A 144179-nucleotide genomic window follows, 5' to 3' on the forward strand; every position below is an offset into this window, starting at 1 on the left:
GCTTAATAAATTCATTCTACGCTGATTTTTTGGAGAGCATGAACACTTTCCACGCTCGGTTTAACTAGACACGGCTAACAGACAGTATGCAAAGTATGCACACTAGAAGTGTTTACACACCTCATACACTCTTAAAAAAAGCTTGAAAAGGTTCTCTGATACCATAGAAGTACCCTTGGTTCCATAAAGGACCCTTTAAGCTGGCTGTCATTGAACCAAACTTAGACCCCAATGAACTTGGAAGCTATAGACCGATTTCAAATCTCCCGTACTTGTCTAAAATACTAAAAAAAGTAGTGTCCACTCAGTTGTGCTCTTTCCAACAAAATAATGACATGCACAAAAATTTTCAGTCTGGCTTTAGACCGCATCACAGCACTGAAACTGCGCGTAAAAATTACAAACGATCTGCTTATAGCATTTGATAAAGGCAACATCTCACTCCTAGTCATGCTTGATCTTATGCGGTGTTCGATACTGTAGACCATAACATACTTTTAGATCGTTTACACCATTATACCGGTATTCAGGGACAGGCACTGCAATGGGTCAGATCTTACTTAACAGACAGATATCAATATGTCAATTTAAATGGGGAATCGTCAAATGAACGCAAGTAAAGTATGGATTACCTCAGGGATCGGTTTTAGGACCCTTGCTTTTCTCCATATACATGCTGCCCCTCAGCAACATTATTAGAAAACATGGAATTGACTTCCACTGTTATGCAGATGATACTCAGCTATATATCTCATCAAGACCAGATGATTTTTTCCAGATTTTCAAATTGGCAGAATGCATCGAAGATATAAAACATTGGATAGTCAGTTCCTTCTTTTATATTCTAATAAAACAGAAATATTACTTATCAAACCAAAAACACGTAAACAGAATATCTCGGATAACATATCCTGCCAATCGAGGTAACTCTGTGACTCCAAGAAATACAGTTAAAGATCTAGGCGTTCTATTAAACAGCAACCTGTCATTTGGAAATCACATCTGAAATGTCACAAAAACAGCCTTCTTCCACCTTAGAAATGTTGCTGACGCAGAGAAGCTTATTCACACATTTGTGACCTTAAGACTTGACTATTGTATTGCTCTACTTAGTGGCTGTCCTGTATCATCAATAAACAAACTACAGTTAGTTCAGAATGCAGCTGCCAGAGTTCTTACTAGGTCAAGAAAATACGATCACATAACCCCAATGTTACCATCCCTTCACTGTTACCCATTAGGTATCGTATTGATTTTGAAGCTCTTTTAATTACTTACAAAGCCCCTAGCTACATAACAGAGCTAGAATAAATAAATCCACCAAAGGGCTTAAACTTTCTAATACATATATTATATACATATATATAGCCTTCCCGATACTATTCCAGGGTCAGACACACTCTCCAAATTTAAATCTAGATTAAAGACACATCTTTTCGGCCAAGCTTTCACTTAATGCATATACTATATAAACCACCGGGAGACTGCGTTTATAAGATATTATTTACTGGCTTGATCTTGCTTGTTCTATAAACACCATGCACTGCGCAGCGTTTGACCTTTTTTGTGTTTTTCTGATTTTCTTATTTTCTCCGGTAAAGCTGCTTTGGAACAATGCACATTTTGAAAAGCGCTATATAAATCAAATTTTATTGAATTGTCATTTTTTATTTCACTGTGACTCTAAACAGCAGGTGTGCAGGTGATCTTCTGTGGATTTCTGGACTTCACACATCTGTCTGACACTCTCAGCATCAGTGAAATGTGTTGGGTTGATACACTAATGCAATGACTTTACACACATTTAAAACTATCCAAACACTGTTTTTAGGGCTGGTGTGTTGTTCCAAACGTGGCCACACACACACATACACTTTTATATTTCTGAACATCTGCACATCTGCTGGTAAAAGGAAGAAAACAGGAATGCAAATCACAGACGAACATCTGCTGACCACAGGCCAAAGCCCAACCCAAGAAGAATAAATAGTGTTGGCCGTAATCATCCGCAGATATTGATTTTAGATGGATATCGAACAGACGCAGCTGCGTCGGGCGGAGAGAGAGACCACATACAACGGCCTCGCTTTCATGTCTTATGGATTTGAGCACTAAACGTTCGCGAATTGACAAACAAAACAGAGAGATCTGTGGGAAATGTTTCGTAAAACAACAGGTCCAGATGTTGGACTCTGAGTCGTGGTAGTTAAACACCACAACGACTGAAAAAAGAATTCAAGGTTCCACAATTTTCCTGTCAACAGATGTGTGCGCTCTCTCTCTCTCTCTCTGGTCTCAACGTTTCTCTTGTCCTGAAAGTAAATTTAGTCGAACCGAACCCCCTCCCAGCGCTGTTATTAATCGGCCGCAGCTGTGAGTCGCATGTTTGAAAACACGTTCTGTCACCAGGCCTGCGCAAAAATAAATGGATAATTTGGGGCAATTGTCACTGAGTGTTAAACAGACACGGAGTGTTTTCAAAACTTTCACCGCAATCATATTTCTTCACCTGGTACGACTTAAGCTCTCATTTGAAAAACTCGCATGATCTTACACGTAGAGAGAAAGAAAACAAAGCATTTAAACGCAGTGTCTGATGAACAGAAAACCTCACAGGTTTATACACGCTAAAATCGCCAGTGTTAAAAAATGACAAATTAACACTCACAGTGTATATTGTATATAATCCACACTCACCAGTTTTAAAAAATATACAATTATTATATAAACACTGTGCGAGTTAAAGCGTGTACAAAATTTTTATTCTGTCATCATTTAGTCCACCTCCTGTGGTTGAACATCTATATGTGAGTCTTTCTTCAGTGGAACACAAAAGGAGATATTTTGAGAAATGTCTCAATGGTTTTGTCTTCAAACAATGGAACTCAATGTGGTTCTTTTCAACTTTCTTAAGTTTTCCGCAGAAGAAATAAAGTCAATATATGATGAAAGAAATGTCTTTTTTGGGCATGAGCTATCCCTCTAAAGGCCGTGTTTGGAAACAGATTTAGACGTGAGAAGACCCCCCAAACCCATGAAATCTGTGATATATACATGCCCTGTTTTTCTTTCCCTCCCGCTTGTTTCTTCTGTCAGATGTTCTGACATTCGTGTGGATGTGTGAGTTGTTTAAGTGTTAGTTTGAGATCAGCACATGACTACTGTGGGGAAGTATGATGGAGTAATGACTTACACATTGATCTGGTTTTCCAGGTCATTAGTTTCTGTGGCACAGGAAGGAACTGCCGAGTTGTGTTTGCTGTATCGCCCGGGCCCGATCTTTTAATTCGCTTGATTTTCCATCAACAGTTGGCCAGTAAAAGTCTTCATCAGATGCGTTTGCTGAACCCTAATGAGGGTGTAACTCAACGCCGGGTGGGTTCCTTCTGTGTTTAATGCGTATTTGGGTAGTCCCACGTTGTAGCATTCATTTGGAAGGCATTAATCGCATCCTGCAAAGATGTTTTGGGGAGAAAAAGCTGTTTGTACTGATTTGAAACAGTTGTGTTTTTGTGCCATGATTTGTTTGTTTGTTTTTTACATTGGAACTCAATGATAGGACGGACACCTCTCAGTGATGACGAAGCTAAATGTTGCCCTCTACTGGATGCAGAGTTATCGTAGTTTTGATTTTAGTTTTATTCATATTTTAAATCAGCTTTTATTTTTAGATTTTTGTGTTAATTTTAGTTTTGGCAATTTTGGTATATGATTTTGTCATTTTATAATTTATTGATTTAATTTTAATGTCGCTATATAAGATTAATTCATTTTTATTTTAGTTTTTGTTTATTATTATAATTTTACTGCTTTAAATTTACTTCAGTTTTTTCTTTTGTGAAATCAATCCCAAGTGCTTAGTGTTCAAGTAAGTATTTATTCAGCATTTTATTGAAGTATTTATTTAGTATCTGGCCTACATCCTAGTGAGTTAGGAAGGAATCTACAGACCAGAATATCACAGAGATCTGAAAAATATCCAGAATTAGGCGTGTAGACTTCAAAAGAAATCCCACACACTCCAACAATGAAAACAAGTGCAAGATAACAAAATCAACTTGACTCTAAATGAATGAAAATTAGCAAAAGTTTCAACACGTGACACATTTCTCAGTGTCTGATTGTCCTGCACATGTTGGTCTCAGTGTGTGGGATTTCTTTTCTATTCACCCTATCAATGCCTTAGATAGCACTCGGAAGAATCTGCTGGCAAACCTTCCTACTTTCATTTTCACATCCATTGAAACGCAGCACAGAGAGAAGAAGTATAAATTGTCTGGTACCGTCCTCAGAGAGTTGATTTGGCTTTTGTCCAGCCGAAAGATTCGCTGTCTAGACACACAGGTGCAGAATCTGTCTGGATGTTCCTGCGTTCAGGGATCTTCAGTCGGGATGACCGCAGTGAGACACACCCTGTCCCAAATTGACTTCCCCCGACAGCCTTCAGTGTGGAAACCAGAGAAACTCAAGTCATAGATGCTGGGATGAAGCCAGAGGCCATATTTCAGAAACACACAAAACACGCTTGCCAGATCACAACTCAATAGGTCACACATGTCACCCCACATCAGCAAAAATTCCTGTAAAAAACGGATAAAGTACTAACAGAAGATGACCAGTACACCTTCTTTATTTTATGGACATTTCTGTTAATGCTAAAATGCAATTTAATGAAGTGCAAAATGTAAAAACAGGTAAAAGAACTAAAAATGAATAGGTAAAATTCCTTCACATTAAAACAGTATATTATGCCCTATTTTAAAGATTTTATTTAGAGTGTGTAGTACACTATTTACTGTACTTTGTTAATGTTCACCACAGTACTCTGTAGTATTGCCTATATATAGTGAACTGTAGTAAGTATAGTAGACTTTAATATTTACTATGGTAAGGTTCAAAAACACTATTGAAGCTTTTCTCTCTACTATACTAAACGGTATAGTGTACCGCAGTACTTCATGACTCGATGCATTGTAAGTTATAGGCAGTAATTAGTTACTGTAATTTAGTTACTTTTCTCTTCAAATGTAAAGTGAGGGATTACTCTTATATTTATGTAATTTAATAACAGTTACTGACGTTATTAAACTAAATGCTGTGTAATGTATACAATAGTGGAATTGAATTAAAATTCAAAGTGTAACTTTAAAAACCTTCTCACATTTGTAATACTTAAGTCAGTTAATAATAATAATTTATGCAGTTTTATATAATATATTTGAATGAATTAAAAGTAATTTCCTGTGTATTCTTGAATCACTGAACTGATCAAGGTTGATGTAAGATATAGAAAGTAATTAGTAATAAGTCGTTAAATACTTTCTGGAGAGAGTCATTTGTACGGTAATCTAATAACATTATTGAATATGTAACTAGTAATAACTTTTTCAGAGTAGCTAGCCCAACACTGGTTGTAGGATACAGTATCTGTACTTTGGCTGTGTCATCTGGCATTCTGCAGAAATACTCTTCTTGAGTATCTGAGGTCAGATCTCTCTTTGCTTTAGTTTGCATGGTTTGTGTGTTTGAACAAGTGCCTTCCTCTGGTCAGACAAAAGTGCCTTGTTAAGCAAAACCTCGCATAACTTTTATGGGCGATGTGGTCTTGATGCTATTTACAAACTCTCAAACAAATTGCAATAACATCTGTGTGACTGTTTTAAAAATGATATTCAGTGCAGCTCTGCAAGATCTCAACCTTCTCTCTCGGCTCACATCTGATCACTTCAAATACGAGACACATGATAAATATCTTTCACATTACACAGTGTTCTTGACTTACACTGACACTAATTTCCGTGTATTATTAGTTAATGCAGAGTACACTTCAAAGTGAACTTTCATAAACTAACAAATGTGCTAACTATTGCAAACTATCACACCTATCTGTATAAAGTTTACTCGTAGTAAAGCATCAGTACAAATGAAAAACAAGTACTGTTCTTAAAGTTTACTGTTCCCCTAAGAAAGGGCCTGTTTGCCCCAATGCAATGGCATTGACTGATTTGCGTGTTCATCGTGGAATTATCTGCATGTTAAGTTAAGTTTTCAAACACTCGTGAACTGTTGGTTTGGTTTGATTCCAGCAGAAGTTCACTTTCCCGGCCAAACCAATTGCACAAAGTAGGAAGGTGCTAATGAACTGCAATCTGACAAAGTTTGTTTTCCTGCGGCCACTCAATGTGTATAGTGGCCTCATTCAGGTCCAATGGTTCAGCTGTGGAAAGAGCAAGTAAAAAAATCCCATGCCTTGTGTGTGACCTTTGTGAACCTCTCACAGACCCAGGGGTGGACTGGCCATCGTTCTGGATGTTTTCCTGGTGCCGCTATCGTTTGGGGCCGGAACGGACACTTTGGCCGATCAGACGGACATATTGAAAATGCGAAGGACATGCATTTAAAGCACACCGTTCTTAAAGTCTCAACACTTTTTTTAAATGTAAAAGGGGGCCAGGTAAAGGTGATTGGCGGGCTGCATTTGGCCCGCGGGCCGCCAGTTGACTAGCCCTGCCCTACTCCCTTCGAAGGGTAAAGCTCTTGATGTTTAAACTTTAGAGGGAACTACGCAATTGCGTCTTTGTCCATTTAAAAATCACCTAGCAAACGAAGCAATAAAACAAACACATTTTCTCTTTATTTAGAGTGACGTTTGTATGTCGCCTTCCAGAAGGGCCCTTCATAGGGCGATGTATCCCATTTGGAACGCAACGAAAGACGCTAAGACAAATTCATCAAATTAGATGGGACATAAAATGATCGACGGGTGAAACACGACAGCTGGAAACATGTCACAAACACTGAGGGAAAAGTCACAGAACTGAATTGGATTACCGAACACGACATGCTTCTAATAAACAGGAAGAATCACCGCCGTCTTCCTCTGTCGGTCTGTGCAAACTAGAAACTGTGAAAACAGTTACATTTTCACATGCATTTATTCACACTTATGCATGAATTACGGAGTCTAAGAAGGTCAGGTCATCGCTGGGTTTATTTGAGTAACACGGTTCAAGTATTTGCAGACATGCAGCAGTTTCTTTCAGATCTTTGAAATGAGCGCAGATCTCCTCACAAGAGATCCATCGACTTCATTCAATGAACGACACCCTGACATGAAGAGAAAACAGATTACTACTGTATTAAATATCTCACCCAAAATTGTTCTAACTGTAAATTATGATTTGATTAAGGAAAAATGCTGAAGGTTTACCTGTGAGGGCCAGCGCTCGGTGAAGTTCTTCTCTCAGTAACTCAAGCACATTACTGACACCTTTATCAGCCTGAAGACATGAGGAAGACATCACTCATTCTGTATTTGTAGTAATGTATAACAACAGCAAAGCGTTGAAAACATTGCATTAACACGACTGGAGAATTGTGAACCAAAGCAACTAAATTGTTCTAGTTTCTTTTAGACATACTTAGATTTTTGCACAATATTTTATCTACAAGGATCTTAGCGTGAGCTTCTTACGAATAAAATGTTTTTTATTGCTTAAAATCATGCAAAGTGTTTGAGTCCATTGAGTGAATCCATGTTTTCTGTGTCTCACCTCACAGGCCAGCGCCCACAGGATGGGTCGCCCTACAAACACAGCTTTGGCCCCCAGCGCCAGAGCTTTCAGCACGTCTGTACCCGTACGCACGCCTCCGTCCAGAAAGACCTCCACCTTCCCCTCCACGGCCTCCACGATCTCAGGCAAGACTTCAATCTACACACACATAGGTTTTGGAAAAAAATATATAATTTTTTTTTAGTATACATTGAAATCTCGACTTTTGTTTGTGGAGTTTCGTGTACATCACGTAAAAAGTGAGTCTTGGTTTTTTGAAAGACGAGAAACACCATCTTTGTGTCTTTACCGCTGATTTATAATAGAGAACTGCATTGTGCATGATGTCATAATATTGATGCCATTTTGCTATTCTTACATGCATCATATTTCAATGAGAAAACACCATCACTGTGCTCAGGGGCGGACTGGGAGTAAAAAGTGGCCCTGGACTTTTTCGGCAGGAGCGGCCAACAAAACCCAGCGTGTAACACAACATAACACAACAACGCACTGATACACAAACCATTCAATAGCACTTCAATTCATGAATAAAACTTTCATGCCTCCTTGCAAAGTCAATAAAACATTAAACCGTTAGGCCTGTACAGTCTTAGGAACAAATAGAAATCTAAATGACATAAAAGCCTGCCTAAACATAGGGTCATGTATTTAACCTGACCATGACATGGTGTGACCAGACTTTGCTAACAAATATTGTTTAAATCACCTATAAAGTCCAAAATCAACATTATACATCTCTTAAAAAGTTAGCGTTTAGGATTTATAAATCAAAAGAGAAAACATTGACTCTTAATAAGTAAGTAGCTTACTTAAAAGCTTAATAAAAAAACTTAATACGTTTTAAATACAAATTTGACCAAAAAATGAAAAGTCATTTTGTTACCTGTGATGATAGTTCCACAGTCTATTGAATTCTTCCAGGCTAATAAGATGAACCACATACACACAGTCATATCTTATGGCTCATATGCTATAATCGTATCTGTTTCTTTCAGTGTGTTTTCAGACATGTCAACTGGAACACACGTCTTAGATTATTAGATTTAAAAAAATCCAAGTTTTTAACAGCAAAACTCACAAAAGGGAATCGTTTTCACCTCTAAATCATACCATTTAACATTTTTATTGTAAAACCGTTGGCTTTGTTATGTTTACCTTCCTAGATCTCACTAACCGCTCATCATTAAAACTGAATCACCAAGCTGCAGTTTGCTGATGTTAAGCGCCTGCCTACCAACAGTAAATTCTGCCTCCTTCAATTTGATTGGCTGAAAGGTCAGTCTGTATTCTACTCGGTCTCTGTAATTTGATTGGCAAGAATTCCAAATTCTGTTTATTTGATTTGGTTGATCATTTGACATTGATGAGCGCTTGTTACTGCTGCTGCGTTTAACCTCTGGGACTCAGAAATCACAACAGCTATTAAAAAAAGTGAGCGAATGTTTATTTTTATTATTTCTTCATATTTTCTTTATATATTTATTTATAAAACTCCTATGCGCTGTCGGCCTGGAAAAACAATTGATTTTTTACTCTGACCGGGCCACATTTTTAAAAAAAATCCCATCTATGACTGTGCTGAAATCTAAATACCTGATGTTTTTAGGAGAAGGTTTTGGCTTCTGGTGACTTGAATTTCTGCTGTTTAGTGTTCTATGTGCACTCCAGTTAGTTAGAGATCAGTGGCCCGTTGCAGAAAGGAGGTTTAGTGAAAATTCGGAGTATATTAACCCTGAAATGATGGAAACTCTGGGTTCATACTCAGAGTCAGTAACCATGGTGACTTACTCCGTGAAACTAACCTGGTCAGTAGCAAGTTTTCTTTGATAAACCCAAAGTTTCATTCCATCTCCTCCCCCTTTTAAAGTGCAAGTAGTGTACATCATTCATTCAAGAATAACAAAATGAATAAATATAGACATAAATTCAGAAATTAAGTGATAAAGGTAATAAACAATTAATTTAGACGTTTAGCCAATCCTCGCTCGAACCGAGAGTCTGACACCCTGACAAGTGTCCTATACACCATGACATCTCACACTCATCCCTATAGGCCTGAGAACATGATCATGTTTTATTGTTTCTGTTTTATTTCTGTAAGTAAGCTGCTCTGAAACCAAAAACTCACATCTCTCTGTAAATGAACTCGGAGTTCACATTTGAACTGGGTGTTGGTTGAACCTCCTTATTGAAACGGGCCCCAGTTGGGTTTACTCAGAAGCATTTTCACACCACATCAGATGTTCAGTTTGGACCACTAAAGCTGTAGTTTTCACCAAAAGCCAAAACCTTTGTTCATTCTCCACGTGGGTAAACCAGCAGCTGTATTTCAAAGTGTCAGAAATCAAGTTTCAAGAGAGCAGAAAATATATTAAAAAGAAGATTTCTTCAGGAATACTTACAGTGGCTGGAACTCCATCCAGTTGTCTTGCTCCGTGGTTTGACACAAGTATTCCATCCACACCATATTTCACAGCTTCTCTGGCATCTTCAGCTGGAGAAACGTTCACCACAAGAACACCGTGACATTCAGAGGCGTTTCGCATATTCTCACTCAATAGTCCATTTGAGATGTGATTTAAAGCCACTGATGCACAAAATAAAACTTTGAGGAAACATGTCGAGCTCGGGCATAAATGTGGTCGGTATGTTCAAGTTGCTTTTATTTAAAGAATCAGTCATTTCTATAGAGATGGAGAGAGTTTAAAGATAAAAGCTTATCTCAGGACACCATAAGAACAGCGATGTTTCTCGACATTTCTAAGATTAACCTCACTCTTTCCTCCCGAGAGATAAATGACACTTTATCTTTCAGTTATCACCTCCCTGTTGACAGATGCTCTGGATTTACGCTTTGTTTTCATTACATTATGCAAATGTGTCGTTCTGTATCAGGAGAAACATTCCTGGATAGACGTGAACACCAGAGAGAAGTTTAAGGGGGTATACATCATTCATATGTTGATACTGTTTTTTGCATGTTTATTTTTGTTTCGTTTTTAGCAATTTTATAACTTATTTTATAGTGCTTTATAAAGTTTTAATTATATATATATGTATATATGTATATATTTATATTATATATTATTTTAAATATATTTGTATTTTTACAGTGCTTTAAGTTTTATTTGTATATTATTTTAAATATATTTGTATTATTACAATGCTTTATTTAGATTGATATTTTATACTATATATTATTTTAAATAAATTTTAATTTTTATAGTGCCTTATTAAGTTTTATTTTATATATATATATATATATATATATATATATTTATATTATATATTATTTTAAATATATATTTTATAGTGCCTTATTAAGTTTTATATATATATATATATATATATATATATTTTATGTTATTTTAAATATATTTATATATTTTTAGTGCTTTATTAAGTTTTATTTTAAATATATATATATATATATATATATATATATATATACATATATATTACATTTTATTGTAAATAATTTTATTTTTATATATATATATATATATTATTATATTTATTTGATGTTTTAGTTTTAATTAGTTTTTCATTTATCGTCAGTTAATAGTTGTAGTGCCTTAATTTATACATATTTAAAAAAAACATATATTTTAATTTAATTAGGGTTTTCAGATAATATTTAGGTCTATATTTTAAATGGTTTCTATTAATAGGAATATTTAACAGTTTTAGTTTAGGTCAACTATAATAACCCTGCGCACAGCATTTTTGGTTGCATTTTTTGAAAGACATCCGTTTTTTAAAACATACCCAAATTATAGTCCGATGCAACATTCCATGGAATAAGAATTTGTTATAGATTATTACACATGAGATTATGATGCTGTTTTGGTCATCATTAACAGGTGCGGCAGTCACAGTCTCGTCCAATCACAAAACACTAACAGATCTCTCACCTCTCAAAATCCCTTTGAGCACCACGGGCAGAGAGGTGATGGACTTGAGCCAAGCGATGTCATCCCATTTCACTGTGGGATCTATAGACTGAGCCACGTAGACCGCCAGGCCGCTGTCCTTCCCGTAACCCTCTTTTGAGGAGAACGCTAAATCCGGCGAGTCGAAGTTGGCCAATCTGGGAAAAAAGAAAGTGCAAAATGGAATTAGTCCTGTGAGTGTTGTTTTTGGTCAGTGTATGAAAGCTAAACCGGGGTTTAATCCAAACACCACAGGTCAATCTCAATGGCACCTTGTTGCCGCCGGTGGGCTTTGATTTGTGAAGCCGAGCTGAAGGTCTTCAGGAGGGTTGACGTGAAGTTCACCTCGCGTGAAAAAACACTTTTTTAGGTTTCTGATTGGCCTAATTCACCTGGTGGGACGCGGAGCAGGAAGACTTGACTTTCATGAAGGGATTTAATAGTTGTGACGCTGTTGGCGTATCTACTGAAGTGCTGATAGCTGAATGATTCCTCACATTAAACGAGTAACGTTGAGTGAAGTTAATCCACACCAGCTGTGTGAGCTACTGTACACATTACACAACGTTTACATTAATAGAGTTTAACTTTCAACAAACGATTTAAAAATCTCTCTGTGAATAGAGGTAAATCAAATAAAAATAGTTGTTGGTTTTATCACTCCACCTATCTTGATTGTTTTAATAAAAAATATTGTTTATAATGTTAGTATTGTAGATGGGATATATTCCCATATTCTGAAGAAATGTAAGCGGTTCATAGACAATCAACAATACCTCTGAATCTTTGCTATGGCATTACTATGCAGTTGTGGTTTGCTGTGGTTGCTGAGGTGTTCTGGCTGATGGAAGGTCATTATCAGGTGGTTGCTATGCAGTTGCTATATAGCTTTGAGTGATTTCTATTGTGTCACTGTGTGGTTGCTAAGGTGTTCTGGGGATGGTAGGCAATGTTAGGTGGTTGCTATGCAGTTGTGGTTGGCTGTTAATGCGGTTGCTAAGGTGTTCTGGCTGATGGTAGTGCATTGTCAGGTGGTTGCTATGGAGTTGCTTTATTGCGTTGCGTGGTTTCTATTGTGTCGCTATGTGGTTGCTAAGGTGCCCTAGGTATGTATGCAATGGTAGATGGAATTGCTAGGTTTTCTGAAATGTTATCAAATGAGAAAGAAATCAAGATGCTGCAGATGAAGTATAACAATCAGACCTGTCTGTTTATATTCTAGAATCTACTCTGTGCTCATGAGCACACACACACACACACACACACACACACTAAAGTGTGCTCTTGTGTTCCTCTTTCAGCATTTACCTCAAATGAGAGGGCAGCTTAAATCGGTTGCGCACGTCATCCCGTCTCCTGCCAAGATAAGGTGTGTCCACAGTGACAAAGATACCCTTATACCCGGCGTCTTCAGCCCTCCTGACCAGAGACTGAGTCAGCGTTCGGTCTTTATAAATGTACAGCTGCATCCAGCGCACGCCTCCGGGTGCCGCCTCTGCCACTTCCTCTATGGTGGAGGTGGACCACGAGCTCAACATCATCCCCGTGTCACACGACACACAGCCTACACACACACACACACACAGACACACACAGACGGACACACGTCAGGACAACTGACTGAAGAGGGCTGTGGTGTTAGTGGTCTATGAGCCGTCACCAGTGAGGGTTAATATATAAAGTCAAAATCTTTCCTCTGGTGCATTCTCATCATGCATGAACACAAACCCTCTTCTTCTGTGGCTGCTTGTGGTTGTCTGTCAGGTCACCACCGAACAAACACTGTATTGCTTTATTTGAAGCTTTATTCAAAAAATTGTGATATCGAAATTTTGTGAAAGCAAACAAAAATTTCAACTGAATTAAAGAGCAAACCCCTCGACTGCAAACAGTGAATTTCTAACTCAGTCTTGTGTCTTGTTTTCTAATACAAAAAGTCTCAAATAAAGAGCCACAGTATGATATTAAAGGGACAGTTCACTCAAAAGAAAAGATTCGGTCATGATTAACTCACCTTCAAGTTGTTTCAAATCTGTAAAAATTTGATAATTGATGAACACAGAGAAAGATTTTTGAAAGAATGCTTGTTAACAAACAGTTCCTGGACCCTATTGACTCCCATAATAGTAAACATTGATTTATGGATTTCTTTGTGCTGTTGCACACAAAATAAGAAATTTTGAAGAATGTAGGACAGTAAACAGTTCTGGGGCACTTTTGACAACCAATATATATTTACTACTATGGGAGTCAATGGGGTCCAGGAACTGTTTGGTTATGTGCATTCTTTCAAATATCTTTCTATGTGTTCATCAGAACAAAGACATTTATACACAATTGGAACAACTGGAAGGTGAGTAAATGATGACAGAACTTTTATTTTCGGCTGAACTGTTCCTATAAGTTTTGTTTTGTGAAGAAAATGATGAAAAGCAAGAGAGTTAATGCTTAAAACAAGACGAAATATCTACCAGTGAGGTAAGACAAATAATCAATCAAGCTTCTCAAGTCAATGTATTGATTCAAAAGTTAAATTAACATTTCATTTTATTTCAGTCCATTAAATCATTCAAAATCAGAATAAAAACTTTATCATGCTGACTTTCTACCAAACCTTTAATAGTTTGATATATATTGCTTTATGTTGAGTTTCAGGAACACAAGTACAGTGTTACTACAGTCAAGTTGATTCGCAGAAAGTAAGTTTTGTCGGGGGATATTGACGTGTGAACAGAGGGGTTTGTGTAGCAGACACACAGCTCCACCATGTGGTTGTTTGTAGTAATGCTGAGTGTATTAAAGAGCTGATGTGATGTGTGTCTGACCTCTCGCTGTGGCCGTTTCTCCATCAGGATGAGACATCTTCTGCATGGCTGTAGCTGCCACACAGATGGGCATACTGACTCTCTGACCCAACACTGTAGTGGACATGTCCACCGAGGACACATCTCTGAGAACACGAGGGTAAATACACAATCTACAGGACACAGAGAGAGTGACACAAACTCAACATTAAAACTGATGCTTTATACTTCATGCTCAGTAGAACTGTGAGTGTCACGTGTTCTTATGATGTGTGGGGTGAGGAGGAATATGCTGTTTATTAATACAGATATGATGAAACAATTTTAAACTAAAACGATTTAATACAATCAAATATTCAGTATAAGGTTAAAAAATAAACTATTATATGTTTGAATCTTTTTGAAAGTTTTGACAGCTTTTAAAGAAATATGACAAGAGGTCTTCCATGAAAACAAGTGTGTGTGTAACAAGCCCCTAGACAACTTTTAGCTAGACAACTTTTTATAATGTTAGGGGTTGGCTGACAGTAACTTTTGTAAATGAAAGTGTAAAACCTGAAACAACGTCACATTTGCACATTTCTCATAAATAAATGTACATGTATATGTATGCGTATTTAACATTATTCATCAGGATCATTTTCTTCTTCTACTGGCTTGTTTTGGTTGTGTGGGGTTCATCCACACACCCACACAAATGCTCAAGGCCAAGAATAACACATAATTATAACTCGCCATAACTGACCCTGTTTAACCCGAGATAGAGAGAGAGAGAGAGAGAGAGAGAGAGAGAGAGAGACACAGAGAAGAGAGAGAGAGAGACAGAGAGAAAGAGAGAGACAAACAGAGAGAGAGAGAGAGAGAGAGAGAGACAGAGAAGAGAGAGAGAGAGACAGAGAGAAAGAGAGAGAGAAACAGAGAGAGAGAGAGAGAGACAGAGAGAGAGAGAGAGAGAAACAGAGAGAGAGAGAGAGAGAGAGACAGAGAGAGAGAGAGAGAGAGACAGAGAGAGAGAGAGAGAGAAACAGAGAGAGAGAGAGAGAGAGACATTTAGAAATAAGGTTAGGTAACATTTAGTAAAGTGTTATTCTTGTCACTATAGTGATGTTGATGTGAAACTGACACCCTTACATGTTTTATATTATTTACATTTATTTTATGACTTTACTACTGATGCATTTCTCACACACACTTTTCCATATTAAAAAAGTCTCCAGAGGGTTTCTAGAGTTTGATGAATATCATCAGGCCGGGGTTAGTTGTCCCGTGCAGTGTTGGTGTAACTAGTTATTAAATAATTAGTTACTGTAATTAAATTACTTTCCACTTGAAAAAGTAAAGTACTGTTATTTTTCTGTAATTTAATAACAGTTACTTCTGATGTAATTCAACTAAATACTTTGTATTATGTATGTGTGCGCAATAGTGGAATTGACATCAAAATTCAAAGTCTAACTTTAAAATCTGTGCTTCAATATACAAATCTCAAATTTGTTTACTATGGTCAGTTAATAAACTATTTTCTGTAGTTTTTTTATGATTTCTTTGAATGTATTAAATAAGCTGTTTCATGTTTGAATCACTGAACTAATCTAAGGTTGATGTAGGATAAAGAAAGTCATTAGTAATAAGTCATTAAATACTTTTGGAGAGAGTCATTTGTACAGTAATTTAATTACACTATTGAATATGTAACTAGTAACTAGTAATTCATTACTTTTTCAGAGGAACTTACTCAACAGTGGTCACATGGGCTGAATCTCTAACTGTTATGTTTTGATAAATGACGTTAGTTTTATATTTATATTGAAAGAAGAATAATAGGTTAAATATTCTATTATAATCATGTTTTTGTAGTACCTGCTGTGTAAACAGTAATGTATCTATAGTTAACTATACTGAAGGGACATTTTATCTGAAAGGTTGAATTGTGTCCTCAACACACAACATTTCTCATGTATGTTAAACCGGTTACACTTTACAATAAGGTTGAATTTGTTAACATCAGTTATGGCTAACATAAAGTAACAATATTGTTTTCAGCATTTATTCATTTGTTTTAATGTTGATGGCAATACAATTAGCTACAGTGTTTGATATTCTTTCAAATGTATCTGGTGAAATGAACATGAATTAAGATGTATGCATATGTATGGTTATATTGTTAGGAAATTGTTTGTTCATGTTAACTAATGCATAAACTAATGTTAATAAACACAACTCTTTTTTAAAGTCTTACCATTAAAACTACGCTTAGCATAGTTTTTTGTGCATTTTTAGTATTAATTTATGCAAATGTATGTTATTTTCTTTTCTTGTGGCTCAATGTTAGCAGCGCAAAAGTTTGTGGGTTTCATTCCCACCAAACTGACAAAACACTTATATTTTTCTATTAATATTGTTTATTTAATTAATTAATTCTAATTCATATTTTTATTTTTTTGTAAAAAACATCTAAACTGAGCAAAATTGTCTGTTTTTGTATTTCAAGAGAAAATGTATTCCTAAAATTAGAGTTTTTTGCAAACATGCCCCATTAGTATTTAATGAACTCTATATTTGTTCTTTCTTAGTGATCTTGTTTTATTTATTTCCAAGATCATGTTGATTACTTTTTTCCTGTTTTCATTGAATTTTAAAAGTGTCTTTTAATCTAAAAGCAGATGATGTCTTTTACATGTCTGTCAGTGTGAAAACTGCTTTATTTGAATGTGTGTGTGCTGTCACATACCTCGAGAAGGCCGTTATATTATCACGTAGAGTTTGCTGCTCATCTGCTCCTGATGAATAATAGTCAAAGACTGACTTTGGTAAAAGTTTTTTGGCCTGAAGCTCATAATCACTAACACACACAAGCTTGTCAGACATTTTCCACGAATGTTCCTCTAAAAAAACGTCTGTCTGTCAGATTTCACGAGGATCAGAGAGAGAGACTTCTATAAATAATTAACTCTCTGAAGTTTTTAAACTAATGTTTATCTGGCCACGGTTCGTTGCCCCTGAAAACCTCTATAGCTGTAGGGCTTTTCTTCTGCTTGTTTACGGCTCTTATATGTGAAACAATGTACACAGAACACAGAGCAAAAATCTATATAGTCAATAAACTTAAAACATTTCATCCCAATAATCAAGATTAAATCAACATTGTTTTTGTTTTTGCACTTTATTTTGTGTAAATGTTAAATGTAAAATGTAAAAAGTTGTCACTGGGGCGGTACCTATTTAAATACTTCACTTTTCACCTAAAGAGTCCATACAAGTACCTCAAAGGTAGGGCTGTTCAATCAATCGAAAATGAACCGTAATCTTCAATTTAGGCAAAATAATGGGAGGTAACACGATTATCGTGCAGTGATCCTCTCTTTTCCTGTGGTATAAATCCACAGTGCACCCATTACGTCACGAACATGCTAATTAAGGGATTTTATATGACCCTGTCCATCATAATAAAAAGACTAGCGAAACCTCTGCACCATTTCCTTTACAGTGGTTCAACTGTGCTATTTCTTTACATTTATTTTTCAGTTAAATTCGCAGTTTAAGCAAAGTTTTTTATTTTTATGTTGTTTTAAAGGTTAATGAGTAATCGTGTTAAATAATCCGGATCTCAATATTGGACAAAATACTTGTGATTATGATTTTTGTCATAATCGAGCAGCCCTACTCAAAAAGGTACACTGGTACTAAATACATACATATATGGTACGGAAAGTATTCAGACCCCCTTACATTTTTCACTTTTTTTATTGCAGCTATTTGCTAAAATCATTTAAGTTCATTTTTTTCTCATTAATGTACACACAGCACCCCATATTGACAGAAAAACACAGAATTGTTGACATTTTTGCAGATTTATTAAAAAAGAAAAACTGAAATATCACATGGTCCTAAGAATTCAGACCCTTTGCTCAGTATTTAGTAGAAGCACCCTTTTGATTTAATACAGCCATGAGTCTTTTGGGGAAAGATGCAACAAGTTTTTCACACCTGGATTTGGGGATCCTCTGCCATTCCTCCTTGCAGATCCTCTCCAGTTCTGTCAGGTTGGATGGATAAAGTTGGTGGACAGTCAATTGGGTTTAAGTCAGGGCTCTGGCTGGGCCTTTCAAGAACAGTCACGGAGTTGTTGTGAAGACACTCCTTCGTTATTTTAGCTGTGTGCTAAGGGTCACTGTCTTGTGGAAGGTAAACCTTCGGCCCAGTCTGTGGTCCTGAGCACTCTGGAGAAGGTTTTCGTCCAGGATATCCCTGTGCTTGGCCACATTCTTCTTTCCCTCGATTACAACCAGTCGTCCTGTCCCTGCAGCTGACAAACACCCCACAGCATGATGCTGCCACCACCATGCTTCACTGTGGGGACTGTATTGGACAGGTGATGAGCAGTGCCTGCTTTTCTCCACACATACCGCTTAGAATTAAGTCCAAAAGTTCTAAAAGTTCAGAGAATCTTATTTGTCATCATCTTGGAGTCCTTCAGGTGTTTTTTAGCAAACTCCATGCGGGATTTCATGTGTCTTGCACTGAGGAGAGGCCACTCTGCCATAAAGCCCCGACTGGTGGAGGGCTGCAGTGATGGTTGACTTTCTACAACTTTCTCCCATCTCCCGAATGCATCTCTGGAGCTCAGCCACAGTGATCTTTGGGTTCTTCTTTACCTCTCTCACAAAGGCTCTTTTTCCCCAATAGCTCAGTTTGGCCTGACGGCCAGCAATTGGAAGAGTTCTGGTCGTCCCAAACATCTTCCATTTAAGGATTTTGGAGGCCACTGTGCTCTTAGGAACCATAAGTGGAGCAGAACTTTTTTGTAACCTTTGCCAGATCTATGCATCATCACAATTCTGTCTATGAGCTCTTTAGGCAGTCCATTGACCTCATGATTCTCATTTGCTCTATCATGCAGTGTGAGCTGTAAGGTCTTATATAGACAGGTGTGTGGCTTTCCTAATCAAGTCCAGTCAGTATAATCAAACACAGCTGGACTCAAATGAAGGTGTAGAACCATCTCAAGGATGATCAGAAGAAATGGACAGCACCTGACTTTAATATATGAGTGTCACAGCAAAGGGTCTGAATACTTAGGACATGTGATATTTCAGTTTTTCTTTTTTAATAAATCTGCAAAAATGTCAACAATTCTGTGTTTTTCTGTCAATATGGGGTGCTGTGTGTAAAAAATTGAACTTTAATGATTTTAGCAAATGGCTGCAATATAACAAAGAGTGAAAAATTTAAGGGGGTCTGAATACTTTCCGTACCCACTGTATAGAGACCTTTATCAAGGACACTGTTTGTGAAGCTTTGTCTGACAGTATACATGTGTGTGTCCGTGTGTTTATGTCCTCTGTAGCTTTATAAAGCACGTCTGCTGTGTGTTTTAATACTGTAATACACACATCACCCGAGTCATCTGAATAAAACCAAGATTTTTGTTCAAACCTTAAACTGTGTAACACGTTTTAGTTCTATATGTAGCTAAATTATATTTACAAATCATGTGGTTTGTTAATAGGTAATATATAACAACACCACAGCAAACTACAAAAGCCACTTGCCAATATAACGTAAAACATTTTTTTAAACTATTACATTAAATCTTTTGTCGGAACGAGTGAATGCTATTGAGTTTGAATGTTTATTAACATTTACATATATATAAATATACATATATATATCAGCACGTGTCCGATTGGTAGGTGGCAGTGATTTTACGTAAAAGATTAAACTGAATAGATATTGTAAATGATATTGGTCATTAATAATTAGAAATATAAAATAATTGACACTTGTAGCAGAGTTTTATTTGGTTTTATTAATATTTTTAATTAGCTTTTATTTTTAGACTTTTAGTTTAAATGTTAATTTTAGTTAAAGTATAAGCAATTGTGCTGTATGCTTTTGTCATTTTATAATTTATTTGTTGATTTGTTATGTTGCTATGTAACATTAATACATTTTTTTTTTTTGTTTACTATTAAAATTTATGTGCTTTAAACATGACATCAGTTAATTTTCGAGGAAATTTTTCATTAAGTTCAAAATTTTCCAATAATTTGAGGTCAATATTTTACTTGATTTCAATAAACAGAAACACTTAACAAATTGTTACTTTAGTAGACTAAAATAACCTTGGTTTGAAGTCACAAGAACTATATCAGAGCATCTCAGTTTTGTTCATTGTTTGCGCTTTATTACTGCATTACCATCTGTATCTCCATCCTGTATTTTAAACACGTATTGTAGTTTCAAGTAAAACTGTTTAATGAAAAACAAACACCCAGCAATAACGAACCTTATACAATTTACAATCTAAAATTCTCTGTCATACAATAACAATACACAGAGATTATTGGCAACAGGTGTTTTGGTACAGTTTCAGAATATAAATAGCTGAGACAGAAACACAGAAACTGAGAAGGATTTTGCTGGTGTGTTTCTGTGCCGCTTCATATCTACAAAACTCACAATATGTTCATCAGGCAAACATTTATTTGCTACACAACGTTTCAACAGTCTGTCAATAGTATCAAAAATGAAAGGCAATTGAGCCGTCAAAGAGTGCATTCACTTCAATACTGAAGACACCGTCAAAGTTCTGTTGTGCAAATTATAATCACTGGAATAATTGTACAAACTGTTGAGAAACGCTTGTCCTGAGAGCTCGTATGTAAAACACATGTAATAATGTTCTATAATACACTGTTTAATATTCATTATGCATCATGACAGCAGATACTGTAAGAACGTTCTCTGACAGCTGGATTACAAATGCAGGAATTGAGTCGTACGACAGGAACGTCAAACATAAAAACAATCATCGACACCAAATACAGAACAACACGAAAGGAGCGTCTGACCAATCTCACAAAACATGCCAAGAACTCAAACATCTCAAGAGAAATCAAGCAAGTTGAATTTTGTGTTAAGACAGTTTTATGAATATTAGGCACATCCATTTTGAGTTTTACTGGTTCTGGCAAATGTGTTTTCTTCGGTTATATTATAGTATAAAAACTACTAAATTACTGTAATACAGTATCCTTTATAATAAAACATTTGTATAAATTAATGGCAGCACAAAAAAGCAGTAAATGATGTGAGCCGGATGTTTGGTGAGATTCACGCTGTAAACATGCATTCAAAAGATGCGCAAACTCATCCACATGGTCCGCGTTTATACAAAATATAAAATCATCATGTGAAGGTTTGGCATCAGACCTCTGGCAATAAATGTAATCAACACACAGTAAAACTAACTGGACCGCAGTGAAAGCATCAAATGGACACACCGTGTTCTGCAGGGAAAGCTGGCATCGCCTTGCTTATCCTGTAGATATGGACATCTCTTCTTTGTTTTTGGTGTAAACAGCGGTCATTATGTCTCCTCTGAAGGGTGTGAACCCTGCGGTTTGCGTTTTCTCACCGAGCTCTCTGCTGCCCCCTCTGGTGGAGAGCGGTCGCTGCCACTGACTGCCGTGTCTGATGAAAGAGCCTCATCTTCAGTGGATTCTTCACCAGACACTCTCTCGCTTTCATTATCAGATGTGCGCTTCTCCTCCGCTTCCTCCTCTGACGCCTCATCCCTCACAATCACAACTGCAAAGACACAAAGATCCAAAAGACAATTTATTAAAGCTTGGGTCAGTCAGTGCTGCAGTAAAACACACTTTGAAACGATACACGTCATACTTCTCTTGTCAGCATGCTGTATATTTATTTTTCTTCGTTTTTTCAAGTGCAAATATCTAAAAAGTCTTATATCAGGATACATACTTGACAAGCAAGTTGACTTAAGATATTAAGGAAAAACAAATATAATTATCAAAATATAAGTTTAGGCTTGTAATTAAATAATGCGAATTTGCCAATGGGTTAATACAAAATAAAGTTTTATTTATTTTGACCTTTAGTCACCTTCTGTAAACTCGAATCATTGAATACTCAGTCAAGAAGTGAGAAGACAATAACGGCATATTATAAGAAATTTTACGTGTTTTAACACCGTGTATGTACGTAAACTTATTGTTGGACACTACATAAATCAAAAGTGGGACACAAAATATTTACTCTTTAACACCAAAATAATGTACACAATAAAGTTATCTTTGTAGTGTGCAAATGAAAATACTAAAGTTCTTTACTTATGATCATTGAGTTAGAATAAAGAAATGTCTTAGTTCAATGGTATCTGTTGGGTACATCAACATTTCATGTGGGGAATTACAGCTCCTTTAAGTCTTGAAGAGATTTTTTCAGTGAGTGGGAATCTTATATAACATTGTGTCCTGGGGGTTTGGCTGGTCGGTGTAATGTGAGATTTAGAACATCTTATGTTTCATGACTTCAGTGTGTCTGTGTTTATATGTTTTTGTTAAGGTGTTTCTTACCGGATTTGTGCTTTGGTCTAGATGGCCAAATGCAGTCAGCGATCAGTACCAGTATCTAACAGAGACGTAGAACATAAGTTCAGTTCTATTTTATTTATATAGGGCTTTTCACTATCTGTTTTGTTCCAAATCAGCTTTACAGGAGAAAAACAGAAAACCACAGAAAATGAGTGCATGGTGCATGGTGTTTATACAACGAGCAAGATCCATAAAATCAATCATATCTAATATCAGCAGTCTCCCGGTGAGCAAGACAAACACGGTCCTGTGGCGAGGAACCCAAAGTCCAATGACAAATAAATGGAGAAAATAAAACTTGGGAGAAACCAGACCCAGTCGGGAGGACCAGATCTCCACTGACGTGTCACAGCTGCACTCGCTGACTTTCATTAAAAGATACAGAGGAAATGTTTGAGAAGAATGTGAAGAGCGTATAAGTTGTGATTAAGGAAATGTAATTTGTTGAAACTGTGAGTTCACTTTGGAAAGTTTGATTTGACTGTATGTGAGAATCGCCCACTGTAGCCTCACAAGAGCCGCTGTTACACAACTCACAGTTGTATAATGTGGCACTTTCTTGATTTCTAAAAGCATTATATAATTCATCCTGCTTCTGCCGCATATCATCACGAGTCTCTTTACATGATCCGCTTCACAAGAGCTCGCTGTACACAAGTCAAGAGTACTTCTCCCTCTGTACCTCCAGAACTCTCCACCAACCACAAAATTATGTGTCAAAATGCAGACTACAGTCGTGTGTAGAAATGATGTTTCCTGACTTACCAGACCCAGAATCAGACCCAAAAAGAGTGTGAAGATGGCAAATATCACGTATGAACCCCACGAGGGAATCCCTAAAGTGTTGGTCAGATACGTGTGGATTTGCTGTGTTTAACAGAGAAAAAGACCATTTTATAGACTTGTCAGGTTTTCTCTTAAATCAGATCAGGATGGATTTATTGTGGTTATACACCACCTATACATTTAAACCAAAGCTGTAGAAAATTCTATTTAGCTGATAGAAGATAAGGGAATATTTCTTACTCTGATCCAGACTGACAAGCGGAACAGATGAGCCGTTCCTGACATTCTGAAAAACAAAACAAAAAACATTAGGTACGATATTTAACTTAAACTTTGCTGTTTTTGACTGCTGACGTGATGTTGATCTTATATAGACCGTTTCATCGGACGCGCACACGCATGACCCCCAGTTAACTTCCAGTTTGTGTTTGGCTGGTGTCTCTAATAATATAACTATTAGCAGGGCTGTCAAGTCACACACATTGGGTGTGAGACACACGCATTACAACCCGTTCACACGCCACACCTTGTATTTCTCACGCAGAGAAATTTCCAGGATAACGTCCACCAAGTTGCGCAGAGGAATCAAGCGAGTTCCCTATAAAGTTCAGAAGGCCCTGCCACGCACCGGCTAATCAAATAAAAAATATAACCACAACACAGCCAATCAGAAAATAGCATTGCTGTATCCGGGTAAGTTTTAGATATTCCTGTAACAACAATGTTAACATTCACTGGTGATTGACTGATGCTCACTGAGGTAGCTACAGAAGATGACAGCCATCACATTGATTCACATCTCGCCGAAGTGGCTACAGACTGATTCAGAAGAAAAGAAAAAGGAAAGAAAAACACTTAAAATATTCCAAATTATTATGGAATATTAATTTGTCGTTTGCCTCTTCCCTGAAATCTTTGAAATAGACAAATGCAATAATTAATAGCCTACTAAACAGTTTACACCCCTTTACACCCTTAACAGTAGATGAGGCAGAGGAGGAGACTGTGTTGTGGGATGTCTTCTTCACTGCTTTTATAAATCATTCATATCTTATTAATCACAAACTATTTAAGGAAGTTATCTCAGACAGCATGAATATTTATAATAAAATGCATGATATTTACAGCAGAGAAGACGGTGACCTCCATCCTGGCACAGGTTCAACTGACGCCCACTTTCTGTCCACAACATATGCCTGAAGATCCTCGATGGTCCGTGACGAAACATACCTCCGGAAATTTCCGTCTTTAGCACTGCAGATGGGTAATGCGCAACAGATATAGTTCCTCTGCATCATACACATTACATAAGAAAGAGAGATCTACACAGTGATTGTGTTTAGGAAGACTTACTGAAAGATAGTGGGCAGTGTGGTAACCAGAAACCTCCCACTCAAACCTGCACAACACAAGAGAAATATGATGATGACACACCAAAACCTCCCAGCATATCCTAAAATGCCCCCTCAGCATGAGAAGGCTGTAAACAGATTAAACCCTTTTGAACAAAACATTATATGCTGGTTAGGTAGGTTTTGAAACATGGTAGCTCGTTTGTTCTGGTTTAAGCTTAAACTAAAGGACTAGCTAAGCTAGCCAGCTAAGGACCAGTTTAAACCAGCTCAGACCAGCTTTCACTAGCTAAGGACCAGTTTAAACCAGCTCAGACCAGCTTTCACTAGCTAAGGACCAGTTTAAACCAGCTCAGGACCATCTTAAACCAGCACTTGACCAGTCTAAACAAGCTTAGGTCCAGTTTAGGTCCAGGTCGGGTCCATCTTACACCAGCTCAGGACAAGCTTAGACCAGCACATGACCAGTTAACACCAGCTTAGGATCAGTTTACAATAGTTTACACCAGCAAAGGACCAGTTTAAACCAGCTCAGACCAGCTTTCACTTGCACAGGACCAGTTTAAACCAGCTCAGGTCCAGCTTGCACCAGCTCAGGACAAGTTTAAACCAGCACAAACCAGCTACCATGCTTCAAAACCTACCTAGTTTTCACCCCACCAGCTGAAATTTCCAAAGAACAACTCCACATTGTGTCATTTTATAAGGTCCTGGCCTCCAATACACTTTAAAACTTGACATGAAAGGCAACGATTTCACAGACGCGCACCACAGGAGGCACCTGAGCTCAGGGGTCGCCTCTTTTCACTTGGGCCAGTAAGCAATTGCCCAGAACACCATAGCAACCCTCCAGAACATCATAGCAACCACACACAGGAATGCCTTGCACTGCAGCAGTGAGGTTTGCATCAGTAAACAAAATATCTTGTTTCTATTAAAATCCCACTGTAATAGATTTCATTTATGCCACATGACAACCGTAAAAACTTTGACTCATGGCAACAGTGGAAACACTTTAGTGCTGTTCAGTTTAGTGTAACATTGTCCTTCAGTCATTGTGCGGAGACAAAAGCACAGAGACAAAAGTATCTTCTTCTGTGTTACAAGTTTGAAACAACATGAAGGGGAAGAATGCAGAATCACAACCAGAGGAGTTTTCTTGACATCATCGTTTCCAGTACACATATTAAAGACAGAATCAAGAATGATCACAACATATTTAATGAGTAAAATCTTTTTTTAAGAATATAAGGGACGATTGCAAAGAATTGTGTAGAAATGATGAGGGAATTTTCATTCTTGGACTAACTTTAACAGAACAATACACACACACACAAAAACACAGCAAGTTCACAGGTGTTTCTTTATCTCTTGTAAAATGTTAATAATGTCCTCGGGTCACCTGTTATGGTCAAAGGTCCCTCCTTCCTTTTGCTTATCACCATTTGGATGTAAATGATAAATCTGATCACATAACAACACACATTTTCTTAACAAGCCAAACAATGTGAGGTCTCATGGCGTGTTTAATTGAAGGAGTTGTTAATACTGTTAACTTCATATTAAATGACACACACTGTGATGATGTAAGATGCCGGTCATATCACTCAACCTTCAGCAATATTAAAGCAAATGAAAACAACATTATAAGCATCAGCAGGAATGATCAAACCTGGTTGCTGTGTAACGTCGACTCTGCCCACTGATATACCCAAACTTTCACTTTCTCTGCCAAGATTCTCCCAGTCTGTCTGTAGATGCTGACACGCCGGGCACCATGGGGCATAACTGTAATAAAGCAACACATTTATAATACCAGATGAAGACATATATCACAAACTGTCTCGTAGACATCCGTCTCAGTGAATGCAGTGGGCGTTGCCCACACACACTCCATCTGTAGGCCATTACACACACAATCATCGTTTGAATATGAAATCAAAATATTGAATAATTTCTACAATGACTGAATAACACGATCATATGTAAAGATTCGAAACCTTGAAGAAATACGTGGAATCTTGACGGACACTTGCGATGATAAGCGCAGCGCGCGCGTCACATACAGTACAGTGTGTTATTGTTACACTTTATTTCCAGATCATGTCAGTGATACATTGTTGCAGTTTAAAGCGCGGCGCGGCACATCAAAGCGTCGTTAAATCACACGCTGTCCGAACGCGATGCACACGTCACAATCATTCACCACACATAGATGACACACGTACAACTGAATCAGCCACTCTCCCTCCAGAATCCGCGTCCAGTTGCCATCGGCCACGACCACGACACGATCGCCGTCAGCGTGCGCGTTCACCCGACACACTTGCAGCAGGACCACAGCAAAGATCCAGCGGGAAAGGGTGCGACATTTCTGCACGTCAAAGCGCCTCGATCCCGCCATATTGAGTCCGGAACTCATGATTCAAAACAAGCAGGAAATACAACAGCAGCTGCAGCGCCAGCGGCTTCTCTTAAAGCGGAACTGCACACATATATTCTCATTTCAACAATCACTCATTTATTTAGTGCCATCAAACACAAATGAAATAAATGTTTCTATACGCGTTTAATTCATGTATGATGTTGCGTTGATGCACTCACGTGGTGCATGCTTGACTGTCTTTTCATTCTGCATGAGCTTGAGAGTGACTTATAACAGCATCTTCTATCAAGCACTGGTTGTGTATCTGATCTGTCGTGTCTCCAGCACAGGTTACTTTAGAAGTGTATTATTTTCAGCTCTTGTTATTCAACCCGGCCCACAGCGTATAGATTTATGTAGGATTTTTGTTACAAAGTAACTGTACATCTGAGCACCACACAGAAACATTACATAACACACGAGAGTATGAAAGTTCAGACCTGTTGATCAGATTGAGAGAAGATACGAAACTGCTTGCATAAGTTACTCATACAGCTCACAGTGAATGTTAATATATAACTACTGTAGATATATAACTAAACATGTTATCTGAGATCCGATGTGAACACATACTCTATATACATAATGACTGCATTCTATTTCGTGTATAATCACTGTATTCACTCTAAATCAATTTTTAAATCATTTAAAAAATCCTTATATTTCTTGTTGTGATTATGTTTATATGATTATTTGAAATCGTTATGTGGAAAGCACTTTCAATAACCGTTTTGAATGGAGCATTCCTGTAGCTCTGTGGTAAGAGCATTGTGTTAACACCGCAAGGTTGTGGGTTCGAATCCAGGTGATTCCACATACCTAAGTATAAATGTATAGGATAATGTAATGGAAGTCGCTTTGGTTAAAAGCGTCTACCAAATGCATACATGTAAATGTAGATAAGAATATGAAACGAAAGTTTTTTCGGTTCACAATATGTTTGAGTTCTGAATCGTAGGACCGACAGGACCAGAAGAAAAAAAACAGGTGTTTGCTGCCAGGCTTCTGTTTGCGGTGCTGTTATGAAATGTTTATGTTAAGAGTTGCGCGCATGTGTCCAGCAGGGGAGGGACGCGCGCGCGAGAGCGAGCTCGCGCTAGGAGGCGCTGGATCTCAGTGCGCAAATGAGTCAACGTGTGCGGAGGACGCTCTCAGTCTCTCTCCATCATCCATGACCGCTGTTGTTTCCCTCTGCTGTTCAGTTGCTCCGATCCGTCCCGAGACACAGGTCTGCGACATTCAGTCCAGTGAGAGATGATGCACTTCATCTGCTCATATTCCAATGGCTTCTAAATGAGCAGCCGCGCGCGTAAAGGGCTCCCTGTTCACCAGAATTGTTTGGCTGTCGTTCCGTGCGCTCCGCTTTGGCTTCTTTTCGGAGAAGAAAGAGGGAAACTCAGATTCTTCAAGCTGTTTTGGGGGTAAATGTTGAAGCTGGATGGCTGGTGCTCAGCCTGGCGTTCATGCGCTTCAGCTCAAGCCGGTGTGCGTCTCGGAGAGTCTGAAGCGAGGCAGCAGATTTATGAAATGGGATGAGGTAAGTCACCATATCTCTCTCTCTCTTTCTCTCTGTGTGTGCGCGCGGGCGTTTGGCGTCTTTCAGTCATAGAATGTGTACACATGATGCTTCTGCAGTGAAATGCTGCAATGCATGCGGCTTTACTTTGTTTGCCCAGACGTCGCGTTTCTTCCCATGCACACACCGAGCTGAACAAACAGCAACAATCCTCGTCAGTGCGCGTTTGATTGATCGTCTCATTGATTCGAGCTGATGATTACTGACAGACATCCGCTTTGACTTCTCAAGTCCATCAACGTCTCCTTCGAGTCACATTGAGCATCTGTGCTGTCATGATGCGGAGGCTGTTGAGCCTCACATCGGGTTACTCTCCGTGCTGTCGTTTATCAATCCATCGACACAAATCTGACGAACGGGCAGAGATAATGATCATGGACTCGATGTGTTGTGTATTATGAGAATGTGAGTGGTCCAGGGATGGAGAGAGAATGTGTCGCATTGTGTATTGAGTGTTACATGAGCTGCACTGACTCATTATTGTCTCACTATAGCGCGTGTGTGTGTGTGTCACCTGTTGGATGAGAGAGAGAGACAGAGAGACTTACTTATAGACTTTATTTTTATTCTATCTTATTTTTTATCTTAATCTGTATTTCTGGATGTTTATATTTAATCTTGTGCTTTGGCAATGTACACTTTTTTATCATGCCAATAAAGCTCCTTTGAATCTGGAATCTTGAGAGAGAGAGAGAGAGAGAGAGTTCCTCAACACCAGAAAAACTCACTTCTTCTGAATGAGCTCTGGATAAAAAACATCATTCACATCATAGAAGTGATCCGACAGGTTTTGTGTTTAAGCGATTCCAAGACAATTACACTCTTAATAATGTGAGACTGAAAAGGTTTCCACATCAATCTAAAAATTAACCACAGCTAAATATTCACTGATGTTGATACAAGGTGCTTGAGAAGTTTTATCTGATGACAAAATGCACTGAAGCAGAATATAAATTCCTCTTTTAACGTCCCAAAATCTGTCAGTGTGTGTGTATACATGTTCTCATTACAGCATCCTCCTTTGAGGAGATTCATTTACATTTGTAAAGGTCTTTATATTTAGTGTAGTGCACCTATTTTAAATAACAGAATGTGAGAATGTTCCAAAGAGCATCTCATGTGTTTCAACGGAGGAAGAGATATCTGACCTTTCCTGCACACTTAAAGGGACAGTTCACATTAAAATGAGAAATCTTTCAGGTTATACAACCTTCACGATTGTCTTTCTTCTACAGAAGACAAAAGAAGATATTTTGAAGAATGTTGATGATCAAACAACACCGAACCCCATTGACTTCCATTGTATGAACACAAAACCACTGAGACATTTCTCCAAATTTCTTCTTTTGTGTTCCACTGGAGAGAGACTCACGCATAGGTTTTGGTTGGAAAAAATGATGACAGAATTTAGAATTCTGAACGGTCCTGTTGATGTCTTTAAACATCACACTGCTCAGTCTCAGACAGTATTCTGCTGTGTCACTTTAAATTAATGCATTTAAAAAAAACTAAAATTAAAACCTCAATGCTTTAAGCTGTACTTGAAACGTTGACGTTTTAAGGGCTTTTCTCAGCAAATAAAACCGAAAATGTTGGCCTGTTGCTATGGCAACTTTCATGCTTTAAATCGCTGTCTTCTTGCCCGCCTTGCATTAGCTAAGACACGCTCTGCCGCCCAACTCAGACGTGCAGTTAGAATGCGAGCAGACCCACGCAAGCGCTAAAATAACACAATCACGTACAGATCTCTGACAAACAGTCTTGCTCGAGGGGAAAACGCTACCTTTCCTCATCAGATGAGACATTAGCATGGCAGCGTGCCTGTTCAAAGGTTGTAAATCTGCAGAAGGTGCTGGCTGTTGCTCCGCAGGAATTTTCTGAATTATGAGGTGAAATGAATGGCACTAAAAAGAACCTCTTATGCAATGTGTGAGTCAAACCTCAAACATGTTTTAAAGTGGATTGCTGCAGAAATACCTCGTGTCCTTCTTGTGCCAGCCAGAATGACTTTTTCATCTTCTGCACTGATACAGATTTTTATTCTGTAACTTTATATAGAGAGATTTTTACTCTCTGTTTTGATGTTATTTGTTGCTGTTTTATTGATGTATTTGTAAAACTTTGGTTAAACAAATGAAGAGTTTGGTTACAAAAAAATAAATACAAAATTAATTAAAATGTTAAAAATCAGGGGGGCACGGTGGCTTAGTGGTTAGCACGTTCGCCTCACACCTCCAGGGTTGGGGGTTCAATTCCCGCTCCCGACTTGTGTGTGTGGAGTTTGCATGTTCTCCCCGTGCCTCGGGGGTTTCCTCCGGGTACACCGGTTTCCTCCCCTGGTCCAAAGACATGCATGGTAGGTTGATTGGCATCTCTGGAAAAAATTGTCCGTAGGGTGTGAGTGAGTGAGTGAGTGAATGAGTGAGTGTGTGTGCCCTGCGATGGGTTGGCACTCCATTCAGGGTGTATCCTGCCTTGATGCCCAATGACTCCTGAGATAGGCGCAGGCTCCCCGTGACCCGAGGTCTTTGGATAAGCGGTAGAAAATGGAATGGAATGTTAAAAATCATCTTATTTTTTTTCTTTTGGATTGGAATAAATATTAATTAAACTGCATTTGCTTTGATTTGATTTAATTAATAATATTTCAAACAAACACAATAAAACACAATAAAATCAGGATTATTTTTCAAAAAATTTCTTCAAATGTTCATCAGTGTGTCCCAAAGCATCTGACACTTTTACTTTAATAAATCCATGGGTTCATTTTCATAAGGGTTGTGCTGCCTGGCATGTATGCGATAGCAAATGTAAAAATCTGCTTTTAATTCAGCCTAATCGTGCTCAATATTTTCATTTTGCTTTCAGGATTCGTCTACTGTGACTCCGGTAACGTTGCGCGTGGATCCGCAGGGCTTCTTTCTGTACTGGACGGATCAGAATAAGGTAAAGCTATTGAAATCAAAACACTGATTGATGAAAATGATGATGTGTTTGATTTATTTATGTGTTCTGCGTTCAGTCACCTGTGCTGTCAAACTCTCGAACGGATCAAAAAGCTTCAGGCTTCAGTTGCCGTGACATTAAATGTGACACAAAATCGAGAGCATCGCTCGCATTTGATCAGAAGAAAACTGTTTATTTGAGTTATGGAAGGGTGTCAGTTTCTAAATCTGGAGTTGAGGTCGAGCCGCGGGGAGTGATATGAAGTGACTCTATTGTCCAGATGGAGCTCTAACAGCCAACTGCTCTCATCGCCTCAGAGTTTGGCTCATCAGAAACCTGTTTGTGCTTCTGTGTGTGCATGTGTGTGTGAGCTTATGTATGTGTGTACGTGTGTGTGCCAATTTAAATCATAACAACATTTCTAGCAAAGCCACAGACAATTTTTTCCATCCATCCATCTATCAGTTCATTGTTGGTTGTGATATGCAGCAGGTGTTTGGAATAGATTGGGTTGAAGTGTAATTGTTATGAAATGATCTGACTGGAGTTGCGTGTGGGTGAAGTGCAGCACATGAAGTCACAGCGTATTAAAATCACACACAGAATTATTACTATAATAAGACATGTCATGTTTGTTTTTTACCTTCACATCAGCCGTGGAATTTTCAAAATCACTGTTGTGTCATTCAAACCGTTGCGCTCTTTAAAAGTGGATGGCATCAGTTTTGGGCGAGTGAATGACATTGATATTGAACTCGGGTGTCTAGACCTCAAAACACTTTGTCAGGTTGAGTTCATGTCTTTATATCTGTGTGAAACTGGCCAGAATCAGTTTTAAACTGGACTCAGATTCATTACGAAAGCAATGCATACTCAAAGAAAGATCCTTTCGTTGTTGACAGTTTTACTGAATACTTTGGTAGTTCATGTTGGAGTGCATGATGGGTAATCGTCTCACCCTCTGGCAGAAGCGTAACACCATTAGTTCAGGTGCGTTTGTGAGCTGTGAACTTCTACAGATTGTTTTGTTATGTTCCTGAATGGTAAGCAATTGCGTTTAGTTTCTGAAAACATATTAATGTAATAGTGTTATAATGACACACAGAGAATTCTAATGCTTCTCTTAATAGGGAAAAATCCAGAATGAAAGTGTTCTTGTGACAATTGAGTCTGAATATACTTGACAAAAAGAAAAGTGACTGCTTTTGCATGCAATAGGAAATCCTGTAAAACCAAACAATCTGAGCCATGCTTTCTATATTGTTTTCTTGAGACACATCCAAGACAAAACAAAAACTGAGATATCTGAATAATTCTCTTAAGCTTATAAAAAAGATAATTGAATGACAAGAAAGGGACCCTAACCCAACAGGAAGTGATGTCATCAAAGAAAAGCACGAATATAACGTCCTCTTCCTCCGCTGGTGCTGTAATATCAGAGTTACATAAGAAAATCAATGGTGATTCAGTCACTCGATTCAAATGTATATCAGTAAACTACATGAGGACAGCGGGATGTCTGTGAATAATATTAGAATAATATCACGAGTGTGACTCAATGATTCCAGATGGTATTGAATAAACCGTCGCTAATTGGGACTGTAAGTGTGTTCTTACAAGAGCCGCCAACAATGACAATGACCGATGAATCTGATTAAAACACCTCAAGGTCACGTCTCATCTCATATCAAAAAGATAAAAAGCAATTATATTTTCTAATAAAGCCTGCTTTTAAAATCTTTATTCATGTGTTTTTCTGAATTGTAAATTAGGATAGATGTGCCTTATGCCTTATTCTATCAATAGTTACTTTTTTTTTACTTTTTCATATTAAAACAAGAATTGTATTCCAGCGCTTTTTATATTGCTCCACATTATTAACATGTATGATGTGAATAACTTTTTATTTTCAAATACTATTTATTTTTCAAAGTTAAATCTTCTTGATGCAAAATGCAATTGCATTTGCAAAAAGTTAAACTCTTTTACACGATAATCTATTGACAGAATCAATGAAGTCAAATATCCTTAAACACACACGAGACATTCCAGTACAGCAGCTGGTGGCCAATAGTAATATAATCGCCTCCTGTATTGTTATGCAAACCGAGCGCCTTTTGAATCAATACAACGGTGACTATATTTAGAAACACCGCAGGCCAGAATGTCGCCAGTGAAAGATGAGAAAAACACGACAGTCGCTTACAACCAGTATTAATATTGTAGCACATTTGTGAGATCGCTGCTGTTTGATGATACAGTCTCGGTGGATCTGACACAGAAGCAGATGTCTGCGCACACCGACTGCAGAATCTGCAGAAGGATATCGAGGAGGCCTGATGCATGTCTTATGAAATTGCTTTAACCCGACTCCCCTTCATAGACCACCACCATCCGCTGTTGCCATGGAGCTGGTGAAGCGCTAACCGACGTACTTGAATTTTCATAGTGGAACTGGCTTATAGAGAGAGAGAGAGAGAAGAGAGAGAGAGAGAGAGAGAGAGAGAGAGACAGAGAGAGAGACAGAGAGAGAGAAAGAGAGAGAGAGAAAGAGAGAGAGAGAGAGAGAGAGACAGAGAGACAGAGAGAGAGACAGAGAGAGAGACAGAGAGAGAGACAGAGAGAGAGAGAGAGAGAGAGACAGAGAGAGACAGAGAGAGAGTGAGAGAGACAGAGAGAGAGAGAGAGAGAGTGAGAGAGACAGGGAGAGAGACAGGGAGAGAGACAGAGAGAGAGACAGAGAGAGAGACAGAGAGAGAGAGAGAGAGAGAGAGAGAGACAGAGAGAGAGAGACAGAGAGAGAGTGAGAGAGACAGAGAGAGAGAGAGAGAGAGAGAGACAGAGAGAGAGAGACAGAGAGAGAGTGAGAGAGACAGAGACAGAGAGAGACAGAGAGAGAGAGAGAGAGAGTGAGAGAGACAGGGAGAGAGAGAGAGAGATAGAGAGAGAGAGAGAGAGAGATGACAAATGCGTTCATTATTCAGATGCCCATGACCTGTTATTTGCAATTATTCTGAATAGAAGGTCACACCAGGAATGAAATCGTCTCCTGTCATTGTCACCGTGAATGTTACAAGGACGCAGAGGAAAATGTTCTTGCTCACATGTTTCTCTTTCATAGTTCTCAGATGTGTATCATTTAAGTATCAACTTAGTCAACTTAGTTTCTTCTAAAATTGCTCAAGAGAAATCAAAAGAGAATGAAATGAGTGTATTTGTGTAAACACTGAAGAGTCAGGAGGTGTAAATGAATCTAGATTGTAGTGGTGAAATCATCTGCGTTTGAATTAATGTGATGAGAAATGTTTGAGTTGATATTGAGATCTTCACTAATATTGACTTTTGATTGCAGACGAGACAAATCTGAGCTCAGTTTGACACATTGTTCACTTTAATGTTTATTAATGTTTATACGGGATATTAATATAGTTTATGGTCTACATGATACGCAGGTATACGCCGTACATCCACTAGAAAAGATAGAGGATATCTGTATACCTATTAAAAATGCACAAGGATACATACGTTTTGACTTTTAGACCATTGGTGCAACCGGGAGAAATGAACAGAAGGAGAGCAAGCAAGCATTCAATCTTCACTCTTTCAGTGATTTCATAAGTCTGCCCTGAAGCGACGGGCACTGCAGCAGGTGGTACAGAAAATGAGCCCAGGAGGCTGATGCTACGCTATACGCGGGTCCCCATCCATCATGTTACCGTCCCCGGGTCGCCATCGAATTCTCTGTTGGCCGGTGTATTATACTTTCTGCTGATAACTCACCCCCAATTATAAAACCACTGCGTATTCTTTGATAAAAGGAGAATAATTGTTACCATTAACATAACTGTAGGGGATTTTTGGCTTATTAAATTGTATCTAACTAGCTAACTTCACTAACGTTATTTTGTGTGGTAAATTAATACATGAGGGAGAGAAAACTTTCACTACAATGTACATAATTGTTTTAGATGATAAGAGATGAGAACTCCTGTCCAGCGTTGTGAAAGTTCCTCTAGAGAACTGCCAGTGATCTAGAAGTGCAACAGATGCTTGATAAAACTGCAAAAAGTGAATTATTATATTTATCAATCAGAGATGACATAAGTGTGAACCAGTGTGTGAAAACTATACTTTTTTTTATTAGTGATGATGAGCATCAGTGTGATACGGTTCTATTAAAAGGAAGGTGACGGGAACCGGCAAACATTTAAACATTTAATCAAATAATAACACAGAACATAAATAAAACAAACCACAACATAAACCCAGGCATGGTCCTCTCTCGTCAGCAGTCCCGTCGCTCGTCCTCTTATGCTCTCGATCTCCTCCATGAGATATGCAGGACCGGTGTCCACGCAGCTGATTCCAACTATCAATCACGCCGCTGGCCAAAAATGAGTGGTTCGTACTAGTAAACCACTAGAATTTATGTAATATTTTTTTACAGCATGGGTTTATGTAGAAATAAAACATCACAAATAAATGACTATAGCTGAGTTTTCACATGGATGACGAATGTGTATTGAACATTGCCAGCTGATAAAACCTGTGCTTTATCGATTGTATACATATACCACCTAAGGCTAAATCAAACTCTTAAACTCTTAGTGTCATATGACACGGCTTAAAGGAATATTATGGTTCATTTTAGATATAATATAAAAAGTTTACAGGATTTTAGGTTGAAAAAACGCTGTATTTTCCACACACGTGCATGTTTGTATCTCCTCTTTGCTCCGCCTCTTATGGCTCTGAAAAGCGAGGTGTGCTGTGATTGGCCAGTTCACCAGTGTGTAGTGATTGGTGAATACTGCAAGCGTGTGAGGAAATGTAACGCCTTTGACCATATTTGGAACATCTGGTTCCTCTTCAATTGTACTGACAGGTACACCACCTTACGTTAGTATACATTTGGGTGGTCTTAGTCATATTAGACCAACTGATGTAGATTTGTGGGGGTGTGGTTACATGAGGTGTTTCAGGCAGGTCTGGGTGAGCATTCGCTTTTACATAGAATAACTCTTTTGTTCCCACACTTTAATATTTGCAATTTTACGTGTCTAATACATGCATGGGCAACTTATAACACACTAAAGACACAGAAAACACGTGTTCACGTCATATGACCCCTTAAACTGGCGGAGAGACAGTGATTAACAAGACCAGATACATATAGAGGCATACTCTTTACATTCGTGAGTGTGGTGGTGCTCATGGGTTGTCGACCTGAGGCGAGTGAGTGGGCTGCGGGGGGAAACCAGATTCACTACAAAAAAACTAGACAACACCACTGGACTAAGTCAATGTGTCAGTTTAGATCAAGCGAAACCTAGACGGACGTTTATTGTTTATAAACGATGTGGGAGACATGTGAGATACAGTATATACTACAATTTTATTGTAGACATTACAATCACACATACATTAGTCACTAAAACAGAAAAAAACAAACAGAAGCTGAATTCAAGTGTTATCCAGGTGGACGTAGGTGAATCATTTTTGTCGCTGGAGAATTTAAGCATATTCTATTTTGATCTTCCAATGGTTTCCAGCGCCGCACAGATGCGTACAAACAGCAAGCGGCTCTTTCTTTGTTCCATCTTAGTTGCACCACAAGATCGCCGTCAGCTGTGGTCCGCAGCTGTCAGAAGTCATATCAGTCATCCTGCGCATTACACACCGCAGACGCAAACACTGCAGAGCTCCACGCCACCATCCATTACACATCAATGTGCTTTACAACTTCTCTTTCTTGAACGTGCAAGAATCTGACTATGTATCTGTCGCATCTGCTTAATATTTAATTCTGTATTTTCCACCGCGTGTGATGTCTGAAGGGCTTTTGTGATATTTTAAAGAGTATCCATCGATTCCGGCGTGACATTGTTTATATCACTCAGTGTGTGACATTTATATTGAGCTGTGAAATGAACGCATATGCCCCTCCCTCTTTCAGGAGACCGACCTATTGGACATCACCTACATCAAAGATGCAAGAACGGGCAAATGCACCAAAACCCCAAAGGTAAGACAGACGGTCCGGTCCATCACGACTCATTTAGTCCAGAAACACAAATCACAACACTACTGTAATCATCCCTTTTCTGAAACCCAACGCTCTGTTGTGGATCTTTGACCGCTGTATAAATGTCGTTTGGTTGTCAGTGGGTTCAGTTCTCATCCTCCTGTGACTAAAAAGAATCTGAGATTCCTGTTGCACTGGGCTTCTCTAACCGTGTGTGTGTGTTTAAGTTTGTCCTTGTGTGTGTGTTTCTGGTGGTGTATATAGGTTAATAGCTCTGGTGGGTGATCAGTATCTCTCTATGAGGGTAATGGTCTGTTACAGTCTGCCACAGGCACACAGACATCTGCAGTCATACTAAATCCAGACCAGCGTGATCTAAATCTGGATCCTGTGGGCCGGGGGTCTGCCAGGTGAACTCTTTCCCACACAAAGTGACACGATACACGTCTGAATCATGTGAGAATATCAGTGCACAGACACAGGAGGACCAGGACGGAGCGGATGTGTGTTGTGTGTTTGATGCAGTGCACTCATATGGAGGAATCACCTCCCCAAAGCAAATGATAACCAGTTCTGATTGACTTCTATATGTAGTCTAGAGTTTTTTTTTTTTTGCAGTTTGAATTTAGATTTTTAAAATAATAAATTATGAAAAAATTTGCAACTTCCTGCAAAAAATGACTTTCTTACTTAGCAAAAGTTTAGTGTTTAGTAGAAAACATGATTTTTTTCGGAATTGGTGCTTAAAAGAAGCAAAAAAATTGCCAATGGGGTGAGAAAAATTAAGTTGAATCAAGGTTCACCTTTTTCTAAGTCACCAATTCAAGATCTTTTTTCTTATGCTTCTTGATTCATTATTATTTAGACATTTTGACTGGAAAACAAGAAAAAATACTAATTAAGAATGTCATTTTTTGCAGTGTTGGATGTGAAAAAGTTTTTGTGTGTACATTGTATGTAAAAGTTAAAATTGATAAGGTATAATGTACAGGCAGCCGATTGTTATCGCAGAAATAAGCCCCGGCAGTGTGATCAGGAGTGTTACCATGTGTTATTAATTTTGAGCGGTTGTTATCTGGGAATAACAAAACTGCTAATGTTGCGACTGGCCAATGAGAATAATGTATTCCAACAAGCCGTGTAATAAGTGAGATTACTGAATGCTTAAATAATGTTGTTCAGTTTCAGTGTTTTTTATGTTGGTTGTTGGATTGACTAATGCTGGGTTCACACCAAACGCGAACAATCTTTATTACTTGCGGGAAAAATTTGTTATTTTTGGCATGAGTGATGCGTTCTGACAAATATTTTCAAGCTATTCACATCCTTGCATTGACGTTGTATGTAATGTACTCGCACAAAGCACTTCATTCGCTTTGGTGCGAAGCCCCATAACATATAAAACACGATTGTACATTTCATTTTAAAATAATCATGTTTACAAAGGAAAAACGTAAGATGTTTGTAGAGCAAAATGAAATGAAGTGAAATAATATGTAAAAACAGAAAGAATAATACAGTGTAGAAACATATTTACAAAATTAAAGTACTAATTAAACTAACAGAAAAATAAACATTAGCCTATAGATGAAACACATAGCAATATTTATAAACATTCTCTCTCTCTCTATGAGAGAATATCTTTAGGAAGGTTGTTGTGTTTATGGGAAATGCAGTGTTTGAGTCTCATAGCAGCAATTGTATGTGAATGTGTCCATGAGCCACAACAAACCGTCCGTCCGCCCCTGGACACAGAATCCATTTATAATGACAGAAAATGAGATGCTGAGTCATGTTGAAGACGTCAGAGAGGATCGTTGCCAATATGAAAGATCGGCCCTTAATAAAACTGAACAGATGAAACCTGTCAGAGAAATGCACCTCAGACAAAATAAAGAAATGCTTGTTTGTGGCGCTGGAGACAGATATCTTGATCTATATTAAAGCCGTGTAATACACTGATGTGTTTCTGAAGAACATTGAGATGATGTCTTCTCTGTGATGTCTCGTTGGAGTGTGGCTGTAACAATCAGAGTTTTTCCTCCCAAAGCTGCCGTCGAATCCTAATTGCCGGTTGTTAAATTTGACTTATCAAAGGAAGCCAATCAGAATGAGATTTTAATGGCTTTTACGCTGAGACCGTGCAGAAATATCCGGCTGCTTTTGTTTCAGAATTGCTTTATGTATCAGCCGGTTAAATTAATTGAAAAGAAGATTGAATTTCTTTCTGCGTATAACCCGACAGCGGATGAATGAAGAATAGAAGGAAGAATTCGTCATCTTATCGGCAACACTTTCCTCCTCATCTTTAACTCGTTCAGTGTGCTCGTGATGTCTTGTTAAAGATAAAAGAAGGACAAACTGTTCAGTGTTCATGACATTGACAAATGTAAAGATCGTTAGAAGATTATGATATTAAATAAATAATATAAAAATTGTTGCGGTAGCATAGGATTGTTTACATGTGTTGATGCTGTTAATAACGAAAGTTTCAGTCCATTTGCTCAAATTGAAAAGTAAGGAAGAGCTGAAGAACGAAGACGTTTAGCATTTAAAAGAGCTGACGCAGGAGTTTGTGATCCGCATAACCTGCGACTTCTCTGCAGAATTGCATTGTGCGTAACTTATTTCAGCCGGTTTGCGGTTGCTTTGAAGAACGCCACAAATCCTTAAAATGCCCGTTGAGTGAGTTCAGATGCTCTGGCCTTGGTTTGGTTAAAACCAGCGAGGTCTTGATTCACGTTGCCATAGAAACGCTTGTGGAAAAGCTGCCAAAGGTACCGGAGTTAATGAGGTTGCCAGAAAGGACAGCCAACACGGCAAAGAGCCGGTCGAAAGACGAAGTGACGGCGGTGACATGGGCTTCTGGAGCTGAGAACAGGAGACGGTGGTCCGCCCCACGGCCCGTCAGCTCTGACTCATGTGATTCTAAAGCCATCAGAATAATGAATAAATGAGCTCAGAGCCATGTGACTAAATGTTTTGCATTTCAACAAACCCCATTCGGTTACTTTGGGGCTCGACGTTTTCAACTCAGAAACCACACAGAACACATCATCAACCGCATAGCAATGACCTGGCAACCATCCACAAGACCCTAGCAACTGCATAGCAATGTGCTGTAAACCCTCATGGAGCTCAAGTGCCTATCTTATTTTCTTCTCCAATCAAGACTTTGTGAAGATAAAATGATATTTGAGTTCTGCGTTGTGTGTTTTCATTGAACGAGTCGGCGGTGCGTGAATATTGTTTTATCACTGAATTCCAAACGCCGAAGAGGGAAATGTGAAGGTCTGTGGTTTCGTTCTCGGTGTGTGTAATGTATGCAGGTGTGCTGATAAATCGAAATCCAATTTATTTCCCTCTCGCCGGGACCTTTCATTCCCCATCACCCATCCACCAGACAATCAAAAGGAGATTTGCATGAAACATGCAAACGCCAGAGAATCGCTGGAGATAATATCTGTATTCAAGAGCTTGACAGGTGAAGGATGAGTTTAAAAACGAGAGATAATTCAGAGATCCCAGTAGACCTCTTGACATCTTTATGATGGTTTAGAAAGATTGTTAACGTTCTGAACATGGTTGACGTCTGTGACGTTTAAAGTCCCCGTGAACCAGAAGTTGCGGTCGTTTTGTCTTCCGTACTTTGACGCATCTGAGTGAAATGTTATTTCAAGTGAGAAAAATAGTTGCCGTGGCTTTCGTCTTTCTCTGAGATTTAAATGGATGTATGAAAAAAGCTGTTTTGAAATGGAACTGGCAGCAGACCTATTGAAGGGGAGGAGTTAACGGATGCTCCGCCCAAGCCGTCTAACATACAGTTGAAAGAAAAAGTATGTGAACCCTTTGGGCTTACTTGGATTCTTCATAAATTGTTCATAAAATGTGTTCTAATCTTCATCTAAGTCACAACAATAGAGAAACACAGTCTGCTTAAACTAATACTACACAAACATTATACGTTTTCATGTTTTTATTGAACACAACATGTAAACATTCATAGTGCAGGGTGGAAAAAGTATGTGAAACCCTAGGCTAATGACTTCTCCAAGAGCTCATTGGAGCCAGGAGTCAGCCAACCTGGGGTCCAATCAATGTGATGAGATTGGATGTGTTGATTAAAGCTGGCCTGTCCAATAAAAAAACACACACCAGTTTTGAGTTTGCTGTTCTGAAGAAGCGTTGTCTGATGTGAACCATGCCTCACACAAAAGAGCTCTCAGAAGACCTACGATCAAGAATTGTTGACTTACATAAAGCTGGAAAGGGCTACAAAAGTATATCTAAAAGCCTACGGTAAGACAGATTGTCTCCAAATGGAGAAAGTTCAGCACTGTTGCTACACTCCCTAGGCGTGGTCGTCCTGTAAAGATGACTGCAAGAGCACAGCGCAGAATGCTCAATGAGGTGAAGAAGAATCCTAGAGTGTCAGCTAAACACTTACAGAAATCTCTGGCACATGCTAACATTTTTGTTGACAAATCTACAATAAGGAAAACATTAAACAAGAATGGACTTCATGGGAGGACACCACGGAGGAAGCCACTGCTGTCCAAAAAAAACATTGCCGCACGTTTGAAGTTTGCAAAAGAGCACCTGGATGTTCCACAGCACTACTGGCAAAACATTCTGTGGACAGATGAAACCAAAATTGAGTTGTTTGGAAAGAACACACAACGCTATGTGTGGAGAACAAAAGGCAAAGCACACCAACATCAAAACCTCATCCCAACTGTGAAATATGGTGGAGGGGGCATCATGGTTTGGGGCTGCTTTGCTGCCTCAGGCCCTGGACGGATTACTGTCATCGATGCAAAAATGAATTCCAAAGTTTATCAAGACATTTTGCAGGAAAACTTAAGACCATCTGTCCGCCAACTGAAGCTTAACAGAGGATGGACGATGCAACAGGACAACGACCCAAAGCATAGAAGTAAATCAACAACAGAATGGCTTCAACAGAAGAAAATACGCCTTCTGGAGTGGCCCAGTCAGAGTCCTGACCTCAACCCGATTGAGATGATGTGGCATGACCTCAAGAGAGCGATTCACACCAGACATCCCAAGAATATTGCTGAACTGAAACACTTTTGTAAAGAGGAATGGTCCAAATTTCTCCTGACCGTTGTGCAGGTCTGATCTGCAACTATAGGAAATGTTTGGTTGAGGTTATTGCTGCCAAAGGAGGGTCAACCAGTTATTAAACCCAAAGGTTCACATACTTTTCCACCCTGCACTATGAATGTTTACATGTTGTGTTTAATAAAAACATGAAAACGTATAATGTTTGTGCGGTATTAGTTTAAGCAGACTGTGTTTCTCTATTGTTGTGACTTAGATGAAGATCAGAACACATTTTATGACCAATTTATGAAGAAATCCAAGTAAGCCCAAAGGGTTTCACAAACTTTTTCTTTCAACTGTACATCATTTAAGATGTATAGTCATTACAGGAAGGAAGTATATTTACAGATTTTAACTGAAGATTATGAGGGTACATGAATGACCAACATAGAGAGAATGACCCATATTGATAAACTATTTACTATAAACGCAGCAATTATTCATGAAAAATAAGAATTGTCATTTTAAAATTCACTGGGACTTTAAAGGCTTTTGCTCGAGCAAACATGAGTGTGTATAAAACATTGAGTTGAGCTGTAATAATTGTGCACATCTGTCCGCTTCACACATAACTTCCCTTTTAAAGAGTCACTTTAATATTCAATAACGCCATGTATTATTCAGACGATATTCAGGGCTACACACAGCATCTTTCACTAATGAAGCCGTGTCGTCTGTCATGCTGTCGCTGGAAACGGCTTTAAATAAAAGTGCAGCAGAGGTCTGAGGCCTCTGAAACATGACTTGCAGACAACGCACACATCATCTCGTGACCAACACACAACTTGTGACATGTGACATCATCTACCTAAGACCAAACTGTCATGTCACGTTAGTATGGAGGCGTCTTAAAGTCAACCTACTAACTGTCTTTTCTTCTGGTGATTGACAGGCGCTTGTTGTCTTTCTGCTTTTGTGTTGCATGGAAAGAATAACAGCTCATGGTGCCGCACTGCATTTGTGCTTCATTTACATTTACACATTTGGCAGACGCTTTTATCCAGAGTGACTTACATGGAATACTTTATATTTGTTTCCCAATCCCTGGGATGGAACCCATGACCTTGGGGTTGTCAGCGCTACGCTCGAACCATTGAGCAACAGGAAAGCTGTATGAATGAATATTGCTTTCATAAATTTGTCAATCTTAATGTTTTCTGTGCTGAATTTAAACATTATAATCACTGCTCCAGTGTTTCTCATTGAAAAGATGGATAGATGTGAAAAGATATGGGTGACAAATATGCCATACAGGTGTCCAATGGTGTGACACGGCAACATTTAGAAAACAAACTTTTTTTTAATATTCTAAATATTCATATTAACATTTTCTAAACTTTGGATGTCACTCCGTAGGACACGTTTATTTGCCAACTGCACATATTTTGAAGAACGTTGATAATCAAACAAACACTGTTTTCCATTGACTTCCATTGTGTGAACACAAAACCACGGAGACATTTCTCAAAATACCTCCTCTTTCACTAAAGAAAAGAAAGTCTTTTTTGGTTGAAGACCATTGAACACAGATTCTAACACACTATTTCTTTTAGTTAAATGAGCTGTTGTCTCTCTAACAGATAACAACACGTGTACATTTGCACAAGGTCTTTCTTGTTTTCCGACTAAAAAGACTTGCAGAAATGTCCTTGAGATGTTTGTTTGCAAGAACTTGTTATATATGAAATTGTTATGCTTATCTTTCCAAACCGTTTTCTCAATCGTTATTTATTAGGTATTTTTAGATTGAATTTATCTTGTCCAAAGCAAATGTTTTTTCTCAGTCTCGGATCAGTGAAATGTCTGCTCTGGGGCGATGAAATGTTTTTCCTGGTCTTCAGGTGCTTAGCAGCTCAGAAATCATTTTTACCATACAGATAAAGTGCTTGTGGTTGAAAGAGGCTTACAGGATTATTTTGAGACGTCTGCATTATTTCTCTCTCTCTCTCAGGAGGCGAAGCTTCGAGAGCTTCTGGATGTGGGGAATCTTGTGGGACGGATAGAGAACAGAATGTTGACCGTGGTGACAGGTCCAGACATGGTCAATATCCAGTACCTGAACTTCATGGCCTTCCAGGAGGACGTCGCCAGGGTATTTCCCTTAGCAACCCTCATGTTTTGATCAAATAGACGCTCACAAACACTGTGATGTAATTGTGTCATTTCTCTCAAGTTCTGCTGTTATTGAAGCACAAGGGAAGCTTAGTAAATATTAGGATATTTGTCAATTATTTTGTATTGTAGTCGATTTTTTGAACTTTACAAGATGTTCATGAAAAATCTGAACGATTAGATTAGATAAATGCTGATAGATATTTGACAGCTGTGTGTTTGTTGAGAATAAATGAACCTCTGGTGTGTGTGGTGTCAAACAGGAGTGGGCAGACGAGCTTTTCAGTCTGGCGTCCAACCTACTCGCTCAAAACATGGGCAAAGAATCATGTCTGGAGAAAGCGTAAGGACCCGCATGCCATTCACACGCTTACATCCCATAAATACACTCATGTTTGCTGAATCACCACGAATGTATGAACGTGTCTTCTGATGGGTTTTTCTCACGTACTGAGCGTGTGCTTGTAATCTTCAGGATTTATTTTAAGAAGTGGAAATCAAACAGCCGCGAATGATCAAAATCAAAATGGCTTTATGGACACAAACAGCACTTTTACGGACACGTGTGACATTGATGAAAATGTGTTTGTTATCAGTTACACGAGGCTCAAGCTGCAGACCAATCAGGAGGCTCGGATCCCCGTGAAAAAGTAAGTGATAAACTCAATAGATCCCAAAATGAATCTTCAACTGATGTTATTCTCTGAAACCTGTCTCTGTGTTTTCTGAAGCATCTTCCGTATGTTTTCGGCCGATCGGAAGCGAGTGGAGACGGCGCTGGAGAGCTGTAACCTCCCGTCCGGGCGGGTGAGCATATGTTCAGATTATGACTCCAGAAACCTGCAGGCAGACAGGAAGACTCATAATTCCACAGGAAGTGACCGGTAGACCATGAGAAAAATCACAGATGACTTCTCCTCATCAGTGAGATTACGCTCTCATTTGATATTGAAACGAAACACAACTGAGATCTCAAACTTCAGATCTCTTGAGCTATAAAAGAGACACGTCTGTCGTACACTTGGCATAATGTGGCCAACGCAAGTGTTCCTGCTATTTTCAGTACGACACAGTTCTCATTTTCCAGTCCTGTGCCACATTGTTTATTTAGCAAATGCATTTGTGCCAGGGCTGTGCAATTAATCCAAAATTAATCGTAATCTTCAATTTTGGGCTTCAACAATTACAAAACAAAATAATCAAGCTAAAACATTTATTGTGGCACTCTCCATTTTGCATGGATCCTCTCTTTTCTTGTGGTATAAATCCACCGGATTTAATATATATTTATACATTTTATCTAACCGCATATAAAGCGCACCCCTTTCCACGCGGTTCAGCTGTGCTATTTCTACATTTATATATATTTTTTCAGTTGAATTCCCAGTTTAAAAGGGAAGTAATTTCATTTTTCTATGTTGTTCTTTAAGGTAATGTGTAATCGTGTTAAATAATCAGTATCTCAATATTGGGCAAATTAATCCAGATTATGATTTTGTCCTTATCGAGCAGCCCTAATTTGTGCCCATGGGTGTGCTGGTGTGAACTAGAGGCTCTATTGTACACCCGGCGCAATGCGCAGCGCAAGTGTTTTTACTAGTTTTAGCCCGACACAGTTCTCATTCTCCAGTCCTGCATCGCATTGTTTAAATAGCAAATGCGTTTGCGCCCATGGGTGTGCTGGTGTGAAAACAGATGTGTTCAGGTGCACTGTTGGCGTGTTGCTATTCTGTGTACATTCTGCTTATTACACACAGAGGGATGCGCAGCAGCACACAAACATGCCACATATTACAAATAAATGGATTAGAATGTAAAAGATAAATACAAAAAAATCTGGCTTGTGCTGTAGATGATCTGCTCTGGCGAAGCATCCAGTCTTTGCTCTTGCAAATTCCAGCGTGTAAAAGGCGAATCCGCCACGGTGTGAGCGCAACCGGCTAATAAAGGGAATGGGAGTTTAGACTCTAGCTGTTCTCAACGTGTGTTCTTCAGCGGTCTTGTGTCCTCGTGTTCTCGCTCTACGTCATCAATAACCATCAAAGTCTGCTTTCAACACTCAAGATCACGAGAACAGAGAATGCATAAAAGTACTCGGATGTGTTCTCGATATCGACGATGTGTCGAATGCAGCCCCAGATTGTACGGAATCCGCTTGAAGTCCCAGAAGTCCCTGCAGCAAGTCCATCCAAGTTGCCACGCAAGACCGGTCTCAACAAGAACATGAGTCCGTTCTTTGAATTGAGAAACGGCCACTGACTTGTTCACTCCATGTTTTGCCCAAAACACACCCAAGACTCATTAGGAGCATAGGGACAACCCACTCAGATAATGCGACTGGCACGCTGACAGTTTGTGGATTCAGACACGCCCCTAAGTGCTCTTGCGCTCTGCGCCTTAGACCATGCGCTTAGATCATTAAAATAAAGCCCATAAGCAATAACATCTGTGGTTTTGTGTCAGTGAGTGAGTGTAAGGTGGAGCAGTGATGATGATGATGATGTTGAAAGGTCTCCGGGGGCAGTTTTTGTGTCGGGGGGGGCGGGGTTGGGTTAATGAGAAATGATCATGTGCTGTTCTCTCTGTTCTTCACCTCTGATTCACTCAAAGTGTTCAGCGCTTTCATGTTTTCTGCTTTTATATTTTCACCAGTAAAGCATTCATCAGCCTCCGACGCTGCCTCGGCCTTTCACACCGACTGTCTCGCGTGAATATTTTCAATGTGTGACAGCAGTAAAGCTTTTAGACGGCTTCATGCGTTTATCGTAACAGATCTATTGATTCACTTTTGAGTTGTTATTAACAGGTGGCACGTGTTGTGAAAGCACGCTGGCCGCTTCTGCTTTACAGTTCCTCTGCAGGGATTTTTTGAATGGTGGATTTGTTGTGTTCAGATCACAAATAGGATTGAAGAATAACAATGAATGTACGTTGATTGTGTTTCTCTGTCGTTGCAGAACGACTCCATCCCTCTGGAGGATTTAACCCCTGAGGTTTATAAATCATTTATCAATCACCTCTGTCCACGACCTGATGTTCACCAAATCTTTACTGATCTGTAAGCCTTCATCACTGTTTTCCGTTACATCTCGTGCTGTAATCTTGCAGAACACTCACTGTTTGTCTGCATCTCTCTATCTTCAGTGGTGCAAAGAGCAGAAACTGTCTGACGCTGGATCAGATGACCGACTTCATCAATAGCAAACAGAGAGATCCACGGCTCAATGAGATCTTGTACCCGCCGCTGAAGACTGAACAAATTAAACAGCTCATGGAGAAGTTTGAGCCCAACCCGGAAATGATTGAGAAAGGTGTGTTTCTGAACGTTTAACACTATTAAACCGCATGTGTCAAGCAGTGTTTATTTTACCCTAACTCTTCAATCAGTTGTGCTATCAATTTTTTTTCGAATTGCTCCTAAAAGTAGACAAATTGAGCTTTTTGAACGTATAGGGTATATTACGGTAATGTCTTGCTTTCCGTCAGCCAATCACTGCAGTTTTCGTGGAGAGCAGCAGGGGGACGAATATGAACAGGGAGTTATGGATTAGCTCTTCTACATTTACATTTACATTAAGTCATTTAGGAGACGCTTTTATCCAAAGCGACTTACAAAGAGTTTAGGAGCAATAAGCGATAGTTCATACAGGAGCAATAATACATTAGGTGCCAATAGAAAGTTACTGGTTTCAACAAAAGCTAGACCACTACCCGTTGAGTTGAGAGAAAAGGACCACTACAACAAAGGACCACTACCCCTTTGTGGAGAGAAAGGGTTCGTTTTTTTTTTTTTTTTTGTTTGTCAAGTATTCACAGAAGAGATGGGTTTTAAGTAGTTTTTGAAATGTTTTGAGAGATGTGGTTGAACGGACAGAGTTAGGAAGAATGTTCCACCAGGAAGGAGTTGTGAATGAGAAAGAGCGGGAGAGCGATTTACTGCCCTTATGGGAAGGCAATAAAAGCCGCCGCTGGTTTGCTGAACGCAGGGATCTTGATGGGGTCTAGGAGTGCAGGAGAGTGTTGAAGTAAGCCGGTGCAGATCCAGTGATAGTCCTGTAGGCAAGCATTAGTGACTTGAATCTGATACGGGCTGCAACCGGTCCCTTCTCAGTGAGTTTGATCGGTTAGAGAGATTTTGAGGAAGCAAAGTAATAAAATGAGAAAACAAAACATGGCGAAGAGGAGATTCACAACAGAAAAGACGATTGGGATGATTTTTGCAAATGAAGTGTGTTTGATTTGGGCCTGTGCTTGCAGTTAGACACCAACACATTTCAGTGGAGTGAAGAGTGAATAAAAAAATGTCCGGAGAACTGGGGTAAAAAGCATGAGTGACATTTAAAAGGCTCTAATGCATGTAATATATTTCTCAAGTCTAAAGTTCTAGATTCTTTCCTTTAGTTTTTTTGAGAATTTCTAAATAAAAATCTGTAGAAAAATAAGTTTTTATAAAAGGTGCCATTCCCCCTGATGCCATTTTTCAACCTTTAGTTAGCGTGTAATGTTGCTGTTAGAGCATAAACAAAACCTGCTATATGATAAAGCTCAAAGTTCAGTGCCAAGCGAGATATTGTCTTTAACAGAATTCACTTTTCAAGGACTACAAAACGGCTGGATTGGACTACAGCCCTCTACTTCCCGAGTACATGATGTCACTATTCCGAGTGCTTTTAATAATATCCGCCCAAAGGAATATGGCAAAAAAGTGGCAAGGTCTTCCTCAGAGAATAGGATGAGCCACCGGAGTAGTGTTTGGTTTTTAGAGATCGCAAACATTTGACTGAGCTAAACGCTAAACTACTTTCACTTTCATCACAGTCCTACAGCTGGTCATAAGAGTTCAGCGACAAAGATTCTAAGATAACCTACGCGAATGTGAAAGCTGTTCTGTGTGATACACTGATATTGTGTGTGCGCTTACCTCTTAAACACTTCTATGAAACGTCCTTTCAAGTCCTGCTTGCAAATGTCTCCTGATCTGCTTGTTTTATTATCCAACGATATAAAAAGGCAAAACTAATGCTTTTGTTATTAGTGTTCATAAAAATAAGCGGTCTGATGCCAATCAGTTCGGTGTCATTCCCCTCGCCATAGCAGGGAAAAAAATGTGATCTCTAATAAAGATTGATGTTTGCGTATGCACTAGCAGACCTCCGTTACACTCCCATGGTTCCGTATGTTTTTAACTGAGGAAGTGAAGTTGACGCAATTGTTACAGATTATTGCTCAAAGCCAAAGTTTATGAAAATACGTGCACTGAGATGGGGACCAACCAATCACAACAGCTTGAGGAGCGGAACTTGCTGATATGGTTTGAGTGAGACATCTTCACACACTCTAAGAGTGGAACCAATCACGACAGACCTGGTCAGCTTCACCAATCAGAGCGTTTCGGAAGGAAGGACTTTATATAGACCGGAAGAAATCCAGTCGTTTTGTTAGAAGAGAGACAGCGGTGAACAATAGACATGAAATATGTGAAATCTATAGCGTTTTTGAAACTAGAAACATGTACATCCATTGTTAAACACCAAAAACATCATCAAAGCTTCGAAAAACAGCCAAAGACCGGCTTCTTTAAACTCTGTTTACAAACTCACAACACACTGTAATGGTCATTAACCTTTTTTTATTAAAAGACATTTGTTTTCTGAAAAAAGATACCTTGCACGTGACAAAAGCACATTGTGTCGGAATTTGACAGTAAAAAAACCCCACTGTAAAAATGTGTGAAAGCAACCTTTTTCTGCTTCAGGATCTAAAGGCTTAATACAATAAACAAATCTAATATCATTGCTCCTCATGTCCCCATAAGTTAAATATTACAAAGTTAAAACATTCCTGCATTAAAACAAAGAGCTTTGAAAGTGTTTGAGAGCAAAGAGATGAACTCCGTCCAGCCCTGCCCTTGTTTGATTTCATTTATGTTCTCTTATTGTTTTGTATTGCAACATTTTCTGTCCTTTGTCTTATAGTGTCATTGCCATAGCAACAGTTAGTCCTGAGACGCTGCCGGCGAGTGGGTTTATTTATGTATCTGTGAGAGCACAAGGCTCCACGGGAGAACTGGAGATCAGGTCACTGGATGATAATGTGCGGGAGGTCGTTCTCTCGTGACAGCTGATTTATTGCACACATTAAGAGCAGAAAGAGCGCTGATAGGGACTGATAAAGATGATCAGTGGTCTCTTAACATCGCCCGATCCACTGTGACACCTTCATGTCAGACTCTATTGTGTCTGAAAGACGGGCCGAGGACGCTCAGATTCATGACAGACCAGGAGAAGAGTGACGGAGCACTTGAAATGATGTGACTTTGTTAAGAGCCGCACACGGCCTTGTGTCTTGTGTCTTGTGTTTGTTCTTTTCTTTCTCCATTGAACCTGACAAGACAATTGCTGAAGATCCGCCGGCGGCTGTAATTGTGGTCTTTAGAAAGCGTTTGACTCGGGGACAGTGAAGGTGGTTTGTGTTATTTTGGAGTTTAAATCAAAGGTTGTTTGCTCTGGAATGACAGAACCGGGACGGTGCGAGCTGTGGAACGTTTCATCGAGGCGTGTCGGTGTCGCTATCAAACGGGGCGGCGGTTAATTACCTCTGGTGCTCTGAGATGAAGAATGACTTTAATTAATGTAAAGTGGGGTGAGAGTGAGTCACAGGGGACGCCCGCACTCGAGCGTCTCTCTCTCCACGCCACACCGCTGTTTAAAGACTCGGAATTTGCAGTTGTCGTGTTCATTTACTCAAGTTGTTACTTCAGGTGCAAAGAAAAGATCCTTTTCACTACGGAGGTTTTCTGTCCTCATTCGCGCTTTGTTCAAGTTGTGTGTAGTCGTACCACATTGTATAAATTGTATATAAAGGTGGAATTTTATTTAAAAAACACTTAACTTTTGTGATGTGATGCATTTCTGAACATCCGAAGGGAATTATTGTGAGGCAGGACTTCTTTTCATCGGTTTTCTTTTAGACTTACCTTCCTCTGTTATAACGCTGGGTTCACACCAAATGCGAATTAAGTGTTTTGCGCAAGTAAATTACATACAAAGTCAATGCAAAGATGTGTATAGACGTGATCTCGAGGGAGGCGGTGCAAAAGACGCGAATGCGCGTCTATCTCGTCTTCTGCGAGGGTTGAAAATATTTTTCAGATAACGTACTTTCCCTGCGAATAATAAAGAGCTTGGAATGCGATTGGTGTGAGCCCAGCATAAGACATTTGTGTAGAATGCATGTTTGATGTGACTTGTGTGTTATTTGTGTGACAGGGCTGATCTCTGTGGAGGGCTTCACCAGGTATCTGATCAGTGAAGAGAACAGCGTCATTCCTCCAGAGAAACTGGACCAGAGTGAAGACATGAGCTTCCCCCTCTCACATTACTTCATCAACTCATCACACAACACATATCTCACAGGTAACACAACACACATGCAGAGCTGGGTTGATTAATGAATTGTCATATGGATTACATGTCGATTACATTTGACTTCTTATTTAATGATACATACATTGAAGCAGGATCATTTTGTACTATTTTGAAAAATATTTCATTCTTCATCACCAACAAGGGCCTCGACATTTTTTTAAAGTACATTAATGAAAAAACACTAACATTCATATAACTAGTTGTTAGTGTTTACTGATAGTAACACAGAAAAGTTTTCCCATTGGTTTTCTTAAAAATGAAGAAGTGTGACAAGATTAGGGTTAGGGTCTAGGTCTTGTGATATCAGCATGATGGAGTTTGATGGTGAAACTAGTATTGAAGATAGAAATCATCTTATAATTCATAAAGATAGACGTAAAATTACATTCATTTAAATAAAAAAATGAAATCCTCCTAATTTTCTTTTAGTTGAATAAAAGCCCATTCTTTCTTAAATTGGTCATGGTGGATGACTTTGTCATTTGTCAAGTGTAAAAATGAACCCACTCTCTCGGGTTAAGTGCCTCATCGCACCCCAAGTGTCTAAACATCAAGCCTTCAAATGTCAAGAGCCGCTCTATTTTGCGTCTCTGTATGATTCTAAATGCCTCCTCCCTCTGCCGGAATAAGCTTGAAGTATCACAAACATATACAACATAAGTGAAACAATTTCTTTTTGAAAACCACTGAACTGTAAACAACCAATCTGGCATTCTGTGAATAATATGTAATCATGTAATCCATAAAAAAGTAACTGTAGTCTGATTATGAGTATTTGAAAATGTAGTTTACTCTAATTACAACTACTTGATTTTTGGAATCTGATTACGTAATCCAGATTACATGTAAACCGTTCACAGGATTATTGTAGTTTTGATTTTAGTTTTATTAATATTTCAAATCAACTTTTATTTTTAAATTTAGTTAATTTTAGTTAAAGCTTTAACAATTTTGTATATTCTTTTGTCATTTTATAATTTATTGTTTTATTTTTATTTTTGCTATATAAAATGAATTAATTTTTATTTGAGTTTTATTTGAGTTTTTGTTTATTGTTATAATTGTACTGCTTTAAACTTACTTCAGTTTATTTATGAGGCAACATTGCAATGTTTCCTTGAGTTAAGTTTGTCTAATAATTTTTCATAATAATTTCAATGAACAGGAACGTTTTTAAAGTTTTAATTTAAGTGAACTAAAATAACCTTGAATCTGTTACTACCCAGCTCTGCACATGTAACACACCTCATAGGTAACACAACACGCAGTGAATAACAAAATGCAAAAATATAAATATACATTTTAAATGTCACATGAATAAAGAAGAAAGTGTTTAATTATTATTCAAGAAAGTAAAAGTGAAAGAATAGAAAAACATCAACCTTCCTCACATGTTCAGTAACTGATGTAACAGTGTAACTTCATGTAACGTCTTAACTTAAGTTGTGTTGTGTAACGCTGTGTGTGTTTGTGTGTGTTAGCGGGTCAGCTGGCAGGGAACTCTTCTGTTGAGATGTATCGTCAGACTCTGTTGTCTGGTTGTCGTTGTGTGGAGTTGGACTGTTGGAAGGGTCGTACCGCAGAGGAAGAGCCCGTCATCACACACGGATTCACCATGACATCTGAAATCTCCTTCAAGGTGAACCGCAGCACACACACACACACGCACGCATGCACAAGAGATGTGTTGAGATCGCTGTAGTATACTTGAATATAAAAAAATCTACAGTTTACTAGGGTTTACTACTACAGAAAGAAACAGAAAATGATTGATCAGTTAAAACACTAAGCGTATGAATTATATCAATCATACATAGAGATGATCTGTTAACAGAAAATCTGTTTGTTTCTCTTCAGGAAGTGATTGAAGCCATCGCCGAGTGTGCTTTTAAAACCTCTCCCTTCCCCGTCATTCTGTCCTTCGAGAATCACGTGGACTCGTAAGTCTCCTGCGCTGGCGGCCGGTGCAGCGTCTGATCCTCACAGTCGACCGCAGCCATGGCAACCAGAAGTGAAGCGATTACAGTGTCTCTGAAACGCAACATTAATCTGCAGTCATCGCTGTGAGGCGTCACGCGCCGTGCCCGCTTTATTTTATGCCTGAAATCAAAGATGACACGATGCGTGCCATCAGCCAATTTCATTTGAATAACATCACAGGAGGATTCCTGGAAAACATGTACATGGATGTCACAACACACGGCAAAAATGTCAATACAATGTTGTGATGAGAGATGAAAATGCATAATATATCCTAAGCTTCTTTTTTCTATTGGAAATAAATCTATTAAATATTAAACATAAGCGGAAGACATATCCTTTAAAAACAAGTCTTCCCTGATTCATGGTGTTTATTGGTAAATAATTCAGTTGTTGTTGTTTATCTCATCGGTCTTGTGTTTGTGTTGTGCGTCACAGTCCCAAACAGCAGGCCAAGATGGCAGAATATTGCAGATCGATCTTTGGAGACGCTCTTCTGACTGAACCTCTGGAGAAATATCTTGTGAGTTTATCATTTTCATATTCTCATCGCCGTCTCCTCAGTGTCTCATGGCAGCTTGTGTTGTAGCTGGAGTCGGGTGTTCCTCTGCCGAGTCCTCAAGAGCTCGCGGGGAAAATCCTCATCAAAAACAAGAAATCTCACCCCAAACCGTCTGACGGAAGCACAAAGAAGAAGCTGTCTGAGCAGGTGTCCAACACTAACAGTGATTCCTCCAGCGTCTTTGAACCCTCGTCACCCAGCACTGGACCTGCTGGTATTACATCATCATCATACAGTATATGACACATCCATCAGTGACACCATATACAGTACACGTCCCCTAGAAAGTGTTCTTTAGCCATGAGCTGGTGATTTAGAAATTTAGAAAACACATGTAAAGCTTGATTCTCCCCGTGCCTCGGGGGTTTCCTCCGGGTACTCCGGTTTCCTCCCCTGGTCCAAAGACATGCATGGTAGGTTGATTGGCATCTCTGGAAAATGAGTGAATGAGTGAGTGTGTGTGCCCTGCGATGGGTTGGCACTCCATCCAGGGTGTATCCTGCCTTGATGCCCGATGACTCCTGAGATAGGCACAGGCTCCCCGTGACCCGAGGTAGTTCGGATAAGCGGTAGAAAATGGAATGGAATGGAATGTAAAGCTTGTGGTGCCAATGTGTTGAAAGATGGACAACGGCCAATCACATACACAACACAGTATGTCTTATCAACAAAGTTGAACAAAAGTAACACAAACTCGCATTTCACATGATCAAATATGGGCTGTTTGAATACTTCTGATTGGCCGTAGGGAGTGCATTTTACCTGTCTGATCAAAAATGACACTAAACATCACTGTGACATCACAATGACTTTTAACACACTTTATTTAAACATCTTCCAAAAACCAAACACTATGTGATACTTCAAACAAACCATGTCGCAACGTGATCATGGAAAGATAAGTCATTTATAAGTAAATAAAATGAATTAAAATGATAATTCAAAGATGACCACAAGACTTTTCCTAAAGGACAGAAGCACAGCCAAACCAGTCTTTGATATGTGTGTGTGGTGTGTGACGGCAGGTGAACGAGACGCGAGCCGTCTGTGTTTCTGTCAGGTTAAAGCGTTGGTCTGGTGACGGATGTGAGGGGGTTTGAAAGGTTTCAGACATCATTCAGCACTGAACAGCTGGATACACCAGAACAACATTACAGTCACATAAAGCTGTTGTGTGATTCTCAATACAGACGCATGAGTCATCATGAGCAGATCGTTAAGAAATGAAATCCCACAGAAAACCTCACAGCATACGGCGAAAGGGACGTTTTCCTTCAACACAGAAACCTTTCAGACGTCTGCGTTTATAATCGCGTTCAAGAATCTGACGTCAGATTTAATTGACGTTTCTGTTGTTCAGCGTCCGCGGAGGTGGATGCTGAAGAAGACGATGATGACGAAGATGATGACGACGACTGCAAGAAATCCATGGATGAGGTCAGAAAGCTTTTGTATTGTAGTGTAGTGTGAAATCTGGGATTTATTAATGTTAAACCAGCGAGAGATCTATGATTTTTGTTTCTGTGTTTGTAGGGCACGGCCGGATGTGAGGCGTTTGCCACTGAAGAAATGTCCACCTTAGTCAATTACATCCAGCCCACCAAATTTCATTCCTTTGAGATTTCCAAAAGTAAGACCATCACACGCAAGGTCACACGTGAGCTGAAATCCAAACAAAATAGATTTCTATCCATAAACTGAGACATGTGTGTTTTCAGAAACCAAACGCAGTTATCAGATGTCATCGTTTGTGGAGACGAAAGCACTGGAACAGCTCACGAAGACCCCCGTAGAGTTCGTGGAGTATCCTTTGAGAACTGAGATCAGTGCTTCTGTAACACACATGTCTGATCACACACAGGACGGGGAAATGGGGACAGGTGCATTTATAATTCATTCAAACTTGTGACCCAGATGATCAGATCTGTCAGGCCATGCCAACGGCTGTAGACAAGAACGAAAAAAGCAGCAGAAAAGCCCTTCTGACATCAACACTTTCTGTTCTGGTCATTTATCACATTCAACTTAGAAAAAACTATTAAGTATTAAAAAGAAGTCAATTTTAGGATCAGTAAGATTTTAGATGTTACGGTATTTTATAGTATTTATAATAAATGTATAAATAAGTATAATAATATCATTTTCTAATTTTTTATTTTAAAAAATATATTATTTTTTTGAGAAACAATAAAAGGGCACTGGTCACTAGTTCATTTCTAATTTGTCAACTCATTTTTGGTAATAAAGGGATCGTGATTCGTGATAAATCGTATCATGAGATAAGTATCATGAATCGCATCTCATCGTGAGTTGAGTGAATCGTTACATCCCTACCAGTTGTACAATATGGCGTCCGTGAGCCTTTTGGGACACTGTATGGGAAAAGGAGGATTTTTGGCCAGCAAATATGTGTGTGTTTAGATAAAAATGAAGAAAGTAATAAATACGACCGGAAGTTAGGCTACCAACTCTGATGGCACAAAAGCTCACCGGCGCCATCTTATGGAACCAGCCCATTAGATTTCACATTAAGAAAATGTTCTCAATTTGAACCCTTTTTTGTTATAATATTTTAAAACTCATTGTGTATATAATTCATGTTCAATTTCTGTAGTAAATCCTTGATGGGGTGCAATGTTAGATGTGTTTCCGTCAGATGTCATTGTTGGTGTGATGCGGTTCAGCTTCTCTGATTCAGATGTTAAAGCGCTCTGTGTAGTTCAGTTCTTAACCGTCTTCATGTAGATACAACAAGTTTCAGCTGAGCAGAATTTATCCTAAAGGAACACGCGTGGATTCCTCAAACTACATGCCTCAAGTGTTCTGGAACGCTGGCTGTCAGCTCGTAGCACTCAACTTTCAGACTATTGGTGAGCAGATGAGCTTCAGAGAGACACCTCCATACATCTGGACAGTTAACCTAATGTTTCTCTTCTCTGTGTGTGTGTCTGTCAGATCTTTCAATGCAGCTCAACCTCGGGATGTACGAGTATAACGGGAAAAGTGGATATAGACTGAAGCCGGAGTTCATGAGACGGCCGGATAAAAATTTTGATCCTTTCACAGAGAGCACAGTGGACGGGATCGTAGCCAATACTTTATCAGTCAAGGTCAGATCAACATTTATTTACGTCTGAAACTTTCTTTAAAAGGAACCTTGGGTATAGACAGATGTATGGCTTCATATATTAAAGGGGTGATATGACACGACTAAAAGGAATATTGTGGTTTGTTTTAGATGTAACTCAATGTGTATACAGGATTTTAGATGAGTATTTTCCACATATCGTGCATGTTTGTATCTCCTCTTTGCTCCGCCTCTCATGGCTCTGAAAAGCGAGGTGTGCTCTGATTGGCCAGTTCACCAGTGTGTAGTGATTGGTGGAATACTGCAAGCGTGTGAGGGAAATGTGATGCCTCTGACCATATATAGAACATCAGGTTCCTCTTCAATTGTACTGACAGGTACACCACCTTACTTGTGTTTACATTTGGGGGGTCTTAGTCACATTAGACCAACTGATGTAGATTTGAGGGGGTGTGGTTACATGAGGTGTTTCATGCAGATGTGGGTGAGCATTCACTTTTACATAGAATGACTCTTTTGTTCCCACACTTTCATTTTTGCAATTTTACGTGTCTAATACATGCATGAGCAACTTATAACACACCAAAGACACAAGAAAAACACGTATTTCCGGCAAAGAACCCCTTTAAAATGTCTGAAAATGAACCTAATAAAGTCTCTATTTTCTTTCTTTATTACTTTAGCATTATTTATATATATATTTATCCTACAGCACCTTATATTTACTGAAGCACTGATAGTGTGTCTGTGTTGAGTTTGGCTGCCTGTGCGTGCAACCATTTTACGTCACCATAAAGACCGTGGCGGCCTCCATAGGTTAAAATGAGTATTACATTTAGCTTTTTTTTAAAGCATTGAAAATATTTGATGTAGTGCTAGTAGTGTAAGGCTATCACAACGTATTAAGCCATACATCTCTCTATACACTGGGTTCCCTTTAAAACTGTGGGGTCTTTTAATATATCAATGGCCTTCTGTCCCCGTAGAATTCGATTTCATAAGATTTACAATTATTTCCTGTTAAATTCATGCACTTTATCCAGAGGAGACACACAATACTCTACCAACTGAGATACAGGAACATAAACAAACATGAGAAGTGTTTTCTTTACTTTCTATTCTGTCCACTCACAGTTATTTAGACAGTCAACATTTGCATCAATGTTTCTCTTCAGATCAGATCAGACCTGAGGAGGATCATGATGCGCTGTCACTGTTGTCACTGTTGACATTTATGTCTTGTTATCTTTCCTAATAGATCATATCAGGACAGTTTTTGACAGATAAGAAGGTGGGTGTGTACGTGGAGATTGACATGTTTGGACTTCCAGTGGATACAAGACGTAAAGCTTTTAAGACAAAGACGTCCCAGAGCAACGCCATCAACCCGGTGTGGGACGAGGAGCCCATCGTCTTTAAAAAAGTAAAGGATTATATTTATAGTGTCTGTCTGGTGAATCAGACCTCAGGAGCTGAACTTATGTGATGATGATGATGATGATGATGATGATGTGTTTAGGTGGTTCTGCCCACTCTTGCGTCTCTGAGGATAGCCGTGTTTGAAGAGGGAGGAAAGTTCATCGGTCATCGTATAATTCCTGTCTCTGCCATTCGACCAGGTAACCGATTATTTGCTCCTAATTGATTGTAGTTTACTGAAATGAAAACTTTGAAAACATTTCTGTTTATTGAAATCAAGTCAAATATCGGGCTTAAAAATAATTGGAAAAACTTAAAGCAGCCGAACAATTGAAATGTTGCCTGAAATAAATTCAAGGCACTGAAATGTGTACAATAAACAAAAGCTGAAATGAAATAAATTAATCTTAAAGCGACATATAAATAAACAAATACATTATAAAATGAGAAAAAAATTGCATAAATAAACATATTAAAATAAAGCAAATAAAAAAATCTGAATGAAAGTGTAATAACTCTGTTCTGTTAATGGTCAGTATGCACACAGTGATTCCTCACATCATGTTTTCTTTCAGGTTATCGTTACATTGGTCTGAGAAATGAAAAGAATCAAGCTCTGACTCTTCCGGCTTTATTCGTGTATATTGAGGTGAAGGATTATGTCCCGGATACGTTTGCTGGTAAGAGATGAAGTTATATAAACATCTTCATTTGTTTTGTCAGAATTCTCTACTAAATAAAAAAAAAATATTTCGTGGCTTTTGGATTATCATTGTTGTTATATTCTTCTTTTGGGTTGAAGTAAACTCAGATAATCTTTTGTCATACGTGAGAAATATTAAACAGACATTACACAACTGTTGGATGCTTTAGTCTATATTGTGTCAAAGCTGTTTCACTCTTCATCACCGTCACAGTTTATCTTTTGCATCCTGAATCTATGAGGCGGGGGGCCACACAATGCATCTCTTCATGTTGTTCTTCACTTAAAATGTGCTAAACCACTGAGGAAAACATCCCTGAGCTTCTCTAAAGCATTTCACACGTCTGTTGACACCGGGTTCACATCTGAATGAGAGAGACCTGATGTCTTCAAATAGTGACAGTCACAGAGAGCCAGACATGATGATGTCATTATACACAAAAGTAGACATGAATGTGAACATGAGGCATGATGGAGAATATTTTGAGTGACAGTGGATGTTTGTCTGTCTTGTGAACAGATGTTATTGAAGCGCTCTCCAACCCCATCAGATACGTCAACTTAATGGAGCAGAGATCCAAACAGCTGGCGGCTTTGACTCTAGAAGAAGGAGAAGAAGAAAAAGAAAACCACGAGGTGACGAAATCTTTCAACAACAGTTTGGTTTGTTGTCACTAGTGATGAAACACTTTATGTGGAGATTGTGACATTAAAATCACTTTAAAAGTCTATTCACTCACTATTCACAATATCGCTTAATTGTTTCCTAAACTCTCTGTAAGTCACTTTGGATGAAGCCTCTGGTAAATGATTTAATGTAAATGTCATCGGGTTTTCAGGCATGTACACCACAAACACATCTGATTCTTTCTCAGTTTCGTCTCGTTTTCCAACAATAATCTAAACATGCTTAAGTCAAGGTGAAGTGTTTTCACTGAGGAGGCAAAATCATGCATGTCCAGTGGCAGAGCGAGAGTTTTATATATGAGGTGAACAAGAGGTGACCAGGGCTAATTCAGCCTATCTCAACGTCCGTCATTTGACAAACAGCTCGTGCCATAATCTATTTTTACCTGTTATCGTTTTATTATATTTTAATACTCTTGTCAATCATATTTCTTTTGTCATTTTTTGTAATTTGGGAACATCTGGTAAAACATCCAATTGTTTTCTTTTACAATATTCAAATTTTACTCTGTTTAAATGACAATATATAATGCACTCTAAAGGGACGCTTTATGGAGAATTTCAGCAGAAAAGTTATAAAATACATACGTAATTAATTCCCATGTCACTTCCTAATATATTGTTCCAAGGTAGAGAACACAATTATCTTTATTATGATTTTTTGTATGTTTTACCATTGATTGTATTGTTGTTCAGGCTGAAAGCAGTGTTGAACATTCATCAGAGGTTAAAACTGAACCCGGTCCTGCTCCGATAGAGAACGGTCTGAGTCACACACCCAGCGTCGCTCCTAAACCTGCGTCTCAGATCAGTGCTCAGCCACAGTCCACAGGTATCATCTTCATCATCATCATCACTCACAGCTGTGATATCAAACATTATACTTCACTAATCACATGTGTGTGTGTGTGTGTTTCAGGCTCAATGAAGCCGGCGGTGAAGACTGAAGATCTGATTCACAGTGTTCTCACCGGTCAGTTAACATCACAAACTCTTATTATCTCTTCAACTCATCCTGAATAACATCAACAATAATCAGAACGTGTAGAGGTGTAAACATATATTGTGTCATGATATACAACAATGCAAAAAAAGTGATCTGCATTGTAGAGCTGTGATGATTTTGGTGTGATTTGATGTCTTGTTTGTTTGCTTTTATTATCTATTATTGAGTGGAAGTGACGTCAAAAGTGCCACGATGAAGATTTCTGCTAAAGTGTTTTCTGGTGTATATGAGGTCGGTGTGTTTGTTTGTCAGAGATGGAAGCTCAGTCCATCGAGGAGCTGAAGCAACAGAAGACGTTCGTACGAGAACAGAGGAGACATTACAAAGAGATGAAGGACCTGATGAAGAAGCATCACAAAAAGACCACAGAGATGATCAAAGAACACACAGCCAAATACAATGAGTTCCAGCACGATTACCTGCGCAGACGCGCCGTCCTCCTGAAATCTGCCAAAAGAGATGGTAAGAGGAGGTAGGTCAACGTCCTCATTTCTGGTTCCTCCTGTTGTTGTTTTTTGGTGTGATGGTGTGATGCTGAGCAGGCGTCTCGTGTCTGTCCGGCAGGTGTCTGTCATCCAGTCCAGAACACGGACCGTTTTTTTTCGAGCAGGAGGTGGCCAATCTGGATCAGGAGAGTGGACAGAAACTGTCAGAACTGAAAGAGCAACAACAACAACAGCTGCTGAACCTCCGTCAGGAACAATATTACAGCGAGAAATACCTGAAGAAAGAACACATCAAACAGGTCAAACAACCACACATACTGAAAACCAGTTTGATATTCCCATCCTGAGGTGAATTATAGGGACTGTTCGGCCAGACATGAAAATTCTGTCATAATTTCTTCATCTTGGTGTTATTGCAAACCTGTATGAGTTTCTTTCTTCTTCAGAACACAAAAGAAGATATTTCGAAGAATGTCAATAATCAAACAACACTGAACTGCATTGACTTTCAATGCGTGAACACAAAACCGCTGAGACATTTCTCGAAATATCTTCATTTGTGTTTCACTTTCATGAACAGATTAACAGACTAAATGATTTGTGTGTGAACTGTCCCTTTAAAGGCGTCTGTAAACGCTCTCTTAGAGAACACAAGCATCTGGCCGTCTGTGGGAATTGAGAGCTGAAATCCCTGATGGAGAATTGTGTTGAAGTTTCCTCACGTTTGACGTTGATCTTTAATGAGTTGATCTTTAATGAATGTGATGGTGTTTTTATGAAGCGCTGCTGTATTTGTAGGTGATCGAGAAGCTGACCGTCATCGCAGAAGAAGGTCAAAGTCACCAGTTGAAGAAGCTGAAGGAAGTGTGTGAGAAGTGAGTTTGTCCTGAACATCATGAGGTTCTCCGGGGATTCATGAGCTCGCTTTAACATCTGTGTGTGTTTACAGAGAGAAGAAAGAACTGAAGAAGAGAATGGACAAGAAGAGACAAGAGAAGCTGAATGAAGCCAAATCGAGAGAGAAGCACTTGACAGAAGAGTAAAGACTTCATCATATCTCACAGATATATTCACTTCAATGCCTTTTCTGCATCTTATTTTCATTAGTTGATGTGATGCGAAGCTCATGGGTTTGATTCCCAGAAACACACGTCACATTCAATACATCTGCACAGTGCACACATGTAGAGGAAACAGAAAGAATGACATCAAGTCACCTCTAGGTGCCAGTAAAACACCATAACAGTCCCTCTGCTCAAGTCATGTCACCTGTCTATCTCTCTGAGTCGTCTGTATGTCTCTCACCTGTCTGTCTGTCTCTGTCTTTGACCTGTCTGTGAGTCATCTTTATGTCTCTGAGCCATCTGTCTGTCTGTCTCTGACCCGTGTGTCTGTCTCTCTCTGCCTTTCTCTGTCTGTCTGTCTCTGACCCGTGTGTCTGTCTCTCTCTGCCTTTCTCTGTCTGTCTGTCTCTGACCTGTCTGTGAGCCGTCTGTCCGTCTCTGACCGGTCTGTCTGTCTCTGACCTGTCTGTCTTTCTCTTTCTTTGACCTGTCTGACTCTCTCTCTCTCTGTCTGTTTCTGTCTTTCTGTCTCTGACCTGTCTGTGAGCCGTATGTATGTCTCTGAGCTGTCTGTCTGTCTGTCTGTCTGTCTCTGAGCCGTCTGTCTGTCTTTCTGTCTCTCTCTGAGCCGTCTGTCTGTCTTTCACTCTGTCTCTGAGCTGTCTGTCTGTCTGTCTCTGAGCCGTCTGTCTGTCTTTCTGTCTGTCTCTGAGCCGTCTGTCTGTCTTTCACTCTGTCTCTGAGCTGTCTGTCTGTCTGTCTGTCTCTGAGCAGTCTGTCTGTCTTTCACTCTGTCTCTGAGCTGTCTGTCTGTCTGTCTCTGAGCCGTCTGTCTGTCTTTCTCTCTGTCTCTGAGGCGTCTGTGTTAACAGGCTGTTTGTCTGTGTTCTGTGATTTCAGAGAGAAACTGGAGATCAACAGGTCGTATGTCAATGAGGTGGTTCATCACATTAAGAGGGTAAAAGAGTCTCTTCATTCATTCTCTGTAGAAATAAAACAAAGATTATTATGACTTTGCTCATTCTCGTTTACTTCTCGTTTGATCACCAGCTGGAAGACGCTCAAACCAAAAGACACGAGAAGCTGGTAGAGACTCATAAGAGCATTCTGCAGCAAGCACTGGATGAAAAACCCAAGGTGTGACTTTACTCTGTTGGGGTGTATGGGGCTATGGTAAAACCATGTTTCAGACGTATTCTTTCATACCTCAGAGTGCTTATAGTTTTATTATATGAATCAACAATAATTGACCGGCTGATTTGTGAAAGCTGAAACACTACAGAATGATTCAAATGATCCTACCGGAGTGAAAGTTGATATGGTAGACATGATACCTGCCATCTAGTCCTGTGACATCATCTCATAGATGCTGAAGTCATATTGAACAGCATCAATTCTGTGACTTCTCTGTAGACATCACATCACATTACTGTACAGTTAAAGTCCAACGTTCTGTTTTTTGTACGGTGTATAGTGAATGTTACAGTAGATTCCAGAGTTTATTAACAAAATCATGTTTTTTTTATTGTGCATTCCAATTAATATCATTCAAACTGCAGTTGGTTTGTTTTGATTCAAGCCATAACAACTCAAACTAACACAACAAAAAAATGACAACATAATAAAACATCATTTTGGAACCAAACTTTTGATAAACATTTCACTACTAGCCTATATGTGTTGAATTGTGTGGCCACGTGTGTCACATCTGCCCTTCACGAGAAGACAAAGCCTTTTAACATTTATGATCAGAAATACACTTTTAGAAAGCTATTTAAAGCGACGCATTCATTCTTCATTCCATCATGTGTCACGCTAGAAGTCTTCATCTGGCATTTTCACTTTCGCAGTTAAACAGGCCATCTGTTCCACTGCAAACACAAACGAGGAGATTTTAAATGAACAAAACCCCTCCTGGGCTGTGTGTGGAGATGTGCTGTTCAGCGTGTTGTTGATACGTCTGTTGTCGTCCGCTCACAGCTTCAGAATGACCTGGATCAGGAATATCAGGATAAATTTCGCCGGCTCCCGCTGGAGATCCAGGAGTTTGTCCATGAAAGCACCAAGAGAAAGACTGAGGACGGAGACCAAGACGTTCTGCCGTCTTCTGCCACGCTGGAGAAACTCAATCAGTCTGAAGATGACATGGATGAAGAGAAGAAGGACTTGACCGTGTGATGTCACACTTCTTCCATCTTTACTTTGGATGAGTCACGATGGGTCGCTCCAGATGACATCAGACCTTCTTGGACCTGAAACACGTGGCTCAATGTCATGCTGGGGAATTTAGTCTTCTGTTTTATTTTTATTTCTTGATCTGATTCTTCTTGAAATGAGTGTTGTTTTCGGCAGGTGATGGTCATGAACACTGTAGCGACGAGTGGATCTCACCCAAACATTCAGGTCACATTTCATCCCGAAACCCAAAGAAAGATTTATTTCATTTTGAGATTGTATATTATATATATTAGAGGACGATTATGCACATTTTCTCTCTAAATTAAGTCATAGGGCAAAACAAATCTGGATGTTTTACTTTTTAAATCTATTGATGATTTCCATTGGATTATGTTGTGAAATGTGACCTGGACTTGTGGTGAGTTGTGTGAGATTCACACGTCTGGATGAGAGAGTTAACCAGGTTTATTTGCACTGAAACGATGATGATGATGATGAAGATTTGAATCATCTGCTGCTGTTGGCGAGTGTCGCTGGTGTATATTAGACGGACAGGTGATGGTTTGGAGATGCTGACGCTCATTCTCTCAAACACTGACCGCTAACCGCTGTCAGGGACGCATGCTTTCAGCCAATCAAACGCTTTGTGCTTCTACGTCAGCAATATAGCTTGTGTTGTAATGTGATGACTATTATCAATTTGTGAAGATGTGTCGACATTTACAAGCTTTATTTATTTATTTATTTTTTAGGAGGTTTTAAAAAAATATAATTCTGTATATTTCCGTTTGATTTGCTGTTTTTAAATTCCTCTCGTTTCCGTTCAGGGGGTTATATGATAATGTTGTTTATTTAATCACTTTTGTGTGTAATATTGGCAGAATTTTCCACTTAGCATTAATTTCACAGAGTGAATCTCACGAGAGCTCATCCAGAGCTTTCACCTCAAAATAATAATTAAAAATATATATATATGTTTTGCCATTATGAGAAAATGAGTCATCCTCAATAATGATTTTTTGCATTGTGGTAGAAATGTTTCAGACATAAATTGTGCATGATTGTCACGATCAAACAGTTTTAGCTCATTGTTTAAAGTGTGGTGAAATGGGATTGGATTTCCTGAGATTCACTCTGTGTTAAATAAAAGAAGTAATGCAGATGAAGAATAAAATATGAAAATGGATATGCACTTTGGAGGTTTTTCATGGTTATGCAAACTTTCTACATGACTCAAAAAGCATGTAATATTAAATAATTTTTTAATATTTCATCTTGTTAAGGATGTAGGACACGTGTAAGGATTTTATGCCAAGTCAAATTTCATTTTGGAATCTTTTACATCACGGTGTCTTTAAGCAACTTGTTGGTTGTTTATTTTTTACTTTGGTTTAATATACTGTAAAAAGTGCCAAATGTGTTTTGTTTTTGTTCAGTTTTTAGCCGGTACTGATGGTTCAATAAAACCATCATAAATGATAAAACACGCATGTTGCATAATGTCTGTTTAGTCTGTTTATTGACTAAACCAGTTGGACTGTTTGCTTGAAAAGACTGAAATGTTAATGGAAACTGACACAGTCGCAGCTACTAAAGAGAGTTTATCATTTATTCATTTCCCCACATCTTATAGTTGACATGTACATTGATCCTGTATATTCACTTCTTCGAGTATTGTATTGAATTTTTACAACACAATGATTCTGTGCCATTGTTTCTTTTTTGACCAAAATCTTTTTGCAGCGTAAAATTTCTTGAATTCCTTTTTTGACTATGAGATTATTTTTGATGGGTTTAAAGTGAAGTCCTGTGCCTTTGAATGTGTATTCTATGTTAGGTGTGGAATGTAAACAGTGACGATGAATAGATGCTCATTTTTGTATAAACCGTAAGCGCAATTTTCAGGCATTTCTACAGAATTACTGTAGATAGAGATGATCGTATCAAACCCATTACGATACTGAATGCCACACGTATTCTTTTGCACTTCAATCCTGTTTTTAAAACATTTTGTCCCATTAAGTTGTTAATCTCACAAATATCAACATCTTTGGAAGACAAATATTGTTGAATGTAAGTTGTGCTCGTGCTGTGCATTGGTTTCAATAAAATTGTTCTTGTGAAATTTGGGCCTCAAACGATATAAATCATGTCATTATTTTTATGTTTCATTTCTGTAGGATAATAGCTATTTTTGTAGACATTAAAGTGTGTAACATCAATCTGTGAATAACATTAACACCAATTCACTAATGTCAGAAAGACAATAACACATTTTTTCACTGCAACTGTATATAAACTAGGGCTGTGTAATCATCATTAATCGCATCCAAAATAATAATTTGTGTTAACATAATATATGGCTGTGCACTGTGCATATTAATTTTGTATTTTAAACACATGTACATATTTAAGAAATATATCAAATATAAAAAAGCTAAATGTTTATGTATAATTTAAATAATAGATAAATATAAATAACTACATCTAAACATTTTTTAAATATATATCTGTATGTTTTTGTGTTTATTTATACTAAATTAATATGGACAGTACACATACATATATTATGTAAACACGAATTTTTATTCTGGATGCGATTAATCACGATTAATCGTTTGACAGCTCTAATATAAACCAACCAAACACTCTTCACATGAGAAATCTGCATTCATTCATGTGTGTTATCTGATACACAGTATGAGAATGGCTGAGGAATTTATCAAACGAAAATAATGTTTTTAATCAGAAATCCGTGTAATACTTTTGACAAAATCAGTCAATGTTCTGAGACAATAAACATAGAATGCAATGTCTGTTCATGTTAATAAAGTGATAATGATATTTGAAACAGTAGCAGGTTGTATGTTTAACAGACAGATGGTTGTAACAGCAGATGAAGGCCTGCAGGCGGCGCTCTTCACACATGTCTCAAACCTTCAGCTTCCTCGTTACAGGAAAAGTACATCTGATCAGAGACTCTCTGCGGCAACTACAATGATAAAACTCAACATTTATCAAATCTAAGTAAGTCAACTTTTTTCATAACCCTCATCTGTTAAATATGATCCGGATTACGCGCTGTGATGAGGATTAAAGCGGATTATTGAAAGTAAATCAAGTAAACAAAAACATCCGCCAGTCAATAAAACATCTCTCTGTTTGTATCATTTCTTTGATCTTGTGTTTCTTTGCGAGGTTACAGAAACAGTGTCATCTGACTCCCAGTGTTATTAAAATGATTTATATAAAATGCAGTTATTCTCTCTTTTTTGAAGATGTTTTCAAAAGATACAGAGAGATGATGTTGTGTGTTTATTTGCAATTTCATTGAATTCTTAAACACACATGGTCTTTTCAAAACTCTCAACACGAAACACTATATATATCATATACACATTCTGTCTTGTGTATGTTGATTACTGTATACAGTGTAATGAAAGTGTCTTTGGTGCAGTTTTTCTCTGTGAAAAGTAACGTCCGTGTCGATCTTCTGGAACAGTGATGTATTCAGTAAAGTACACATGAAACATGTGTGTTGTTGCCGGGCTGTTTGTGTGATGCTCTAAAAATCTCTCTGTTTTTCTGGATGGTTGCCAGGGCTCGCCTCTGTGGTTGCTATAGGTCTCTGAGTGGATTATTGCAAGGTTGCTGTGCAGTTGCTAGGGGGTCTCGCATGGTTGCTAGGGTAGATCTAAGAAGCTTGGTCACATTTGGTCAGTGGCTACTGTCTGGAGTTCCAGTCTGTGTGGCTCTATTCTGTTGTCTTTTAAAGTCCACTTGAACCGGAAGTTGCGATCGTTTTTGCTTCCGTATTCTGACACATTTCGGAGTGAAAGGGGATTTCAAAGGATAAAAAAAGTGGGCGTGGCTTGCGATTTTCACGGCGATTGGATATGTAAAAACAGCCGTTGCATTTTTGAACTGAAACTGACACCTGAAGGGGAGGAGTCAACGGATGCTCCGACCAATCCGTCTAATTTACGTCATTTGAGATGGATAGGGTGGAAATGCATTTATAGATTTCAACTGAAGATTATGAGGACACATGAATTTTAAAAAGAGAACGAGCCACATTCATAAACTATTTACTATAAACGCTGCAATATTTCATGAAAAAATAAGAATTGTATTTTTTTACTTCACTGGGACTTTAACTGTAAATCTGTTTGAGGCCTCATTTCTCTTCCATGTAGAATCAGTCATGTCTGTAGAATGAGTTTAATGTTAAAGGTTAAATTAAGTACAGTATGAGCATTAACACGCTCAGCACATGAAAGCCTCAAAGACGTCCTGTGGATACGGAGCGTGAGATTGAGATGAATATTATACTGATGTTGGTGTTTAATCTGGAGGTGTGGTGTGTGTACAGTATTCTTTACTCTGGGCTGGACTTCATCTGGACGTCCCGTACATGACTGAGGTCAATGTCTCCATGTGAGTTATCTCACATTCATTCTCTCTGTGACTGTGGACGCGTGTTTCATTATTTTATCTTATTTTCTGTCCTGTAGGTTAAATGGCGAAATCATATGAGTTCAGCTGGAGGAGACCCGTCCCTCTCTTCATGCAGCGGGGGGCTTGTTTTGACAGATTTGAGGAGGTACAGTATGAAGATTTCTCTCATTAATTTTCATCAACAAATCTTTTGGTTCTGTATATGTTACAAGACGTGATGTAAAAAGACTGATCCTGAAACTGATGACACTGGTCTGTTTCATTTGTATTTTTATATAATATCTGAAGGTCTTTGTAGTCCTGTTGGTGATGCTCGCGATGATGCTTGACACTGTCATGAAAATCAAAGCATCATAATGGTCTTTAATTTCGCCTTCATTTCATTTTTGGGTTAAATGTGTAAGTTTAAGGTTCACAGTGTGAAATAAATATCATGCCGGCTGATCTGTTGTACATATGCTGCATTTTATATAATCTTTCAAGAAAAGTCATTGTTTGTTTCTTAAAGAAGATGCTTTGAATGTGACGCTCGCTCTCTTATCATTGAGGATACTGTGAACATCTGCGTTCTCAAAGAAATCCGTCTCCTGGGAATCCTGGCTCTGGTTTTTTTTGGGAACGAGAGTGTTTTCTCATGAGCGTTTTGTGTCAGAGACTGGGTTTGACTTGTTAAACTTCTTTCAGATTTCCCATGAGTCTCCGAGAGCTCTCGGTGTGTCCTGCTCTACTGATATTAAATGAAATGACGTTTGTTTGTTTATCCTCATATATTTGGAACTTTTATTTGGAAAACTGAAATGACGTGGGAGCAAAGATTCTTTTGACATTTTGAAGGTGGTTTATATTGACATGTTTATTTTTTCCCATCATGCAACAAGTGACATTATTTTACCGAAAGATAAATAAAAGCCAAGTTGATTTTCAGAATTTCCCACAGCCGCGCTTACTGTAAGAGCTATTTTAAACAAAACCCATAACAAGATTACACTAACATAAATAAAGAGGAAAAGCAAAAGAGTTTTCAAGTGAAATGTTTTAAATAGTTGATGTTTGTGTTGTTGTTTTTCAGGATCCGTTCGTCTTTGAATCAAACTGTTTCTTCAGAGTTGATGCTTTTGGGTTTTTCCTCACATGGGAAAGTGATGGAAAGGTAACGCATGTGTTTCTGAGACTGCACCAATGTGAACACACTGATATTCACTCTGCCTCTGTGATGCAAAGGATTGTGGGTAATATTCACTGAACAGACATGGATGCTATGTACACTAATCGAAAATAGCTGTATTTTCTTTGGATTAAGTAGAAACAGTAGTTAGATGCTATTGGTACTTATAGTATTGTTGTGCATTAAACATTGTTCAATAATAACAGAGACCGTAAATTATTAAAAAAATATTAAAATGATGGCAACTTATTACTAACTTATAACTGCGTTTACTCACACACATATAGTGACATTAAACATACACTATTTATTTTGTTTAACATGTTTATTATTATGCTGTCAATCAATTAAAAACATTAACTAACTGAAAGGCTACGTAGGATGAGAATTTCATTCCTGGACCCTTCTTTCTTCCACTATTTCTTCATTTTTATTATACATGAATATTCTGTAAATTTTTGGTCATTTTTTTCTATTTGAGTGCATCTGGTAGTAGAACATCCAATTGTTTTTTTCAGGAAATATTGCAGTGTTTATTGTAAATAGTTGATCAATGTGGGTCTCTTTTTACAATTCGTTTTCCCTCATAATGTTCATTTAAAATCTGAGAATGTACTTCCTTCCTGTAATGACTGTTCATCTTATATGACGTATGTTAGACGGCTTGGGCGGAGCATCCGTTAACTCCTCCCCTTCTACTGTTAGTCTGCTGCCAGTTCCATTTCAAAATTCAACAGCTGTTTTTAGACATCCAATCAGATCGCAGAGAGAGATGAAAGCCACGCCCACTATTTTTCTCAATGGAAATTCCTTTTCACTCGGAAATGTGTCAGAATACAGAAGGAAAAAGGATCTTAACTTTAAATAAACTTTGTTTAAATGACAATATATAATACACTCAGACACATCGGGACGCTTTTCCTTTACGAGAATTTCAGCAGAAAAAGCAATAAAATACATAAATAATTAACTGCTGACAAAATATTTTTTTTCTAAGGTAGAGAACACACAATGATCTTTATTACGATCATTTTTTATGATTCCGAATTGTATGTTTTATATCCAAATCTTTACTGCCATGATGTTTCAGTGGTTTGGTGAGAATCACACTTCTCTTTATGTGTTAAATATTCCTTTCAAGATTTATTATCCACAGATTCTGCGTCTCTTTTTTTAGGAGGGTCAGGTTCTGGAATGTTCTCTCATCAACCGTGTGTGTGAAGCTAATGTACCAAAGGTAAAATATTCAGTCGTCTCTTTAGCAAAAACTCTACAGTGTTTGAGATTCAATATGGTTGTGCAGTAAATGATGTTGTGATGTTCTTCAGGACTCAAAGCTCGTGTCGGCTCTGGAGACGTCAGGGAGATGTTCCAGTAATCTGCAGGACAGAATCATGTGTGTGTGCAGCGGTACAGATCTGATTAACCTGAACTTCATGTACATCATCACACACGACTCAAACACAGCGAAGGTAACATGACATCAGTCTTCTCATCTCATATAAACGATCCTCTGCGTCTGATTCATGCTTTTATATTAGTACACATTAAACACGGTTCTTTGGGATATTGTGTTGAGAATGTTGGATTGCTCATATCTGATGGAAAATTGTTAATTTCAGACCTCACATAAGGGCAGCGCAGTATATCAGAATATCGTAAATGTGCATATAGCAACTCTTCAATTATATATGTGAGACTAAAAAAACAGAAAGCGAATGTGCTTCTGAACCAGTGCTTCCATCTTGTGAAGTGGTCTATAGTCTATGCGTTTTAGGTTGATGCAGATAGAAGAGAGACTTGTTTGGAAGACGATTAATTATCAGAAAAAAATTAAAATAGGGAAGTTGGTTATATCATTTTCAGTTTTTAAATATACATTTAAAAAACTTCAACCATTATTCTGTCACACATCCCCATATTGAACTATTTTTTCTCTGTAATATCGTGGAGCCCTATTGGCTATATAATTTCAATATATTTTAAAACAATTTAAATTGATGTTAGGAAAAGAAAACAAACTCTTGTATGGAAAAGCGCATTATTTAGCATGCGATCACATATCACATTTTTCTTTCATACCTCACATGTTTAGTGCAGCGTCTCCAGATATAAGAGCGAGCAGAAGTTACCCCGACTCACCCGTTTCCTCAGGATCATTAAACTGAAGTTTGTTGACATGTGTTCTGTTAGGGTCATGTGTTCGTGCTCCTCTGGGATGTGACACACAGCTGCTCTTCTGCTCTCACACCCCAACATGTGCTTGAATCATTAATATATTTCCGCTAAAGTGCTTTTGAACTTTTGTAAATGTTTCATTAATGTAAAAATAGCATGTTTGTAAATCCAGCGCTTGACGAGAGCTGACAGAAAAACACATGTTTATAAGACATCAGGATGTTCACAGCAGATCACTCAACTCATCTTCATTTGTTATAGTTTTTATTCACTCTCACAACCTGATATTGATTTAGTAAACACAAAAGCAGACGACTCATCTGAAGATCTGGATTCACAAAAATATTTTGGACAGAAATATTGTCTTGAACGTAATGAGAACTGATGAGAAGATGACAAGAGAAGTGTGAGAGGTTTGGGAGATGATGTAATGTCTATCAGTAGTTCTGCGTGTGTTTTATCATATAGTGTGTGTATTTTATTTTTCATGTCTATGTATTCACAGGAATCAGTTTTATTCTTGTGTGTTTGTGTATTTACAGCAATGGACGGATGGTTTACGCTCATTGATTCATAACACACGAGCCAATAACGTTTGTCAGATGACCTGTCTAAGAAAACAGTGAGTGTGTGTGTCTGTGTGTGTGAGTGCATGTGTGTGTGTGTAGGTGTGTGTCTGTGTGTGTGAGTGCATGTGTGTGTGTGTAGGTGTGTGTGTCTGTGTGTGTGAGTGCATGTGTGTGTGTGTAGGTGTGTGTGTCTGTGTGTGTGTGTGTGTGTGTGTGTATGTGTGTGTCTCTGTGTGTGTAGGTGTGTGTGTGTCTGTGTGCGTCAGTGCATGTGTGTGTGTGTGCAAATCTAAAATGGCAAATAGTTTTCTACCTTTAGGTTTAGGGGATAAAACATATAGTTTGTACAGTATACAAATCATTACCCGTATGGACTGTCCCCACGGAGATAATGAAGCAGACATGTGTGTGTGCGCGTGTGTGTGTGTGTGACAGAACACTGTGATGTCATAAAACAATGTGTATTTTGTATGTTAATGTGTGTTTTTCTGCTTTGCTCTCTTGTGTTCTTGTGTTTTGTGCAGTTGGATGCGATTGTCATTTTTGACAAACATGAATAGGAAAATCCCCGTCAGGAGGTGCAGTAGTGCTGTATGAACACAGATATAAGTGTCGTCTCATGTGGATCCTTATAAACTGTGATTTATATCGTCTGCAGCATCACAAGAACGTTTGCATCAGGAAAAACTGAGAAGGTTATTTTCCAAGCACTCAAAGATCTGGGTTTACCCAGCGGAAAGGTAAAAGTGTCATATTTCTGTAGTCTGAATCTCCAGGACAGTGAGAACTTCATGTCTTTGTACATGTAAATGTCATTTAACATGCACTGTAGTGTAAACACAGATGTGTGATCGTGTGTTTGTGATGATGGTTTGGGTTGACGTGTATATATTAAGCTTTATTGTGTTGTCTGTACAGAACGATGAAATCGATCCGGAAATCTTCACTTTTGAGAGTTTCTACAGTCTTACACAGAAGATTTGTCCCAGAACTGACATAGAAAATCTGTTCAAGAAACTGTAAGTGTGCATTTTGTAGTCAAATCGCTGTGAAATGACTTTATTCTAAAGGTGTTAATTTCCCATGAACACTAATCAGTGTTTCACAGTTACTTCCTAAAACCGAACAGTAGAGAGAGATTTATTTCTGAAGAACAAACTCTGATGAATTGACACAATGAGATGAATTCTGTGTGTTATGAAAGTAAATGTGATGATGATTGTGTTATTAAATGTTCTGTGTTTCTTTCAGCACTGGAGACAGAAGTGATTTTTTAGGTGTGGACCAGTTAGTGCACTTTCTGAATAAAGTAAGAGGTTTTCCATCATCTGTCTGAACATCTCACCGCAGCTGCATGTCAGTGTCGCAGTCGCATCCCTGCGTCAGAAATCACATACAGTGCTTGGACACATACTGAATTGCGTGAAGTACCACAACTTTCTTAGTACATCCTCCATCTTTTCATCGTCATGTGACCTCTGGCCAGGAGAGACACCCCCGGCTGTACCTTGCGCAGATGAGTGACACTGAGAAAGTCCACTTTCTTGATGCACCCGTCTCGCAGGGTGGGTTGTTGGTAACACCGTCGAGGACTGCGCTCAGCAGTTTTTGATGGTGAAGAAGCAGGCAGTGGCAATTAGCCACATTTTACCGTGCCGCGACTCGGCCGCCTAGAGGCCTCCGAGATCCTGCGTGACGACTGCTTCCCGGCAGCCCAGGACCCCTTCGACATCGTCTCCGGTTCCTGTGCCCCACAAGTTTCGGGGCATCCTCTCTCCCTCTGTCAGAGGCAGGGACGCCTCCGTACTTCGGTTAGAGGTCACCACCCTTCTGGTGAAAAGTTCGTCCCTCAAAACCAAGATGTTCAGTGGGTTACAGCCCGCACTTCATCCTTCCCAAGAAAGACGGCGCCCCATAGGTCTGCGTACCCTGAACAAAGCACCTTCACAAGCTGCCGTTCAGGATGCTCACGCAGAGGCTTGCTGGGGGTTGGCTGGGCAGAGCAGCCTTCCTCCTTAGGCCGGGACACCATATGAACTATCACAGATAGCTCTAACCGGACCTAGTGCTACCGGACGTTTGTAACTATTTAGTATAGAAGTATGTGATTTGGACGCAGGGCACGTGTTATATTTGTACTAGGGCTGTGAAGCGATTCAAACTTTTAATCTAATTAATTACATGATGTTGTCTAATTAATGGAAACTTAATCACACATCACTTTTTTATACTTTTTTATGCCTCTCATTTCTAAACATATATATTACAATTCTATAACAAAAAGAAACCTTAAAGACATATATGTTTTTCACAATGGTTATCTTTCATTATTTCCTTTTACTTTGTTTAATTCTATATTTATATATATTATTATATCTTGTGGCACCGTCCACCCAAAACGAAAGAGAAACAAAAATGAAATAATAATAATAAAAATAGAGCCACTAAACTCGTAAGCTTTTAACATTAGAAGCATTCTAACATTCATTTCAAACTCTTATAATGGCACACATTTCTTTGATTAATAACAATATACATATGTATATAAAAATAAAAAACGTACTATATATCTACACATAGACTTAAGTTAATATCTAAGAAAAATATATATATATTTATAATATTCTACATATTTACAAATAAGGGAGGCAAGTTTATGTCAAAAGTAGTTATATAAAATGTATCCCTTTATTTCATGATATATACCTCGATTTTAGAGACCGTCTCCTGAGGCTTCCTGTTAATTATATATTTTTCTTAAAAAATGTGGAAAACAGACAACATTGTTGATCAAATATATCTTTAAATGCATTTCTTATTTTATTATCTGTTGTATAAAATTAACTTGTCATGCACCTATAGTTTTCTGGACAAAAATAGCACTGCTATGATATATTGCGCTGAAGTGATAAACTTAATAAATATGAGACAAAAACTCATTCAGGGTCATTTTTGCACAGAAATCTTAATTGTAATTAAGTCGTTAAATGCACAGCCCTTATTTGTATGTGTGAATGAAGAGGACGTGACACATGTTGATGAAAGATATAGAACATTATGCATGATTATGGCTTTTGTTGCTCTGTTGTGTGTCACAGTGTTGATGTGGCTTTACGTTGATGAAATATGATTCAGGTTTATAATCTGCCGCTATTTGTTCTCGCAGAATCAGCGAGATCCACGTCTGAACGAGATTTTATTTCCCTTCTGCGACTCGAAACGTGCTTCACAAATCATTGAGCGACACGAACCCGATGAGAAACTCAGAAGAAAAGGTATTTCACAGTTTCACAGTGCCTTCTTTTCATTGTTATATGTTTTCATTCTTAATATCTAATATTTATGCGTAAATAACGCTTAAAAAATAAATCAACGATCCAATCTTTGAGCTTCATCTAGTATCAAATGTGTTGTGTTGTTATGTGTATGGATGTGTGCAGGTGTGATGTCCTGTGACGGCTTCTGTCGGTATCTGACGTCTGATGAAAATGCTCCGGTGTTTCTGGACCGCTTGGAGGTTTATCAGGAGATGGATCATCCTCTGTCTCATTACTTCATCAACTCGTCTCACAACACTTACCTGACCGGACGACAGTTTGGAGGAAGATCTTCAGTCGAGATGTACAGACAAGTGCTGCTGTCCGGCTGCAGGTGCACAACTGAGATCTGATGAGTTGATATGAAGATCTTCACTAATAATGACAAATCTGAGCTCAGTTTGACACATCATCTCTTCTCGAACATTTGTCACATTTTTGACTTGTTTTCTCTTCATGCGACATATCTGAGACACACATGAGACTTCCATTTGTTCCATTTGTTCTCCATGTACGCTCGTTGATGTCTTGAAAAATTAATTGAGCTATTAAAGCTGTGATTTTTCTTATATATCTTTTGTTTTGTATTGTCAGGTGTGTCGAGTTGGACTGTTGGGATGGTAAAGGTGAAGATCAGGATCCCATCATCACACACGGGAAAGCCATGTGTACAGATGTGCTCTTCAAGGTGAACACACACAAATCCAACAGCGCTTCTGTCAAACAGTGAATTAAAGGAGCAATGTGGGATGTTTAGGAGCTGCTTTCCTGTGGCTCGGTTTAATGCCAAGGATTGCACATACTCAGAAATAAATGTATAGTATCATACATTTGATGAAAGTTCAGAAAAGAAAACATTTCTTTCCTTTCCACTCTTGAATCATGCAGAACAAGACATGTTCCAGAAAGCCCATGTTGATTTATTTTCAATGTTAAAATCTCTGCCTCTCAGTAAGTGTGTCTTGTCAGTCAATGTTTAAATCCATTAAACTCTTTTTGTTTTTAATGCGCAGGATGTTATTCAGGGAATTAAAGAAACCGCCTTCATAACGTCTGGTTATCCTGTGATATTGTCTTTTGAGAATCACTGCACGTGCGTACCGCTGACTCTTTGTGTCCTGATCAATATTAAAAAGAGAAAATCAAAAAGGATTAAAGAGAATGTCTGTGGTTTCAGGAAACATCAGCAGTATAAGCTGGCTCGCTACTGTGAGGAGATCTTTGGAGATTTGCTCCTAAAACACCCGCCCGACGACTTCCCGGTGTGTTCTCACAACACAAACTATTGAACAGCTTTCTACTGTGTTACACACATCAACATTCTTATTTTGAACAAAGTTCTCTTGTAGCTGGAGGCCGGCCGTCCGCTGCCGTCACCCAATGATCTCAAAGGAAAGATTCTCATCAAGAACAGACGACTAAAACCAGAAGTGGAAGAAAGTACGTTGAGTTTGTTGTTACATTTCAATCTTTTTTCAATGTTGAAGTGAATGTCCGCTGTGGTTGTTCAGAGCAGTTGGATCATTGGAGGAAACACATGGAGGCCGGAGAGCCGAGCGTCTCCACAAACATCTCTGAAGACGAGACTGAGGAGGACACGTCCACCGGTGAGACTCATGAAAACACAACCTGGCTCTTCATTAATATAATCAGGTTTTATTTAGAAACCAATGAGCAACACAGAGAGGTGCGTCAAAATCAATATTTTATCCGTTTCATTTACTGATGAGTTCTTTTCAGATTGTGGAGACGTGTATATACAGTAAGACTCCATTATAAACGAGTAAATAAATACTGTAAATCACATGAATGATATTTGTTTGCATGATCAGAGCTGCTCACAGAAGCTCATCCTGAACGGATTCAGGGATGTTTGATGAGTGAAGAAGAGCATCAGGATGAAGAGCCGCTCACGGTCACGAAGGTTCAAACATCACTCTTCTATTCTGATGGATGTGTCATGTGTCACAGAAGCTGGGAAGAGAATCAAGAATCATTAGATTGCACTTAAACCTCATGATATTTATTTCATTGTATTCCACAAAGCCTCAAGTTGAGACCTGTAACTTATCATTGTTCTCATTGAATGTCTTCAGATCTCACAGGCCGGAGAAACAAACGTAGCTGATGAACTGGCTTTGATTCAGTCGTACACATACGTCGCTGCAACCACAAATATTCACCCGTATCTCTCCAACATGGTGAACTACGCCCAGGCCGTGAAGTTCCTTGGTTTTACTGAAGCTGAGGGTGAGAGAGAAACACATCTTTACAAATACACCGCTGCTCAATACAGTTCAATACCTTTATAAAATCAAAAATGGTTATTGTGAAAACAATGAGAATGAGTTGGAGCGTCACAAGAATAAACTTGTTATATTTGAGAAGAAAGTTTTTAGTTTTGTTGAGAAAATGTTTTTATTGAGATGTAGGAAACAAGCAGATTCATGTCAAAATTATGACTTTTTCCTCAAAATATTACATCTATATTAATGTTGTAGTAATGATGATCTTTTGTTAATGTGACAATAAAACACAGTCATAGCGACAATGATGTCAGTGTGTGATGCTTGAATGTTTCTTCTGTGTGTTTCCAGAGAAAAACATCCATCACAACATGTCGTCCTTCAATGAATCCGTGGGTTTGGGATATTTAAGAACGAATGCCATTGAATTTGTGAAGTATCCTTTTGGTGTGTGTGTTTGTGCGTGCATCTGTCTGCGTGTGTTTGCATGTGTGTGTATGCGTGTGTGTATGTTTGCGTGTGCGTATGTGCGTCTGTGTGTGTGTGTTTGTGCGTGTGTGCATCTGTCTATGGGTTTCTGTGTGTGTGGATCAGTGTGTGTGCGTCTGTTTATGGGTTTCTGTGTGTGTGTGCGCATCAGTGTGTGTGCGTCTGTTTGCGAGTGTGTATGTGCGTGTGTGTGTACTTGTACATCTATCTTTATGAGGAACAGTTTGAGTTTTTAGACCAGCAGAGTGAGGACTAAGAGAGTAAGGTGAGGACATTTTGGGCGGTCCTCACTTTCTGAGACCCCTTTAAAGGCCTGTGTGTGTGTGCGTGTGTTTGTGTGTGTCAGTGCGTGCTTGCGTCTGTGCGTGTTTGTGCGTCTGTGTGTGCGCGTGTACAGTCTGACTTCAGCAGTTTATCATGAGACATCAGTGGTATCTCTTCACTTTTAAAGTGTGTTTGTGGTGTTAAAACAGCAGCTGAGTCACTGAGGCCTGAACTCTCGCTGAGTTTTAAGCATTAGGATCTAAAATTATTCCTCAGAAATCCCTGAAAGCTTCCCGCTTGTGTTTGCCTGAATGAGATGCGCAGCTACAACAAACAACAGATGAGTCGAATCTACCCCAAAGGAGGTCGAGTGGACTCCAGTAATTATATTCCTCAGATTTTCTGGAACGCTGGATGCCAGATGGTTTCTCTCAACTTCCAGACCCCAGGTAACACACACACACACGCGTGTGAAGCAGAATGCCCGTGTGTCTGTAAGCGTATGTTGTCTGGTGTCCGCCTCTGGCCTCCATCTGCGCTTTCATGAAATCAAATCTCACATCGACATGCTGTTTGCCAGATTCATAAAGTCTGGATTTATAAAACAAAATGTCAGTTTCACCCCAAAACCTTTTCGCATTTTTATGAGATTTATGAGATTAAATCAGTCGTGGAGAAATGTATGTAGTTTCTCTGCCACTGGCATCATCAGATAAAATGATTACAATAAATAATTAAATAGATTTTATTTTTATTTAAATAGCACTCAGACGGACAGATCTGTTTTAAAAGCCTGATGTTGAAAAAACTGTTTTATGTTTTAAGAGCTCACAGTGTTTACACTTAAGAATTAATATAAGAATGATTTCATGTTAAAAAGCATTTCACACAAAACACTCGCCTCCATTTAGCCTCAGAAATGTTTCTGATAAATGAAGATGAATCATGTTTCTTAAAGGAAAGTTAAGTGTCAGGTATTGAAGACATGCTGACGTTTGACAGATGTTGTGTGAAAGTGTGTGTGTGTGTTTGTGTGATCTTCACACAAGCTTGCTTCCTTCTGTCATTTTTGAGGATTTGATGTGTCTGTGATGATGTCAACAGGTGACAGTATTCTGCTTTAAAGACGAACACATCAGTAAAAACACTGAGAGCATAATATTCCAGAGAAACAACAGTGATGATGTAATTATTAATAAAGATTAAAGATAACTTTGTTAAATCCTATAAAAGCAACATGTACACTCTTAAAAGAGACGGGTTAATTATTAACAAATTGTTGTATGACGTTATTTAACAGATTTTATATTCATTTTAAGTGAAATAAATGAAATGTACAACAGAAGTTGTGTTAAAAATATCACAAAAATGTAAAATCTAATCAAGGACGACAGATTTTGTGTATCGTCCTTATCGAGATCCAACAGGTCTTCTTAACATACTGTGGTATAATACTGGTAATACTACGGTGCAGAAAAGTGTTGCGTAATATATTGGAATTACAAAAATATTTGAAATTTGCGTATCGCAATATTATTTTTATAAAACGATCTGAAAACCACTTTGGAGGACTTAAACAGCTCTGATCCAAACACGGTCCAAAAGAACTTTCTGTTTTAGTTTTTTAACACTACACAATGGTTGAACAAAATGCAACTAACAGAACATTTGTAACCAATTCAAAATGTTTAACGAATATCTTCAAGTTTCATTTATAATGTGAGACTTAAGAAAAAATCGGGACCAGTTTTTTCATCTTGTGAAGTGGTCTATAGTCTATAAGTTTTATGATGATGCACTTAGAAGAGAAACTTGTGTGGACGATGATCAGAAATAATGCACAACATGGATGTTGGTTATATAATTTTCAGTTTATAAATACACACTTTACAAACTTGAACAATTATTCTGTCATACATCACATTTTTCTTTAATATCGCACAGCCCTAAATAATAACTGTGAGTTGGATCTAGAGAGAAGCATATTACCGATTTAAGACCAGTTTTAGTGTGACTTGTTACTAAATAATGAGTAACTGTTATTGAAGTACTTTCCCCTTCAATAAGAGGGATTACTCTTGTTTTTCTGTCATTTAATTACAGTTACTTCTGATGTAATGTAACTAAATACTTTGTGTAATATGTGTCTGCAGAAGTGGAATTGACAATCCATATAATGTATAATTCTCACATTTGTAATACTTTGGTCAGTTAATTAGAGTACTTTAAATAGTTTAATATGATTTATTTAAATGAATTAAAAGAGCCGTTTCATGTCTATCATTGAATCACTGAACTGATCAAGGTTGATGTAGGATATAGAAAGTCATTAGTAATAAATCATTAAATACTTTTTGGAGAGAGTCATTTGTACAGTAATCTAATGACACTATTGAATATGTAACTAGTAACTAGTAATTCATTACTTTTTCAGAGGAACTTACCCAATATTGTCAAGAGTGTTAAACACGTGACACGCCCTAACATCATGTAGACAGATATTATTGTGCACTTGAACTCTGTTGTATAATATGAGATGTGTTGTGTTGTGTAGATTTGGCCATGCAGCTGAATCAGGGGAAGTTTGAATACAACGGCTCGTGTGGGTAAGTGGACACCATTAAAGAAATCAAAACAACAGCGAGAACGTGAAGCTTTCAGACTGCTGTGCTGGCAAACGTTTCTGATGAGAAGCTCTCAAATAAAGTCAGATGTGTTTGACAGTCTGATCTTTCATTTATTATTGAGTTTAGAGAGTTTCTCTGACTGTTGCTCTGATAATAAAATCAACCACTAACACCGACACACCCTCAAACTATAGGAGCCATCACTATAAGCATTTATTTGTTAAAAATTTGTTACATTTTCCAAACTTTCTTATAAACAACCATTAATAAAAGTACTACAAATAATACACATACAAATATACTACTTATTGTTAATATGTTAAATAGTATTGTTGAGATACCACTTTCATGTTAATGCATTGAATAACATATAAGAATAACAATACTATTTACATTTACATATATGCTTTTGGTAGACGCTTTTATCCAAAGTGAACCCATGACCTTGTGTCACTATGCTCTTACCCCTGAGCTACAGGAAACAGTATTTCAACAATGCTATTTTAACGTATTAACAATAAATAGTATATTTTTTAATGCTTATTTAGATATACATTTTATTTGTATTATTTTTAGTACATTTATTAATGTTTGTTTATATAAAGAGTTGGGTTCCAAAATGAGATAACTGGATTGTTTGATTTAAGCCATAATAACTCAAAAAAAATACAGCTAACTAACACAATAAACACAATTAAATCATGATAACATAATAAAAAACATGATTTTTGAAAAATTTAAAAAATAGTTATTTCATTTTGGAACCAAACTCTTCGTATATTGGTTAATGCAAATAGAATTGTAAAAAATGTTGCTGATGTTAAACCCTTAATCACTTATCACTTAATTTGAGTTGAAATTACTTATATTTTTACTAAACCATTAGAGTAAACTCAACTCAAATTTAGCAATTTTCACTGTTAACATATAGGTGAACTAATGGAACCTGTATGTGAAGTGTTTACCTTTAGTGTTTTGGTTTTATTTGAAGTTTAACCACAATCCAAAAGTTTGTTGTTAAGTTTGCGGTATTTGTAATAAAAGGGTGGTTATGCAAATGAAAATTAAACCACCCAAAAACCATTATAACTACATTTTGACGATAACCATGTTCATAAGGGACCTGCATTATAATGTAAAGAAATGATTTACAGTGTTGTGTTAATGTGCTTCTCATGTGAGTGCAGACGCAGGCGTGTGTGAAACACATTTATCATCATGTGAGAATCATTAAATCAATCATTGCTTTAAAGTGTCTGAAGATGAAAGCTCTGTCTGTACTGAAATGAAGCGGTTTATGATTGGATTCTGTCAGGTATCTACTGAAGCCGGATTTCATGCGCCGGCCGGATCGCATGTTTGACCCGTTTTCTGAGACGCCGGTGGATGGAGTGATCGCAGCCGCCTGCAGTGTTCAGGTACTGATCTTTACACTCCATATCTCCCTACAAACATAAAACCTGGATTATACTGCAAATATAGCAAAGAAAACAGACACGGGCAAACTAAATCAACCACTAACAAATACTACTTCAAGTACATATATACTGTATTGTTTGTTTTTAAGGCTTTTGTTTTTCGTAAGTTTCACATTGCTCCGAACGACGCATTAATTATACTAAATTTCACTTTATTTATAATATAATATATGGATAAATGCAACATTTTTTAAATTAATTTCAGCTTTTACCGCAAGTGATTATGAAAGTCAATGTGAAATATTTTTCTACAAACGACTGTAAGCCGTTTAAACATTACATTTACATTTACATTTAGGCATTTGGCAGACACTTTTATCCAAAGCGACTTACATTGCTTTATCCTATACATTTTACATAGGTTCTTGCAATACCCTGAGATCAAACCCACATCCTTGCGTTGTTAACACAATGCTCTCACCACTGAGCTACAGGAAAACTCCACAGTTGTCATGAGGTGCTTTACTCTGATCTGGTGGTACCTTCAGTTAATCGACTGATGTTTGTGTGATTCAGGTCATATCAGGTCAGTTTCTGTCTGATAAGAAGATCGGCACGTATGTGGAAGTGGACATGTATGGGCTGCCCACAGACACCATACGCAAAGAGTTTCGCACGAGGATGGTGATGAATAACGGTCTGAATCCACTGTATGACGCTGAACCCTTCGTCTTTAGAAAGGTAACCTCTGTCTGTGTGTGTGTGTGTATGTCTTGTGTGTCTGCGTGTGCGTTTGTGTGTTTAGTGATGTGATGAAAATGTTCTCAAAGTCTTGATCCAGTATTAAGATTGACATATATAGCGCACTATCATTATACAGAAATGAGACCACATTGACAGTGGATTATATACAGAATGAAGTGAATGGAGCCGTTACTAAAGAGATCATCATTATAAAACATTATGTGTACTAAACCACATTCATATCGGAGTGTAAAATCTTTAAATAATACTGAAGGATGTACCCAGCCAGGAGAGAAGTACAGTATATTACTAGAGTTGTTCCCTTACACAAATGACTATTAAATGATGATGTACATGATGTGATTAAGTATTAAACACTGTTTTATTATCCATTTTTATTAAAGTTGAAATTATTAAACAGCATATAACAATGTTGGTAAAACAGGCTTGAATTTCATAATGCGAGTTGTTGAGAAAAACAAGAAACATACTGTAGAAACCACTTAACTATACCCTGGAGACCACCCGTAACACCCTCACAATTGCATAGCAACACCCTAGCAACACTTACATATGCACAGTAACATTGTGACAACATTAGATGTTTGTTTCAGTAATGTAAATCATGTTTTATATTTAATAAGTATGACATATATCTCATAGTTATACATTTTTAAATATAAAACATATACATATAAAACATTTACATATACAATATTAAACATTTACATATAAATTATAAAACATGGTGATGATTAAATAATCATTTAATATATATTCTATTTTTATAGCTATAGAATATTTGTATTCTGGGTGAATATCATCCGTGTGTTTCATTGGCTCAGGTTATCCTCCCAGACCTGGCGGTCCTCAGAGTGGCTGTGTTTGATGATAACAATAAACTGATCGGACAGAGAATCCTGCCGCTGGACGGACTGCAGTCGGGTTACAGACACATCTCTCTGAGAAATGAATATAACAAACCTCTGTCTCTGGCCACCGTCGTCTGTAACATCATCCTCAAAACATACGTGCCCGATGGCTTCGGAGGTCAGGAAAGCTTCTTTATGTTCATGCTCATTGAATCTCTCCGTCAGGTGTTTTTATCCCGCATGTGAAATGTCTTTTTTCAGCTATTGTAGATGCTCTGTCTGATCCCAAGAAACATGTATCCATCTGTGAGAAAAGAACAGATCAGATGAGAGCTATGGGCATCGAGACGGTGAGCGTCTGCTTTATTAATCTACATGACCGTGACACATTCCAGACACAAAGCCGTTTGTTTCATACATTCTACATATTTTATGAACCGGTGTAAAACTGCAAAATAAAGGATTCATTGGAGCACACTGTCCTGTCATGGTCTGTTTTTAAACTTGACAGAATCTCTTATGTGCTGCATTACGTTTTCCTGAAAGGTTGTTTTTGTGTGCTTTGGTGTTTAATCACACAGAACTGAAACTGTAGTCTATTTGCTCTTGTTTGGAATGAATTTGTTTTGTACTGTATGTTTATTCAGTCAGATATCGCTGATGTGCCGAATGACGGCTGTAAGAGAAATAACGAACACAAGATGAATCCGGCCGTGATGTTGTCACAGAAAGACTCAGAGAGACAGAAATCACCTGATGTAACATGTTCAAAAGAGGGTAAAATCACCATCATTCATGTCACCTAAAAAATCAAAACTAACTCTCCATGACCTTCTCATTCAGACACTTTGTAGATGTAGATTTGTTGTTTTACACCTGTAGACACATCGATGCTGACGCCACCGCTGACCATCGATGACCTGAAGCAGATGAAGGTAGCGTCTAAACTAGGGATGCACTGATAGGATTGTTTTGGGATTTTATTTTTTGTGGTGTAGAACTATGTTAATATGAACCAGTCTCCTAAATCTAATGATTTGTTTCTTTTGCTGTTTTAAGTCTGCTTACATTTAATTAATAGTTTAATCATTTTTAATAGCAGTTTTGTCATGTGGTTAACTGGACTTATATTTTGACGACGGACTTTGACAGCAGCTTCTCTCAAATGAAATGGTAAAGTTCGCCAGATGTAAACTCTGTTAGATCATCGCTGATTCACAATATGTGTTCAGGTGCACCAGATGGTTAAAAGTCTCTACAGTAAGTTACATAAAACCACACCACTCATTCACACACAGAACAAGCAGATGACATATTTAAACAGCAGCTGAATCATTATTAGCACTACTCATAGCACAGTTACAATTTCAGAAGATGTTCAGTGTTACTTTCTGCCGTGTTTGCTACTTTACTTCTGTGTCTTCCGCATGACAGAATATCATAGAGCCCTAATAAACCATTGGTGTCGGCCTGTTTCATGCTATTGCCGATATGCTGATGGCGTTAAATGAACCCAATATCGCCGGTCGATACATCGGTGCATCTCTATTCTAAACGAAAAAACACAACGAAGTCTTCTCTTCTCCAGACATACTTAAAACTCATGAAGAAGCAGCAGAAGGAGACGAACGCTTTGAAGAAGAAGCAGGCGAAGGTGACCCTTCATTGAGTCTATCGTGAGATTTTATGTGTTGTGTGAAGTCAGAATCATCAGAGGAGTAATCTCGCTTCATATTTCAGACACTCGCCGCTCTGTGGAGCTCCCACAGCGCACACATGGACAGAATTCATGCTCAACATGACAAAGAGAAAGAAACTCTGGAGAAACAACTCCTGAAGAACTGCAAGAAATCTCTCACGTCCGGTTTTTTATGTTTATGTTGTCTTGTGTTTGACCCTTTCTAATGAAACATGAAGATTTCCTTTAAAAGAAATGTTTCTTGAATTTAAAAATCGTTTGATCTAAAGGCGCACGCTAAACTTTCGGAGATTCGTTAAAAATTGTGCGCTTCTAATAATGGACTGAATAATGAAGAAAAACATTCGATAAAGAGGTCAGAATAGATGTTTAAAAATCATCTTGGGTTAGACCTCAAGATACTTCTTAATAAAATAACACTCTAAATAAAATTTACTGACTGAATATAATGAAATATTGTATTTTTTAGTCACAACTTGATTGTTATTGTTATTCCATAGTGTTGATGAGTTTAAATCTTTAAAACTTGAGAAATAATTCATATATATTGAGTAACATTTTTGAATAGCAGTTTTTGGACACAGCTAGTTTTATTTAGTTATTTTTGTCATGTGATTTGAACAGATCTTATGTTTATTTTCAGCCGTGCATACATTAGTGTAGTTTTTCTTGACAGATTCTCATTCTCTGTTCATGTTCAGCGAGACTCACAGCTATGACACGAGGAGAGACATTGAGCTGAAGACGTTGAGCACAAATCACAGAACACAGGTACACTGTAGAACTGATCTCAGTTCAGTGTTTTCAATTCTCTGTGATGTGTTAACATTAACACTGACGCTTGTACGACAGGTGAAGGACACGGTCAATGCTCACACGCTCCAGACCACAGACATGATCAAACGAAACACGACTGAAGAACAGAAAGTGAGAGAACAACACGCCGTTCAACAGTGTGAAGAACTACACAAACTGATGCTGGAGGAACAAGAGCAACAAACACAAAGACTTTCTGTCGTCCACGAGAGGTCAGAGGACAAACTGTAAAGCTGCTCTCAAACAATCAAACCTTGTGAAAAGCGCTAAACACTGTAAATAAAATTGAACTGAACTGAGAAAATCTTTCAACACTGTAAAGAAAACTTTAATTTTACACAATTGTACTGTTTTTACAGTTCATTATGTATTTTTGAAATACGAAAAACAATATAAAATTACAAAAAAAGACTGCACACTTACAAGAAAATCACGTGTAAAAAAGTGTAATTTTACAGTTTTTTTTACAGTTTATTTTTCAAATATGGCCAAATTACAGAAAAAGTCAACAAATAAAAAAAGAGAAAAACAATAATATATATCCTCTAATAATACAGAAAAATATATATTTCAGAAAAAATAAAGAAAAATATATATATTTTATATTTCTGTTTTCGGTCTACAGAAATTTTTGGGGTTTCCTTTTAGATTTTTTTGATGAATGAATCCTCAGTCTTACGTATGGAAGGAAACTGTTAAACACTCAGCTGTGTTCAGCTTGGACCTTGTTTAAAACATAAAGTTTCGTCAGATGTCAAAGGTTCTTTGTGAAACCAAAAGGTTCTTCTATGGCATTGAAGAACCTTTTGAAGCACCTTTTTTTAAGTGTGAAGTAGAAATTAGAGTCGACGTTTAATATTTTATTATCAATTATAAATAAATAAATGAAGCGAAACAATATATTTGAATAATCTCTTTTTAATATCTTCATTCAGTTTAGTCATTAGAATCTTAAGCTCACTCAGTACCACCAAGTCTTTGTTGTTAATGTCAGCAGTAATTCAAGAGAGAGGAAGTTTCATGTTTTATTGGTCCGTGACAGTGTTTATCCATTATGATGCTTGATGGGAGGCAGCAGTACCTGTAATACAATAAATTAAAAAATACAGTATAGTTTACCCTGAATCTTAAACTTTAATGGACTGTTAGTCTGCTACATGCAAATAAATGCAAATGTCATTTCTGGTGGTCTTCATCCTCCACAGTCAGTTGTCAGACGCAGCAGACCGGTCGGTCAGGGAATCACCGTGTGCACATTGAGATCAGCAGTATAATTCTGTGGGCCGGTTTAATTCATTTGCATAATTACTTAATTGAATTGAGAGCTGAAACAATGAAAGTTTACCTGCAAATGAAAGACACGAGTGCCGTTCGTTCTGTCTGAATTCCCTCATGTGACTGTTTCTGATGGGCTTTTTATTCCATGTGTGTGTTCATGGTTTCTCTGTTGTTTTCAAATGTATTTAATAAGCAAACACAGTCATTCGTGCACGCGAAAAGACTTGCATCACGAGGAATCAAACTTCCTTTGCTCTTAAGAGGTCAAAAAGTTGAATTGTGCTTTGAAGAAAGTCATTTTCACATGTTTGTTTTGGGTTTAGTAGCATTGAGTTTGCCAGTTTAAATGTTTAAATGTAACGTGAAGTGAAATGATGACTTTAATAACATTACTTCTGCTTTGCGATGTGCTTTTTTTTATACGCTGGACAATAAAATCTGAGTTGTGGGTCAAACAAACAGTAAATGTACAGTTTAATTTGACACATTTTTTTCTAATATGACTTTATAAGGTTTTTCCAAAAGCCTAATTCATATATAAATGAAATCCAGAAGGAAAGTTTAAAGTCATCTGTGCTTGTATTACGGTGTAGTTTATTTAAAGGATCGTTTGCAAGTAAAATCAAACACTTTAAAGATTTTAAAGCAGACAATAAATGTTTCTTTTGTCCATACAGAGAGTGTAAAGAGATGAGAAGAAAACAAGCTAAGATATCGATGGAGAGCAGTAGAGCCATCAGTCACGACAGACGCATCAAGATCAAAGCTGAGAGAGAACGGTAAGAAATAATAATAAATCCACCAGCGTCTCGTGTCGTTATGAATCATTCTGCTGTGGTGTTTCCACATTTCACGTGTGATTTCTTTTGGTTTTAATGGCACGCAGAAGAGTTCGAGAGCTGAACAGCACAAACACCAGAAAGTTTCTTACAGAGAGAAAGAGGGTAAACTGTCTCTCATCCTCTTTCAAAGCTTTACTTTCATAACGGACATCTGTCTGTCATTCTATAAATGAATCTGATGATTGACAGCTCGCCGTGAAACACTCGAAGGAGATCGAGCGACTCCAGGCAGCTCAGCGAGAACAACGTGAGAAACTGGAGAGACACAATCAGGAGGTTCATTTCTCTTTGATATCAATACGCTTGAAGTATTTCTGTATCTGTACACAAGACTGATGCTCTGGTCACAATCATTATTTATTGATAATGTGATTATTTACACAGTAAGTCTCACCGCAGTTTGTGGCTCTGACACGAAATTTTGAATCTATTAATATGTGTTCATGGACATTTTTATCGTGTCAGTGTGCACAACATTTTTTTTAATGTCACTCAGCACGACTTTCTTTACGACTTTTAATAGACAGACTGCGTGTGTATTGACATTTATATATTAAGAACCTAATATCAAAACAAGTTGCACTAATTTTCACGAGGTGGCGAATGTCTCCCCTAATTCCGCCCCTAAACGTCACAGGGGAAAAGTCAAATCAAAAGAAATCATACCAATGAAATCATAGGAAATAGGAGTTCACACGAATGAGTCGCAATGTTAAATAAGTATGAATTCCCATCAGCTTGGGTTGATATATGTTTTTAAACATGATAGAGACCACATATTAAATTATATTAGATTGAAAGTCGTGCTGATTGACATGAAAAAGGGGGTAAATTCATGTCTGATCAGAAATTAATGGATTACAGTTCATGACAATGTCACGAATTCCTTCAAGACTTTGTTGAGTAGCAGGAACAACACACAGGCTACATACATTTGTGACGTCTACCTGATGTTCAAAAATAGCAATGGGCACGAGTACTCGGACGATATATGATGAAAAGGATTATCGTTTGGGTCTATAAATACATTCAAAAATATACATATTTTCTTTCTTTCTGGTTGGTTATACTGGCATTTTGGGTGGTACCCAGAGATTTGATGGTTTGCGGTCTAGAATCCAGTCTGGAGGACAGAAGGGATATTGAAAGCGCACAGCGAAGCCTGGTTTCACTTCGATAAACTTGAAGAAAATAAAGCGTCAAGCTGCATACAAAACATACAATACTACAAGTTTGATTCCTTATCATCTTTCTAAACTGCGTTCAGATTTCAAGCTACAAAGGGACATGATCCCATTCATTTCAACAGAGAGCTGGCAACTTCCAGCGACACAAGCAGTCACAACCGTTTGCGACCGGATGAGCGTGTCTAGCAATGCGACAAAGTTGAGAAATCTTCAACTTCATGCAAATGAAGAGCAATTTTCTGAAGCGACAGTCAAAAGGAAGATGGTAGAGCTCACGTGATCAGTGGATGTCGTCACACAGGCACCATTAGTGGGAATTGGACCGTCAAAGTCGTTTTATAATCTGAACGCAGCGTTACACTCTGTCTTCACCGCACGTGAGCGATGCAACAAAAGATACAAAAGAAAAATCAAAATTGTTGCGTCACCTGGCTCTGCGATCGAGTGCCATGTGAACATGCTCTCAAGTTCATAAGAATGGATTATAAACCAGTATATTTGAACACGTAATGTCCGGTGAGACCACCACTATCAGACAGACAATTCAGACACGGACAGACAGAAATGCGACAGGAAGAGATGACGCTTCACCTCATGCTGATATTACTTTTAAATGTTTACTGTATTTTCAAAAACATTGATTTTGAATTTTTTATAATCTAAAAGTTTTGATTTAATTATTTACATAATCTTGTCACAGTTTTATCAACATACATTTTCGTAATAACATCATTTCATCATCACCATGAGCTACACGCCCCGGCCCCAATTAATCGAGTACTCGTTTTTCAAACCCGTTCAGTACTCGAATTTAAATATGATCAAAAGTGCCCATCCCTACCAAAAATAGCACAGTATACTCTAGTAACTTACATTCTAATAGTATATTAAAGTATCGACGAGTTTTCTTTGTCAATGGAGGCTTCAGTGTTCTGTTTCAACTGTAGTGAAATGATTGAGACCGTCATAAGTACTTTAATCTTTACTATAGTAAGGTTTACAAACATTATCGTATCTGGGAATTTCACTACAGTTAACTCATTTAAGGTTTAACAGTTCGTTCAAATGAACATCTTAATTTGTGATTACAAATGATTTCCATTGCAATATGAGCTTAATGTTTTATTTGAAGCATGAAAACTGGTCTTAAATCCTGATGTGTGTTATTTGTGTGTGTTTGTGTTCAGATGTTGAAGTCGTGCGGTGTGAAATCATCGTGCTCAGGTACAGTAGGACTTTCCTCCACACGTCGATTTAACAGCACCTTCACTTTCCCATGATTCTTTCATTTCCCTGTGCAGACGTTCAGGGTGTCGTGAATATGAAATATTGCTCCATTTCTCACACGTTCACAGACCGCTGAGCAGATCGCTCCTCGTGGCTTCTGCTTATTAAAACTATCAGCACGTCTTTACATCTTAATGTGTATCTACACGCACCGTAGACTACTGTATACTGATGAATTCAGTAAAAAAAAACTCTTACACCTTACATGCACCTAAGAAAAGTTTAAAAGCCCAGGAGAATGTTGTGTGATCTCTTAAATATCGCTGTTGTTTGAGACATCAATGAGATTAAACGAGAGCACATGGAAATGTGCTTCAGTCTCATGTGTGTCTCAGATATTTCTCATGAGCAGAAAAAGAGTCTGACAAATGTCTCCAAGAGTTTGAGAAGAGATGTCAAAAATGTGTCAAACTGGGTTTTTTTGTCACGTCTGCAATCAAAAGTCGATATTAGTGAAGATCTCAATATCAACTCAAACCTTCTTTTAGAAAATCTGTGTTTGTGTACAGAAAGAACAATATGAAGTTAATGAAATAATATTTTAATGAGAACACACTCAGGGTTCGAATTGAGGCGGGGATGGGGTGGTCCCGGACCCCTCATTAGCATTAAGGGTCACCTCATAAAGTCTAATATAATGGACTTGGGGTTCCCCTGGTTTTTCATTTTTGTCAAATGATCACGCTAAAACAAAACACTATTGACCGTTATTTGTCCAAATTGAATGCAAATTTCAATTACATTTTTATCTGAAAACAGCCTATCATGCATGCTCAAGTGTGCCACTCAGTGTTCAATGCAGCGTGCGAATCCTCTCATATTGAAAGGGTCATCGAGATGGTAGAAAAAATAGCTAGGCTAATATTTGAAATCTTTTGCTCTCCCCAAAAACTATATGTTGCTTTACAAAACTTTTGCGTTACCATAAGAATATTTTTATTTCCCTCAGAAAACTTTCGCATTCCCCAGATATTATTTTGCGGTCTCTTCTGCAAACATAAGCTCTGACTTGGACGAGAAGGGTATCTGCTCTCGCCCGTAGGAATGACATTCATTTTTCTTATTCTGCATTGGTTCATATTATTTTCATATACTTGATCTACATTACCAGGAGAATAATCACATTTAAAACGCTCAGCGCACGTGTTGGGTTAGGAGGATGTTTGATGAATAGGATTTGTGTTTTCTCGTGAGATGTGGTGAAGTCTCTGGAGATGAACGCTGTGTTTTTGTGTTAATGTATCATCACAGACCAAGCAGACGTGGAACGTGAGGACATCAACATACTGCTGACCAGTCAGACCGCTGACCAATCAGACGCAAGCTTGTCAACAGTGAGATAATCACACAAATATCCACACAGCTACTGTACTTATACCTGTTATACTCATTTGTTGAGACATTTTATCGACTCGATATGGAGCATAAAGTGTTATGTTTGAAACAAGTTTTGTATTTTGTGTTTATGTACACTATTTATAAATACTGCAAGTGAGTGCAATTTTTTTACTTAAAGTCCCAGTGAAAAAAAGAATGACAATGCTATTTTTTTCATGAAACATTGCAGTGTTTATTGTAAATAAATTATCAATGTGGGTCGTTCCCTTTTTAAAATTTGTGTGTCCTCATAGTCGTTAATTAAAATTTAAATCTGAAAATTCACTTCCGTCCTGTAATGACTATCCATCTTATATGATGTATGTTAGACGGTTTGGGCGGAGCATCTGTTAACTCCTCCCCCTCAAATTTCAGTCTGCTGCCAGTTTCATTTCAAAACGTAACGGCTGTTTTTACACACCCAATCAAATCGCGGAGAAAGACGCAAGTCACGCCCACTATTGTTTCATTCAAGAATACGGAAGTAAAAACGATCACAACTTCTGGTTCACGGGGACTATGGGACTGTAAGAAAAAATCTGAAAGTTTTGAAAAATTATAATATGGTGTATTTGATATTTTTATTATGCAAAATATTTATTCACTATTTAAAATGGGTATTATTGATGTCATTTTATAAACATGTTTCCATCCAAAAAGATTTTCAACAACATGAGCTCTGAAGAATCTGTCCTTTTTCTAAACCTGTACTTTTAAACAGTCTTTTTATTCTCACTTTATATTCACAACATTCTGTTTATTATAAATTGTATTGTCATGTTTATTTTGCATTCCACGTTCTGTTTTCAATTGGCAGTATAGAGAAATTAAACTCAAAAGCATTTCTCATTCTGTAAGCGTGTTCTTATTTTCTGATATAATGTTTATCAGCGTTCAGTTCACACAGCGTGTGATTGTTTTACACGGATCACACGGGTTCAGACATCACATGACCTCTCACCATAGACACAGAATAAAACAGAATCATTTACGGTGAGGCATTTAGCAGACGCTTTAATTCAAAGCAACTTACAGAGATGTTAGGAAACAATAAAGCGATTTGTCTTAAGGGTATAACAAATAAATAATACAAGTAAATAATACAAGTGCTTACACTAAGATACTGCTGTAGTTCATTTCTTTAGAGAAAAAAGGAAATCACACTCACACACTCTCACAATCATAAAAAAATATTTTTATCGATGATTTAGGATAAAGTCAAATCAAACTCTTCAATATGTTTATGAATGCACAATCTTCTGACCTCAGAGTCAGATGTATTTACAATGACAGTCTACTTTACACACCTGATGTGAAAATACACAAAAAAAGATCTAAAGGACTAATAATCATTGGATTAAATGTGTTTCTCTCTCTTTGTGTTTGTCATGTCAGTTCTCTCTGGATGTTTCTGGTGTTATAACAAACACTCATACGCTCGAGTAGTCTACATGCTGTTGATGCCGGAGCGCTGGTTCATGTTATGGTTTACTGTTGTGAAGGAGTTCAATGAACAACGATGAGTTAATTTATGTGAAAAAGTAAATCAGTTTTGAGTTTATTTTAATATCTGTGTTTAAACATACAAATCTGATGATTTCTCTCCCGTCTGCAGGAGTATTCATGAGCTAACAGAGATCTTGTGTACAGATGAAAACATTCTTAAACCCAACCCTTTACAGCCCCTCATGATCATGAACCTTTGTGTGTCTTTATGATAAAGAAGGTCAGAGCGATCAGAGATGATTTCTTCTCTCAGTCTGTGATCATCTTGAGCTGTCGGTGTGATGACAGAAATAAACATTTGTTTGTCTGTAAGATAAGCAACTCATTCACTGGTCCAGGTGTGTTGAACAACAGTTTAACACAAATGTTGTTGATTTGATTTTCACACATACTGCTGAAGAATCTGTAGCTTGAGTGCACTTATGAAACCTTTTGGATAAAAGTTTGTAATTGTACATGCGCAGGGAATAAGTTCAGACACATGCACACATGACAGAAGTACATAAACGGATGCACGAGAGTGAAAGTCAGTTATTTGATCCGTTTAAAATACGTCTGAGTGAGATTATTACAGGCAATTCTCTTAGGAATATTCAACAATTGGGTTAAATATGGAAGATGAAGTGTGCCTGTGGAGCGGCGATTCAGGTTAAATATTCCTCTGACTGAAATATAATCACAGGCTGTAATAAAAAGAATGAGAGAAGCATCGGGTGCACTCCTGTCCCGTGCTGCTCTGAGATATTACATGCGTGTGTGTGAATGCATGTCTGTTTTTTTTTGTGTGTGTGTGCGAGTGTGTGTATGTACCTGGTAAACCCTATGGTATGGGGACAAAATGTGGCAAAGATGGCAAAATCCTATCCTTGTAGTGACATTTTTTGGTCCCCATGAAGAAACAAGATTAAAAATCATACAGAATTAACTTTTTTGAAAATGAAAAGAGCAGAAAGTGTTGTGTGATTGTGAGGTTTAGGGGTAGGGAATATGATGACAGTTTGTTCAAAAACTGTAATAAAACCATTGTGTCTATGGATTATCCCCATAAAACATGGAAACCCAAAATGTGTATGTGCATGTGCGTTCATTCGTATATGTGTGTGTGTGATCCTATCATACGACACACACTATAATCACGCTCTGTTTGCTATTCAAAGTTTTTGTGGTTTTACTTCTTATTTTCAAGCACAAACATTTTCATTTCTATGTAAATTATTTTTTATTTTGGAAAATGCCACAGATGGTCTGAGGTATCTGTTACACACCCAAATGATACAAAATACCATACTGTTCTTTACTATAGTAAAGTGTAACATTCCTAGAGACTTGTACTATAGTAATTTGAACCTTACATTAGTAAATATCAAACTAGACTACAATATTACTACAGTTTTTCAACTCACTAAAGTGTGTTGTACACACATCTGTGATATTCATTAACAAAGTACAATAATATACTACACTATACTAAAGATTTCTTTCTTTCTTTCTTTCATCCCACCAGGCCCTCAGGGACAGATTTAGAGATGATATCCAGCACAGAAACAATCTCAACACTCAAGATTCAAGTGAAGGGGACTAAAAATACAGCCGGCACGCCATTGACAAGGTGAAATTTCAATTAAGACACAAGCACTTCATCATTATTCCACTCGGCCGATGATTATCATCTGACATTTTAACACACGCAAACACGTTGATATATATTCTGCCACTTTCTTGGCAAGAGGAGGAAGGCAATCGTGCAATTATCACTTCAAGTAGTCCATCATTGAAGCGTTTCTTTGATAGACTGACACCGTTTCACCAAACCAGAATAAGAGGCGGTCAAATGATACGCTGCGATATAACAACAGCTTCCACAGGACGGCCATCAGTAAAATAACAGAGAAGAGCTGTAACACATGAAGCTTTTAAAGAAATGGCCTTTACGCCTTTTAAATGGATTAAAGCGGCTGGTTTAAAGGCTGTTTGCTGGATGGTTTCACTTCTTCTCTTGAATGTTAAACTACTTCTGAAAGTTCGGGATGTTGTTTCTGAAAGCTCAGAAATGTATGTGTGTGTGTGTGTGTGTGTGTGTGTGTGTGTGTGTGTGTGTGTGTGTGTGTGTGTGTGTGTGTGTGTGTGTGTGTGTGTGTGCGTGTGCGTGTGCGTGTGCGTGTGCGTGTGCGTGTTCGTGTGTGTTTGTTTAAATGTGGACACTGATACCTAGAGGCTGAATAGAATTGAAACGTACAAATTAAAATTTCCCCACAATAGTGCTAACTGTTTATCATGCCTTCATCATTTATAAATACTGTATGTATATATATATTTTAATAAATCTAATTGTTTTACAATTCAGAGAAAAACTTTCAATCCTAATATGATAGTTATAAAAACAGAGAGTGAAACAAACATAAAACATTTCACTATTAATGGTGTAAAATACTTTTTTATAAGAGCTGTTTTTAAACAGCTATAGAAGTCTTGTCTGAGATTATACAAACATGAGTATGTAACACAACTCAATAAACAGTATGCAAAAAGTACTATAATAATATTATCAGGAGCTAAAACTTAGCTGTCAGCATTTTTATAGGTTTTTGGCCATTTATAACTTTACAGGCTACAGTAAACCATGAGTAACAGTTACAGGACTTGCTCTGTCATTACATTTTCAATCATTTAGCAAACGCTTCTATCCAAAGCACATTTAACATTTTGTTAACACGCTAAACACTTCTGATAGCCTAGTTTACCAGGCCATGTTACTAGGAGGATTAAGGCTGAAGTTAGTAAGGGAGAGAATGAACAACATGAAATGATTTTTATTTAATAGACATAAAAACAGACAGTTTTGAGTTAGTATGTTTTTATAAAGTAGTGATGGATGCTGCAGCTCGGTGGAGACCTGCGATACAAGATCAACCAGCCGTCTCCATTCTTCTGTTATTAGTTGTGAGGATCAGGAATGTTTGTCTCCACTTTGACTGGGCTTCACATCTGCTTTTATAAACACAAATTTGTGGTCTGTCATGTACAAATTTTTACTTTCCCACTGTGCATGTACTGTGCTGGTACATTTACGTCTTTGTTTATTTATAGCCGTGCATCGAAGACCTGTAAACTCCGAGACAAAATAAGACAATACAAAATCCTGAAGCAATAATACCCAATGAATGGAGAAGAGATGCCTCTTTATACAACATCAAATAGTTTCTTTATATTCATTTTCATGTGTCCATTTATAAGGAATATGTAGTGTTATGGATGTCCTAAAGCACAGTGTTAAGAGCATTGTGTTACCAACGCAAGGTTGTGGGTTTGATGCCAGGAGATTGGAAATACCTATGTATAAATGTATAGAATAATGCAATCTAAGCCGCTTTGGATAATAGCATCTGCCAAATGCATACATGTCAATGTATTTAAACCATCAAATGTTGAAATCTGTGCTGTTACCAGAGATTTGACTGTGCAGTACTGTACTGAACACATGCTGAAGATTTCTCTATCACAGGAAGAAGAAACTTGATATGAACAGTAAATCAAAGGATCTCGATGAAATGACTTCTGATTGTCAGATAATCAATGTGTGCAGTCGAATGAAACGGAGAAATGAAAGAATCCTCCATCAACAGCAGATGGCAGAAGACGTGTTAAAGGCTCTGAAGATGAGCGGCGTGTGAGTGGGTTTGCTCTTCTTCATGGACGAGCGAACATAAGCAGATCTGTGTGGAATGAAGATGAATGTAAGATTTGAGCTGTTTTCACAGCGGTATACACATGAACATCAGTAACACTGCTGAAGAATGTTAAACTGATCAAACATCAACCCCAGGGCCTGTATCAGATGAAGGATTGTCCCCCGCGATGGGAATCAAATGCTGAAACTGATGAAACTTTTATTATCTCTCCTGACATCACAAACACATGATGTTTAAGAGTTTTGAACTAGAACTCTTCTACACGTGAACTTATAGGCATATATATACTGAGAGATTTTTGAGTTGATATACTCTCAGCTGTAAGTTTCTTTAAGTGAAATGAACTGTGTTTCTCTTTGGGTATGAATGTTGTATACTTGAAAAAAAAATGTGTGTACTCGAAGTATGTTTGAAGTGATCAGTGTGTATATAGAGAATAAGCTTCAGTGTCACATGTATTATTTATTGTAAACTGTTCCACCCAAATATGTAGTATTTCTGAGGAGTCAGGGCCGGCGCCAAGGGGGAGGAATCACTCGCGGGCCATGCCCCCCTACAGGGTTGTTGTGCCCCCCTCACGACTCAGTTTTAAATTCATGTAATACATACTGAAATGAATTAATAAAAAGTTTTAATGTTTAAAGAATTTTAAACAAAGTTGAAATGAAAATGGTAGCCTAGCCTATGTGTTAACTTTGTAAATAAAGATGAATCTGGTCTGATAGTTGTGATGTTGTTGTTGTGTATTAATGCTTGTATATGTGTAGAGCGAAGCCGCTAGAAATCAGCAAAGTTACAGACGCTCGATGCTTCACAATCGGAAGGCTCAGTTAGTTCAACTTTGGAAGATGAAAATTTAGTACCGAATGGAAGAACACAGCTTTAAGCATGTTTAATAATCGCACGCGGCGCCTTTGGCTTTTTTAAAAGGTACATGTGTTTCATTTACTATTAGCAAGCCTTGGTGCAAAGGAGCATTATATCGCAGCATAGGTTATCATTGTCAACCTGTTGTGTTGATTGTGACTGTGTGTGGTAATATTGTTTCATTTGTGTTATTCTTGTTCACTTAGCATCCTGCGTGAGTTGTAAGTGTACTTTTGACTCTTTTTGTATGAATGATGCTGATTGTGTGCCCTCCAGCTAGGAGTGGTCTGTCGCCGACTCAGCGAGGAGTACATAAAAACTTTACTGAAAGTATCTTTTTTCACATTTTTAAATGTTTTTTTCCTGAAGTTTCCTTTTCTCTCTTAACAGTAAATGTACAGAACACTTGTGTGTACATAATCCCACAAAAGACTCCATAATATGTGTATGTTTATATGCTCATGCATTACAAATCATTTTACACTGTTCCCCAGCCAGCTGCTTGACTTACGATGTTTCTGCACATTGACAGTATTTATGTGAAGCATTCCTATAGTTTGTATAGTTTCAATGTTTTAGTCTATGTAAAGGTAAACATTTATATTTATAGTATATTAATAGTCAACATCTTTCATCAGGTTGGTTCTGTAAAGGTTTATAGTGTTTTTCTTCATTGTTTTATGTCTGTACTTCTGTAGCACCGTGGTCCTGTGAAGCACAACATTTCATTCCACTGTATCCGTACAACAATAGTTGCTTCTTTCTCTTTGCTAATAATGCACTGATGTTTATTTGTCCTTATAAATAACCCCTAATGTCCTTACTGAAAGCTTAAGACATGATCTGCATACAACCAATCAGATCTTACAGGAAAACAGCTATTATACACTGAAGAAAACAACTAGGATTTACTTCATCTTTTTTGTCAAGTTTTTAAAGGATTTTTACTTTAAAAAAACTGTGTGTAAAAACTTGACAAACAAAATGATAAGTGAATAAACAAAAAATATGCAATTTAAAAACTTGACATAAAAAAATTATAAGTGAATTAACAAAAACAAAATACCATTTAAACCTTGACACAAAAAATTGTAAGTGAATTAACAATTTATTTTTTCAAAAACTTTACACAAAAATATTTAAATAAATTTACCAAAAAAAACTGTTCAAAAACTTGTTTCTTCATTTTGCATGATGTTCATGAAAGAACAAAAATGTACGGTTTTAGCCACCAATCTACTCAAACATATACTGTTATCATTACAGATTGTCATTGTTACAGGGTATGAATAATTCCTGATGGTTGAAGTTACTGCATTAATGTCATTTTTTCTAAGGAATGCAATACAGAGAAGTATAATTTCATACTGACTTCAAGGGTCACATCAGCTATAGAAATATTCCTGAAAGTGTTTTACAGTCTAGCAGGTCAGATACATCATACAGTCTGGTGTACAGTACACACACACACACACAAACAAACAAAGCAGATGTAGTCATTCAGAATAACACATCTGCTGTAATGAAGAGTGTGAAAATGGCCGGAGGCGTTGGAAATCCTGCTTTGAATTACGGGCTGAGCGCCAGAGAGCTGTAATTGGTCACCGCATGAGAAACCGCAATGAATTGCCTAAAAGGGCCAATTGTGTTTAATTCAGAAGATGAGAACGGCAGCCTCCTTTCCCACAACTGATTGCTTTTGTCTTCCATTATCTCCAACAAAACCGGGACAAGACATCCCGAATGTAAATGTGATGCCTATTTGTGTGGAAACAAGGAATCCCTTCTCAACAGAAGAGTTTAATTTCAGGTTGAAAATGTAAATGTAGCCTACATCCAGTTGAATACATTTGTTTCTTTTATAACGAAAGAGTGAAGACGGGAACAAACCACAGTGCAGTGTTTGCCTTGTGTTGACTTTACGTGCGACACGATGGAAAGTTTGTTTGTAAAAAACCATTTGAAATTATTTTTCATTTCAGCTGTTCATGTTTACCTGTATCGATCAAATACGTTCATGTCATTGAATGCATCCATACATTTTTCTTTTTTTCCATCTGTACTGTTTCTTCCAGTGTTTTGAGCAGTGCTCCACTTGAATCATGGGGGATCCTCACCATAGGATGTTTTTTCATGGACGGGATCAAAAATCTTTTTAAATAGTAAATAATGTATCTTATCTGCACAAATGTTATATTTTTTTTAATAAGTATTTACATGTGGGACAATTTTTACCTCAGATAGGTGGTCCTTAATGCCTGATGGGGATCCTGGACCACCGTCCCCCCCTCAATTCGAGCATTGCTTTTAAAGTAAAGCTGATTTGCAACAATTAATGCCAAAAAAATAAGTTTAAGAAATAAACTTGACTTTATTATAGAGAACGCATGTGAATTAAGGCGACTGAACAATGACATGGTGTTTTACAGTATAAAGGTTAATATAATGACACAACCTCAGCTGTACATATATTCATATATAATGTCCTTGTTGAATAGTGCGGTCTGTATAAAGAACATGAAGAAGAATCTTTTGTGTTTAATTAGACCCTTTATACATGCAGGTGAATTGAATTCTAGTGTGGGCTATGGCAGCGTAATGATGTCGTCTTTTATTCAGCCGTTCTGTGTCTTTATTGTTCAACAGAGCCACTTTGTTCTATGAAGGTGAAGGTGTGATTCTCTGACATCTGTTCTGATGTTTTTATAAACGTGTGCCTGTCGTGGATGTTTAATGTCGATGGTTCAGTTGAAACGTCTGGTACTTCACATCTCCGGTGTCTGTTTATATTCATTATTCAAACATATTTACAGCGAGCTTAACCCAATTACTGTCAGAGATATTAGATATTTAATTCATATAAATGAATGTGCTTTTACATATTCACACTTACAAGCATATGAATTACTCCTACGATAACCCTTAACCCATAGCAACGCGCAAAAAATGACCTTAGCAACTGTAGAACTACACAATCTGACCACCACCTAATTAATGAAATTAATATTGTGGGTTGCATCTCGGTTAAACGTTTCTATATGTAAACAAGAGAAGTTTATTCAGTGTGCTTTAGTATATATTTAAACTAATGGATTCTTTCAGTCTACTTTTCATGCACTTGTGTATACAATGAAAACTTCTTTGATGAAGATATACTAAAAGTATAATAAAATAGTATATTCATTATTTTTTCACAAGGTTCGACATTATGTCTTCTAAACATGTTTTACAAATTCAGAAATAGCATGAGGAGTAAATAAAACATATGAAACTGACACTGATTTTGTTCTTCAATTCCCCTTTATTATCCGTAAATATGATATGATAGTACAAACAAAGGTTATTCTAGTTTACTAAAATTAAAACATCGAAAACATTTCTGCTCATTGAATTTAATAAAATATTGACCTAAAAATGATTGCAAAATTAACTAAAGAAAAAATTGAAGGGTTGCCTCAAAAATAAACTGAAATAAAATTAAATTTATAAACAAAAACTAAAATAAAAATGAATTTAAAATTGAGTTGACTTAAAATAAATCTTGCTGGTGTCACACAGGAGATGTGAAGATTAAGCAGCAAACACAAGTGACAGATGTTTGCTCACAGGATCTCCTCCAGAGAACATCTGCTCTCCGTCAGTTTAGAGTCAGTTTGAGGTTTGTGATGGAATAAACACAGTAGTCTGAAGACATCTTGATGAATGTCAGAGGTCGATCTCCTCCTCGATCTCTGTGTGGAATCTCAATTCATTTCAGCTTCAGGAAATTCAGAATGTAAAACTCCAGCTTCTCCTGGACTCTTGAGTGGTTGGATTTGTGTGATATTCATGAGAAAGATTCACGTCTCAGCATGTCACAGGTGCGACTGCTAATGTTAAAGGTTTTGGAAGCATCACTGACTCATAATGGATCAATATATTTACAAAGTCTGAGAATTAAAACACCCATGTGACCGCATCAACACACCAGCACTGATCATCATGAAGAACTTAAGAGGATTTTTTATTTATTCAAAGAACCGTTTTCAACCAAATAGAGGATTCTTTGCAAAAAAAAGAATAACCTTATTGGTAACACTTAAGATTAAGGTTCCCTTTATAAAGTATTTATAAATGTGTTCATTAATGACTAATTAGTCCTTTACAAATGCATTATGATAGAGTTATAACTGCATGAACAAATAGGGATTCTAATGAAATACCTGCCAAATAGTGATGAAAATGCATTATTAATAAATGATTCACATGAATTCACTATACTAAGACAAATTTTCGTTACATTTTATTTCAAGATTGGTTTTTTGAAGTTGTGAATGAATAGTTCACAGGCGTCCACTTTTCTTTAAAATGCATTTTCGTGGGCTGTCAATACTTCTAAATGTATGATTCACATCAGAGATGAGCAAGCTTCTCTGTTTCATAAAACATAAATACATGTTTTCTGGTTTTGATTAACTATCGGAAGTAATTGAATCATGAATAAAACATCGTAAACAAGCGAGTTTACATACCCTTTGTGCATTTAGTGTTCAAAAGTGATCAAAAGTTTGATGAGTTTATCTTGCTAACAATAAGATCTGAAGACATTCTGGAGGGCAGCGTCAGACATTGAGAATCGGATCAGGTCAGCAACATAGTGTGAAAAGTGACATATGATATGAAATATACAATAATAATAAAAACCAAGAAAACAACCCACAGTCTGCAGTCTGACAGCCTGTTCTGCAAACAACATCAAGATCATAATGAATCTGCTTTCAAGTCAAATAAATAATGAATAAATACATTTGGCAGGTATTTCATTAGATTCCGCAGTTATTGCTGCTTAATAATGCATATGTAAATGACTTATTAATCATTAATAAACACATAAATAAATGCTTTATAAAGGGAATCGTAATGTAAAGTGTTCCCACATTATTTTTTACGTTCTTATGATTTAGAAAAATAATGCATTTTTCACAAAATTACTTTTATCGACGATGGCTATTATTGTAATAACTAATAAAAAATCAAACAGGAAAAACTGATGGTGAAGACATGTAGTGTACATGACAAAGGCTAAACACACATAACATGGCAAACATTCTGATTTCTGCTTGTAGATCAGATTGAAATGTTGAATACAGACGTGCTTCAGTAGTGATGAAGAGCGATGCTTTAACTTGAGCTACAATCACAGAAATAGAATATTTGAATCAATTACACTTGGAATGACCCGCTCTATTTTCACCTCGCACGCTTCCAGCTCCTGTGAGTGAAACAAAAGTGAGGCGATTTGCATTTCATTTTCTCAGCTCAAATTAGAGCTTCTTTTAGGTATTCATGAATTTCATAACACACATGCGCACCCACAAAACTGGCTGTTTCACACGAGTCTGTCAGCGAAACTATTTTAAACAATACACTTTTGTGTAGTTGAGCTCATGTGAACTGAGCAACTACAAGATTTACCTTTTGTTTCATAAACAAGCTAATGGACATGTGTATCATAAATGAAAGTTCTCTCATCATTTCCTCACCTTCACTTTGTTCCAAATGTGTATAAATGTCTTTGTTCTGATGAACACAGAGAAAGATATTTGGAAGAATAACCAGACAGATTTTGTCTCCCATTGACTCCCATAGCAGGAGAAATACACTGGTAGTCCAAAGTGCCCCAGAACTGTTTGCTGTCCTACATTCTTCAAAATATCTTCTTCTGTGTTCATCAGAAAAATAAAATGATAAAGAGTTTTTCCTGCAATGGGAGTCAATAGGTGCAAAATCTGTCTGGTCATACGCATTCTTCCAAATATCTTTCTCTGTGTTCATCAGAACAAAGACATTTCTACACATTTAGAACAACTGAAAGGCGAGTAAACCATAACAGAACTTTCATTTTTGGGTGAAGAATCCCTTCACATTTAAACCAACACCCTTAAAGACATCAGAAGGGTCTGTAATACGCAGATCTAAAGCGTGCAGATGTCTGGATTCTCCTTCCATGCCTCGAGGTCTAATGATGGGATGTTATCACAGAAACGGAAATCCTCCGGGTAACGTCCCACCCTGAACGAATCCAGAGGAACCTCCATCACGCCGCTGTTATCACAGATGACACGAGACAGAGAGTGTGTTTCTAGTTCCCGTTTCTGCTGGATGGAGAAGATCTCAGGATTTTCCCACCAGAATCTTTGAAACAAACATCAAGGCATGAGGATCAGCAAATCATTCATTGACCTGTTCCTTTAAGAGCAAAACTTTCTATAGAAAAGAACCACACGGCGACACTGATGAAACATTGCTGCGGGTCAACTCATGTTTACGAGACAGAAACAAACTGAAAGCATCTCAAGATTATTGCAGTGAGCTCACCTGTCACCTTCTCTTAGCGTCTTCATCTGTTTAGCGATCAAGCATGCGAAGAGCGGACCGGTGCGAGCGCCAGGCAGCGGACGCTCCATCAGTCCACCGAGCCACACGTCGATATTATTTATGTGTCCGTACACCTGCAGTATTTTCTCCACCAGGACATCACTGCCGACCACGTCTACCAGATCGGATTCTGTTTCAATCCTGTCAAATCCACAGAAAATCCTCCAGTCATTGTAACCTGGAGCACCAGAGAGAAAACATTTTTGATGACAACACGACATTCAGATACTGAAGATGTCCTGATTGTGTTAAATGACCTGGTAAGGCGTGGTCTCGTCCTCTCTGCAGGTTTAGAGAAGCCAGGTCCAGAGACACGGGGATGTTGAGAACTACCAGTCTTTCTGTTAACTCCTCCTTCATCAGATGATCTTGATTCTGAAGAGCAGCCGAACGGCCCAGAAGACCACGCAGAACCGGATCAAGACCACCTGCACACCACAAAACCAGCTGTGTTTTTATATCAATGTACAGTGGTTTTTTGTGTAAAAGTTCACGTGAAAAAACTTTTTCTTGTGAGGGTGACTGCAGTACACTAAATAATCTACTTTAAACTTTAGTTCAGAACATTGTCTTAATATTTAAAGTTCAAACTGGTTTACAAGTTATTTGAATTTAAATGATATTGAACTGAAATCTAGCTGTATTTAGCATTATAAAACAACTTACATGAAATATAACTAAAGTGACACTTCACCCAAAAATGAAAGTTCTGTCATCGTTTACTCACCTTTCCGTTTTTCCAAATGTGTATACATGTCTTTGTTCTGATGAACAGAGGGAGAGAGATATTTGGAAGAATACGTATAACCAGACAGAATTTGCCCCCATTGACTCCCATAGTAGAAAAATACTTTATCATGTTTTGAATTTGAATTATTCATTAAGACTTCGATCTCAGGGGATTGCAAATACCTATGTAAAATGTATAGGATAAAGCAATGTAAGTCGCTTTGGATAAAAGCATCTGCCAAATGCATAAATGTAAATGTAAATGTGGTATCACTTCTTAAGGGTGTGCAGTTAGTTGTTCCATTGCTAGTGGGTTATCAAGTTATCTTCATGTTAGATTTCTCTCCAACTAATTTGTCTTATTTCTACAATGTCATAGATCGTGATGTAAAACACAAACTGTACAATAAATCTTCAGACAGTAAATGAGAGAAATGACGTGAAGCTGACAGCAGCACGGGCCGTCTGACGGAGACATGCAGTCATCTTTTAATATTGAAATATTCAACATTTCTGTCTCTTGTCTGGACACGTCTGAATGAATCAGTGCAGCGTCTCTCTGGAACACTTTCACTCTTTGGTTCTTATCAACACCAGGAAGCTTTTCAATATTTTATTGCATTTAAGAGAAGCTGGTGTCAGCAATAACCTCATTCTCAGAAGACACAACCCCAGACAAACCTGACCGTCATCTTTGGGAAGAAATAGTTCACAGGGTTCACGGTATGAAACATTTGAGCAAGTGAAGATCATCTGTGTCTTATCAACGTTTATGTTTTCAGATTTGTGTGAAAATTCCTTTTGAACAGACTGACGTTATAGTCACACTAACAATAAGTAGTCTAAACATAAACAGTAGACACATATGAAAAACAGTTAGGAGACTTAAGAGAAAGAATTGAGTGAATTTGAAAGGACTAAACAAACAGTGAAATGAAACCAAACACACTTCAGGTGGACAGAATATAAGCTGTTAATGGACAGACCATCATTAACATGACTCTTAACCATATCAATGAATAAATGAGATTTAGTTTAGACGCAGACAGACAGCTTTACCTTCTCTGACCAGTCTCCACGGGCTGAAGAACGTCTGATGGAGATCCACAGAAGAGAAGCGTTCATGTTCCTGGAAGCTTTCGTTCAGTCTCTTGAGTGATGCTGATATGGTGGCGTGGCCGAAGCGGAACGCGGCGGTGGAGAACACGTTTGATACGGATGGATTTAAAGAAGCGTCATAACCTTCATATTCTCCAACAGACTTGTCAAAGCATTCTTGTCCGATGATTTTTGGAATGTAATCCCTCATTGTTACAATCTGAAAGAAACATCAATAAAAAGATTGACGCAAAACAGAGTCCACTGGTTTACTAATGCCAATAAAAGTGCGTCTGATTCATATCTTCAGCAGATTATTTGTCTGGTCATTTGGGACATGATGAGTCTGGAGATCAAATGAGGTTGTATAGTCATCTTTCTGCGGCGATACACCTCGCATTCATTCAGTCTTATCTCTGCTCGGGATCTCCTGCTTCTTCATACACAAAGACGACAGCGTGATGTCTGAGCGACGGCTCACATCTAAATCTAAACTCACTGTCCAAGGTTCTCAGTGATGGTGAAGTCAGACCCTGCGGGACTTTGTTAAAACACAAGCGCTCGCTCCGTTTCCTTCACTTCTCCATCACTTTACAGTCACTCGGCACATTCAGGGGTCTGAGCCGAGCCATCAAATGTTTTTTTTATTCTGCTCGGCTTTAGATGTGACACTCAACATCTTTAATCCCTGAATTTCTTCTCTGGTCAGTGTGGTGAATCTGACAGTCTGTGATCCGTCCGCATCACATCACAGAAATCATTTAACTGTGAATAATCTTAATAGTGTGTTCATACAGTCACTTTATAGATATTATCGTGTGATTCTAGTTTTGTGTTGATTCAGAGATGACTTTTAAACAGCCAGTAGATGGATATAGAGATAATGTGTAACAACACCACACTGATGTCAGACTCGACTCTTTAAATTCTGCAGTTATTGTGTGTTCACCTCCTGGAGCACAGCATGTTTGTGAGACTGTAGATAAATCCCTCATGAAACTCAAACTCTTCACCGTCTGTCACACTCATACACAACTCCAAAATCTTACATAGATTAACAGTGTTTAGTTTACAGAAAGGTTGTTTTAGTTGATTCAAATTAAAACTGAAAACCTTTCTGTTTGTTCAAATCAGATCAAAGATCGGCCTAAATATTATTGGGAAAATTTCAACTAAACAATTTTTTTTAATGTTGATTTATAGAAATAAACTGAGATTTGAAGCACTAAAATTATAAAAATAACGAAAATCAAACAAAATTAAAATAAAGTGAGTTTTTATAGCAACATAAACAATTATCATAATTTATTCTTTATTTTTTAGACCTTCACAATCAGTCAACAATAGCTAGTTTAAAGTTTGTGAGGCAGAATTTAATTTAATATTACTTTCAGTTTTTCAAAACTTTCACCTCAAAAGATATAAATAGATTTATATATAAATATTTGTTAAAATACTGCAGATTTAATGAATAAAAACAAAGACTAAAACGTGAGAAAAACTTTGCTTTTACAGTATGCCAATGCGATATTCTGAAGAAAGAAAATGTTGATTTTATTAACCCTTAAAACAATCACAGAAACATACTTTTTTCAATATTCCAGTGAACTTCAAAAGTTAACTTCACATCACCATTTTAATTTAAAACATGGTTTGACCGCGGTGCTGTTTCCTAAGTGTACTCACAGATGTCTGTGTTTTATTTCTGAAGTCATGAGATCAATGATATGTTGATACATCTTGTTCTCTATCTGTGATGGATGTGGTGATGACTGTTACCTGATGCAGCGCTCCGATGATTTTACGCGTCTCCTGGTAGACGACCTCTGACCTCCAGTGAGGGTTGAGACGTCTCAGGTGTCCGGCCACTCGGTTGTGTTCTCTCACCCAGAGCGTGTGAAGGGCAGACAGGGGCAGAATCTCATTGACTCTGGTGTCTCCAGCCACGAAACACTCCACCCGTTCCCCCTCGGCTGACCCGGGCTGCTGGAAGCATGAGGACGGACCGCCGGTGACAGACGGAAGGTACGCTCGACCGTGATCGCTGTATTTTCTGTTGACAGCCAGCAAGCCTTCGGTGCTGGAGAGATTTCTCAGGGTTTTCTCCAGCGGCTCTGAATGACCGTAGACGGTGGACGCGTCTATGAATGAAGTGACTGAATTCATTTGTTGACGCTGAAGTGTGTGTCGTGAGTCGAGCCGATGAACGTCTGGGCAGGCGGGTGAAGAACGGGAAAATGGAAGACAGTTTTTACTGCCAGACAGTCGGTCATTCCTGGAAATCTACAGGAAGAGAGAAAGAGATTACTGTACTTACTCTTTTCACAAGAAATCCTCTGAAACTTGACATTCTCACGTGTTGAATTCGTTGGTATCACAACTACACAACCTTTCATTGAAGAAACATGACCGACGTCCACAGAAATTTGTGAATTACAGATGAATTTCATGCTTCAGTTAATGGATTTATACCAGAAAACATCTTTGTTGAAGTAGACGTCTTTCTGAATGATATTTAACCAAACCTTGTTCAATTCAGGAGATTAAGATGACATTTAGCGAACAGAAATCAAGTGTGTGTGAAATCACTGCATTTACTGAGAAATTTGATTTGTATTGTTGATTTTTTTAAATGTTAATAAACGCTTCAACACTATAACACTAGATGTGACTTTTTAAAATGATAACATTACCATTTTAAATACAGAATATGTACTTTAGACTAAGTAAACATAAACCCACACAGCCACACTGTAAAATAACAAGACAACCAAAAGCACACTATTTTTTTACCTCAACAAACTGAGACTGAAGTTCACCTTTGTGTTTAAGTCATCAGTTGTCAGAACATAGTCAAAACAAAATATTTTTGTTGGTTGAGCATAAAAAGATAATATAGATTGTTGAAATCTATGTGTCTTTAACTACAACTTGACATGTTTTCTGCCTCAAACAGAAGAAAACTTTGATCAAATAACTGTTTGTGTATTTGCACACGTTGTGTCATACACTTACATCCCAACATTGAACACACTAATCTCAACAACACTAACAATCAAAAACCATCATTCATTAAAAAAACTCTAAACACAATAACTAACAGTAACAATCATGTTAAAGCATAAATTAAGACAGCAAGAACTAAAACGCTTATCTTTAAAAAAATTATAATAAAATGAAACACAGAATTGATAATGCTGCAATGCATCATGGGAACTTTCAAACTCAGTGTTGTTTGTTCAGAATACTCTGTTTTATAAGTTGGCCAATATCTTGTCCAAAAACTTGAGAATCTAAGTCCAGTCAACAAAATAATCTTTGAAACATGTTTAGGCTCATTTTGTTTAGTATATGCAAAACAATCCTTTGGCTCCTTTAACTTAAACTTTTATGTTCAAGTTACTTATTTATCTTTGTGGGGGGGACATTTTGCAAGTGGGATTTGTTTCCCCTAAAAATAAATCACAGATGTGATCTCTTTAATATCTCAGTTATTTCTCCTGGACATAAATGCGAGCAAATTTAAAGTTTTGCTGGTCTCGTTTGTGTCTCTTGAGAAAAAGAGTCATAAAGTGACAAATGTGTTTGAGAAGAGAGACGTCAACAATGTGTCAAACTGAGCTCAGATTTGTCTAAAAATTATCGAAGATCTTAATATCAACTCGTCAAACCAATCGTCGATAATTAATATTATCGTCAAATCCAGATGAATTCATCTCTACAATCTACATTCATTTACACCTCCAGACTCTTCATGTGTTTACACAATTACACTCATTTCATTCTCTTTTTATTTCTCATGAGCAATTTTAGAAGAGACTCATTTGAAACACAACTGTAAACTTCATCAAATCATCTGGGCTATGAAAGCATTGTGTTGTGATGTGGTGATGAGTTTGTGTAAATCATTTTCATGTTCCTTCCAGACGTCCTGCTGGATTTTAAATTTCACATTTCATTCATTCAGTGTTTTACTGTAAGTGCATGTGGATGTTCAGCTGACACTTGAATGTCCCTCTTGCAAAAGGCGTTCTTGTCCTCTTTAAGATTTAAACGTCCTCATCTCGGCCCCCCCGCTGTGTTCCCTGCATTCAGGCGGAGATTTCTGGAAACGAGAGCACATACTGTCGCGACAGACTCGGATATAAAGGACGATTCTCAGTGTGAAATCACAGATGACTTTCTATCTTCTTAACTGGTCTGCGTTTTCACTGTGCTGTGCCACGAGCAGATTTTATTGACTAAATATAACTTCTGATCTCACAGGACTACAGGCCAACATGCAGAACGGATGAGCTTTGTGTTCTCCAGATACTTCACCTAGAAATGTTAATTCTGTCATTATTTACTCATCTTTGAGTTGTTCCAAATCTGTATATTCTGATGAACACAGAGAAAGATATTTGGAAGAATGCTTATAATCAGTGAGATCTCGACCCCCATTGACTCCCATAGCAGGAGAAATACACTGGTAGTCCAAAGTGCCCCAGAACTGTTTACTGTCCTACATTCTTCAAAATATCTTCTTCTGTGTTCAACAGAACAAAAAATTATCAAGTATTTTTCTACTATGGGATTCAATGTGGGGCAAAATCTGTCTGGTTATACGCATTCTTCCAAATATCTTTCTCTGTGTTCATCAGAACAAAGACATTTATACAGATTTGGAACAACTGGAAGGTGAGTAAAAGAATGGGTGAAGTATCACTTTAAAAACATGAGATTTTATTTTGGGGGTCAAATTCATATTTGGTTTATTAACAGACAATTTAATAAATAGTCCTGCTTATATAAAGATCTCATAAGTCTGCTTTCTAGAGATCTCATTAATGTCTCAGACTATGCTCAGATTGACCAGTCTGTTTTTTTAAATGGGATTTCCCCCCCAAAATCGATAAAGAACAACGAATCTGATCTCTACTGCAAATAATTTCCTATTCACGGCAAACGCAAGTCGACGTCCAATCAGATCCCGACAATTTAAATCAAGTCCCGCCCATAATTGATTTTTCTAATTGACTTTTTCATTTGGAAATGCATGAGTGAAGTTCATGTTGACTTTTATTAATGTAGTCTTTGAATGAGTAATAACTTTTCTTTAAGACCGAGTTGAAAGATGAATCATAAATCCTTTAGTTTGTCATTTACATGCCGATGCCGAGAGGAGCGAGCGTCTCGTGAACATTAGTATGCAATATCCAGTGTCTGTGGGTCTCGGGGTGGATGCTGTTTTGTATATTTTGTTCTGAACGTCTCCTCTTTGCCCCGGGCTGGGGACAGTGAGATTAGTCATAAACTCAATCTTATTTTTTCTCCTGGTGTTTTCATGAGCGAATGCTTCCCTGAAGGATTGACCGGCAAACACTGGCCTCGGCTTCATCTGCGCCATTTGTGCTTTGTCAGAGATAAAGAAGTCATCAGTGAGATGTATATTCATTCCAATTACAAAGATAGACACATTCACAGGTTCATATTCTCTGTTCCGAACCAACAGCTCTGAACCGTCTTCTGAGTCAGATATATTCAAACCACTGACTCCACATCACACACACGGAGCGAGACTAGAACCTCATCCCCGAGGAACAGCATTTAAACCAAAACCACTTCTGTCAAAAATCACAACCTGCTTCATGATGCTGAATGTCAAAGCAAGAGAAAACGCTGTAACGAAATCTGCTGGACTCAAGACAAAAACAAGGACACACGTCTGATCTGTAAATAGACGATGTGACACAAAATACATCACAGATAAACCCACCCAGAGGAAAAATCAACATCATCTTTCATTTCTCAATTATTTCTCCTAGAGACGTCTAAACAGAGAACAAATGGAACCTTTGTCTCATGTGTGTCTCAGATATTTGTCTTGAGGAGAAAAAGAGTCAGAAATGTGTCTGTCATGAGAGTTTGAGAAGAGATATCAACAGTCTCTCAATCTCGTCTGCGATCTAAAGTCAATATTAGGAAATATCTCAACATCAACTCAAACATTTCTCATGAAATTTACTCAAATTCACATTATTTCACCTCAACAATCTACATTGATTTACACCTCCTGACTATTCAGTGTTTACACAAATACACTCTCATTTGATTCTTGTTTTTCAGAGAAACATCTAAAGCCTTTGGCATACTTCTTTTTGTTTTTACAACGAACGCACAGCCTTGCAAAGTATACTGATTTGACTCATATACAGTTGTGTTCAAAATTATTCAACCCCCACTGAAATTGATTGTTTTGGTCGGTTTGACATTGATTATGATCATTCAGTCATCCTGCATACAATTAAATCAAAGAGACACGTGTAGGTCAGACAAATAGTGACCCTAACCCTAACCCTAAGTGACATTCAATCTTAGTACTTAGTACAACATCCTTTTACAGTTATAACAGCTTTTAAACGTGAAGCATAGCTTGACACAAGTGTCTTGCAGCGATCTACAGGTATCTTCGCCCATTCATCATGGGCAAAAGCCTCCAGTTCAGTCACATTCTTAGGCTTGCGCACTGCAACTGCTTTCTTTAAGTCCCACCAGAGGTTCTCAATCGGATTTAAGTCTGGTGACTGCGATGGCCACTTCAAAATGTTCCAGCCTTTAATCTGCAACGATGCTCTAGTGGACTTGGAGGTATGCTTGGGATCATTGTCCTGTTGAAAGGTCCAATTCATGGTACCTTGCACACGCTGAAGCTTCCCAGTACCTGCAGAAGCAAAACAGCCCCAAAGCATGATTGACCCCCCGCCATGCTTCACAGTAGGCAAGGTGTTCTTTTCTTCATAGGCCTTGTTCTTCCTCCTCCAAACATAGCGTTGATCCATGGGCCCAAACAGTTCTAATTTTGTTTCATCAGTCCACAGAACACTATCCCAAAACTTCTATGGTTTGTCCACATGACTTTTGGCATACTGCAGTCGACTCTTCTTATTCTTTGGGGACAGCAAGGGGGTGCGCCTGGGAGTTCTGGCATGGAGGCCTTCATTACACAGGGTGCGCCGTATTGTCTGAGCAGAAACTTCAGTACCCACATCTGACAAATCTTCTCTCAGTTCCTCAGCAGTCACACGGGGACTTTTCTCCACTCTACGCTTCAGGTAGCGCACAGCAGTCGAAGTCAGCATCCTCTTTCTGCCACGATCAGGTAGCGTTTCAACAGTGCCCTTTGCCTTGAATTTGCGAATGATGCTTCCTATGGTGTCTCTTGCTATGTTTAACATCTTTGCAATCTTCTTATAGCCATTGCCCTTCCTGTGAAGAGTAATCACCTGTTCTCTTGTCTTCCTGGACCATTCTCTTGACCTCACCATGTTTGTAACCACACCAGTAAATGTCTAGAAGGAGCTGAGTATCACAGTCATTTTAAAGCTGCCTAATTGGTGCTTATTAGGCTTTATTGCTGCTCCCTGATATCCACAGGTGTTTTCAATACCTGATTGAAAACACTTCATTGAACCTCTGTTCTTCAGAGTGGTAGTCTTTAAGGGGTTGAATAATTATGTCAATGAAGAATTCACAAAAGAAACATTTACTACTGTATTACAAAACTAATTGATGTCATTTTAGTTGCATAGGGTTCTTTAAGAAGTCCTTGTAGGATTTCATTCTGAATACAATTACAAATGTACACTAAATTCCCTAAAACCATTTACAGCATTGGGGGTTGAATAATTTTGAACACAACTGTAAGTGAAAGTGAAAGTGACTAATTTGTCAGGTATGGTGACCCATATCCGAGATATACCTCTGCTTTTAACCCATCCAGAGAGTAGTGAACACACGCACAGCAAGTGGTGAACACACATACACCCAGAGCAGTGGGCAGCTATCGCTGCAGCGCCCGGGGAGCAAGTAGGGGTTAGGTGCCTTGCTCAAGGAAACCTCAATTGTTACCTGCCTGACCTGAGGATCGAACCGGCAACCTTCTGGTCACGAGTCCAACCCTCTAACCATTAGGCCACGAAATTTGCGTCACGCCCACTGTGCGCTGTCACTCGCGTACGCTTAAAAAGGGAACTATAGTTCGGGCTTAAGTTGGTGCTTAAATAAAACACAACAGAGAACTTCTGATCTCCTGAGCTACAAAAGAGAAACATCATTTTACACAGACGTCACGTCTTCTACACATTGAGTTTCTAGATGTTGATGGTCATCACCTGTATGGGGAAGCAGGGATTGTGGTTTGTGCAGGTGTGTAGACAGTTGAGTCCTTGTGAAAATGCTGTTTGTGGTGTGAAGGAGATGTCGTGGTCGATGTACTGACCCCAGTCCACCAGCATCTGTGAATATTCATGATCCTTCAGGACCGGAGCGCTGGAGCTGTGCATCACTTTCACACTGACATCACGAACCTTCAAATAAAGACGTGAGATTAATGCATGAATCACACTCAAAATATGACTCTATGAGATAATTAAACCAATTCGACTCGGAAGTCAAAATGTGAAACGTGTATAAAACTACAAGCTTCTCTGTTCAAGTGTCGACCGCTCAATTCTTTACACTTTTATTATCATTTGTGTAGTTTGAACACAATTTCAATTCTCTTATTTATTTATAGCATGATTATTTTCAGAATGGAAACAGAGTGATCTGATATCTTGATGTCGTGCATTTACGAGCAGTCGGGGAAATCTGATTAAACCCCTCCGGCAGTGTTTGTTTACCTGCTCAAATGTCATTAAAGAATCCAACAATTAAACTTTAATGCACCTAAATTAGATTGAAGTTTTTTCTGCAAACACATGAGAATGTGAGACGAGACAGTATGAGCGGTTTTATTCTTGTATTAAAACCTTTTGATTCCATATATATCGTCATCTTTAACCAATTTCACCTGGAAAATAATACTATAGTATACTTCGCTTATTTTAGTTTACGAAAAGGTTCCTTTTCATTGAAATCAATAAAATGTAGACCTAAAAATTATTGGAAAAATTTAACTCTAGGAAACATTGCAATGTTGCCTGAAGTAAGTTTACAGCAGTAAAATTATAATAATAAACAAAAACTAAAATAAAACTAAAATTATTTTTTCTTATATAGCGACATTAAATGAAACCATTAAATTATCAAATTAAAAAAGCATATACCAAAATTGCTAAAACTTTAACTAAAATGAATACAAAAATTAAAAATCTAAAACTAAAAGCTGATTAAAATATGAATAATACTATATAAAACTAAATCAAAATGATAATAACTCTGTATTGAAATGATCATCTGTACTAAACCACTGTAGAATTCTTGAACATTTACTATGATAAACATCATTTAGTATTTTACAATAGTAAATACTAAAGTACACTACAGTATTTTTTTTCACGTGTGATGATGTTTATTTGAATTGTAACTTGTGTTTCTCTCATAAATGTTGTAAAACAGAAGATGTTACTTGTGGAAGTTGGAAGCCATTGTATTGTCGTCCAGTGTTCCAGCCTTTAGGTTGTGTTTCATCATCCTCATACTCAGCCGGAAGCCATCGGGTCAGAGCCGTGTTGGCAGCTCCCCAGAGAGGATTCTGTCTGAAGAACACAGTGTCATTTCATCTTAGACTAGTCTTAGAAGTTAATCATCTCATTGTTTTCTTCAAGACTTCTTTAAATCAGATACATAAAAAGTAACTAAGAGGTGAAAAGATTAGTTGTAACTGCTAGTCAGTGAGACAAGTTATTAAGATGCAGTCTTAACTTAGCGGCTAAGTTAACTCCATTCACAAACATCACACTTTTACAACAATATCAGAGTAAACTGCTGTGAGACATGAATACAGTCGACCACTAGATTCATTATATCGCATTCATCTCTATTTCTGTCTAAATCTGGTTACATTTGACAAGTTAAAAAAACAAACACTAGTTTTCCTTTATAAACTGATTCAAGAGTACCAGATGTGTCAGTCGAGGCAAAACAAGCATTTCAGGTTCAACAAACACAAACCCTGATTTTCAGAGAAACGAAATACAACCAGATCGGGAAAGTGTCTGAGATAAAATTCAACAAAGCCGACAAATCTAATTAAATAGTCCAGGGGTCTCATTTGGCATGCATATGTGTCTTTTACTTTCGCATTACGTGCATTCGCTCTTATAATACTTCCGTCTGAGCGGCCAAAGCGTCCGTTCCCGCCCCGAGCGACAGCGGCCCATCGGGAAAAGGCCCGGAGTGCCAGATGGCCAGTCCACCCCTGGGTATGTAATTAGTTACTGTAATTTAATTAGTCTTATTTTTCTGTAATTTAATTACAGATACTACTGATGTAAATGAGCTAAATACTGTGTAATAGATTCAGTAGTGGAAACGACATAAAAATTAGACGTCTAACTTTAAAATTTATGCTTCAATGTGTTCTCACATTTGTATACTTTGGTCAGTTAAAAAGAATAATTTCTGTAGTTATTTATTTATTATTTACTTGAGGGAATGAAAAGAGACTTTTTATGTCTATCCTTGAATCACTGAACTAGTAAAGGTTGATGTAGGATATGGAAAGTTATTAGTAATGAGTCATTACATACTTTTGGAGAGTCATTTGTACAGTAATCTAATTACACAATTGAATATGTAACTAGTAATTCATTAATTTCTCAGAGTAACTTACCCAACACTGGTGATTCACAAAAGGAACGTGCACAAGCTCTCTTTCAGATGTGATATAAATTGTGAAACTGTGCGCAGCTGAACAGATCTGCTCCTCGTAAACGATTTCTAATTAATGCTATTAGCATATAAAAGCTCACTTGTCAGGGTCCCAAAGATTTACGAGCGGCTATGATGGCATTAAATATCTGAAAAACCTTCAGCACTCAGACGAGGAAAGTCTGTCTGCTCAGACCCTGAGGTGAAACATGAGGATGCTCTTAGTTTGTGTCACTGCTGGGGTTTCTGTCAGGACACACACATTTTAGTGATAGCTAATTGAAATGGTGAACTATTTTTATATTTAGTTTTAGTCTATATTTCGAGGCAAACTTGTTGTCCGGCTACTTTGAGTCCATTAAACTAGATGCGGACTAGTGGATGCCGCATCCTGTTATTAACACATTTTATCTGTCTGTTCTGCGTGTCTGAGTGAATGAACTGCACAGTTAAATGTGCTACACGCGTGATACTCATGAATGTGTCTGCGTCTGCGCAGTATAAGGACATGAACACATTAACTTCATCTCCAGAGTTATTTCACAAACACTTTATTGTTTTATTGAAGAAAGTTTACAGAAATACTAAAAAAGTATTGTCTTATGACAACTTGCCAAAATAAAAGTCCAGTTGACCTGGTATTTTATGCGGACAAATATTTGACTATTCAATACTTTAAAAAAACGAAACTAAAACTAAATATATCATGCATAAACTAAAGTTAGTTGATTACCTCTAAAATTATTCTTTCAATTTTATTAACGTTTCTTATTTATACATTTGTATTATATTGCATTTCGAATGTAATAAAGCAATGTAATGTATGAAATGGTATAACTTTTCACAGATATTAAAAATGCAATTTGAGCAATAACATTTTTATTTTTTCTTCTAAAAAGTAAACAAATGAGATGTTCATTTTAAGAGACCTGTCTTATTTTCTCTTGTATACAAAAGTATTTATTATCTGAATACCCGATTAATCGATGGAAAATCTGTAGAATACTCAATTACTAAAATAATCCATAGCTGCAGCCTTATATTTCAGGTTAAAGAATGGATCCGCAGGTGGATTTTTTCAATGTTATTTTCACCCAGCCAAGAATCGCCAATAAAATGTCTCATTAAACTCACCTTTGCCTCTCTGTTTCGCATGAACTCATCCTCAACAGCTCAAACTTACAAATCATTATTAGAAGCTTACTGTTGTGAATCGAGGTAAGACGGATCTCAATAACTGTGTTTACAAAATATAAAGTTGTTTTTGATGGGCTTTCCTGGAGCTCAGTGGTAAGAGCGTGACGTTAGCAACAGCAAGGTCATGAGTTCCATCTCAGGGGCTGCTCACCAAACACATGTACTTTATATTATTCAATGCAAGTCACTTTGGAAGTATCTGCTAAATGCATAAATGAAAATGATGGAATACAGCGGTTACACATCAGGACCCTGCTGTCATTTAAGATTTTACATTTTACATTTCATTAAAGATTTATTTAATCAGATCTAAAGATTGCTCTTGTTTATTGCATTAAAAGTACTGAAAGACATCCTACATTTCTCCTAAAAATGAAACTGTTGCTTAAAATCTTACAAGCTGAGCTGGAAAACTACATTTAAACCAACCAAGAGTTCCACATAAACATACCTGCAGCAAAATAAAATGTGATTTTATTCCTTTTGAAATAATATGTTTATCTCTCTATTGTCTCTATATGTCATCTGTTTGATTTGAGAAAGCACCGTGTTTGCACTGATGCCATTAACGGGCAGACATGAATATTTCAAGTTTATCTCTTTGGCACAAAGACTTTATTCTCATATTGTTTTGTGATATTTTCATCTGCCCTCCATCTGGTTTAGATTGTGCCTCAGGTCATCTCATCACATCAGCTGTAACCTCTTCACAAAAGGCCACAGCGCGCTTGAATCTGAGTTTTGTGTTTTCAGGCTGTGAGCTCTGCATTCTGGATAAATGATTAAGATGACACACCTGTTATTGCACACTCCTGAGATACTGCGGTACTTTCTGTCCTCGGTGCAGGTGATGAGCTGAGAAACACCAACACATCCAGACAGCTTAACCATCCGCTTCACTTCTTCCACGGAGAAGAGATCTTGAGAGGGAGATCATGTGCTTACAAATGCAACTCAGACATAGAAGAGAAAACACTCCGCTGAGGATTCATATCAACTCTTCTACATAACATCAGATGTGACATTTCTACTCGCTGAACACACACACGCAAGCACACACACACACTGCTGTAAGCTCAACTGCACTAAAAACACATGTAAAGATATAGAAATATCCCTCTCATTTAATAAGAGATTTAGAGAGAAGAGATTTAATGTATGTAAATTTTCTGTATTTTTTTACAGATTTTCACATAAATGTAAAAAACAAAAAAGTTACATGTACTTTTGAAATACGGTCAAAAAAATTAAAATTACAGCAAAAGACAGCAAATGTACAAGAAAATGATTATTTGAAAGTTTTTTTTCTGGCGTCCCAGCTGGCAGAAAAGTTCTGTTTTTTTACAAAATTTATTTTTTTACGGTTTCTTATTTAAATTTTTACAGAATGTTTTTTTACAAGATTTATTTTTTTACGGTTTCTTATTGAAATTTTTACAGAATGTTTTTTACAGTGTTGGCTTTGATCAGCTGGTTAGTTAATGAGATCTCGGTTGTCTTTTTATTTAAGAAGTCTTAACTACAGGTGTTTCTCTTAAAAACGTGTTGAAGAAATTAAAACCGAATCAAATGAGATGAAGGTGTAAAATGAATGTAGATTGTGGAGGTGAAATAATCTGAATTCGTGAAAATGTGATCTCATATTGAGATCTTGAATAATATTGACTTTAGATTTAGTTTGATACACTGTTGACGTCTCTTCTCAAACTCTCACGACTGACACTTTTGTCACATTTACGACTCGTTTTATCCTCAAGAGAAATATCTGAGACACACATGAGAAGTTTCCTTCTACACATTCTCTTGTTTTCTAATAAATGCCGCTGGCTCTGATATGTTAATGTGACATTTATTCATTTTTAGTGTAGATGTTTTATGGAGACTGAATATCCAGTATGGGGGTCTCACCTGACACATTTACTGATCTTTTGTGTCTCTTGTTTGTCTTCTCCTTTAATAGCCGTAAGGTCATGTGAAAGATTTCTGCAGCTTTAGAGATATCTTGAGTTTCTGATGCAGCTTGCCTGGAGAACACGAACATCTTCTCAGGGGACGATGGAGAACACAATTTGCTATTCAGAGAGAAAAAAACAGGAGATCATCAGTGCTGTATGGATAAGAGATAATAAACATGGACAGGAGGAGTGTTTACCTGTGTGTGCTGTGATTCAGTGCATTATTGATCGTATTAAAACTCTCTAGGAATGAAGATGTGATCAAACTCTCGGACATCACCAGCTTTCCTGAAAACGTCACAAACAACCACAGACAATAAAGGACAAACTGAATGGAATGGATGCTGTTTATATTAATGAATGAATCATGTTGCTGTTGCCAGGTCAAGTGGTCGAAATCCTTAGAACAACATCATGTTAACCCTGGGACAACATTTATATTAACAGTGGAGATGGTGGTCTAGTGGGTTAAACCACTGAGCTGGTAAATCAAAGGTTGCTGGTTCGATCCCAGCAGACACCACCAGTGTGTCCTTGAGCAAGACACTTTACTCCATGTTGCTCCAGGGGGATTGTCCCTGTAATAAGTGCACTGTAAGTCGCTTTGGATAAAAGCGTCTGCCAAATGACTGAATGTAAAAATGTAAACTAATCAGATTTCAGAAACAAGTTTACAGTTTATTTTAAGTTTCTTAGTTGCTTCTAGACCATTGTTTTCCACTCCTCAGTTCCATCTGATTTAAGGGGTAAGTTACAGTATGGTTTGGGTTGGGGTTTGGTGTGGGTTAGGTTTAAGTTTTATTTATAAAAATGTTGTCCATAGGACATCAACCACTCTGCAAAATCAGGTTGAGCCTTTTGCCAAATTAAAAAAAAACAGCCAATGTTACTGTAATATCCAGAATAGTCCTACCATGTTTTTTTACGTTAAACAGCTCATGTCCTTCAATGATGTTTCATGTGAAATGTAAAATAATGCAGATTCATGTTTAAGATGAACGCTCAGATCTCCAGGGTGGGCTTATGAATACAGGACATATTTTGTTGTTTTGTTATTCGTTTTAAACAGTATGTTGGTGGAAAATTCATCTCTGATTATACCACCCGCACAAGCGCATCAAACCCAGAGACGTCCAAACCAGAGTATCTGACGTTACGTAGCACACAACTCTATACTAACTAACAGACCTTTTCAGTGAAGAGAGCAGCTGAGCAGAAGAGTCCATCATCGTAATTACAGGAATGAAGATACAAACGACATCACTTTACACAAATTACACCTTTGCACCTACCCTGTAAAAAATGACATTCTTACTCAGCATTTTTGTCTTGTTTTTAGTGAAAGTATTTAAAACTTCTTAAATCAATATCCAATAACTTGACAAGAAAAGTGACAAAAGATATTTAGTCTTGTTTTATGAAAACGAATATAAGAATTGAGAATGTTTATGTTCATAAAACAAGATTAAATATCTTAGGTCACTTTTTTTGTCAAGTAATTGTATTTTGATTTAAGAATGTTTAGACTGTTGTACTACCACATAAGACACAGACACTTAGTAAGAATGTTATTATTTTGCAGTGTAAAGAGTGCCTACTCATACCTTAAAGGTACAATATGAAAACATACTGTATCAGTATATAAACAGTACAGACAAAGACATTTTTAAGAGTACTCTCCCAATGACAGATTTTATTAAAAAAATCTTTCTCTGTAAATGTATATAAAAGAAGGTTTCTTTACGTACGGTCATGTGAGTTTGACAAACGTGTGCTCAAACACAACAGACTGCAGAACATCAGGACGGAGGTCAAACGCATCGTCATGTCACAAACGTTCACTTAAACTGAAAGATAACGAACATCTCTTTTAGTTTGCAAAGTCATATGATCCAAAATAATGGTTTGACTTCATTGATTTGAATTGTCAATGATTTACACATCTGTCAGCAGTTTGTATTCTGTATTCTACAGAGTGCTGTACACACATATGATAAATATAATTAAAGTACTTAAATATTCATTTTGCAAACTAAACTTTATTGGTATCAACTTGAGTTGCATTTAAACAAGTATTTAAAGTTTTATGCCAAACGTACATGAAGTTAAAAATGACATCCGGTTTATCAACAACTATCACTGAATCACTATATCATGAAGACACATGTATTTTATATGTAATGTTCATACCTGTTTTTCTCAGGTCCTGGTGGTCTCCTGCCAGGGTCTCGTCTGTGTTTTCCAGTATTTTCTGTCTCACTGAATGAAGAGAGCTGAAACTGTTCTGGTTCTGCCCAAAGGACACTAGTTTTGTCTGTGTAGCGTGTCAGTTTAAGTGCTCTCAACACAAGATCACGTCAAGCATCTGTCAGGGGTTACACATCGGGATTATCTACACAGAAATACATGAATGTAAGCCCCCATTGATGTTTATATCCATATAGAAATGTGGGATTTGGTGACAGATAAAGAAAACGATTTTTATCATGCGTAGAAGATGACATACTGTATATCAGTCGTTCTCAATATGGGATCCCAAAAAATGGATCCAGGGGGGCCACAGATTTTTTGTCATTGTGTCATTTTGTGTCAATTTAACACACATTTAATGCAATCAAACATCAGAAAAATAAGAACACCAACCAAAAGTTTTGATGTTCCAGCATTGTAAAGTAGAATTAGTTTTTGGTTTAATTACAATTCTGAGTTTAAGATTATACGTTTACGTTATACGCAAAGTGATGCTCTCTACACACAGGGGGCTATACAACGAAAAAGTTTGAAACACACTACTGTATAAAACACGCAGGAGATACTGACCGTGATTGTGGGATTATTTGTTTGTTTTTTACCCTGTTTGAAGTGTGACATGATTCATGAGCTTTGTGTGTCATCAGGTTATTTTAGTTAACTAAAATTAAAACTTTCAAAATGTTCCTGTTCATTGAAATCAAATAAAATGCTGACCAAATATTTTGGGGAAAAACTTAACTCAAGGGAAAGTTGAAATGTTGCCTCAAAAATTAACTGAAGTGAGTTTAAAGCAGTAAAATTAGAATAATAAAGAAAATGAATGAATCTTATATAACAACAGTAAAAATAAATTAATAAATTGTAAAATGACAAAGAATATAACAAAATTGCTTAAACTTTAACCAAAATTAAAACAAAAAATAAAAACCTAAAAAATAAAATTTAAAATATTAAAAAACCAAACTAACTGTGGTTCTCCTATGACTAACTTTGGTTGAACTGCTCACACAGATCTCAAACAAAGTAAACAATGACAGTATTTTCATGTATTTTTCAGATGAACTGTTATTAATGACATAGACCTCTGCTTTTCTGTTGGACAACATCATGTTATTTTCTGGGAAGCGACCGTCTAACCTCTCAAACACGACTCATAAGTCATATTTGAGCTGTCATAGATGGTGACCCAGTGTTTTTGGGCCATAACTCATTTGAATGGCCATTTAGACAAAGTCTTCATCTGGGCTATGGTCCATAATGAAAGTAATTCAGTCCATTAACTTTGATTAAATCACGTTAAGAGTTCATTGAAATCAGTTACATCTGATCTGAAGTCTGTGTGTGGCAACACTCATCTAAAAGCTGAAGAGTGACAAGTCCCCTAGAACAATGACATATTACACACAAGAACAAGATTTTCGACTTTCTACAAACATTTCGTGTTCCAGGGCGTTCCATTTTCAGAAGTTGAACTCCACGGACATTCTGAACACAAGTGTTTGTGCATCACTGCACAAAAAAGACTCATGATTTTGAGCATCACTGCATTTTAAGGCATGACTACACAATTCATAACGCAACACGTTAACACGTCACAGTTTTACTGCGAGTGGTGTGAGCCGACATTACTGACAATAACAACACGCACTAACCTGTAAAGACACATTTTAGGTTAAAGTGTCTAGATTTGGAGATTTGTTCAAATTCCCAATTCCAAATAAAAGAAATAGAATTTCACAGGTTATCACAAACTCACTTCACCCCAAAAAGAAAACGTGTTTTTAAGATGTTTATTTGTTTTGCTATACTGTAGATATTTATTGTGCAAGCCTATATTCTTTAACATAAACTGTTAATTTTGTAGGAAGTCCTCCATCATGGAGTCAGTCTGTGTCATGATTCATGATCATGACAGAGCCTCATGTTTTGTGTGGAGAGAGACATGTAATAGTTGGTTCTGACATAACATTCACTCTCTCTGGTCTCATCTTTGGCTCCGCCCCTCTCGTTTCCCCGTTTAGCCTTCCATTAGTGTTTCATTCCCGACATCTTTCCCTGTTAATTATCCTGTGTTAGTCTCATTATTTAATGCCCTTTTGTTTGTTCTCTTGTGCTGTGCGTTTTGCTTACATGTCGTGCTTGCGGAGTGCATCAATGTTTGACGTTCCGTCAATTCATGCCCTGTGGATTTATTCCGATTAGTTAATTCAAGTTGTGTAGCTCTAGTTCATGGCAAGTGTTGTTTTAGTTTATTCCTGTCAGTTTATTGTGTCCAGTCATGTCAATTTATTATTATTCCTTGATTATTGTTGTTCACCCCTCGTGGGTTTTTGTGATTATTAATTAAAGTCTTTGTTTTCCCACCACCTACCCCTGCCTGCAATTGGGTTCTTTCCCTGAAACCCTGACAGTCTGACCACATAAAGGGATTAAAAATCACGAGACATTTTGTTTAAGTGAAGGATCTCGTGTACAGAAAGGTTATTTTAGTTTACTAAAATTAAAACTTTTGAAATGTTCCTGTTCGTTGAAATCAATAAAATGTTGACCTAAGTTTAAAGCTGTAAAATTATAATTATAGACAAAAATAAAAAATAATGAATCTTATAGCGACACTAAAAATAAACCAATAAATTATAAAATGACAAAAGCATATACCAAAATTTATAAAACTAACAAAAGTTGACACAAAAAAATAAATAAAAGCTGATTTAAAAAATGAATAAAACTAAATCAAACTAAATTCAAACTACAATAACTCTGCCAGTACTGTATTTCACACAGAGATGCAAATGCATTATATAAGACTTTCTAAATAACAACACATATTCAGAAACTCTCATCACAAGTGATGTCTAACGTCAATGACACTTATAAGTAAACCCAACAGCGTCTCATGTGATCCGTCATCTCTTCAGAGTGATTCAAGAGCTCTAAAGACGGGACAGTCATTGAGAAACAATGTGTCTGTGAATCTAGAACGTTTGAGTACTGGAGGCTGAAAATCTTTCTCGTTCAGTCTCTGGAGTTGACTTCAGCGTCTCTGCTGACTGTGTGTCTGTTCCCCCGCGGACTTCTTTAAATGCAACACCAAGAGTTTCTCCTTTAGAATTCACTCAAGCGAATGTTTTTCATCCGAGCGCTTCAGATACGTCAGTTCTTCAAAGTCTTGCGTTGTCGGGCTCTCTTCAGCGTGTGGAGCACTGTACGTGACAAAACATCAATCACACAACACCCTGGTGACCTTAAAAAGATTTACAGGAACGTTTTTTCTATTACATTTGGCTTTCTGTTTTGAGTTCAGATCAATGTTCATGGAAACAAGAACAACAAATCATTCATATACACTCTTAAAAGAAGAACCATTCACACGTCCGAAGAAACTTTCTGTTTCACCAAAAGTTCTTTGTAGTGAAAAAAGGTTCTTTTGAGTAACTTCTCTGGGGAACTGAACATGTTTATTTATTTCTATTTTCTTGACTTATCTGGATCAAGATCAGAAACATTCAGTCGTTTCTCAGCAGTGAACGAACGCTTCCTTTATTTGAAAAAGAATTGAAGTAACACCAAACTAAACAAAAAGAAAAGATCAGGTACTATTTTATATAATTGGATGGAAAATGAATCGTCTGATAACTGCAGATGGCAAGACTTCTCAATTCAACAGCTACAATTGAGACAACTTTCAATACCGACTAAAAGTATTATTTACGACTTGCCATTCAGTTGTGTGCTAACTTGAAGTGTTTAGACAAAACATAAAAGGGCAACATTGAAAGAATAAGAGCGAGAAGAGAGGAATAGTTTGGTTGATATTACAGCTGGAAGTCTCTTGAAGTTTCACCCGTTTTGGCCTGTGATTGGTTAGCCGTACAGTGCATGCATTAATGCCTGGACATTTGCTTTGCTACAAAATCCTTACGAGTTCACTTCAACACGTCATTGGTCATATCTGTAGGTAGGAAATCAAAAGTCGATGCATGTCAAAACATCATCATCTTTCAAAGATACGTCATTCTGAGATTAGAAGATTCATACAAAAATAACAAGAACTAGATATTTCCATTGATATTGTGCATAAACCAGACGGGACTGTGAAGGTTCATGATGTTCTAGCTGTTGTTGATGTATTTCTGTGTGATGCTTTGACTGTTGATGAACACCGGATCCACCGTGGCCACTTTAGCAGCGATGAACGCGTGAATGCAGTGCAGGACAGCCGTCAGGTTAGAGAACTCCAACTCCTGTCGCCAACACAAAACAATAAACCTTCTCAAACATGTTTGTTCAGTCCAGTGATGTGAATGAATCATGAATCATGAGAAATGCTTCTAGGTGTGTTAGCTAGACTTTATAACACAACAAGTGTGTTTTATGATAGAAATACCTTCATTTCGATCTGTTTATTTTCTGAATTCTGGAACAATAGTTTGACTCGTGTTTTTCCATCATCCGAGGAACCTTTCAGCTGGGAGAATTTGTATTTCCAAACGGTTTTCTGTCAATTCACAACATCAGATAGTTGAAAACAATCAATTTACAAAAATGACAAACAGACTCAAAGTCAAAATACAGAACAGAAAAGTGTAAATACTGAAGAACATATAGAGTTTGTAATGTGATTTAAAGTGACAGTGTGCTTAAACAGTACAGTGAACTCTTCTTTTAAAAGATCATGAGACGTTTAAATGCCAATGTGTGCAGACGTCTAACATTTAGTTTCATTAGAATCAAGTGAACACTTCAGAGAGACCGTGAACTTTAACACACATGTCTATCCGCATCTATAATCATCGCCGGATATTCTCACTGAAGAACATCAGAAACCAAATATAGACTTCAGCCTGTCAGCGTGTTTCTCCATTAATAACACACCAGTCATTTCATTACTCACTTTTATGACCATTCCACAACTTTAGGTTATTTAAAAATAAACTTCCATGAAGAATGTTCTCAGATGGACCTTTAATACTTACAATTAATAATTCACACAAATTATTAATTAACAGGTATGACATCCATCATTCCTGTGAGCTGACGGACTTCCATGTTCACCTTCGTACGCATGTAAAGTTGGTCAAAATCCACATCATCACTTTACTGAACTAAAGCAGTCAGTGAGAGAATGGTGTGAGAATGTTTCAAACACACTTCTGAAAGAGCATTTATTTCAAGTTTATGGTTGAAGTAAACAGATAATACACAGTCAAAAAACTGTATGTTTAAAGGTCCAATAGCCGTCACTGGAGTGATATCCTTAACAACTTCTTTTTACATCTCTTCAGGTACCAATCATGAAATGTACTTCAAAGAACAAAACCTTTAACTGGACCTGTAAGTACAGAAAATGGTCTTAGGTGTAATACACTTATATAATGAAACAGGTATTTCATGTTTAGCACCTGTACAGAAAAGATCTTTAAATGGTCCCACCCCAGTGACGGCTCTTGTACTTTCAAACAAGTTTTGTACTTTTTTTCTGACTGTGATATAGTGTCTATACTGTATAGATCAGACGCGATTTCTTTAAGACTGCAAGGGAAGCTCAGCTTCCCCTATAATTGTCAAAAAATGAATGGTCAAATATATGTACTATTATGTTAACATTTTATTGACTAAAAATGCGTTAAACACGTTCATCTCGAAAGAAAACAATTTCGTTCAGAATCAGCTGTTTAGGTCGGCTGACTCGATTTCCTTCTCATTCATTCCCGTAGCGTACAGTGCATTACTCTGTTGAAGCCCAGCATCCATTGACTTCAATGGGGCTGCTTTAAACAGTTTTTTTCAGTGCTTAGAAACAAGACGGTCATTGGATAATGCTGCGATTATGTCCCGCCCACGGACGCTCAGCGTCTCTGGGATGAATGGAGGAGTGGGCTGGCCGGACTCCGAGCGTCTGCGTGATGATTGGAGGGTCTGTCATCTCTTTTTAATCCACTTTTTTGTCCTAAAACGCTCGTTTTTTGGGGTCGACAGCTTATAAAAACTTATTTCTTTTTTTTTTTTAGCTTGTTTGCTATACACATTGTCACATATCAGCTTTAGACATTTTTTTTTTTTATAAATCATAAATGACAAGGAGGTTCTTGCAATGCAAAGAGACGGTTGGTGTGGGCGTGGTCTTCAGATTATGACGCGTATCACTCTGTGTCTCCATTTCCAACTCAGTCCCATCGCGGGTTTTGCATGTGTAGTCGAAAGACAAACTGCTGCAACCTTCATCGTATATTTCACACAATTTAACACCACATTCATTGTTTCGGTTTACAGTTTTTCTCAATTGTTTACACACATTTTCTGAAAGCATGCCTCATATTCTCAGAACTCTACACACAAATCCAAAAAAACACACACAATGGGCAAAACCCCTCAATTCTCCTGCAAAATGAAACTTTACATTCAAAACAATGTTATTTCTTCTCAAAATGGGATTTTGTTTTTAAATGACACACACAAAGCATCATATGTGTAGACATTTATAAGAAGCAGCTGAACACTGATGTGCTCAATGTAAAACACTATGATGAATGTAAAACACTTCTTCTTCATTCATCATAATGATTTAAGCCTCTTTTGGGTTTAGTGTCACACTTACTACAGACAGTACAAACATAAATGTGTTGTTTAATATTTGAGAATATTGTTTTTATACTCAGAACACACAAATACACTAACATTTATTTTATTTTTCCCACAAAAACAATGTACACAGTGTACATCTCATTCCCAACCAACACAAAGTAGCGCATACACTACACACAAAACAACAGAATAATTTACTGTACACAGTGTTGAGAGTCAGCATCACTTGTGGGACTCACTTGCACAGTTATGTCACAATTCTTTGACTCTTTCTGAATTGTGTTCAAATGTCACCCCTTAGACCTGCTACATCCTTAGATGATTTCTACACAAGACACAGTGTTGATAAGCTTACCCTATCAAGATTTTGAAACATGTCATTGTTTTCTATTATTTTTCTTTGTATTTGCCGTAATGTTATGACTTGTTTTCTAGGACCATGTTCATGATTTCAGTTTCCTGTTCAGGAGACAGAACACGTTCCCGACCACCTTGTGTTGGTAATCTTTCAGTTCTGCCAAACAAATACTAAAATACTGTAAATACAAAGTAGGTTATCATTTCCTAAATACTTGAAACATACTTTACAGTATTTTTACAGTCCTACAGAACAGTCCACAGGCAATACTGTACTGCTGTACTCATTGAGCACTGTATTGATATTCAGAACTGCTATTTTCTAGTGAGAGTAGATTTCTTAACTATTCTCATTTGGTAAAGTCTGGATGATGGATGCTACAGTGACCTGTTCAGATGTGGCTGTACTCTTTGCCCAGCCTCCCTCATGTTAGACCACATGATCAACCAAAGTGGCTCAGATCTCATCAGAGATTACAGTCCTTGGCCCTCCCTGTCCTCCCTGTCCTCCCCGTCCTCCCTTTCCTCCTCCTCTTACTCTCACTCCTCTGCCTCTGTTTCCAATGTTGGCATCCATTGCTCCAGAACAGAAGAGCTCACCTGTTGCCCTTTTATGCTAAAGCTCTGATTGATAATTGTAAATCTGTGTGACGGGTGTTTGCCCTTGTGAGGAGTCAGTGTTCATATTTGAATGGCAGTGTGTTCCTTATGAAAACAAGATATTTTCTGCATGAAAATTGAGCCAAAAGCAGAGAATTGTGTGTAGTGTTTTGAAAAAAGTGTGTTTTAGAACTGCAATTTGAGTGTAAAGCAGGACCTGTGCCTGTAGTTTAGCAGAATTGGTTCAGGTGGTTGGTGAATGAGTTACATGTTGTGGTCATTGTGTCTCAAGTACCAGAATTTGTGTGTAAACAATTGAGAAAAACTGTAACATAATTCCCACATTTCCTCCCGTTGAGTTAAATATATATCTATATATTAGATCGTTTGTTCATTAATTCATATAGTCTGAACTAGCCAGCTAGCAAACTGCACACGATGGCAGACAGTGCTAATATTGTCGACCTGATTTTGGCAAAGCCATTAGAAAGTCTTCCTTAGAGGAGAAACTTAGCAGATTCCTCGACGTTTTTCAAATTTGGAAAGTATGCTTTTCTTAGAATTAGTCAATCCAGGGAAATTTGATGACATGAGACAAGCATTTCCAGAGGAGGCCTTCCAAAGTGTCCTGAAAAGTTATGGCCATCACTTTGATTCAGGGAGACTGAGGTCTGAACTTCAAGTCCTGTATTCAGATCAGGACTTGCCGAGTAACAGGGGAAAGCTGTGTGATTACTTGGTGTTCCTTAAAGACATGGAGTTGGACAGTGCAATGCCTCAGCTTTACAAACTGTTCTCATTAGTGCCAACAATTGGAGCTACATCTGCAGGTGTAGAAAGAAGCTTCTCCTGTTTAAAGCGGCTCAAGTCCTACACCCGTAACACAATGGGCCGAGGCCGTTTAAGCAGCCTAGCTCTGCTGGCCATTGAGAGGACACTGGTCAAGTCACTGGAAAAGACGCCTAGTTGGTACGACAGGGTTACAGAGCATTTTCTTGGAAAACGTAGGGCAGAATTTACATATAAATAAATGGACAATTTTTATGATTAGGCCGAAAATGAGCTTCCCCTCTTTAAAAGATCAGCAGCCGCCATTGGTATAGATGTGTGAATCCCATGGAAGGTCATAACAAACACTTGGATGTCTGGTGTTCTTACCGCTGAAATGTTGTCAGAGCAGGAAAATCCCGACTGAAAGTGGATTGTAAAGCAGAGAATCTTCCCCTGACTGCTGCACATGTAACTCTGAGACTGTTGAAGAAACACAAGAACACGTCATTCAGAGTGTCACCGCGTGACTGATGATGTTCATTAAAACTTGAAGTTCACGGCTGAACAATATCAACGGTGATGCTTGTTTTAGCAAAAAACAATTATTTCTTCTTATCATTTCACCGACCAAAATCACAGCCCGAGCGCTTCAAACCAGAACCACATTCATGACAGACAAGACATCAGCATTCACAGCACACTGACCCTTCAGATCACATCATCTACTGTACACTTTCTGAAGACCAGCGCTGAAATACATCTGAACAGATGCACAGAAACTGACGGATGAGTCGTGGGATCACAGCTGCTTACTCGGTTTCTGCTTCCATTTCCAAAATCTGTTTACAAATCCCATCGACCCCGGCCAATAAATGGAATACAGTATTCTGTTCTTTCCTGTTCTACGAGTCCTATTCAGTATAATCTACTATCTATTCTGTCCCATATGTGTTTTCAGCTCAAGTCCTCCACAGAGGAGACATTTCTACATTAATATGCATGAAATACACTGTAAAAAAATCTGTTAAAACACTTAAAGTACGTGTGGAAAATGACCAGCACATTTATTCCTTATTTTACAGACATTTCACTTAATGCTACAATGCAATTTAATGCAGTGCATAGTGAAAAACAACTGTAATAATGAATATGAAAAATACATTTATATTATTTTTGATCATTATAGCGTGCACGATTTTTAGAGTGATAAAGATATTGTGCTGTTTTACAGTCAGCGGTTTTTGAAATAAGACCTGAATAAGACATTTTATTTATGACGCCCAACAGTAACACTTCTGTTCCACATCATCATCATCTAACACACTTATGTGAGTAAAGAGACTATTGATGTTTGTCAAAACAGCCCTGACTTACATACGCTGAAGGTTTTTCACCCACACTGAGATCTCTTGAGATTTCTCCTGAGTCTCTTTATCTTGTGCACACACACACACACACACTCTTAAATAAAGGTGCTTCATGGAAGAACCTCTTTGTCTTAATGGTTTCATAAAGACCCTCTAACATCTGAAGAGCTCATCTGCTTCAAAAAGAAGCTTCTTCAGATTACAAAAAGTTGAGGAAGAGAAGTTTTTAAAGAACCTTTGACTGAATGGTTCTTCTCTGGCATCACTGTTTTAGCACAAACACACACACACACACACACACAAGTGTTCATTAAAAGTGTAAGAGGTTTAATTTATGGCTGCACATAAACTCAGAATGTAAACAGAGTAAAGTCCCTCAGCGTTTGACGGATGAATCTTCATGTCATGTGTGATTACTGGAGAAGGATTTTAAACTCATTTTACACAGATTACATTTACAAAGCTGATGAAGTAGTTTAGTGCTGAGCTTTAAAAATTGATGTTAACTTTAAAAACTTCTATGACTTTTAAATAGCTTTTAAAGATTTTATGAGCTTCCCCATACACACAGTTTAACATTCTCTGAGCTTAGCCTACAATTGTGTTTCTCAAATCTTTTACAACGCCTCATAACACTCCAACAAAGTCTCTCTCTAACCCCCCCCACACACACACACATGGACAGTCTCACACACACACACACACACACACAGAAAGTCTCACACACACACGGACAGTCTCACACACACACACACACACACACACACACACACACACACACACAGACAGTCTCACACACACACAGACAGTCTCACACACACACACACACACACACACACACACAGACAGTCTCACACACACACACACACACACACACACACACAGACAGTCTCACACACACACACAGAAAGTCTCACACACACACGGACAGTCTCACGGACAGTCTCACACACACACACACACACACACACACAGAAAGTCTCACACACACACACAGAAAGTCTCACACACACACAGACAGTCTCACACACACACGGACAGTCTCACACACACACGGACAGTCTCACACACAGTATACTAGTTTACAAAAGCACTCTACACACATACACACAAGACTGAGTGAGTTTGGATGTTATTCTTGTTTGTGTATCCCGTCAGAACCGCTGGACTATGCAGTGTGATTGTTGTTTAGTTCCAAATATTCAGGAGCATGTTTTCTTTCCGTCACAGATATATTTGAATGTGATCACACCTCAGAGCCCACACCAGGACTTGAGCTGTGATGGTCTTCATGTGTTTGAACTGAAGTGAGGGGGCTTGTCGCTTCACAGATGTGCTGTTTTAAATTCAGCTGCCGGCACACAAGCGGATTTGTAGCGTTTTCGGTCGCCGTGCGTGAACGCCGGCTGTCAGATGTGAAGCTGCGACTACGAGCCACTAATTGGAGACTTTCCTCGGAGGGATCTGAGAAACACACGGAGCTTTGTCAAAGCTTTCACCAGCAGAGCATAAAAGCACTGCACATACTGCGAGTGTTGTGTGAATAACAGCGTCACATCAAGCATTTCAATGTTCAATTCATCACCCACATCTGGACATACTACAAACAAAACTTGAGCTTGTGTCGGTGATATAATGTTTCTCATGGAGGCCAGAATGTCATTCAACTTAAGTACACAAATACACATGTGTCAAGTGTGTTTATTGTTTCTGCCATAAGAAAAAGAGAACTCATTGAACATCCATGTGAGACCACAGAAAAAAACACTGAAATATGTGTGGAACAACAAATTAAAAAGAAAAATTTAGAAATGCTGTCGTATTTTCAACACAGTGTTAAGTCAATAACACAGCATTTTTAGAGCAAAACACATTTTTAATTCTTTCCCTCAACTTTACATCAATCTGGTGCTAAAAATTGCTTAATTTTTTAACTTGCTCACTGTAAAAAGAATAATTTGGACAACTATCAGTCATGTTCGTGTATTAAGAATTATACCATGGTCTGTTTGAATACTGGATTCTGATTGGCTGGAAGGTGCGCATTAAAACCATTTATTTGACGGCTCATTGGAATGCTTGATTCTGATTGGCCAGTCACGACATTTGCAGGTTTCGTTATGTAAGTGATAATGTACAGGCAGCCAGTTGTATAACCCCGAAAGTGTGATCAGGACCCGACGCAAAGTGTTTTTTTCCATATTAGAAACACTGGACATGAAATGTGAATTTGATATATTTTATTAGCTCATTTTTGCAGACCTTCCATGAGGAAAATGCATTTACATTCGGTTTTAAGTTAAGAAACAACGTTCAAATGTCACAAACAGTCAAATTGGTTTAATCGTTTGTAAATATAATGTCATATATGTGATTAAAAGACACATTTATATTTCATTCATGATTTGCTACATTCAGGTTTCCGTGTGTTATTAGTTTTGAGAGGTTGTTATCTGGGACTAATGCACAGAGGAGTCCCAGTTAGTGTGATCCAAAGAACATTTGTACATGTCTGATCACAAATTACACTGTAAACAACAAGTCAAGCGTTAACTTGGCAAATGACCATGGTTTAAGCAGGATAATCCACGGCTAGCTGTGCATTAAAGGATTTGCTTCTCGGCCACCACATTTGCATAAAAATCCTTTGATTCCCAGCTAGCCGTGGATTAACCCTTACTAAACACCAAACCGCCTTCCAGATCTTGGAACCTGTTCTCCAATCACAAAATAAAACAGCCAGTAAACCAGCTAACAGAAGTTTGTTATAAGAATGTTCCTCAGAGGTTTTTGAAAATGTTTTATTTCCTTGAGTTGGGCTCTTGTCCCTTGACTCTCATGAGTCATGAATATTACTTGAAAATTGTGTTCTTGATCCTGAAGAACATTATAAAATCAGTCTAGATCAGATGTCTAGAACATTTGTGAAAAAAGAGTGCAAAAAACTACAACACAATTTAGACAAACACAGACATCAAGAATCAGTGTATGAACCTAAAAAATGGGGACAATCAACAAACAAATTCAGATAAACAGATCAACTGCAATACATGCTGGGAATCATGAATGATTTTTGTACTTAGATGTTACCCAGCATGCATTGCAGCATGAAGTTTTATTTTGATGATTGTCACCATTGTTGAGATTCAGACACTGATTCTTGATGTCTGTGTTTGTCTAAATTCAGCTGTAGTTTTTTTTGTGTCCAGATTTTATGTTCAACAGCACAGCACTCAAATCAAAGATGACTGTGATTTTAATGACCACCAACAAACTCTACTAGATTAAAATCTTCTTGGATTTCCATAACAACAGTAAATCACATGCACACAGTTACAACACGCCAACAAATCACACGTAGAGTCAAGGGACACCGAAAACCATGATGGTGACTTGTGTTACGGAACGTTCTTAAAACATTAAAAAACGGAACATTTTATGTTTTTAAAACGTTTTCAAAAACTTGAAAAACCTCTGAGGAACATTCTAATAACAAACTTCTGTGAGTAGGAAACATCCTAACAGATCATGTGCTGTACTGTACCATTGATGTGACTGCATCTGTATTTTACAAGGAGCCCATTTTGCATGAATTTGTACAAAGTAAAATAGTGACAAAGATAATTGGAAAAAAGCTGTGAGAAGGTCTCATCATGTGAGCGTGGACATTCACAGAAGATTTGGTTATGCGTCACCTTACCAGCTTCTGTTCACTCGTTTAAAAAAAAGGAAAGTTAGATAGTGATCCCGCAGATCTCCTCGCATGAAATAATAAGATAACAGTAAAGCTGTACAGTACAAGCACTGCACGCTGCAGACTGAGATCCCACACATGGAGGAATGGGTGAACTTTGTGTCGAGTGATTTAAAACGTCTCTGACAGCTTCTTTTCTTTGTGTTATTTTTAAACGTCTCTGGTTAAGGGCAGCGAGTAATACAGCTGGCGGGCTCAGGACGGCTTCATGACCCTTTTCTTTCTTTCTTTCTTTCTTTCTTTCTTTCTTTCTTTCTGCTCTGGAAAAGAGCCACAAAGCGTTTTGTTTTGATATGCGTGACCAGACGTTTACAGCAGCCGTGAGATATGTCTGAGTAAAGAAGTTTGAATAATTTCACCTTCAACGTCGGTTTTATCACTGCATTCTCATATGATAATATTTATCAGACACATCTAACACAAACATACACAACCTTTGCCATCATAGCTTTAAAAAGCACACACACTAATGAATCACGAAGATGACTGGAAGGTAAATGAGCTGCTTTATAATTGTTGGTCTGTGTAAACGAATGCTGAATCTTTGACCTCATCGCACTGTTAACGCATTGACTCGCACCATAAACACTGAATTTTTAAGATGAAGATTCAAATTAAAAGTGCTTCAACGTTTGTGTTTTATTCTCTGCGCTGTGAAGTGAAATTGAAACGCCAAAATCTCTATGTGTGAGTCTTTCTTCAGTGGAACACAAAAGAAGATATTTTGAGAAATGTCTCAATGCAAGTCAATAGAGTTCAGTGCTGTTTGGTTATCAGCATTCTTCAAAATATCTTCTTTTGCGTCCTGTAGCAGAAATCATAAATCAAGCTGAAATAACACGAGGATGAAAAAACTTTGAAAGAATTCTCATGTTTAGCTGAAGTGTTAAATCACATCATCGGTCTCGGGACGAAGGATTTTCTACTAGAAATACGAAACATTTATCTAGAGAGCAGTAAGTCTGGCCCACCGAACAAATTGTTTTGAGACGGCGGATAAAAGAGCGCAGTGAGATCCACACACAACACTAAACCTACATAACGCTCATGAGCCATAAATAAACATGTGATGGGAACGCACACACGCGTGTCGTAGACCCGTGAGACATGAGGTCGGCAGATTCTTCTTCTTCTCTGAGAACTGTGATATGAAGCTCTGCGTTTGACCCTGTGTGGTTTTTAAAGAAGAATGAACAGAATCTCTGGAGCTGGTAAATCCTTCTCCCGCTGAATGGGTGTTAGTTTCTACTTCATATCATCCAGCCTTCAGCAGCTCAGAGGAAGGCAGAGATGCGGTGGGTCTTTGTGTAGTCGAGGTAATTTAACGGCTCAATGGGAAGGTCTTGATGAAAAAACTCTTCAGAGAAATGTAATTGAAGCAATAATAAGGATTGAATCAGCCGCAGATGTGATGCTGGTCCTGCATACATTCACAGATGGGAAATCAATGCTGCGCCGTGTCAACACTTTAGTCAACACTTTTTTTGTCTTCGTTGATCTTCAGGTTTAAAATGAAAATTAAAGCTCAGACTTCTTTAATTCCATAATTAAGTCCTTAATATTTGAAACCACTCACAATTTTTACACAATAAATATATCCGTACAGTTTGGCCAAAGAAAGATGTATGTTTGAGAGGAAAAATAAACACTAGAAAAATTTCCTGATATGATCCTAATGATCATCCTTGTGATCGTCACCTCTGCTGAGAAACACTGGTATAATGGAATTAAGTATTATATTTCACTATAATGTCAAAAAACAAAACAAAATATAAATAAAATGGACGTCCATCTACAGGAGCTGTGTATGAATGTAGTGACTCACCTCTCAAAAGTTTCTTAAATCTCTTCAGAACACAAAAGAAGATATTTGGAAGAACATTGGTAACCACACAACACTAAACCCCGTTGACTTCCATTGCATGAACACAAAAGATGAAATAGTGGAAAGCCTATAAAGATCTGTGATGTTTCTGCTTTCAGATTTCCGTTCCTTCCGTCGTAATTGTTGTGACGTGGTGGCACTGACCTGTACTCTCTGTACCTCCGTGAACATGGCTCTCTGAAAGGCTTTCTCCCAGAACACCAGATCTGAACCCAACTCCACGCTGAAACACAGACTCTGACCGTGACCCACATGAACGCTGAAGCAGAAGGGTTCACTGTCCCGCAGTTCACCTGAACTAAACTTCTGTGTGTGGATCCAGCAGTCTTCAGCTATCCACAACTACACAAACAAACACAATTCACACTTCATTCATCTGCTGGGAAATTCTTTACTATTATTATCATTCACGTGTTTTGTTTTGTCTTTGCATGTGAGTGAAACAACATTTTAAAAGACTTTAAAGGCTTTGGGTATCACTGTAAAACTTTGCTGTAATTTTGTCAGTAACTTAGTTTTAAGCATAAACTTACCTAGTTTATACATTTTTCTTTCATAGAACAAGACTAAATATCTTTGGTACCTTTTCTTGATATGTAAATGTATCGTAATTACAGAAAGTTTTAAAAAGTTTTACTAGAAAACAAGATGAATATCCATAGGAAGAATGTCATTTTTTGCAGTACTGCTGTGCTAATGCCAGTCTATTCTTGTCCATTTTGAAAGTGTTTTAATTTTGATTAAAGTAATTGAAAACAACACTAATAGGAAACTAGTTTAAAGCAGTAATTAAATCTACTGTAAGTTACTGGAAAACCTGCGGCAAAACTACAGCAAAGTTTTACAGTGTATAATGCATTATTTAGGATTATTAAATGCTATGAAGCATTAAAATTGTTCAAAATGTGTGGTGTAATACATTTAATGTTGTTGTGAAGAATTATAACCAAAGTAAAAATGTGGAGTGTAATAATGAATTGATGAGTGTTATAATGTATCAACTGTAGTTACAATTACTCATGAGACTCTATAAGGTGCATAACAAGGCAAAATGAATACATCAAAACTACTTTTATTATGCATTAGTTATATATATATATATGCTTTAAGTCAAGTGTTACAAATGGGGGTAAATGTACTTAATCCTACCACTTACTACTTATTATTAACTATAATTAATGTGTCTCAGTTTGTAAAGAAAAAGGGAATGATGATCTCCATTCTTTAAAACCCACTCATGTGCCTTAAATGAACTCAAACATGCTCAAAGTCAAACAAAATTATTAAAAAAAAAGCCTGAACTGCTTTTCACTGAAATAGAAATGTGTCACCCTGCATCCCAAAAGCAGTCTTAAGTAGCATAGGAACATTTTTAGTGAAAGCCAAAAATACATTGTGTGCGTCAAAATTGTATAGATTTTTATTTTATGCCAAAAATCATAAGGATTTTAAGTGGAGATCACGTTCCATGAAGGTATTTTGTAAATTTCCTGCCCTAAATATATAAAAACTTTATTTTTGTGAGTGTATGGCCTGCTACAGCGCCTCTGATGGACAACTTTAAAGGCCATTTTCTCAGTGTTTGGATTTTATTTCACTCTCAGATTCCAGATTTATAAACGTGTGTATCTCCACCAAAAATACTCAACCTGATTTTGTCAAGTGGTTGATGTTCTCAGGACAACATATTTTTTTGACCTATAGACAATATTTTTATAAATAAAACCTAAACCTAAACCCACACCAAACCCCAAACCATAATTTATCCCTAAAATGAGGGAAAAGATGAGTGAAATACTAAAGTAATCCTGGTTGGAAGATTAAACTTAAAATAAACTGTAAACTTATTTCTCAAATCTGATTGGTTGATTTAAATGTTGTCCCAGGATCAACATGATGTTTTCCTAAGGATATCAACCACTTGGCACAGAACAGGAGAGCCGCCATATATTGTCCTATCCTCTACAACTCATACATCAATAGAAAGCTTAATCATTCAGCTTTCAGATGATGTAAAACTCTCAATTTCAAAAAATTGACCAATGGAGACTTTAAACAAATGAATGAATCAAAGCTGCTCTCTGTGGTAAGTGACAGAGATGAACGTTTAACATTTCGTTACATGATAAACAGAATAAACTCAGATCATTTTACCTACCTTATGAAATTTAAACAGAACCTCACAGAGGTGAAATCGAGCCACAGCTTCTGTCCAATCTGACGCCGTGACCTGACGAAAAAATACAAAAAAAAGTCACACAACAATACTCCTGTGTATTCATGCAGACAATCTGACAGGAGCTTGTGATTTAGTGTGTAATATGAATCAGTAGCATAAGAAGTCATTTAACACAGCCGTTTATTTCAAGTGATACAAATTTGGTCCGATCATAGATGCTCCTCCTGGTATCTCTGCTTTAGAAACATATATTACCTCTGACATCTCCATTACAATGTAAATTCCCCTCTTTGTGACCTACAGAGAAATGACCCTTATAAAACAGTTCATACTGTAAACCCACACAGAAATAAATCTGATTTATAATGAGAAATCAGTTTGTTCTTTAAAACGTTTCCCCAGAATGCCGTCTTTATTAAATCACTAATGCATATTTAATGAAATATCAGCACAGCGTTCTATTATGGTCATAAAGTTAATCCAAATCACTTATAATAACGTTAATTCAGCGCAGACGAGTCACGCCGAGGACGACGACTCAAAAGCATGCGCATTTAAAGCACAGACACTATAATGGCTTAGAAAAACACAGCCAGCACAAAGTACGAGGTTGTCTTTCATAAGCAAGGAAACCTGTGCTCACAGCCTTAATGGCCAAGATCAAATATTCGTCGCAAATAACTTATGTGCTCCAGGTCGCCGTGGATAATAGATTTCCCTCCACACACTCCATTAGAACATAAGAGATTTATTATATTTATGAACACAGGTATCTGCTCTTAAAATCCACATCAGCAACATTACTACAAAACTAGAGATTCAAGAGGAGTCACAGATTTACAAGTTATATTTACTAAAAGCTTCATTTGAAACAGATTTAAAAAGCTTTCATTTAAAAACAACAATAACAAAAAGATGATGCTGATGTGACAAAATTGTAACGGCTATACAGAAATGACTGTTAATAACTTCTGTGACTTCTTCCTGGAATCTAAACGGAGATTCTCACATATTTTCAGGTTTTTATAAAACCGTATGATCAGTCTGCGTGTACACAGGTTCTGAACACAAGAAACATTTTTGCAACATTGTAATATTGACAAGGAGAGAGAATGAAAGAGCTTACAGGAGGACTCCTGAAGATGAGCAGAGAACCGGCTCTCAACGCCATGAACCTGCATCTGTGGACGGACTCCACATCGCTCGCCTGGAGATGCTCACACACCCAACCCATATCAACGATCTGCAGCAGAACATCCATCAGTTCAGCAGGACACATCCCAGAATGCATTTCTACTCCTCAAGACATTGAATCTGACCATCTTAGCTCCATCTCACACAATTCCATCCCCAACCAAGAGCAAAGACGGAGTATTAAATGCTAAACTCACATTACATGACAGCAGTTTGAAGTTAAAGCTGCACTCAGTGACATTATGCCATTACTATTTTCCCTGATATGATATAAACAATAAAAAAATCTAATAAAAATAAGACAAATTAGACCCAAACAGTTTCAACAAATGAAATTCCCTTGATCACAACTTATACGCTCATCATATTCTTCACTAACATTTCCTCAGTATCTTATAATGAAAGTGCAGCTGTGACGTGTCAGAGGAGATCAGGTCCTCCCGACTGAGTCTGGTTTCACCCGTGGTTTATTTCTCCATTTATATCTCTATTGGAGTTTGTGTTCCTCGCCACAGGACCGTGTGGTCTTGCTCACCGGGAGACTGCTGATATTAGATATGATTTACTAGAATGATCTTGCTTTTTCTTTAAACACTGTGCACTGTCCTGTTTTTCTCTTGTAAAGCTGCTTTGGAATAATCCACGTTGTGAAAAGCGCAATATAAATAAAATTGAACGGAATTG

General features: G+C 37.7%; 6 protein-coding genes across 10 annotated transcripts in view; 2 read left to right on the forward strand and 4 right to left on the reverse strand.

Moving 5' to 3' along the window:
* Nucleotides 1-6916: 6916 nt before the first annotated feature.
* hao1 (hydroxyacid oxidase (glycolate oxidase) 1) lies at nt 6917-17248 on the reverse strand. The gene is made up of 8 exons (XM_056767784.1): nt 17045-17248; nt 14335-14486; nt 12818-13073; nt 11492-11667; nt 9980-10071; nt 7554-7712; nt 7211-7280; nt 6917-7107 (listed from the first exon to the last, which is right to left on the reverse strand). Exons 1-8 carry the CDS (start codon nt 17179-17181, stop codon nt 7040-7042), a joined length of 1110 nt encoding a protein of 369 aa, XP_056623762.1. The 5' UTR covers nt 17182-17248; the 3' UTR covers nt 6917-7039.
* Nucleotides 17249-20781: 3533 nt separating this feature from the next.
* tmx4 (thioredoxin-related transmembrane protein 4) lies at nt 20782-27291 on the reverse strand. Its single transcript, XM_056767785.1, has 8 exons — nt 27082-27291; nt 26526-26641; nt 24855-24900; nt 24627-24755; nt 23742-23787; nt 23481-23582; nt 22698-22752; nt 20782-21906 (listed from the first exon to the last, which is right to left on the reverse strand). The coding sequence occupies exons 1-8, from the start codon at nt 27273-27275 to the stop codon at nt 21686-21688; spliced, it is 909 nt and encodes a 302-aa protein (XP_056623763.1). The 5' UTR covers nt 27276-27291; the 3' UTR covers nt 20782-21685.
* Nucleotides 27292-28376: 1085 nt separating this feature from the next.
* On the forward strand, nt 28377-67756 carry LOC130436491 (1-phosphatidylinositol 4,5-bisphosphate phosphodiesterase beta-1). Its single transcript, XM_056767164.1, has 32 exons — nt 28377-28815; nt 31723-31800; nt 37757-37825; nt 44904-45044; nt 45328-45407; nt 45661-45714; nt 45796-45871; nt 48022-48122; nt 48209-48375; nt 52333-52479; nt 53973-54130; nt 54349-54431; nt 54910-54994; nt 55061-55247; nt 56394-56470; nt 56567-56663; nt 56752-56836; nt 57779-57903; nt 57989-58143; nt 59380-59544; nt 59641-59740; nt 60116-60220; nt 60764-60879; nt 61627-61762; nt 61850-61903; nt 62189-62408; nt 62501-62681; nt 63181-63257; nt 63332-63421; nt 64347-64404; nt 64497-64583; nt 65427-67756. The coding sequence occupies exons 1-32, from the start codon at nt 28717-28719 to the stop codon at nt 65622-65624; spliced, it is 3651 nt and encodes a 1216-aa protein (XP_056623142.1). The 5' UTR covers nt 28377-28716; the 3' UTR covers nt 65625-67756.
* Nucleotides 67757-68551: 795 nt separating this feature from the next.
* Nucleotides 68552-100238, forward strand: LOC130436492 (1-phosphatidylinositol 4,5-bisphosphate phosphodiesterase beta-4). Of its 5 annotated transcripts, none has more exons than XM_056767166.1 (40): nt 68553-68651; nt 69997-70061; nt 70139-70227; nt 71152-71232; nt 72425-72484; nt 72576-72719; nt 73968-74047; nt 74519-74572; nt 74653-74734; nt 74913-75013; nt 75246-75303; nt 77161-77269; nt 77435-77645; nt 77906-77999; nt 78325-78404; nt 78489-78573; nt 78661-78751; nt 78823-78918; nt 79144-79235; nt 79408-79561; nt 79909-79993; nt 80635-80759; nt 82865-82916; nt 84253-84355; nt 84932-85096; nt 85945-86149; nt 86233-86321; nt 86619-86748; nt 86854-86906; nt 87560-87625; nt 87712-87830; nt 88372-88441; nt 88523-88698; nt 90442-90543; nt 90651-90708; nt 90796-90882; nt 92981-93017; nt 94332-94414; nt 97468-97572; nt 99466-100238. In XM_056767166.1, exons 3-39 carry the CDS (start codon nt 70144-70146, stop codon nt 97543-97545), a joined length of 3639 nt encoding a protein of 1212 aa, XP_056623144.1. In that variant the 5' UTR covers nt 68553-68651; nt 69997-70061; nt 70139-70143; the 3' UTR covers nt 97546-97572; nt 99466-100238. The 5 variants fall into 5 exon arrangements, with proteins under 5 accessions (XP_056623148.1, XP_056623144.1, XP_056623145.1 ...); XM_056767167.1 differs by lacking the exon at nt 99466-100238 and adding an exon at nt 99051-99419; XM_056767169.1 differs by lacking the exons at nt 97468-97572; nt 99466-100238 and adding an exon at nt 95853-95984.
* Nucleotides 100239-106473: 6235 nt separating this feature from the next.
* On the reverse strand, nt 106474-126007 carry tpo (thyroid peroxidase). The gene is made up of 11 exons (XM_056767741.1): nt 125941-126007; nt 122748-122838; nt 122504-122667; nt 121392-121515; nt 118155-118284; nt 116917-117111; nt 110543-111046; nt 108725-108983; nt 107194-107364; nt 106877-107114; nt 106474-106693 (listed from the first exon to the last, which is right to left on the reverse strand). The coding sequence occupies exons 1-11, from the start codon at nt 126005-126007 to the stop codon at nt 106474-106476; spliced, it is 2163 nt and encodes a 720-aa protein (XP_056623719.1).
* Nucleotides 126008-128315: 2308 nt separating this feature from the next.
* The window catches only part of sntg2 (syntrophin, gamma 2), a 46332-nt gene continuing 30468 nt past the window's right edge, over nt 128316-144179 (reverse strand). The window contains exons 12-17 of the mRNA XM_056768824.1: nt 143428-143544; nt 142281-142352; nt 140267-140464; nt 133504-133596; nt 129191-129301; nt 128316-129047 (exon numbers count right to left, since the gene is read on the reverse strand). Of these exons, the coding sequence (XP_056624802.1) occupies nt 128916-129047; nt 129191-129301; nt 133504-133596; nt 140267-140464; nt 142281-142352; nt 143428-143544 (723 nt within the window). The 3' untranslated portion in view covers nt 128316-128915. The remainder of the gene's footprint in view (nt 129048-129190; nt 129302-133503; nt 133597-140266; nt 140465-142280; nt 142353-143427; nt 143545-144179) is intronic.

Source organism: Triplophysa dalaica, chromosome 15 (genome assembly GCF_015846415.1).
Source record: "Triplophysa dalaica isolate WHDGS20190420 chromosome 15, ASM1584641v1, whole genome shotgun sequence".
Classification (NCBI taxonomy): Eukaryota; Metazoa; Chordata; class Actinopteri; order Cypriniformes; family Nemacheilidae; genus Triplophysa; species Triplophysa dalaica.

Coding starts and splice junctions, on each gene's coding strand:
- hao1 (XM_056767784.1), bottom strand. CDS start 17,181: ATGTCTGACAAGCTTGTGTGTGTTAGTGATTATGAGCTTCAGGCCAAA. Junction 14,487..17,044: donor AATATAACGGCCTTCTCGAG/GTATGTGACAGC, acceptor TGTGTCCTGTAG/ATTGTGTATTTACCCTCGTG. Junction 10,072..11,491: donor GCTCAAAGGGATTTTGAGAG/GTGAGAGATCTG, acceptor ACGTTTCTCCAG/CTGAAGATGCCAGAGAAGCT.
- tmx4 (XM_056767785.1), bottom strand. CDS start 27,275: ATGAGTTCCGGACTCAATATGGCGGGATCGAGGCGCTTTGACGTGCAG. Junction 24,901..26,525: donor CGACGTTACACAGCAACCAG/GTTTGATCATTC, acceptor TGTGTTGTGCAG/GTTTGAGTGGGAGGTTTCTG. Junction 24,756..24,854: donor ACACTGCCCACTATCTTTCA/GTAAGTCTTCCT, acceptor ACCCATCTGCAG/TGCTAAAGACGGAAATTTCC.
- LOC130436491 (XM_056767164.1), top strand. CDS start 28,717: ATGGCTGGTGCTCAGCCTGGCGTTCATGCGCTTCAGCTCAAGCCGGTG. Junction 31,801..37,756: donor ACTGGACGGATCAGAATAAG/GTAAAGCTATTG, acceptor TCCCTCTTTCAG/GAGACCGACCTATTGGACAT. Junction 60,880..61,626: donor AAGAAAAAGAAAACCACGAG/GTGACGAAATCT, acceptor ATTGTTGTTCAG/GCTGAAAGCAGTGTTGAACA.
- LOC130436492 (XM_056767166.1), top strand. CDS start 70,144: ATGGCGAAATCATATGAGTTCAGCTGGAGGAGACCCGTCCCTCTCTTC. Junction 79,994..80,634: donor AATGCCATTGAATTTGTGAA/GTATCCTTTTGG, acceptor TGAGATGCGCAG/CTACAACAAACAACAGATGA. Junction 88,442..88,522: donor GCACAAATCACAGAACACAG/GTACACTGTAGA, acceptor CTTGTACGACAG/GTGAAGGACACGGTCAATGC.
- tpo (XM_056767741.1), bottom strand. CDS start 126,007: ATGGCCCAAAAACACTGGGTCACCATCTATGACAGCTCAAATATGACT. Junction 121,516..122,503: donor AAGATCAGTAAATGTGTCAG/GTGAGACCCCCA, acceptor CTCCCTCTCAAG/ATCTCTTCTCCGTGGAAGAA. Junction 108,984..110,542: donor TCATCGGAGCGCTGCATCAG/GTAACAGTCATC, acceptor TGTTTCTTTCAG/ATTGTAACAATGAGGGATTA.